This window comes from Crinia signifera, chromosome 6 (genome assembly GCF_055691185.1).
Source record: "Crinia signifera chromosome 6, ASM5569118v1, whole genome shotgun sequence".
Taxonomy (NCBI): domain Eukaryota; kingdom Metazoa; phylum Chordata; class Amphibia; order Anura; family Myobatrachidae; genus Crinia; species Crinia signifera.
In genome coordinates this window covers 24,152,183-24,270,342 of record NC_139222.1, presented here as the reverse complement: position 1 = coordinate 24,270,342, position 118,160 = coordinate 24,152,183, and the positions used below count along the sequence as shown (strand labels likewise).

The window sequence follows — 118,160 nt, the reverse complement described above, 5'->3', positions numbered from 1 at the left end:
TATGAATACTCTGGAATTGGTGCTCTGCTGAATTGTTAAATATTATTGATGCTTTCTGGTTTTCCCCTGATGCCTTTTCTTTGTCTATTATCACCTACTGTCCCCTCCCCTTCTTCTGATTTTAAATATTTTTGTGTTGGCCAAGTTGATCGTATATCTAGTGATTATAGTGTTGTACTTAATTGGTATGTTACAGGGTGTTTGAAGCCCACATACGATCGTGCATTTGATTATTGAAACTTTGTGCCAACCCTATATGATTTTAACTGTCTTTCCTGTTTTAATGTGCATTTTTGTTGTTATTGTAGTGTCGCCATGACGACCGGTGCCCTGAGCTTCCGTTTATCGGCGTGAGAGTACTGTGCGGGGTGACGTCAGCGGGATGCGCTTGCTGGGCATTCTGCCGGCGTGCATTGCGCAATGACGTCATCTCTCGGCGCTTCCTTGGACCAGGACGGAGCACGGCTACCGGTCAACACGTGATGCTTTGTAAGTATATATATTCTTTGTAGCTTGTCACTATCTTTTAGCCTGATGACAATGCCGCACGGGCATTGAAACGTTGCAAATTAAAAGTTAAATTTTAAATTATTTGCTGTGAGGTCTGGAGTGCTACATCGTTCTGTTTGCTGCATCCCCATTTTATGTGGGCACCCGACCGGGAAACCCTTGCTGTGGTTGTGCTGGACCCCTGGACCTTTATATATATATATATATATATATATATATACTGTGTGTATATATATTTATATATATATATACTAGGTGATTCATCGCGCCCTACGGGCGCTCTTCACACCGTCGTAAGGGGCTGCGCCCCCTTAATTTGTGAACGTTTGTATATGAGAAATATGGTTAGAATTGTATGAAAGATGCCTTGTATTGCAACTTAGGTGTCCGTGAAATCGCGGGAGGGGGGGTCGCGGAGGGTGCCGCGAATTGCAGGAGGGGGGGTCGCGGGGGGTGCCGCGAATTGCAGGAGGGGGGGTTGTGGGGGGGTGGATGTTGCAAATCGCGGGAGGGGAGGGATTGCAGAGAATCACGGGAGGGGGGGTCACGGGATGGGGGTTCCTGAGAATCGCGGGGGGGTGTATGTGTGCCGTGAATCGCGGGAGTGGGGGTTGCGGGGGTGGGGGGGGTGACGCGAATCGCCACAAGAAAAAATCAACACAGAAAGGTCAACACATGTAAATGTTGACATAAGTGTGGCACTTCATTGGTGTCCATGTCGACACATGAGAATGAATATGAAAACATTCAAAAAATGAAAAAAAAAACTTCAAAAACTCATGTCAACCTTTTTCATTGTCGACCATAGCCATGTCAGTGTTTTCCATGTGCAATTTAATTCTGGAGCTGCCGCGAATCGCGGGGGGGGGGGGGGGGGGGGCGCGAATTGCGGGAGGGGGGGTCGCGGGGGTGGGTGCCGCGAATCGCGGGAGGGGGAGTTACGGGGCGGGGGTTGCGGCGAATCATGGGAGGGGGGGTCGTGGGGGTGTGCCGTTAATCACGGGAGGGGGGGTCACGGGGTGGGGTGCCGAGAATCGCGGGGGAGGTGTGTGTGTGTGTGTGCCGTGAATCGCGGGAGTGGGGGTTGTGGGGGGGGGGGGTGTGACGCAAATCGCCACAAGAAAAAATCAACACATGTAAATGTTGACATAAGTGTGGCACTTCATTGGTGTCCATGTCGACACATGAGAATGAATATGAAAATATTCAAAAAATGAAAAAAAAAACTTCAAAAACTCATGTCAACCTTTTTCATTGTCGACCATAGCCATGTCAGTGTTTTCCATGTGCAATTTAATACTGGAGCTGCCGCGAATCACGGGGGGTGCCGCGAATTGCGGGAGGGGGGGGTCGCGGGGTTGGGTGCCGCGAATCGCGGGGGGGTCGCGGGGTTGGGTGCCGCGAATCGCGGGGGGGGGGGGGGTTTGCGGGGGGGTGTGACGCGAATCACCACAAGAAAAAATGGTACTTCTTTACTTTCACGGCGCCGCGCGTACTTCCGGGTTACGCTCGCCACTAAGTAAAATAAACCAAGTTAACGCCATGCCAACATGGATAGTTCATACCTCCACTATCCATGTTGGCATGGAGTTGATTTTAATTAGCGTGGCGAGCCACCGAGCCTGCAGCGTGGGCGAGCGAAGCGAGCCCCGCAAGGGGACTCTGACGCGCGGCGCCATGCTGCCGCCGGTGAAAGTACAGAAGTACCGAAAAAGTCAACACAGAAAGGTCAACACATGTAAATGTTGACATAAGTGTGCCACTTCATTGGTGTCCATGTCGACACATGACCAATGAATATGAAAAAATTAAAAATAAATCTTCAAAAACTCATGTCAACCTTTTTCATTGTCGACCATAGCCATGTCAGTGTTTTGCATGTGACATTTAATCCTGGGGCTGCTGCGAATTGCGCGGGGGGGGGGGGGGTGCCGCGAATCGCGGGAGGGGGGTCGCAGGGGGGGTGCCGCCAATCGTGCAAGGGGGGGTCGCGGGGGGGTTCTTTTTGCCGCGAATCGCTGGAGGGAGGTCGCGGGGGGGTTTTCCGCGAATCGGGGGGGGGGGTGTCACGGTGGAGGGTTTTCCGCGATTCGCGGGAGGGGGGGGGGTCGCGGGGTGGTGGTTATGCCGCGAATTGCGGGAGGGGTCGTGGGGGGGTTCTTTTTGCAGCGAATCGCGGGAGGGGGGGTCGCGGGGGTGTTTTTGCTGCGAATCGCGGTAGGGGGGGTCGCGGGGAGCGGGTGTTTTTGCCGTGAAACGTGGGAGGGGGGGCGCGGGGGGGGAAGGTTTTGCCGCAAATCGCGGGAGGGGGGCGCTCACCTGGTGGCTGTGGAGTAGCAGTGCTGGGCAACATGGGAAGTCAGTGGGTGTCTGGCACTGTCTGTGGGCTCACTGGGCTGGTTCTCTGTCACATACCTCCCAACATGACCCTCTCCAGGAGGGACACAATGCTCTGTTTCTAGACTTCCCCTTAATGTATGATTGCCATCACCTGTTTTAAACAGGTTAATTTCTCAGAAAGGTGTTCAGCACAGATGAAGGCAATCACACATTAAGAGGAAAGTCCAGGAACAGAGCGTTATAGACACAGACACCCACTTTGAGTGACAGATGTAGCCAAATATATAGGAGATTTATATATATATATATATATATATATATATATATATAAAATATATATATGGCAGGGCTGACCCAGGTTCAGTGTTTTTTAGGGGGTAGATGGGGAGTGCTGTCCCCGGGTGCTGGGAGGAGGGGGTCCCTGCGGCTGCTGAGGGGAGGGGGGTACCTGTCAGCCTGCGGTCGGAGCTCACTCAGCGGAGGAGATGATGTGCGCCGCTGCTGTACCACTCCCCGAAGTGCCTGCGCCGAATATACAGTCAGTGGCGGGGGTCCCTCTGGCGCATGGGAACTAGTACTAGTTCCTATGCGCTGGAGGGACCCCCGCCACTGACTGTATATTCGCCGCAGGGACCGGCTGCCGGGGGATGGTACAGCAGCGGCGCACATCATCCCCTCCGCTGAGCTCCGACCGCAGGCTGACAGGACAGGTACCCCCCCTCCCCTCAGCAGTAACAGGGACCCCCCTCCTCCCGCAGCAGCTGGGCACATCTTCCCCAGCGCTGCACGCTGTGGACCCGCTGCGGGACCATTTACATCGCCATTTACACGGGTCCTATCCGGGTTCTACCCAGGTCAGGACCAGGGTAGAGGACCCGTGTAAATGGACACGGATATACCCCATTTACACCGCCGATGATCCGGGTCCATTGACCCGCAGCTGACCCGGATTTTTCGGCAGTGTAAAAGGGGTATTACTCTCTCACTGGGGTCAGAGCTGGAAGATAATGTGTTCCCACAGGCAGGATCTGTACAGATATAACATGAGACACATATACATATATAGCTGTATACCTGGTGTCCTCTTATGGTGTTACATATAAACACATCACTAATGAGCAGCGAGTTTGGTGATCACAGAAAAAGGTAACAAAGAGGTTGTGCTGAACTAGTAGCAGCGTCCAGTCATAATTATTATTGTGTCTGCCAGTGGCTCTCACACTCAGTCCTCAGAACAGTCTGCATGTCCCAGGTCACACAGCAGGTGCACAGGTGTACTCATTACTCACTGACACATTTCCCAGGTCACCCAGCAGGTGCACAGGTGTACTCATTACTCACTGACATTTCCCAGGTCACCCAGCAGGTGCACAGGTGTACTCATTACTCACTGACACATGTTCCAAGTCACACAGCAAGTGCACATGTGTGCTCATTACTCACTGACACATGTCCCAGGTCACACAGCAGGTGCACAGGTGTACTCATTACTCACTGACACATGTCCCAGGTCACACAGCAGGTGCACAGGTGTACTCATTACTCACTGACACATTTCCCAGGTCACCCAGCAGGTGCACAGGTGTACTCATTGCTCACTGACACATTTCCCAGGTCACCCAGCAGGAGCACAGATGTACTCATTACTCACTGACACATGTCCCAGGTCACCCAGCAGGTGCACAGATGTACTCATTACTCACTGACACATTTCCCGGGTCACACAGCAGGTGCACAGATGTACTCATTACTCACTGACACATTTCCCGGGTCACACAGCAGGTGCACCGGTGTTCTCATTACTCACTGACACATTTCCCGGGTCACACAGCAGGTGCACTCATTACTCACTGACACATGTCCCAGGTCACACAGCAGGTGCACAGGTGTACTCATTACTCACTGACACATTTCCCAGGTCACCCAGCAGGTACACAGGTGTACTCATTACTCACTGATATTTCCCAGGTCACCCAGCAGGTGCACAGGTGTACTCATTACTCACTGACACATTTCCCAGGTCACACAGCAGGTGCACAGGTGTACTCATTACTCACTGACATTTCCCAGGTCACCCAGCAGGTGCACAGGTGTACTCATTACTCACTGACACATGTTCCAAGTCACACAGCAAGTGCACATGTGTGCTCATTACTCACTGACACATGTCCCAGGTCACACAGCAGGTGCACAGGTGTACTCATTACTCACTGACACATGTCCCAGGTCACACAGCAGGTGCACAGGTGTACTCATTACTCACTGACACATTTCCCAGGTCACCCAGCAGGTGCACAGGTGTACTCATTGCTCACTGACACATTTCCCAGGTCACCCAGCAGGAGCACAGATGTACTCATTACTCACTGACACATGTCCCAGGTCACCCAGCAGGTGCACAGATGTACTCATTACTCACTGACACATTTCCCGGGTCACACAGCAGGTGCACAGATGTACTCATTACTCACTGACACATTTCCCGGGTCACACAGCAGGTGCACCGGTGTTCTCATTACTCACTGACACATTTCCCGGGTCACACAGCAGGTGCACTCATTACTCACTGACACATGTCCCAGGTCACACAGCAGGTGCACAGGTGTACTCATTACTCACTGACACATTTCCCAGGTCACCCAGCAGGTACACAGGTGTACTCATTACTCACTGACATTTCCCAGGTCACCCAGCAGGTGCACAGGTGTACTCATTACTCACTGACACATTTCCCAGGTCACACAGCAGGTGCACAGGTGTACTCATTACTCACTGACATTTCCCAGGTCACCCAGCAGGTGCACAGGTGTACTCATTACTCACTGACACATGTTCCAAGTCACACAGCAAGTGCACATGTGTGCTCATTACTCACTGACACATGTCCCAGGTCACACAGCAGGTGCACAGGTGTACTCATTACTCACTGACACATGTCCCAGGTCACACAGCAGGTGCACAGGTGTACTCATTACTCACTGACACATTTCCCAGGTCACCCAGCAGGTGCACAGGTGTACTCATTGCTCACTGACACATTTCCCAGGTCACCCAGCAGGAGCACAGATGTACTCATTACTCACTGACACATGTCCCAGGTCACCCAGCAGGTGCACAGATGTACTCATTACTCACTGACACATTTCCCGGGTCACACAGCAGGTGCACAGATGTACTCATTACTCACTGACACATTTCCCGGGTCACACAGCAGGTGCACCGGTGTTCTCATTACTCACTGACACATTTCCCGGGTCACACAGCAGGTGCACTCATTACTCACTGACACATTTCCCGGGTCACACAGCAGGTGCACAGGTGCACTCATTACTCACTGACACATTTCCCAGGTCACCCAGCAGGTGCACAGGTGTACTCATTATTCACTGACATTTCCCAGGTCACACAGCAGGTGCACAGGTGTACTCATTACTCACTGACAATTCCCAGGTCACCCAGCAGGTGCACAGGTGTACTCATTACTCACTGACACATATCCCAGGTCACCCAGCAGGTGCACTCATTACTCACTGGACATTTCCCGGGTCACACAGCAGGTGCACAGGGTGCACTCATTACTCACTGACATGCAAGTGAAGTAATTACCTACACCTGTGGATCTTTTAAAATGTGTCAGTGAGTAATGAGTGCAGCTGTGCAGCTGTGCAGCAGCGAGGTTATCTGTTAGTGAGTAATGAGTGCAGCTGTGAGCTGGTCTGGAACATGTGAGCTGTGAGCTCTGGAGGACTGGAGTTGGCTACCCCTGGTTTACGCCATGTGCAGATTAGTACTCGCATAGGATCCTGCATAGTGACCTGTGTATACGCCAGAGCTATATATAGGGAGTGTGTGTAGAGCTGTGGAGAGTGTGACATCAGTGGGGTGCTCCTCTTACAGTACCACAATGTGTACCATAAGTAGTTCCAGCTGCTAACCACACTCGGTCAGCTAAGAGAGCACACTCCAAAACCCAACATAATCCAGAGAAAGGGTTTTATTAATACATCACCAATTCAGTGGGACATATACAGTCATCGATGTATCGGACTGATAAACCGTCCATCTTCAAGACAAAGCAGTTCAGCAGCATCCGGGACCCAGACCTCCCAACTTTGTGTCTGCAGCGTGAATACCTTCATCGTGCGTGCGTATTTTTTTGGGAGGCGATACGGGGGCATGTCCTATTTCCGTAAGGCCATGCCCCCATTTTCACCACTGTAGAGGCATAGCTAGTGGCTCCCTGAGCTGCTGGCCGTGTCCCCGCCTCTCAGGCTGCAGAATAGATGCTGTGCAAATACGCACCGCGGCTATTCTACAGCCTGTGGGGCTGGGGAGATGGCAACAGGGGGTGATAGGAGGGACTTCCAATGGGTTGGGATCATTAGGTCGACATGGTTCTAGGTCGACAGGTCATTAGTTCGACAATTTCTAGGACGACAGTCAAAAGGTCGACATGGGGTTTTTCACAGTTTTTTTACCTGAATGTCAACACAGTCAACATGGACACAGTTTAAATTGCATCGCTCGCTATGCCAGCTGGCTCTCTATGCAGCAACAGCAGTGCGTAGGGCTGTGTGTGTGCTGCATTCTGGGGAACTGGTGTAACAGCCCCCAGCACAGGCTCCCTGACTGCAGGGAGATCCCTAGCAGGCAGCCTGCAGGACTAGGGAAGCCCAGCACTGGGTATATAAAATCTATCCATGTGTATATATAAACTGAATGTGCAGCACTGAGCTGGGTGTTATGTGGTGGGAGAAGCCTCTCAGTCTGTGTATGTGGTCAGGCTACCCATCCCTGGAGCTCCAATCTGGGCTACAGGTGGTGAGCTGGGCCTCTGGCAGGCTCTTACTTCCCCCAGCCCATACAGCCTGGCATCTGGCCTGTGACAAACACCGCAGGTGGGCTGAGGCTCAGGGGAGTAACCACTCCGCTCCGTCCATAGAGGACAGAGGTGAGCGTGCACATGCCCATCTCATGCAAGAAAAAGAAAGTATATTCTGGGTGCACCGAGGGTCTACATAATGACTCCTAAAGTGTAACTTTTAATATTATCAATTAAAAACGGTGAAATATTAAAATAGAGTTATTATAAAATAAAGAACAAAACAATAGTATAAGAATTAAAATATGAATGATCACTGCTCAACTACGTCCCAAATTTGCAAGGATAACTGTACCCTGAACGCTTATAGCAGCACTCTGCACTGTGATCAGATGGGCTTACTCTGCCACCGGGGTCACTCTGCACTGTGATCAGATGGGCTTACTCTGCCACCGGGGTCACTCTGCACTGTGATCAGATGGGCTTACTCTGCCACCGGGGTCACTGCACTGTGATCGGATGGGCTTACTCTACCACCGGGGTCACTGCACTGTGATCAGATGGGCTTACTCTGCCACCGGGGTCACTGCACTGTGATCGGATGGGCTTACTCTGCCACCGGGGTCACTGTGCACTGTGATCAGATGGGCTTACTCTGCCACCGGGGCCACTGTGCACTGTGATCAGATGGGCTTACTCTGCCACCGGGGTCACTGTGCACTGTGATCAGATGGGCTTACTCTGCCACCGGGGTCACTGTGCACTGTGATCAGATGGGCTTACTCTGCCACCGGGGTCACTCTGCACTGTGATCGGATGGGCTTACTCTGCCACCAGGGTCACTCTGCACTGTGATCAGATGGGCTTACTCTGCCACTGGGGTCACTCTGCACTGTGATCGGATGGGCTTACTCTGCCACCGGGGTCACTGCGCACTGTGATCAGATGGGCTTACTCTGCCACCGGGGTCACTGTGCACTGTGATCAGATGGGCTTACTCTGCCACCGGGGTCACTGTGCACTGTGATCAGATGGGCTTACTCTGCCACCGGGGTCACTGTGCACTGTGATCGGATGGGCTTACTCTGCCACCGGGGTCACTCTGCACTGTGATCGGATGGGCTTACTCTGCCACCGGGGTCACTGTGCACTGTGATCGGATGGGCTTACTCTGCCACCGGGGTCACTGTGCACTGTGATCAGATGGGCTTACTCTGCCACCGGGGGCACTGTGCACTGTGATCAGATGGGCTTACTCTGCCACCCGGGGGCACTCTGCACTGTGATCAGATGGGCTTACTCTGCCACCGGGGTCACTGTGCATTGTGATCAGATGGGCTTACTCTGCCACCGGGGTCACTGTGCATTGTGATCAGATGGGCTTACTCTGCCACCGGGGTCACTGTGCACTGTGATCAGATGGGCTTACTCTGCCACCGGGGCCACTGTGCATTGTGATCAGATGGGCTTACTCTGCCACCGGGGTCACTGTGCATTGTGATCAGATGGGCTTACTCTGCCACCGGGGTCACTCTGCACTGTGATCAGATGGGCTTACTCTGCCACCGGGGTCACTGTGCACTGTGATCAGATGGGCTTACTCTGCCACCGGGGTCACTCTGCACTGTGATCGGATGGGCTTACTCTGGCACCAGGGTCACTGTGCACTGTGATCAGATGGGGTTACTCTGCCACCGGGGTCACTGTGCATTGTGATCAGATGGGCTTACTCTGCCACCGGGTTCACTGTGCACTGTGATCAGATGGGCTTACTCTGCCACCGGGGTCACTCTGCATTGTGATCAGATGGGCTTACTCTGCCACCGGGTTCACTGTGCACTGTGATCAGATGGGCTTACTCTGCCACCCGGGTCACTCTGCATTGTGATCAGATGGGCTTACTCTGCCACCGGGTTCACTGTGCACTGTGATCAGATGGGCTTACTCTGCCACCGGGGTCACTCTGCACTGTGAGCAGATGGGCTTACTCTGCCACCGGCGTCACTGTGCACTGTGATCACATGGGCTTACTCTGCATTGTGATCAGATGGGCTTACTCTGCCACCTGGGTCACTGTGCACTGTGATCAGATGGGCTTACTCTGCCACCGGGGTCACTGTGATCAGATGGGCTAACTCTGCCACCGGGGGCACTGTGCACTGTGATCAGATGGGCTTACTCTGCCACCGGGGTCACTGTGCACTGTGATCAGATGGGCTTACTCTGCCACCTGGGTCACTGTGCACTGTGATCAGATGGGCTTACTCTGCCACCGGGGTCACTGTGATCAGATGGGCTAACTCTGCCACCGGGGGCACTGTGCACTGTGATCAGATGGGCTTACTCTGCCACCGGGGTCACTGTGCACTGTGATCAGATGGGCTTACTCTGCCACCTGGGTCACTGTGCACTGTGATCAGATGGGCTTACTCTGCCACCGGGGTCACTGTGATCAGATGGGCTAACTCTGCCACCGGGGTCACTGTGCACTGTGATCAGATGGGCTTACTCTGCCACCAGGGGGCACTCTGCACTGTGATCAGATGGGCTTACTCTGCCACCGGGGTCACTGCACTGTGATCAGATGGGTTTACTCTGCCACCGGGGTCACTCTGCACTGTGATCAGATGGGCTTACTCTGCCACAGGGGTCACTGTGCATTGTGATCAGATGGGCTTACTCTGCCACCAGGGTCACTGTGCACTGTGATCAGATGGGCTTACTCTGCCACCGGGGCCACTGTGCACTGTGATCAGATGGGCTTACTCTGCCACCGGGGTCACTCTGCACTGTGATCAGATGGGCTTACTCTGCCACCGGGGTCACTGTGCACTGTGATCAGATGGGCTTACTCTGCCACCGGGGTCACTCTGCACTGTGATCGGATGGGCTTACTCTGGCACCAGGGTCACTGTGCACTGTGATCAGATGGGGTTACTCTGCCACCGGGGTCACTGTGCATTGTGATCAGATGGGCTTACTCTGCCACCCGGGTCACTCTGCATTGTGATCAGATGGGCTTACTCTGCCACCGGGTTCACTGTGCACTGTGATCAGATGGGCTTACTCTGCCACCGGGGTCACTGCACTGTGAACAGATGGGCTTACTCTGCCACCGGCGTCACTGTGCACTGTGATCACATGGGCTTACTCTGCCACCGGGGTCACTCTGCATTGTGATCAGATGGGCTTACTCTGCCACCGGGGTCACTGTGCACTGTGATCAGATGGGCTTACTCTGCCACCTGGGTCACTGTGCACTGTGATCAGATGGGCTTACTCTGCCACCGGGGTCACTGTGATCAGATGGGCTAACTCTGCCACCGGGGTCACTGTGCACTGTGATCAGATGGGCTTACTCTGCCACCGGGGTCACTGCACTGTGATCAGATGGGCTTACTCTGCCACCGGGGTCACTCTGCATTGTGATCAGATGGGGTTACTGTGCCCCCAGGGTCACTCTGCACTGTGATCAGATGGGCTTACTCTACCACCGGGGTCACTGTGCATTGTGATCAGATGGGCTTACTCTGCCACCAGGGTCACTGTGCACTGTGATCAGATGGGCTTACTCTGCCACCGGGGCCACTGTGCACTGTGATCAGATGGGCTTACTCTGCCACCGGGGTCACTGTGCACTGTGATCAGATGGGCTTACTCTGCCACCGGGGGCACTGTGCACTGTGATCAGATGGGCTTACACTGCCACCGGGGTCACTCTGCACTGTGATCAGATGGGCTTACTCTGCCCCCGGGGTCACTGTGCACTGTGATCAGATGGGCTTACTCTGCCACCGGGGTCACTCTGCACTGTGATCAGATGGGCTTACTCTGCCACCGGGGTCACTCTGCATTGTGATCAGATGGGCTTACTCTGCCACCGGGGCCACTGTGCACTGTGATCAGATGGGCTTACTCTGCCACCGGGGTCACTCTGCACTGTGATCAGATGGGCTTACTCTGCCACCGGGGTCACTCTGCACTGTGATCAGATGGGCTTACTCTGCCACCGGGGTCACTGTGCACTGTGATCAGATGGGCTTACTCTGCCACCGGGGTCACTCTGCAGTGTGAACAGATGGGCTTACTCTGCCACCGGGGTCACTCTGCACTGTGAACAGATGGGCTTACTCTGCCACCGGCGTCACTGTGCACTGTGATCACATGGGCTTACAATGCCACCAGCGTCACTGTGCACTGTGATCACATGGGCTTACTCTGCCACCGGGGTCACTCTGCATTATGATCAGATGGGCTTACTCTGCCACCGGGGTCACTGTGCACTGTGATCAGATGGGCTTACTCTGCCACCGGGGCCACTGTGCACTGTGATCAGATGGGCTTACTCTGCCACCGGGGTCACTGTGCACTGTGATCAGATGGGCTTACTCTGCAACCGGGGGCACTGTGCACTGTGATCAGATGGGCTTACACTGCCACCGGGGTCACTCTGCACTGTGATCAGATGGGCTTACTCTGCCCCTGGGGGCACTGTGCACTGTGACCAGATGGGCTTACACTGCCACCGGGGTCACTGTGCACTGTGATCAGATGGGCTTACTCTGCCACCGGGGTCACTGTGCACTGTGATCAGATGGGCTTACTCTGCCACCGGGGGCACTGTGCACTGTGATCACATGGGCTTACTCTGCCACCGGGGCCACTGTGCACTGTGATCAGATGGGCTTACTCTGCCACCGGGGTCACTCTGCACTGTGATCAGATGGGCTTACTCTGCCACCGGGGTCACTCTGCACTGTGATCAGATGGGCTTACTCTGCCACCGGGGTCACTGTGCACTGTGATCAGATGGGCTTACTCTGCCACCGGGGTCACTCTGCACTGTGATCAGATGGGCTTACTCTGCCACCGGGGTCACTCTGCACTGTGATCAGATGGGCTTACTCTGCCACCGGGGTCACTGTGCACTGTGATCAGATGGGCTTACTCTGCCACCGGGGTCACTCTGCAGTGTGAACAGATGGGCTTACTCTGCCACCGGGGTCACTCTGCACTGTGAACAGATGGGCTTACTCTGCCACCGGCGTCACTGTGCACTGTGATCACATGGGCTTACTCTGCCACCAGCGTCACTGTGCACTGTGATCACATGGGCTTACTCTGCCACCGGGGTCACTCTGCATTATGATCAGATGGGCTTACTCTGCCACCGGGGTCACTGTGCACTGTGATCAGATGGGCTTACTCTGCCACCGGGGCCACTGTGCACTGTGATCAGATGGGCTTACTCTGCCACCGGGGTCACTGTGCACTGTGATCAGATGGGCTTACTCTGCCACCGGGGGCACTGTGCACTGTGATCAGATGGGCTTACACTGCCACCGGGGTCACTCTGCACTGTGATCAGATGGGCTTACTCTGCCCCTGGGGGCACTGTGCACTGTGACCAGATGGGCTTACACTGCCACCGGGGTCACTGTGCACTGTGATCAGATGGGCTTACTCTGCCACCGGGGTCACTGTGCACTGTGATCAGATGGGCTTACTCTGCCACCGGGGGCACTCTGCACTGTGATCAGATGGGCTTACACTGCCACCGGGGTCACTCTGCACTGTGATCAGATGGGCTTACTCTGCCCCCGGGGTCACTGTGCACTGTGATCAGATGGGCTTACTCTGCCACCGGGGTCACTGTGCACTGTGATCAGATGGGCTTACTCTGCCACCGGGGGCACTGTGCACTGTGATCACATGGGCTTACTCTGCCACAGGGGCCACTGTGCACTGTGATCAGATGGGCTTACTCTGCCACCGGGGTCACTCTGCACTGTGATCAGACGGGCTTACTCTGCCATCGGGGTCACTCTGCACTGTGATCAGATGGGCTTACTCTGCCACCGGGGTCACTGTGCACTGTGATCAGATGGGCTTACTCTGCCACCGGGGTCACTCTGCAGTGTGAACAGATGGGCTTACTCTGCCACCGGGGTCACTCTGCACTGTGAACAGATGGGCTTACTCTGCCACCGGCGTCACTGTGCACTGTGATCACATGGGCTTACTCTGCCACCGGCGTCACTGTGCACTGTGATCACATGGGCTTACTCTGCCACCGGGGTCACTCTGCATTATGATCAGATGGGCTTACTCTGCCACCGGGGTCACTCTGCACTGTGATCGGATGGGCTTACTCTGGCACCAGGGTCACTGTGCACTGTGATCAGATGGGGTTACTCTGCCACCGGGGTCACTGTGCACTGTGATCAGATGGGCTTACTCTGCCACCGGGTTCACTGTGCACTGTGATCAGATGGGCTTACTCTGCCACCGGGGTCACTCTGCACTGTGATCAGATGGGCTTACTCTGCCCCTGGGGGCACTGTGCACTGTGACCAGATGGGCTTACACTGCCACCGGGGTCACTGTGCACTGTGATCAGATGGGCTTACTCTGCCACCGGGGGCACTGTGCACTGTGATCACATGGGCTTACTCTGCCACCGGGGCCACTGTGCACTGTGATCAGATGGGCTTACTCTGCCACCGGGGTCACTGTGCACTGTGATCAGATGGGCTTACTCTGCCACCGGGGGCACTGTGCACTGTGATCAGATGGGCTTACTCTGCCACCGGGGCCACTATGCACTGTGATCAGATGGGCTTACTCTGCCACCAGGGTCACTGTGCACTGTGATCTGATGGGCTTACACTGCCACCGGGGTCACTCTGCACTGTAATCAGATGGGCTTACTCTGCCACCGGGGGCACTGTGATCAGATGGGCTTACTCTGCCACCAGGGTCATTCTGCACTGTAATCAGATGGGCTTACTCTGCCACCGGGGTCACTCTGCACTGTAATCAGATGGGCTTACTCTGCCCCCGGGGGCACTGTGACCAGATGGGCTTACTCTGCCACCAGGGTCACTGTGCACTGTGATCAGATGGGCTTACTCTGCCACCGGGGTCACTGTGCACTTTGATCAGATGGGCTTACTCTGCTACCGGGGTCACTGTGCACTGTAATCAGATGGGCTTACTCTGCCACCGGGGGCACTGTGATCAGATGGGCTTACTCTGCCACCGGGGTCACTGTGCACTGTGATCAGATGGGCTTACTCTGCCACCGGGGTCACTGTGCACTGTGATCAGATGGGCTTACTCTGCCACCGGGGGCACTGTGCACTGTGATCAGATGGGCTTACTCTGCCACCGGGGGCACTGTGATCAGATGGGCTTACTCTGCCACCGGGGGCACTGTGCACTGTGATCAGATGGGCTTACTCTGCCACCGGGGTCACTGTGCACTGTGATCAGATGGGCTTACTCTGCCACCGGGGCCACTGTGCACTGTGATCAGATGGGCTTACTCTGCCACCGGGGTCACTGTGCACTGTGATCAGATGGGCTTACTCTGCCACCGGGGGCACTCTGCACTGTGATCAGATGGGCTTACACTGCCACCGGGGTCACTCTGCACTGTGATCAGATGGGCTTACTCTGCCCCCGGGGTCACTGTGCACTGTGATCAGATGGGCTTACTCTGCCACCGGGGTCACTGTGCACTGTGATCAGATGGGCTTACTCTGCCACCGGGGGCACTGTGCACTGTGATCACATGGGCTTACTCTGCCACCGGGGCCACTGTGCACTGTGATCAGATGGGCTTACTCTGCCCCCGGGGTCACTGTGCACTGTGATCAGATGGGCTTACTCTGCCACCGGGGGCACTGTGCACTGTGATCAGATGGGCTTACTCTGCCACCGGGGTCACTGTGCACTGTGATCAGATGGGCTTACTCTGCCACCGGGGGCACTGTGCACTGTGATCAGATGGGCTTACTCTGCCACCGGGGTCACTGTGCACTGTGATCAGATGGGCTTACTCTGCCACCGGGGGCACTGTGCACTGTGATCAGATGGGCTTACTCTGCCACCGGGGCCACTGTGCACTGTGATCAGATGGGCTTACTCTGCCACCGGGGTCACTGTGCACTGTGATCTGATGGGCTTACACTGCCACCGGGGTCACTCTGCACTGTAATCAGATGGGCTTACTCTGCCACCGGGGGCACTGTGATCAGATGGGCTTACTCTGCCACCAGGGTCACTCTGCACTGTAATCAGATGGGCTTACTCTGCCACCGGGGTCACTCTGCACTGTAATCAGATGGGCTTACTCTGCCCCCGGGGGCACTGTGACCAGATGGGCTTACTCTGCCACCAGGGTCACTGTGCACTGTGATCAGATGGGCTTACTCTGCCACCGGGGTCACTGTGCACTGTGATCAGATGGGCTTACTCTGCCACCGGGGTCACTGTGCACTGTGATCAGATGGGCTTACTCTTCCACGCACTGTGATCAGATGGGCTTACTCTGCCACCGGGGTCACTGTGCACTGTGATCAGATGGGCTTACTCTGCCACCGGGGTCACTGTGCACTATGATCAGATGGGCTTACTCTGCCCCCGGGGTCACTGTGCACTGTGATCAGATGGGCTTACTCTGCCACCGGGGTCACTGTGCACTGTGATCAGATGGGCTTACTCTGCCACCGGGGGCACTGTGCACTGTGATCACATGGGCTTACTCTGCCACCGGGGCCACTGTGCACTGTGATCAGATGGGCTTACTCTGCCACCGGGGTCACTGTGCACTGTGATCAGATGGGCTTACTCTGCCACCGGGGTCACTGCACTGTGATCAGATGGGCTTACTCTGCCACCGGGGTCACTCTGCATTGTGATCAGATGGGGTTACTGTGCCCCCAGGGTCACTCTGCACTGTGATCAGATGGGCTTACTCTACCACCGGGGTCACTGTGCATTGTGATCAGATGGGCTTACTCTGCCACCAGAGTCACTGTGCACTGTGATCAGATGGGCTTACTCTGCCACCGGGGCCACTGTGCACTGTGATCAGATGGGCTTACTCTGCCACCGGGGTCACTGTGCACTGTGATCAGATGGGCTTACTCTGCCACCGGGGGCACTGTGCACTGTGATCAGATGGGCTTACACTGCCACCGGGGTCACTCTGCACTGTGATCAGATGGGCTTACTCTGCCCCCGGGGTCACTGTGCACTGTGATCAGATGGGCTTACTCTGCCACCGGGGGCACTGTGCACTGTGATCAGATGGGCTTACTCTGCCACCGGGGTCACTGTGCACTGTGATCAGATGGGCTTACTCTGCCACCGGGGTCACTGTGCACTGTGATCAGATGGGCTTCCTCTGCCACCGGGGGCACTGTGATCAGATGGGCTTACTCTGCCACCGGGGTCACTGTGCACTGTGATCAGATGGGCTTACTCTGCCACCGGGGTCTCTGTGCACTGTGATCAGATGGGCTTACTCTGCCACCGGGGGCACTGTGATCAGATGGGCTTACTCTGCCACCGGGGGCACTGTGCACTGTGATCAGATGGGCTTACTCTGCCACCGGGGTCACTGTGCACTGTGATCACATGGGCTTACTCTGCCACCGGGGCCACTGTGCACTGTGATCAGATGGGCTTACTCTGCCACCGGGGTCACTCTGCACTGTGATCAGATGGGCTTACTCTGCCACCGGGGTCACTCTGCATTGTGATCAGATGGGCTTACTCTGCCACCGGGCCACTGTGCACTGTGATCAGATGGGCTTACTCTGCCACCGGGGTCACTCTGCACTGTGATCAGATGGGCTTACTCTGCCACCGGGGTCACTCTGCACTGTGATCAGATGGGCTTACTCTGCCACCGGGGTCACTGTGCACTGTGATCAGATGGGCTTACTCTGCCACCGGGGTCACTCTGCAGTGTGAACAGATGGGCTTACTCTGCCACCGGGGTCACTCTGCACTGTGAACAGATGGGCTTACTCTGCCACCGGCGTCACTGTGCACTGTGATCACATGGGCTTACTCTGCCACCGGCGTCACTGTGCACTGTGATCACATGGGCTTACTCTGCCACCGGGGTCACTCTGCATTATGATCAGATGGGCTTACTCTGCCACCGGGGTCACTGTGCACTGTGATCAGATGGGCTTACTCTGCCACCGGGGCCACTGTGCACTGTGATCAGATGGGCTTACTCTGCCACCGGGGTCACTGTGCACTGTGATCAGATGGGCTTACTCTGCCACCGGGGGCACTGTGCACTGTGATCAGATGGGCTTACACTGCCACCGGGGTCACTCTGCACTGTGATCAGATGGGCTTACTCTGCCCCTGGGGGCACTGTGCACTGTGACCAGATGGGCTTACACTGCCACCGGGGTCACTGTGCACTGTGATCAGATGGGCTTACTCTGCCACCGGGGTCACTGTGCACTGTGATCAGATGGGCTTACTCTGCCACCAGGGTCACTGTGCACTGTGATCAGATGGGCTTACTCTGCCACCGGGGGCACTGTGCACTGTGATCAGATGGGCTTACTCTGCCCCCGGGGTCACTGTGCACTGTGATCAGATGGGCTTACTCTGCCACCGGGGTCACTGTGCACTGTGATCAGATGGGCTTACTCTGCCACCGGGGGCACTCTGCACTGTAATCAGATGGGCTTACTCTGCCCCCGGGGGCACTGTGACCAGATGGGCTTACTCTGCCACCGGGGTCACTGTGCACTGTGATCAGATGGGCTTACTCTGCCACCGGGGCCACTATGCACTGTGATCAGATGGGCTTACTCTGCCACCAGGGTCACTGTGCACTGTGATCTGATGGGCTTACACTGCCACCGGGGTCACTCTGCACTGTAATCAGATGGGCTTACTCTGCCACCGGGGGCACTGTGATCAGATGGGCTTACTCTGCCACCAGGGTCATTCTGCACTGTAATCAGATGGGCTTACTCTGCCACCGGGGTCACTCTGCACTGTAATCAGATGGGCTTACTCTGCCCCGGGGGCACTGTGACCAGATGGGCTTACTCTGCCACCAGGGTCACTGTGCACTGTGATCAGATGGGCTTACTCTGCCACCGGGGTCACTGTGCACTTTGATCAGATGGGCTTACTCTGCTACCGGGGTCACTGTGCACTGTGATCAGATGGGCTTACTCTGCCACCGGGGGCACTGTGATCAGATGGGCTTACTCTGCCACCGGGGTCACTGTGCACTGTGATCAGATGGGCTTACTCTGCCACCGGGGTCACTGTGCACTGTGATCAGATGGGCTTACTCTGCCACCGGGGCCACTGTGATCAGATGGGCTTACTCTGCCACCGGGGGCACTGTGCACTGTGATCAGATGGGCTTACTCTGCCACCGGGGTCACTGTGCACTGTGATCAGATGGGCTTACTCTGCCACCGGGGGCACTGTGATCAGATGGGCTTACTCTGCCACCGGGGTCACTGTGCACTGTGATCAGATGGGCTTACTCTGCCACCGGGGGCACTGTGATCACATGGGCTTACTCTGCCACCGGGGCCACTGTGCACTGTGATCAGATGGGCTTACTCTGCCACCGGGGTCACTGTGCACTGTGATCAGATGGGCTTACTCTGCCACCGGGGGCACTGTGCACTGTGATCAGATGGGCTTACTCTGCCACCGGGGCCACTATGCACTGTGATCAGATGGGCTTACTCTGCCACCAGGGTCACTGTGCACTGTGATCTGATGGGCTTACACTGCCACCGGGGTCACTCTGCACTGTAATCAGATGGGCTTACTCTGCCACCGGGGGCACTGTGATCAGATGGGCTTACTCTGCCACCAGGGTCATTCTGCACTGTAATCAGATGGGCTTACTCTGCCACCGGGGTCACTCTGCACTGTAATCAGATGGGCTTACTCTGCCCCGGGGGCACTGTGACCAGATGGGCTTACTCTGCCACCAGGGTCACTGTGCACTGTGATCAGATGGGCTTACTCTGCCACCGGGGTCACTGTGCACTTTGATCAGATGGGCTTACTCTGCTACCGGGGTCACTGTGCACTGTGATCAGATGGGCTTACTCTGCCACCGGGGGCACTGTGATCAGATGGGCTTACTCTGCCACCGGGGTCACTGTGCACTGTGATCAGATGGGCTTACTCTGCCACCGGGGTCACTGTGCACTGTGATCAGATGGGCTTACTCTGCCACCGGGGGCACTGTGATCAGATGGGCTTACTCTGCCACCGGGGGCACTGTGCACTGTGATCAGATGGGCTTACTCTGCCACCGGGGTCACTGTGCACTGTGATCAGATGGGCTTACTCTGCCACCGGGGCCACTGTGCACTGTGATCAGATGGGCTTACTCTGCCACCGGGGTCACTGTGCACTGTGATCAGATGGGCTTACTCTGCCACCGGGGGCACTCTGCACTGTGATCAGATGGGCTTACACTGCCACCGGGGTCACTCTGCACTGTGATCAGATGGGCTTACTCTGCCCCCGGGGTCACTGTGCACTGTGATCAGATGGGCTTACTCTGCCACCGGGGTCACTGTGCACTGTGATCAGATGGGCTTACTCTGCCACCGGGGGCACTGTGCACTGTGATCACATGGGCTTACTCTGCCACCGGGGCCACTGTGCACTGTGATCAGATGGGCTTACTCTGCCACCGGGGTCACTGTGCACTGTGATCAGATGGGCTTACTCTGCCACCGGGGGCACTGTGCACTGTGATCAGATGGGCTTACTCTGCCACCGGGGGCACTGTGCACTGTGATCAGATGGGCTTACTCTGCCACCGGGGGCACTGTGCACTGTGATCAGATGGGCTTACTCTGCCACCGGGGTCACTGTGCACTGTGATCAGATGGGCTTACTCTGCCACCGGGGTCACTGTGCACTGTGATCAGATGGGCTTACTCTGCCACCGGGGCCACTGTGCACTGTGATCAGATGGGCTTACTCTGCCACCAGGGTCACTGTGCACTGTGATCTGATGGGCTTACACTGCCACCGGGGTCACTCTGCACTGTAATCAGATGGGCTTACTCTGCCACCGGGGGCACAGTGATCAGATGGGCTTACTCTGCCACCGGGGTCACTCTGCACTGTAATCAGATGGGCTTACTCTGCCACCGGGGTCACTCTGCACTGTAATCAGATGGGCTTACTCTGCCCCCGGGGGCACTGTGACCAGATGGGCTTACTCTGCCACCAGGGTCACTGTGCACTGTGATCAGATGGGCTTACTCTGCCACCGGGGTCACTGTGCACTGTGATCAGATGGGCTTACTCTGCCACCGGGGTCACTGTGCACTGTGATCAGATGGGCTTACTCTGCCACCGGGGTCACTGTGCACTGTGATCAGATGGGCTTACTCTGCCACCGGGGTCACTGTGCACTGTGATCAGATGGGCTTACTCTGCCACCGGGGTCACTGTGCACTGTGATCAGATGGGCTTACTCTGCCACAGGGGGCACTGTGATCAGATGGGCTTACTCTGCCACCGGGGGCACTGTGCACTGTGATCAGATGGGCTTACTCTGCCACCGGGGTCACTGTGCACTGTGATCAGATGGGCTTACTCTGCCACCGGGGCCACTGTGCACTGTGATCAGATGGGCTTACTCTGCCACCGGGGTCACTCTGCACTGTGATCAGATGGGCTTACTCTGCCACCGGGGTCACTGTGATCAGATGGGCTTACTCTGCCACTGGGGGCACTGTGCACTGTGATCAGATGGGCTTACTCTGCCACCGGGGTCACTGTGCACTGTGATCAGATGGGCTTACTCTGCCACCGGGGTCACTGTGCATTGTGATCAGATGGGCTTACTCTGCCACCGGGGTCACTGTGCACTGTGATCAGATGGGCTTACTCTGCCACCGGGGTCACTGTGCATTGTGATCAGATGGGGTTACTCTGCCACCGGGGTCACTGTGCATTGTGATCAGATGGGCCTACTCTGCCACCGGGGCCACTGTGCACTGTGATCAGATGGGCTTACTCTGCCACCGGGGCCACTCTGCACTGTGATCAGATGGGATTACCCTGCCATCGGGGTCACTGCACTGTGATCAGATGGGCTTACTCTACCACCGTGGTCACTCTGCATTGTGATCAGATGGGCTTACTCTGCCACCAGGGTCACTGTGCACTGTGATCAGATGGGCTTACCCTGCCACCCGGGTCACTGTGCACTGTGATCAGATGGGCTTACTCTGGCACCAGGGTCACTGTGCACTGTGATCGGATGGGCTTACTCTGCCACCAGGGTCACTCTGCACTGTGATCAGATGGGATTACTCTGCCACCGGGGTCACTGTGCACTGTGATCAGATGGGCTTACTCTGCCACCAGGGTCACTCTGCACTGTGATCGGATGGGCTTACTCTGGCACCAGGGTCACTGTGCACTGTGATCGGATGGGCTTACTCTGGCACCAGGGTCACTGTGCACTGTGATCAGATGGGGTTACTCTGCCACCGGGGTCACTGTGCATTGTGATCAGATGGGCTTACTCTGCCACCGGCGTCACTGTGCACTGTGATCACATGGGCTTACTCTGCCACCGGGGTCACTCTGCATTGTGATCAGATGGGCTTACTCTGCCACCGGGGTCACTGTGCACTGTGATCAGATGGGCTTACTCTGCCACCGGGGTCACTCTGCACTGTGAACAGATGGGCTTACTCTGCCACCGGGGTCACTCTGCACTGTGAACAGATGGGCTTACTCTGCCACCGGCGTCACTGTGCACTGTGATCACATGGGCTTACTCTGCCACCGGCGTCACTGTGCACTGTGATCACATGGGCTTACTCTGCCACCGGGGTCACTCTGCATTGTGATCAGATGGGCTTACTCTGCCACCGGGGTCACTGTGCACTGTGATCAGATGGGCTTACTCTGCCACCGGGGCCACTGTGCACTGTGATCAGATGGGCTTACTCTGCCACCGGGGTCACTGTGCACTGTGTTCAGATGGGCTTACTCTGCCACCGGGGGCACTGTGCACTGTGATCAGATGGGCTTACACTGCCACCGGGGTCACTCTGCACTGTGATCAGATGGGCTTACTCTGCCCCCGGGGGCACTGTGCACTCTGACCAGATGGGCTTACACTGCCACCGGGGTCACTGTGCACTGTGATCAGATGGGCTTACTCTGCCACCGGGGTCACTGTGCGCTGTGATCAGATGGGCTTACTCTGCCACCGGGGGCACTGTGCACTGTGATCAGATGGGCTTACACTGCCACCGGGGTCACTCTGCACTGTGATCAGATGGGCTTACTCTGCCCCCGGGGCCACTGTGCACTGTGATCAGATGGGCTTACTCTGCCACCGGGGTCACTGTGCACTGTGATCAGATGGGCTTACTCTGCCACCGGGGGCACTGTGCACTGTGATCAGATGGGCTTACTCTGCCACCGGGGCCACTATGCACTGTGATCAGATGGGCTTACTCTGCCACCGGGGGCACTGTGCACTGTGATCAGATGGGCTTACTCTGCCCCCGGGGCCACTGTGCACTGTGATCAGATGGGCTTACTCTGCCACCGGGGTCACTGTGCACTGTGATCAGATGGGCTTACTCTGCCACCGGGGTCACTGTGCACTGTGATCAGATGGGCTTACTCTGCCACCGGGGGCACTGTGCACTGTGATCAGATGGGCTTACTCTGCCACCGGGGCCACTGTGCACTGTGATCAGATGGGCTTACTCTGCCACCAGGGTCACTGTGCACTGTGATTTGATGGGCTTACACTGCCACCGGGGTCTCTGCACTGTAATCAGATGGGCTTACTCTGCCACCGGGGGCACTGTGATCAGATGGGCTTACTCTGCCACCAGGGTCACTCTGCACTGTAATCAGATGGGCTTACTCTGCCACCGGGGTCACTCTGCACTGTAATCAGATGGGCTTACTCTACCCCCGGGGGCACTGTGACCAGATGGGCTTACTCTGCCACCAGGGTCACTCTGCACTGTAATCAGATGGGCTTACTCTGCCCCCGGGGGCACTGTGCACTGTGACCAGATGGGCTTACTCTGCCACCGGGGCCACTCTGCACTGTAATCAGATGGGCTTACTCTGCCCCCGGGGGCACTGTGCACTGTGACCAGATGGGCTTACTCTGCCACCGGGGTCACTCTACACTGTGATCAGATGGGCTTACTCTAGAAATGGCCCTGCCTCAATGCCCCTGTCAGAGCATTTTTCCCCATTGGCAGAGCATGACAAATGCCTGGCAGTGCATGGTAGCCCCTGGCATTTATCATGAAACCCATAGTAACAAGTATGTAGGTAAGCAGATTTATGTGGCATAATATGTAATTACGGCATGTGGTATTATATGTAATAGGGATTACAGGCATTATTGTGTGTATATTTTTGGAGCACGCCTTTGGCGCGTACAGTTCCTAAAGGCCCTTACACACTTGACGATTTTCAGTTGCAAATCGCTTAGTGTGTATGGGTCAAGGATCCCCGACTAGCGATGATGCGCGCTCCCGCATCATCGCTAGTAAGATGATGGATGGTTTGTCATCCATCATCGCTGTGTGTGTGTGTATGGCCGCCGGGCTGAAAGATTAGCCACTTTCAGCCCGGGGGACTGCCCTGCTCCCTCTGCCTGCTCCATACTCACCCCGATGTCCACCGCACTGGTCCTCCTGGCTCCATGTTCAGCCGCCCGGGGCTTGTAGCTGACGCCTCCCCCCCCCGCCTGCCGTCCACCGCGCTGGTCCCCCGGCACCGTCCTCGGGGCTGGCATGTTCAAATTCAGCTGCCCGGGGCTTGCTGCTGCTGACGCCCCGCCCCGCTCCACACGGAGCACCACCGGCCACCAATGTTTGCTATTTTTAAGCCAGATAGATATATATATATATATATACAAATACAGGGACTCAACACTCTCCATAATGAACTAACTCACCTTAGTATACAATCAATCAAATAAATAATGGGGTTTTAGTTCATGAATTGATCAATGCATTTAAGCTTGCAGCCCATCGCCAAGGGACCCCATTTCACTGCAAGTCCTACACTAGCATTTGTTTCTCAAGAGCCTGCCAACTGCCGACACATCATAGCTAAAGTGGACATGTGTATTTTCCTGGTTTAAAGCTCACCTGCCAAGTGCCTTATGGCTTTTAAAGATGAGGCAGTCACCTAACACAACACCTGACTTAGAATTAAAGGGGCAGCTGTAACAGGTTACAGATAAATTAGCTCATCTGGGGTGAAAGAGAAAGCTATGATCACAGTAACAAAGGTTAATAAAAATTAACCCACATATATACACACATACAGAGTACCACAACACTCGCCATCCCTGCGAATGGGGTGCAAACAGCACTCGCCATTCCCAGGTTGGGGTGAAAGTGGCCTGTGACCACATGCTCTAATAAATACAAATACAGGGACTCAACACTCTCCATAATGAACTAACTCACCTTAGTATACAATCAATCAAATAAATGAGCTAATTTATCTGTAACCTGTTACAGCTGCCCCTTTAATTCTAAGTCAGGTGTTGTGTTAGGTGACTGCCTCATCTTTAAAAGCCATAAGGCACTTGGCAGGTGAGCTTTAAACCAGGAAAATACACATGTCCACTTTAGCTATGATGTGTCGGCAGTTGGCAGGCTCTTGAGAAACAAATGCTAGTGTAGGACTTGCAGTGAAATGGGGTCCCTTGGCGATGGGCTGCAAGCTTAAATGCATTGATCAATTCATGAACTAAAACCCCATTATTTATTTGATTGATTGTATACTAAGGTGAGTTAGTTCATTATGGAGAGTGTTGAGTCCCTGTATTTGTATTTATTAGAGCATGTGGTCACAGGCCACTTTCACCCCAACCTGGGAATGGCGAGTGCTGTTTGCACCCCATTCGCAGGGATGGCGAGTGTTGTGGTACTCTGTATGTGTGTATATATGTGGGTTAATTTTTATTAACCTTTGTTACTGTGATCATAGCTTTCTCTTTCACCCCAGATGAGCTAATTTATCTGTAACCTGTTACAGCTGCCCCTTTAATTCTAAGTCAGGTGTTGTGTTAGGTGACTGCCTCATCTTTAAAAGCCATAAGGCACTTGGCAGATGAGCTTTAAACCAGGAAAATACACATGTCCACTTTAGCTATGATGTGTCGGCAGTTGGCAGGCTCTTGAGAAACAAATGCTAGTGTAGGACTTGCAGTGAAATGGGGTCCCTTGGCGATGGGCTGCAAGCTTAAATGCATTGATCAATTCATGAACTAAAACCCCATTATTTATTTGATTGATTGTATACTAAGGTGAGTTAGTTCATTATGGAGAGTGTTGAGTCCCTGTATTTGTATTTATTAGAGCATGTGGTCACAGGCCACTTTCACCCCAACCTGGGAATGGCGAGTGCTGTTTGCACCCCATTCGCAGGGATGGCGAGTGTTGTGGTACTCTGTATGTGTGTATATATGTGGGTTAATTTTTATTAACCTTTGTTACTGTGATCATAGCTTTCTCTTTCACCCCAGATGAGCTAATTTATCTGTAACCTGTTACAGCTGCCCCTTTAATTCTAAGTCAGGTGTTGTGTTAGGTGACTGCCTCATCTTTAAAAGCCATAAGGCACTTGGCAGGTGAGCTTTAAACCAGGAAAATACACATGTCCACTTTAGCTATGATGTGTCGGCAGTTGGCAGGCTCTTGAGAAACAAATGCTAGTGTAGGACTTGCAGTGAAATGGGGTCCCTTGGCGATGGGCTGCAAGCTTAAATGCATTGATCAATTCATGAACTAAAACCCCATTATTTATTTGATTGATTGTATACTAAGGTGAGTTAGTTCATTATGGAGAGTGTTGAGTCCCTGTATTTGTATTTATTAGAGCATGTGGTCACAGGCCACTTTCACCCCAACCTGGGAATGGCGAGTGCTGTTTGCACCCCATTCGCAGGGATGGCGAGTGTTGTGGTACTCTGTATGTGTGTATATATGTGGGTTAATTTTTATTAACCTTTGTTACTGTGATCATAGCTTTCTCTTTCACCCCAGATGAGCTAATTTATCTGTAACCTGTTACAGCTGCCCCTTTAATTCTAAGTCAGGTGTTGTGTTAGGTGACTGCCTCATCTTTAAAAGCCATAAGGCACTTGGCAGGTGAGCTTTAAACCAGGAAAATACACATGTCCACTTTAGCTATGATGTGTCGGCAGTTGGCAGGCTCTTGAGAAACAAATGCTAGTGTAGGACTTGCAGTGAAATGGGGTCCCTTGGCGATGGGCTGCAAGCTTAAATGCATTGATCAATTCATGAACTAAAACCCCATTATTTATTTGATTGATTGTATACTAAGGTGAGTTAGTTCATTATGGAGAGTGTTGAGTCCCTGTATTTGTATTTATTAGAGCATGTGGTCACAGGCCACTTTCACCCCAACCTGGGAATGGCGAGTGCTGTTTGCACCCCATTCGCAGGGATGGCGAGTGTTGTGGTACTCTGTATGTGTGTATATATATATATATATATATATATATATATATGTGTGTGTATATATATATATATATATATATATATATATATATATATATATATATATATATATATATATATATATATATAGTGCTGTCATGTGCCAGCAATGTATATATTACTGGCACCACTGGGCACCAATGAAATGCTTATGCCAGTAGTATATACATTGCTGGCACATGCCAGCAATGTATATATTACTGGCACTGCTGGCCACCAATGTTATTAATAAGCCACTGCCCACCAATGTAATATATAAGCCAGTAATGTATACATTGCTGGCACATGCCAGCAATGTATATATAACTGGCACCACTGGCCCACCAACGTAATGTATAAGCCACCCCCTTCCGAGTCCAGAGGGAAGGGGGTGAAGCGGCCCCTGCGGCCGCCGAATCCAGGGGAGGAGCTTGATGCGGCTGCCTCCTCCGAGTCTGGGGGGGAGGGGGTGATGCTCGGTTGGGGGGCTGGTGTGGGGCGACGCTCACCTGGCTCCAACCAAGTAGGGAAGCTGCTCCCAAATGACGGCCTCCAGTGGCTGGCACCCTAGGGAAATTCTAAAGCTGTCTAGTGGTGGCGCTGGCCCTACTCTGAATATACACAGCCCAATGATCAGCTCTGAATCAGGCCCCAAGAACAGAAAGGCATTGAATAAAATGGGCCCTAAACCCCGCCCATTATGTAAATAGCCTTATAATGAAAGATTTTCAGCAAAGTCTTTCACCTCCTGAAAATCTCTCGCTCTTTGGGGAAAATAGCTCAGTGTGTACGCACTACTTTGGTGAAAGATAAATCTATCAGAGATTTTTGCAAAGTCTTTTGAAATGAAAATCTTCTAGTGTGTATGGGCATTTTGTCTTAGTTTATCTGGCTCCTAGATTTTAAAGAAATTTGTCAAGCCCCGATCTGGTGCCCAGCTGCCAACTTTAGGCAACTACATGGAAAGTCTACCAAGTCCAAGGAGGTGCAGCAGAGCTCCTCCATCCTGATCCGTGGCCACCTCGGTCCAGTCCCATATGCAGAGCATGTACCCACCTCCGAGACAGATGGTAACCCAGCCAGAACTACCATCCGCATTCCTAGCAATGATAACGGAACATGGAGACACCAACCAAACCTGTGATGCCTCCAAAGCGGCCTTCTCCATAACATGCTTCTCTGGAGGAACGGAAGGACACCAGGATGTGTGACGTCACCACCATAAGTATCACATAAGTATCACTGCACAGTCAGTCACATCCACAGAGATGAAGGAAGTAGCCACCATTTTATATTTTCCAATAGATTTTATTGATTTTTAACTAATGAAACATACAAACCATAAGAAACCGATATCAGGATGGACATGAATATGGAGTCACATTGCAGCAATCCCAACAAGGCACAAGTACAGCATCACATAAACCCTCACACACGTAATGACATTAAATAAACACACAATGGGGACCAGCATAATAATTACCAGGTACAGGTGGTATAAGTAGATGTAATAACAAATCACTGTATATAAAATGCTAGAGACTCCTCACCTTCTTTGACCACTAGAGGCCACTCAATGGACTAAATCACTTCTAAATAGAAAGTGAAACCAAAATGATCTGTATCACACGTCCTGGATATGGAGAGAGGGAGCTGTGAGGACAGAGATTGGAGGGAGGAGCCATCATTGTGACTGGCTTTACCCAGTATGGAGTAAGGTCCAACCATACTGTATATGATCCGAGCACTGGAGGATAAAACCCGTGTCAGATACATACTACTCCTGCCCAGATCTCATAGTAAGACTCAGGCCACGCAGCAGGGGCAAGGAGCCGCCATTCCCCAAACTGCAACTACACAAACAACAAAACCACAATGGCAGATTTTCCTGGTGCTGCCCAATAATTGCGGGTAACCAAATGTATGTTACATCTCTATTTCTTCTCAGAAGTCAAAGATTGGTATGTCACGGGTACATACAGATGTGTCCTCATACATCTAGCGGCACTACACCATGCAGTGCGAGATGCCAGGCATGAGTGAGCCACTCAGAACATGAAAATGGTTTTTCGCCTATGTGAGTTCTCTCATGTATAACAAGATTTGATTTAAGTGTAAAAAATGTCCCACTCACAACATGAAAATGGTTTCTCTCCTGTGTGAGTTCTCTGATGTATAATAAGATTTGATTTCTGTGTAAAAGAATTCCCACACTCAGAACATGAAAATGGCTTCTCACCTGTGTGAGTTCTCTCATGTATAACAAGATATGATTTCTTTGCAAAACATTTCCCACACTCAGAACATGAAAATGGCTTCTCTCCTGTGTGAGTTCTCTCATGTACAACAAGAGATGATTTATGTGTAAAACATTTCCCACACTCACAACATGAAAATGGTTTCTCTCCAGTGTGAGTTCTCTGATGTTTAACAAGATTTGATTTATTTGTAAAACATTTCCCACACTCAGAACATGAAAATGGTTTCTCTCCTGTGTGAGTTCTCTCATGTATAACAAGATCTGATTTATGTGTAAAACATTTCCCACACTCAGAACATGAAAATAGCTTCTCACCTGTGTGAGTTCTCTCATGTATAACAAGATCTGATTTATGTGTAAAACATTTCCCACACTCAGAACATGAAAATGGTTTCTCTCCTGTGTGAGTTCTCTCATGTACAACAAGAGATGATTTATGTGTAAAACATTTCCCACACTCAGAACATGAAAATGGTTTCTCTCCTGTGTGAGTTCTCTCATGTACAACAAGAGATGATTTCTTTGTAAAACATTTCCCACACTCAGAACATGAAAATGGTTTCTCTCCTGTGTGAGTTCTCTCATGTACAACAAGAGATGATTTATTTGCAAAACATTTCCCACACTCACAACATGAAAATGGCTTCTCACCTGTGTGAGTTCTCTCATGTATAACAAGATCTGATTTATGTGTAAAACATTTCCCACACTCAGAACATGAAAATGGTTTCTCTCCTGTGTGAGTTCTCTCATGTACAACAAGAGATGATTTATTTGCAAAACATTTCCCACACTCACAACATGAAAATGGCTTCTCACCTGTGTGAGTTCTCTCATGTATAACAAGATCTGATTTATGTGTAAAACATTTCCCACACTCAGAACATGAAAATGGTTTCTCTCCTGTGTGAGTTCTCTCATGTACAACAAGAGATGATTTATTTGCAAAACATTTCCCACACTCAGAACATGAAAATGGCTTCTCTCCCGTGTGAGTTCCCTCATGTATAATAAGATTTGATTTCTGTGTAAAACATTTTCCACACTCAGAACATGAAAACGGTTTCTCTCCTGTGTGAGTTCTCTCATGTATAACAAGAGATGATTTCTGTGTAAAACATTTCCCACACTCAGAACATGAAAACGGTTTCTCTCCTGTGTGAGTTCTCTCATGTATAACAAGAGATGATTTATTTGCAAAACATTTCCCACACTCACAACATGAAAATGGCTTCTCACCTGTGTGAGTTCTCTCATGTATAACAAGATCTGATTTATGTGTAAAACATTTCCCACACTCAGAACATGAAAACGGTTTCTCTCCTGTGTGAGTTCTCTCATGTATAACAAGAGATGATTTCTTTGCAAAACATTTCCCACACTCAGAACATGAAAATGGCTTCTCTCCTGTGTGAGTTCTCTCATGTATAACAAGATCTGATTTACGTGTAAAACATTTCCCACACTCAGAACATGAAAATGGTTTCTCACCTGTGTGAGTTCTCTCATGTATAACAAGTTCTGATTTATGTGTAAAACATTTCCCACACTCAGAACATGAAAATGGCTTCTCATCTGTGTGAGTCCTCTGATGTATTACAAAAGTGGATTTATGTAAAAAACACTTCCCACACTCAGAACACATAAATGGACCAGGTGATGCATCTGCACTGTACAGTACTGGCCGCGTAATGATCTTGTCTTCTATTTTATCATCTGGAAACAGACTGAGATGTCCCCCAAAGGTATTCCTGCTTGTGCATCCATCTGTGGGAAACACATAAAAAGGGATTTTTGTAAGAACTTACCGTTCGAATCCCTTTCTCTGATATGGTCCTGGTGACACAGCTCAACATTGGGATGTAGGATGGTCCGTAGGAGCCAGGCACCTATACTAAAGCTTTTGGAGGGTAGGCTCCTCCCTTCTGCATCCCAGACTCCTCAGTTCAATCTTTCAAAGCCACTGGAATACATCAACTCAGTACAAACGCCTGCACATATTATATGCACAATCTCAATCTCAAAATAACTGTTCAACCATATAGAACATGAAACATCATGAACCTGGCATACTTACTGAGCGTAAGGGAGGGATCGCTGTGTCACCAGGACCATATCAGAAAAAGGGATTCGAACGGTAAGTTTTTACAAAAATCCCTTTTTCTCTTTCAATGGTCCTAATGACACAGCTCAACACTGGGACGTTCCAGAGCCGGTCCTTTGGGTGGGTACGCTCAGGTCTGCAGCTCTCATCACTGCTCGCCCGAATGATGCGTCCTCCGACGCGAACTCATGGAACCTATAGAATTTGGCAAAAGTGTGAACAGATGACCAAGTGGCGGCCCTGCAAACCTGCTCAGCTGTGGCCCCATGTCAAACCGCCCAAGAGGTGGCGACCGACCTGGTGGTATGCGCATTAATCCTGGCCGGCACAAGCCTACCAACCTTAGTATATGCAAATGCAATAACAGAACGCAACCACCTAGCACCTAGGAATCTTGTGCACATCATACAAGACTAGCAAAGTGTCAGTCTTCCTGACACCCTTCACCCTGTCCACATAAATGCGCAAGGCGCGCACAACATCCAAATTCCTCGATTTGTCCCTTTTCCTTGAACCCTCTGGGGGTTGAAACACAGGCAGAACTATCTCCTGATTCAGATGAAAAGCAGAGACTACTTTAGGTAAAAACTGGGGTACCGTCCGAAGAACCGCCCTATCATCGTGAAATATCAGGAAGGGAGACTTGCAGGACAATGCTCCCAACTCCGATACTCTCTTTGCTGACGCAACCGCCAACAAAAATACAAGCTTCCATGTAAGAAACTTAAGGTCAGCCGACCTCAACGGCTCAAAAGGTGCCTTTTGAAGACACTCCAGAACCAGCGATAAATCCCAAGGAGCCACTGGTTGTTTGTAGGAAGGTTTCAATCGAGAAACCCCTTGCAGGAAGGTTTGCACCTCCGGTAACAATGCTATCCTTTTCTGGAAATAAATTGACAAGGCCGAGATCTGTACCTTGAGTGATTGAAGGCTTAACCCAGACGAAAAACCATCCTGCAAAAACTCCAACAATTTTGAAAGTCGAAATCGCGATGTATGCGACTTCTGCCTTTCACACCACCTAATATAGGTCTTCCAGACCCTATAATAGTTAGCTGAAGACACTGACTTCCTAGCTTTCACCATGGTGTTAACCACAGCCTCCGAGAAACCCTTGTTCTTCAAGATGGCGGTCTCAATACCCAAGCCGTCAAATTTAGCCGAGCTGAATCCATGTGTAAGAACGGCCCTTGGCTTAACAGGTCTGACCTCAGAGGTAGACGCCACGAGTCCACACACAATCTCTGAAGTCTCGAGTACCAGGACCTCCTTAGCCAATCCGGGGCTACTAGAATCACCGGAATTCCTTGGGACTGGATTATTTTCAATACTCTCGCCAGCATTGGAAACGGCGGAAAGGCATAAAGCAGATTCCCCTCCCAGGGAATTGTCATTGCATCCACTGCTTCGGGCCGTGGATCTCTTGTCCTGGCATAGAACCCTGATGATTGAACCTTGATGCCATCAGGTCCACATCCGGAGTTCCCCACTTCAGTGTAATCTGATGAAACACCTGTGGGTTCAGGCTCCATACCCCTTCTAGCAGCTCCTCCCTGCTCAGGAAATCGGCCTCGATATTCTCCACCCCCGGGATGAATATCGCTGACAACACTGGAACCTTCTGTTCCACCCACAAGAAGATCCGGGAAAACTCCCACATGGCCAGCTTGCTGATTGTGCCTCCCTGATGATTCAGGTACGCCACAGCCGTGGCGTTGTCGGTCTGAATCTTTAAAGGAAGACCCTGCAATCTTTCTCCTGCCAGAGAGATCACTTTCCACACAGCCCGCAGTTCCAGGATATTGATCGGCAAGGCAGACTCCTCCGAGGTCCATAAGCCCTGGAGGCGCAGGTCCAAAACCACTGCCCCCCAGCCCCTGAGACTGGCGTCGGTAGTGACTATCAGCCAGTCCCAGGACTGCAGAGACCGACCCCACTGAAGGTAATCCACCTCCATCCACCATTGCAGGGAAGACCGTGTTTCTGGAGACAACACTATGTACTCTGACTTCATGGTCTGAGTGTTCCCTGACCAAGATGTCAGGATGTTCCACTGGAACACTCGAGAGTGGAACCTGGCGAACTGTAGCGTCTCGAAAGTCGCCACCATTTTCCCCAACAGTTTGAGACACCTCCAAACCGACGGGCTCTGAGACCCCAGGATCTCCCGAACCAAGGAGGCCAGGTCCCTGGCCTTTGTCTCTGGTAGGAATACCCGATATAAATGGGTATCCAGGACAACTCCCAGGAACTGGAGTCTCTGTGAAGGCACCAACTGAGACTTTTGTAAATTTAAAAGCCAACCGTGAGCCTGCAAAAACCTGATGGCTTCTGCCAAGTGACTCTGCAACCTTTCCGCAGACTCTGCTTTGAACAGCAGGTCATCCAAATACGGAATCACGGTAATTCCCCTCATCCGGAGAGCAGCCGCCATTACTGACATTATTTTGGTGAATACCCTTGGTGCTGTGGCCAGACCAAAGGGCAATGCCTGGAATTGAAAATGCAGATCTCCTATCACAAACCTCAAGAGAGCCTGATGTTCTGGGTGGATAGGAACATGAAGATATGCGTCCTGGACATCCATGGACGCCAAAAATTCTCCTTGGTCCAGGCTTAGCAGCACAGACCGTAGAGATTCCATATTGAAATGGTCTACCCACAGATGGAGATTCAAAGACTTTAGATTTAAGATTGGTCTGAAGACCCGTCTGGCTTGGGCACCAAAAACAGAGTGGAATAAAAACCTTTCTTCCACTCCGCTCGAGGGACCGGGATCACCACACCTTTCTCTAAGAGATTGAGCCGCCCCTAAAAGAGCAGCCCGGAGCCGAGACTCCTTTGGCAGTGGTGTAGGTATGAATCTTCTCGGAGGAAGACCTTTGAAGGGAATCCTGTAACCCTGGGACACAATGTCCAACACCCAAGGATCCCGGCCCAACAATGCCCACGCGTCCCTGAACCATCTCAAATGTTCCCCCACCTTGACCACCGCTGGGATATTCCCCAGGTAGTCATGCGGAGGGCTTGTCCTCTCCTTTGGTGCTCGGTTTAGACTTTGGGGCCTTGCCCCTGGAGGACTGAAACTTTCCCCTAAATGACTGTCCTCGAAAGGACGCACCCCCTCTAGGGGAGGGCCGAAAGGACGGCCTAAAAGCAGAAAACCTTGAGGCCTGTTTAGCTGCGGGAGCCGGCAGGAAGGTACTTTTGCCTCCCGTGGCCTGCTTAATAATCTCTTCCAGCTCTGAACCAAACAACAGCTTTCCTTTAAAAGCCAATGCCTCTAAGGCCTTTTTAGATTCATTATCCGCTTCCCAGGCTTTAAGCCACAGCACTCTCCTGGCATTGACGGACACGTGGATACTCTGGAAGCCATTTTGAGAGCTTCCTCAACAGCCTCAAGCACATACTCCGCAGCTGCTTTAAGCTTCTCAGCAAGCAACAACACACATGGATCAGCATGTAAAATAGTACACAAGTCATTGGCCCACACAATCATGGCCTTAGAGACCCAGGCTGATGCTATAAGAGGGCGTAAAGTGTATCCCACCCCTTCAAATATTGCCTTGAGGTTACCTTCCAGCTTCTTGTCTATGGGGTCCTTAAAGGCTGCACCCCCCTGGACAGGTAGCACCGTGGCTTTTGAAAGCCGTGCCACAGAAGCATCCACCACCGGAACTTTTTCCCAGAGGTCCGCATGAGCCTCAGGCATGGGGTATAGACTTAAGAATCTCTTAGGCATCTGCAGCCTTTTATCGGGCGTTTTCCAAGCCCCTTCCAATAAATCCTGTAACCCTTCATCCGCAGGGAAGGTAACAGTTTCCTTACGCTGCCGTTTAAAAACACCTTTTGCAGGAGTTTTATCTTCCACAGACAAATTCAAAGCCTGTTTAACAGTAGGAATCAAATCCTCCACCCCTGAGGCCGAGGAATCTTCAGAATCATCATCCTGATCCCAGGGGATGTCTGTGTACTCTCCCTCCTCATCAGCAACAAGCAATGGCACTGAATAAGACCTTTTAGGGGTCCCCACAGTGTCACCATCAAATCTGTCTAACAAATCATTAAACCTGCTGATTCCCTTAGCAGTATCCTGCATGACCTGTAAGAAACCAGGATCTGCTTGGGTCAAAGGCAAGGAGCCAGAGGACTGCTGAGATGATGACATAGGTCTAGGGGAAGATACCAACACATCACTCTGCCTGTCCAACAATTGCACTAAGGCATTCACAGACCTGCCCAGGGCACTGGCCCACGCAGGCTCCGATTGCCCTAACCTCTGGGGTTCACTGCCCATGGGTCTCACAGCAGCGCAAGTAATACACAAGCCCCCCTTGGCCATCTGCTCAGGGACAAATTTCAGTGTACAAACACTGCAAGCGCTCAATGCATTAAGGGCTCCCTCCCCCAAAGCCACAGACTGTTGCTCAGACATGATGTAAAAGTAACACAGTCACAGCGCACAATGTACAGGCGTTTTATACAGAGCCAATGTACCACAGTCACTTATCTGTCTGAAGCTTTCAGAAGTGGGGAAACGATGCCCAGGAAATCCAATCACTCTGCCAGGATCTGTAAGCCAGCTCAGCTCCGCTGCAAGCGTTCCGAATGGCGCCAAAACAGAGTGAGGGAAGAGACCAAGTCCCTGCTGCTGCGGGGTCCGTGTCTTCTGGCGCCAACCACCCCCAGACAGCAGCTCCCACTGCAGGATTTCCAAGTTCCAGTGTCTCCCCCTCTGCTGGGGACCACTTGGAACATGCCTGTAACACACTGCTGTCCTCTCATATAGGAGCTCAGTGTGTAAGCTCCACAGAAAATGGCCGCCGCCATCACGGAGCGCCTGTCCCCCATGATCCCCACCTAGCGTGAAGCCGGTTTCAGAGCTGCACAGGGAGACCAGACAGTGTCTCCCCTGTGCACAGTGAGCTGACAGGACGCGCTTCTGTCAGCTCCTGCTACGCTGTCATTGTGAGGATTCAGTGAGAATCGTCACACTGTGCCTACCTAGCTAGTGTAAAAGTTAATAAAATAAAAAACTCCTAACTAACTCTAATCCTTCGGCTGCTCCAGCAGCCCTTTAGAATAGCACCCACTCCAGTGGGCACCTAACACAAACTGAAGAGTCTGGGATGAAGAAGGGAGGAGCCTACCCTCCAAAAGCTTTAGGATAGGTGCCTGGCTCCTACGGACCCTCCTACATCCCAATGTTGAGCTGTGTCACCAGGACCATTGAAAGAGAAAATAGGGGCTGATGGCTCCTGATGTATGAGATACACCAGAGAGTGTGGGGAGGAGACTGGTCAGATCTCTGGGCTGGTAACACACAGTAACATGATGTGAGGGTAGAGCGGGAGTATAATAGGGGCTGATGGCTCCTGATGTATGCAATACACCAGAGAGTGTGGGGAGGAGACTGGTCAGATCTCTGGTCTGGTAACACACAGTGACATGATGTGAGAGGGAGAGAAGAAGTATTATAGGGGCTGATGGCTCCTGATGTATGAGATATACCAGAGAGTGTGGGGAGGAGACTGGTCAGATCTCTGGGCTGGTAACACACAGTGACATGATGTGAGGGGGAGAGCAGGAGTATAATAGGGGCTGATGGCTCCTGATGTATGAGATACACCAGAGAGTGCGGGGAGGAGACTGGTCAGATCTCTGGGCTGGTAACACACAGTGACATGATGTGAGGGGGAGAGCAGGAGTATAATAGGGGCTGATGGCTCCTGATATATGAGATACACCAGAGAGTGTGGGGAGGAGACTGGTCAGATCTCTGGGCTGGTAACACACAGTGACATGATGTGAGGGAAGAGCAGGAGGAGATACACCAAAAAATGTTTTAACCAAGTATTCATCACCTGTGCTGATATCTGTAGGGATTGCCTCCTTCTTACACTGCTGGTCATCCTTCATATAGGTATCTTCAATCTCTTCTGCCCTCATATCAATCAAATCCATCTTTTCTCCCTCTGTATCTTCTACTTTAATATCAGTCAAATCTTCATACTGAACCTAAACAAAATAACACATCAGTAATGTTTCATGTTATTGAGATTACACAGTAGAATATTCCCAGGATAATCACATATATACCATGTCCTCAGTCACTGCGTGTCTCCTACAGATGGGCCCAGTAACAGAGATAACCCAGAGAGATGTCCCCGTCCTCTGTATTCCCAGGATAATCACATATGTACAGAGAACAGGGACATCTCTCTGGGGTATCTCTGTTACTGGGCCCATCTGTAGGAGACACACAGTGACTGAGGACATGGTATATATGTGATTATCCTGGGAATACAGAGGACGGGGACATCTCTCTGGGGTATCTCTGTTACTGGGCCCATCTGTAGGAGACACGCAGTGACTGAGGACATTGTATATATGTGATTATCCTGGGAATACAGAGGACGGGGACATCTCTCTGGGATATCTCTGTTACTGGGCCCATCTGTAGGAGACACGCAGTGACTGAGGACATTGTATTTATGTGATTATCCTGGGAATACAGAGGATGGGGACATCTCTCTGAGGTATCTCTGTTACTGGGCCCATCTGTAGGAGACACACAGTGACTGAGGACATGGTATATATGTGATTATCCTGGGAATACAGAGGACGGGGACATCTCTCTGGGGTATCTCTGTTACTGGGCCCATCTGTAGGAGACACACAGTGACTGAGGACATGGTATATATGCGATTATCCTGGGAATACAAAGAACGGGGACATCTCTCTGGGGTATTCCTGTTACTAGGCCCATCTGTAGGAGACACAAAGTGACTGATGACATTGTATATATGTGATTATCCTGGGAATACAGAGGACGGAGACATCTCTCTGGGTTATCTCTGTTACTGGGCCCATCTGTAGGAGACACACAGTGACTGAGGACATTGTATATATGTGATTATCCCTGGAATACAGAGGACGGGGACATCTCTCTGGGGTATCTCTGTTACTGGGCCCATCTGTAGGAGACACACAGTGACTGAGGACATGGTATATATGTGATTATCCTGGGAATACAGAGGACGGGGACATCTCTCTGGGGTATCTCTGTTACTGGGCCCATCTGTAGGAGACACGCAGTGACTGAGGACATTGTGTATATGTGATTATCCTGGGAATACACAGGACGGGGACATCTCTCTGGGGTATCTCTGTTACTGAGCCCATCTGTAGGAGACACAGTGACTGAGGACATTGTATATATGGGATTATCCTGGGAATACAGAGGACGGGGACATCTCTCTGGGGTATCTCTGTTACTGGGCCCATCTGTAGGAGACACGCAGTGACTGAGGACATTGTATATACGCAGTTAGAAGATTATTATTGTGTGTAGATGGCCCCTATAGCTGATCTTCCTTGTACAATAAAGAAGTCTCTTCTTACCCAGTGATGTGAGGGTCCGATAATTCTCTATCATTATAAACTTGTACAGATCCTTGTGTTCCTCTATATACTTCCCCTCCTGTGTGGGGAGACAGAAAATAACATCCTGACACCTTATAGGAAACTGACAAACACAGTGATACATTCATCACCCAATCACATCTCCCGGTGTTACTGTATAATGCCCCATTCCCAGTAGTCACCTCCTGCGGTGTGACTGTATAATGTCCCATTCCCAGCAGTCACCTCTCCGGTCACATCCCCCAGTGTTACTGTATAATGTCCCATTCCCAGCAGTCACCTCTCTGGTCACAACCCCCGGTGTTACTGTATAATGCTCCATTCCCAGCCGTCACCTCTCCGGTCACATCCCCAGTGTTACTGTATAATGCTCCATTACCAGCATTCACCTCTCCGGTCACATCCCCCGGTGTTACTGTATAATGCTCCATTCCCAGCAGTCACCTCTCCGGTCACATCTCCCGGTGTTACTGTATAATGCCCCCATTCATCACCCAATCACATCCCCCGGTGTTACTGTATAACGTCCCATTACCAGCCGTCACCTCTCCGGTCACATTCCCAGTGTTACTGTATAATGCCCCATTCCCAGCATTCACCTCTCTGGCCACATCCCCCGGTGTTACTGTATAATGTCCCATTACCAGCCGTCACCTCTCCAGTCACATCCCCCGGTGTTACTGTATAATGTCCCATTCCCAGCATTCACCTCTCCGGTCACATCCCCCGGTGTTACTGTATAATGCTCCATTCCCAGCAGTCACCTCTCCGGTCACATCTCCCGGTGTTACTGTATAATGCCCCCATTCATCACCCAATCACATCCCCCGGTGTTACTGTATAATGTCCCATTCCCAGCAGTCACCTCTCCGGTGACATCCCCCAGTGTTACTGTATAACGTCCCATTCCCAGCATTCACCTCTCCGGTCACATCCCCTGGTGTTACTGTATAACGTCCCATTACCAGCCGTCACCTCTCCAATCACATCCCCCGGTGTTATTGTATAATGTACCATTCCCAGCAGTCACCTCTCCGGTCACATCCCCCAGTGTTACTGTATAATGCCCCATTCCCAGCATTCACCTCTCCGGTCACATCCCCCGGTGTTACTGTATAATGCTCCATTCCCAGCAGTCACCTCTCCGGTCACATCTCCCGGTGTTACTGTATAATGCCCCCATTCATCACCCAATCACATCCCCCGGTGTTACTGTATAATGTCCCATTCCAAGCAGTCACCTCTCCGGTGACATCCCCCAGTGTTACTGTATAATGTCCCATTCCCAGCATTCACCTTTCCGGTCACATCCCCTGGTGTTACTGTATAATGCTCCATTCCCAGCAGTCACCACTCCGGTCACATCTCCCGGTGTTACTGTATAATGCCCCCATTCATCACCCAATCACATCCCCCGGTGTTACTGTATAATGTCCCATTCCCAGCAGTCACCTCTCCGGTGACATCCCCCAGTGTTACTGTATAACGTCCCATTCCCAGCATTTACCTCTCCGGTCACATCCCCTGGTGTTACTGTATAACGTCCCATTACCAGCCGTCACCTCTCCAATCACATCCCCCGGTGTTATTGTATAATGTCCCATTCCCAGCAGTCACCTCTCCGGTCACATCTCCCGGTGTTACTGTATAACGCCCCATTCCCAGCAATCACCTCTCTGGTCACATCCCCCGGTGTTACTGTATAATGTCCCATTCCCAGCAGTCACCTCTCTGGTCACAACCCCCGGTGTTACTGTATAATGTCCCATTCCCAGCAGTCACCTCTCCGGTCACATCTCCCGGTGTTACTGTATAATGCCCCCATTCATCACCCAATCACATCCCCCGGTGTTACTGTATAATGTCCCATTCCCAGCAGTCACCTCTCCGGTGACATCCCCCAGTGTTACTGTATAACGTCCCATTCCCAGCAGTCACCTCTCTGGTCACAACCCCCGGTGTTACTGTATAATGTCCCATTCCCAGCAGTCACCTCTCCGGTCACATCTCCCGGTGTTGCTGTATAATGCCCCCATTCATCACCCAATCACATCCGCCGGTGTTACTGTATAATGTCCCATTCCAAGCAGTCACCTCTCCGGTGACATCCCCAGTGTTACTGTATAATGTCCCAATCCCAGCAGTGACCTCTCTGGTCACATCCCCTGGTGTTACTGTATAACGTCCCATTACCAGCCGTCACCTCTCTGGTCACATCCCCAGTGTTACTGTATAATGCCCCATTCCCAGCAGTCACCTCTCTGGTCACATACCCGGTGTTACTGTATAATGCCCCATTCCCAGCATTCACCTCTCCGGTCACATCCCCCGGTGTTACTGTATAATGTCCCATTCCCAGCAGTCACCTCTCCGGTCACATCCCCCTGTGTTACTGTATAATGCCCCATTCCCAGCAGTCACCTCTCCGGTCACATCCCCCGGTGTTACTGTATAATGTCCCATTCCCAGCAGTCACCTCTCCGGTCACATCCCCCGGTGTTACTGTATAATGCCCCATTCCCAGCAGTCACCTCTCCGGTCACATCCCCGTGTTACTGTATAATGCCCCATTCCCAGCAGTCACCTCTCCGGTCACATCTCCCGGTGTTACTGTATAATGTCCCATTCCCAGCAGTCACCTCTCCGGTCACATCTCCCGGTGTTACTGTATAATGTCCCATTCCCAGCAGTCACCTCTCCGGTCACATCTCCCGGTGTTACTGTATAATGTCCCATTCCCAGCAGTCACCTCTCCGGTCACATCCCCCAGTGTTACTGTATAATGTCCCATTCCCAGCAGTCACCTCTCCGGTCACAACCCCCGGTGTTACTGTATAATGTCCCATTCCCAGCAGCCACCTCTCCGGTCACAACCCCCGGTGTTACTGTATAATGTCCCATTCCCAGCAGTCACCTCTCCGGTCACATCCCCCAGTGTTACTGTATAATGTCCCATTCCCAGCAGTCACCTCTCCGGTCACATCTCCCGGTGTTACTGTATAACGCCCCATTCCCAGCAGTCACCTCTCTGGTCCCATTCCCAGCAGTCACCTCTCCGGTCACATCCCCCGGTGTTACTGTATAATGTCCCATTCCCAGCAGTCACCTCTCCGGTCACATCCCCCGGTGTTACTGTATAATGTCCCATTCCCAGCAGTCACCTCTCCGGTCACATCCCCCGGTGTTACTGTATAATGTCCCATTCCCAGCAGTCACCTCTCCGGTCACATCCCCCGGTGTTACTGTATAATGTCCCATTCCCAGCAGTCACCTCTCCGGTCACATCCCCCTGTGTTACTGTATAATGCCCCATTCCCAGCAGTCACCTCTCCGGTCACATCTCCCGGTGTTACTGTATAATGTCCCATTCCCAGCAGTCACCTCTCCGGTCACATCCCCCGGTGTTACTGTATAATGTCCCATTCCCAGCAGTCACCTCTCCGGTCACACCCCCCGGTGTTACTGTATAATGTCCCATTCCCAGCAGTCACCTCTCCGGTCACATCCCCCGGTGTTACTGTATAATGTCCCATTCCCAGCAGTCACCTCTCCGGTCACAACCCCCGGTGTTACTGTATAATGTCCCATTCCCAGCAGTCACCTCTCCGGTCACATCCCCCGGTGTTACTGTATAATGTCCCATTCCCAGCAGTCACCTCTCCGGTCACATCCCCCTGTGTTACTGTATAATGCCCCATTCCCAGCAGTCACCTCTCCGGTCACATCTCCCGGTGTTACTGTATAATGTCCCATTCCCAGCAGTCACCTCTCCGGTCACATCCCCCGGTGTTACTGTATAATGTCCCATTCCCAGCAGTCACCTCTCCGGTCACACCCCCCATGTCACATGATGCACACCCAATAGGGCCATCCTGGCAATAGCAGCATGCAGGTGGATGCTCTTGTGAATAATGTATCACATGACCATCCACATATCGCTCAGTGTGTACTGCTGACCAATTTATCGTTATATTAGTAATGCCATCGGCTGGGGTACACATCATTCGGAGTGACTTTACCAAGTGCCAAGACTTCTGGGTCAGAGCATCTTAAGGACGGCAGGACGTGTCCGGTGTGTTACAGTATGCATCGGGTAATACTTTACTGCCGGTGAGCGGGTAATGGCTGCCCAAGGTTCTATCCCATAGAGGAGCTCTGTATATTGTACAACCCCCCCTCCCCCACCCTCTGCTGTGTCCTGCATAGGCTCAGATGTTAGGTGGTAGAACGAGTCACTCGTGCAGACAGGTAGTCAGTGTGCACCAAGTGCATAGACGGACCGGCTGGTGTGCCGCTTGCCAGGATAGCTGTGGTCACTGGTCCCCATAGTGGGTGATAATTATACAGTCCATATACCGGTGGTAAAGTAATGGTGATCCATGATCACTAACGTGTTTCTTCATCACTGTGCAGGACAGTTTCCTCAGAGGGCAGCGGGTAACTCACTCATTGGTCTAGATTTATGCCACCATCAGCCAATCGTGGGTGGCTAACGATCAGCTGGTTAGTAACGTCAGGTGTATAATGGCAGAGGATGGCACCGGGGTATAGCCATATGTTACACATATATGACACAGGCCCAGACTGAGCAGCAGCCTGAGGACTGTATATGTGTGTGCGGCCTGGATGGGACTTGGTCCTGGGACTGTGGGGACAGCGGTGCTGGGGGGTCACAGCCTGTATGTGTAAGCACTAGTGCAGGGGCTCAGTCATTATACAATAACTACTTATAATAGAGCATAAGGGGATATACAGAGGTAGTATAGGGGGATGAGGCAGGAGACACCTGTGCCTCCTTATGTCTCTGTATATATCTACCCATGGACTTACCGTCCGATCCTGGTCACTGGCTCAACTCCAGCTCAAAAGGCTTTACACACCCGACATCCGGCTTGTGCTGGGAGCGGATCCAGGAAAAAATGACAGGGGGGGCACCATGATAAAAGAGGGTTTGGGTGGGGGAGGGGCGGTGTTAGTGGTGCCAGTATACATGCTAAGAGCGGCAGAGAGAGGGTGAGAATGGGATTAAAAATAGGCCCTGGAATTTAAAATACGCAGGCCCACCATGGCGACAGAAGTGAATGATGTAGTTGTGCGCGCGCCGGAAAAGGGGGTGTGGCCACTCTACAGGGGAGCGTGTCCTTGAGTGTAGTGTACCACACCATATACAACTTCTACACATTATGCAACAAAATACTAGACCCCATTATACTTGCCCCTTACACATGATGCCACATGGATTGAGCCAAAATTCACATAATGCCACATGGATTGAGCCAAAATTCACATAATGCCACACGGATTGAGCCAAAATTCACAATACGCTTCATAAACAGGGACATTGTCTGCCAAAGGCGCGCATTAAACATTTACACCATAATGTCCATTACATGTTAAGTTACACGCCATTACAGTATGTCCATTATGTATTATGCCAAACACCATAATGCCTATTAAAAATTATGCTACATAAGTGCTGCTTATCTAGATGCTCATTGCCAAGGGTTCCATGCTCATTGCCAGAGGTTCCATGCTCATTGCCAAGGGGGAATATATGCTTGCGGTAAATGGGGGACAGCCACCACCAGGCAGAAGTGATAGCCAGTGACAGAGCCTGGCTGTATTCAGAGCACTGCAGGTCCCGGCTATTTGAAATAATACCCCTTTCACTCCAGAAAATGCGTTCCCAGGTTGGCCCCTTTTACACCCAGCCTAGTCCCTGCATTTTCTGGTGTGAGGGGGAGAGAAAACCACCCCTCCCCCTCCTTTAACCAGTTATCTCATTTAACCGGCTATATCTTCGGAACCAACTGACCCATTTACATGAGAAAAGTATCATATTGAAGAACTTTTGAGTGGGCTTTGAATGATTTTGGTCCAGTGAAACTGGAACATTTGGTTCCAGAGTAATCTGCCCTCAAAGAACATGAACAGCCATGAAATTACATTTCAAAAATAAAAAATATTGGTTTACCCACAATATCTCTGGAACCGATTGACCGATATGGACCAGTGTGGTATCATATTGAAGGCACAGCGATTTGGAATTGAATGAGATCAACTACAAGCTTCTGTGATGCCAGGGGGGGGGGAACTGGCAGCCGTCCGGACCTGGTGGGGTCGGAATTAACGGGTCCCATATTATCCTATGGGGAAAACCGTTACAGCTTTGCCAGGCAATATCTCAATATCTAATGACAAAGGGTGGGGGGCGGCAGGCACGTGCCCGGGTGCCCCCCCCCCGCTGAATGGGCTTGTGCGGAATACATAATAAAAATGTAACTTTTATTGTATATGCTTATAAAATGCCATTCAATTGTATGATGTATTAGCAATTTGTTTTCTTTTACACAATAGATCAGGAGCTCTGAAGTAATGGCCCCCATACATTAGTCGGGGGCCAGGGAGTAAGGGTATGCCCACGACCAAAGAGCCGGGCGGAGGGAGCAGGGGGGTGGGGGAGGCGCAGGGAGCCACTGCCATCAGCGGGAGCAGGGGGGCGCGCAGGGGAGGAAGCCGCTGCCGTCAGCAGGAGCAGGTGGGTGGCGCAGGTAGCTGGGCAGGAGAAGACGCTGCCGGGCAGTGGCGGCAGCAGAGCACTTAAAAAAAAAAAAGCCCATACAAACGAATAGGAAGCCATTGATTGACTAAAACCTCTCTCAGAGAGAGGTCTCAGTCAATCAATGGCTTCCTATTCGTTTGTGTGGGCTTTTTTTTTTGGAAGTGCTCTGCATCGCTGCAGCGTCTTCTCCTGCCCAGCTCCCTAATTCCCTGTGCCGCTCCCCTGCTCCCACTGACACGGCAGCGGCTTCCCCCCCTGTCCGGCACCCTCCGCCCGGCTCTGGTAGCAGTCATCCCCCGCCAGCTGCAGTCCCCCCCACACGGCTCCAGACAGCACATAAGATTTAGCACATCTTATGTGCAGCCCGTCCGACCTCCCGACTCCGATGCGTATGGGACCACGCATCGGGTTGGAGGGGATTTGGGCCGATTTCATGGTTGAAATCATGCCCAAATCGCTTAATGTATGGGGGCCTTACAGACAATTCTACTGATTTTTTTTCAGACTCCTTGGATCCCTGACCTCAGTCAGAGAAGTCATCAGCCTGACTGTCAGCAACATGGAGTCGTGACCCCATGTTGAGAAGGTCGTGACCCACAGTTATACCCCTTTTACACCGCCGAAAAATCCGGGTCAGCGGCGGGTCAGACCCGGATCTTCGGCGGTGTAAATCCCTAACGCCGTGTCCCTTTACACGGGACTTCTACCCAGGTCCTGACCTGGGTAGAACACGGCTAGGACCTGGGTAGAGGGCGGTGTAAATGGATGACCCGGCTCCCATTTACATGAATGGGGAACGTCCAACCTGCGGACCGCAGCGTCCGCAGGTTGGATGGATTGTCAGTCTGACACTGACAGCCGGCGCTGCTGTCTGCTATACTCTGCAGACAGCAGCAGCAGCGGCGGCGGGGGAGGGAGGTGAACGGATGCCTGTGTGCGGCATCCATTCACCTCCTGTCCAATGGCAGGGGGGGTGCGCGCGGGGACTGGGGGCAGCCTAGCAGCTTACCTTAGTGCTGGGCTGCCCCCAGCAGCGTTCCGGGTACGTCGGCGCTCGCCACACTATCTAAAATCAACTCCACACCAACGTGGATAGTGGGGGTATGAAAAGGTCGGAGGACGCGTATCGGCGCCGCTTGCCACGCTTCGGGTTGGCATTGATAGTGGGGATGGCGTTAACAATGGGGGTGCATTTAACATAGTAATCACCCATCTGGGTGGCTGTACAATGTAAAATCGGGTCTGATCGCGTCGCATCACATACCTTAAGCGATGGCATACGACGGGCACCGTGCTAGAAAACAAGTACCAGGATTTGTTATACATAACAGATTACATCATATGTACACTGAGGTCACCCTTATGTAAATGGCAGTATTATATCCCATAGCTGCTTGGGGCACCTGTACCTATATGAGGGATATAGATGGTGGTTTAATCCTTATCATCTGATCAGCTCAGTAGAGATTATTAATCACAGTGAGGCGTCAGCATCTAGTGTGTGGTCAGTTATTAAGTAGTCGCTGTGATCCAGTAGTGTATAGCTGTGATTAATACCCTCACATAGGTAGTGTTCACTATAGCACCCTGCATCTGTCACACCTCGTGCAGTTCCTCCTCCCTGCTGTGGTGATTCTAGCACAGTGTGGTCTGTATTTCAGCACTCATATGCAGTTAGAAGCACCACACCACAGCAGAGAGCGACACCCCAAGAAGGAAAGAGGAAATTAAGGTTTTGAAAGATTAATAATAATAATAATAATAATAATAATTGGGAGATATTCTATTAGCGGCGATAACCTGACCCACAATCGCTGGTAAAGTTACCGCACTTATCACCCCAAAAAATCCATGTATCGCAGTTATGTGCGCTCCCTTTTTTGACCAATCCTATTAGATAATTGCAAAAATGTGTTAACCAATGAAATTGTGCAGGTGACAGTAGGGAAATCACCCTGTAACCCCCAAACATGGCACAGTAACATCGGATAACACAGGGCATAATGAAAAGGTTTATAAATATGTTAAACGGCTGCAATAAAAAAAACACTGAACATAAGAAAAAGCAGCTGCTGTGTGTAATATACTCTCATATCTGGGGTATATGAAAACGGGTACAAATATTTATTTGGGACAATTAAAGGTTTCAAAAACTGATGAATCTGACCTGCAAGCCTAAAAACACTTGTCCCACTAATACAGCACCTCAATAACCCTGTCCTATACCTCGTACCCCCATTTCCATCACTTTGCACTTTTTTACCCCAAAACAGACATCTTATTATTGGTTACATACATCATTAATTAAAAACTTTTAATATTTGGGTACCGCATAATATAACTTTCCATTGCTGAAGGTGATAATCTTGGGAATACAGGGGCAGATGTATTAACCAGTGTTAAGTGCATATGCTGCAATTAACGCAGTTTGACTGTGTGTGGGGGGGGGTTTACATTTTTTTATTACAAAACTAATAGCGAGATCTCGCGCATGCCCAGTGAAGTGGCTGGGGAGGAAAGAGGGTTTTCGTTTGTTTAAATGCACATGTGCAGCAATGCAGGGGCGCCGATAAGGAGAGCCGTGTGGACGCAGGACATAACGGCTCTTCTTATCGACAAGGGGGGGTTAATACATACGGCTATAATGGGTGCCCACTTCACTCATTATGCAGGAGAAGCGGGACCCCCGCTGTACGCTTGTCCACTTGGTATAATCTAGCTACACTACAAGAGGGTGCTCCACCATTTTAACATAGTCATGGCTATGCGCTTTGTTTTCTTGATGTCATTATGTACACATTGGATTGTTCTATGTCTGTTTGTGTCTATTACTCTATTTGTATTGATTTTACCTGTATTTTACGGTTTTCACATTTTGTAACAATGTCTGATTTCATTTCAGTAAAATTATATTTAAGGAAAAAACCTTCAAAGTGCATTGTTACCAGGAAAATTGGATATTGTATCTAATAGCATATCCCTCATACAATTAATAAACCACAGCCTGCTCCTTCTGTATAGTAGTAACTGGACAATAGAGGCTGCTCACCCCTGTATAACAACAGAAGCCCCAGGTCGCTCCCCCCTGTATAACAACAGGAATCCCCCCCCCCCCCAGCTCCCCACTGTATAACAGGATGCCCCCCCAGCTCCCCCCTGTATACCAAGATGCCCCCCCCCCCAGCTCCCCCCTGTATAAAAGGACGCCCCAGGCTGCTTCCCCTGTATAACAGGACACCCTCCCCACTGTATAACAACAGGACGCCGCAGGCCGCTCCCCCCGTATAACAGGACGCCGCAGGCCGCTCCCCCCGTATAACAGGACGCCGCAGGATGCTCCCCCCCGTATAACAGGACGCCGCAGGATGCTCCACCCCGTATAACAGGACGCCGCAGGATGCTCCACCCCGTATAACAGGACGCCGCGGGACGCTCCCCCTGTATAACAGGACGCTCCACCTGTATAACAGGACACACACAGACCCCAGGCCGCTCCCCCCTGTATAACAACAGGACGCCGCAGGCCGCTCCCCCCTGTATAACAACAGGACGCCGCAGGCCGCTCCCCCCTGTATAACAACAGGACGCCGCAGGCCGCTCCCCCCTGTATAACAACAGGACGCCGCAGGCCGCTCCCCCCTGTATAACAACAGGACGCCGCAGGCCGCTCCCCCCTGTATAACAACAGGACGCCGCAGGCCGCTTCCCCCTGTATAACAACAGGACGCCGCAGGCCGCTCCCCCCTGTATAACAACAGGACGCCGCAGGCCGCTCCCCCCTGTATAACAACAGGACGCCGCAGGCCGCTCCCCCCTGTATAACAACAGGACGCCGCAGGCCGCTCCTCCCTGTATAACAACAGGACGCCGCAGGCCGCTCCCCCGGTATAACAACAGGACGCCGCAGGCCGCTCCCCCCTGTATAACAACAGGCCGCCGCAGGCCGCTCCCCATGTATAACAACAGGACGCCGCAGGTCGCTCCCCCTGTATAACAACAGGACGCCGCAGGTCTCTCCTCCTCTATAACAGGACGCCGCAGCCCCTGTATAACAAGACGCCGCAGGCCGCTCCCCCTATATGACAGGACGCCGCAGGCCGCTCCCCCTATATGACAGGATGCCGCAGGCCACTCCCCCCGCTCCCCCTGTATAACAACAGGACATCCCCCCCCGTATAACAACAGGACACCCCAGGTCCCTCCCCCTGTACAACAGGACGCCACAGGCCGCTATCCCCCTGTATAACAGGACGTCACAGGCCGCTTTCCCCCTGTATAACAGGACGTCACAGGCCGCTTTCCCCCTGTATAACAGGACGCCACAGGCCCCCCCCCCCCTGTATAACAGGACACCCCCCCCCGCATAACAACAGGACACCGCAGGCCGCTCCCCCTATATAAAAAAAGGACACCGCAGGCCGCTCCCCCTATATAAAAAAAGGACACCGCAGGCTGCTCCCCCTATATAAAAAAAGGACACCGCAGGCCGCTCCCCCTATATAAAAAAAGGACACCGCAGGCCGCTCCCCCTATATAAAAAAAGGACACCGCAGGCCGCTCCCCCTATATAAAAAAAGGACACCGCAGGCCGCTCCCCCTATATAAAAAAAGGACACCGCAGGCCGCTCCCCCTATATAAAAAAAGGACACCGCAGGCCGCTCCCCCTATATAAAAAAAGGACACCGCAGGCCGCTCCCCCTATATAAAAAAAGGACACGCAGGCCGCTCCCCCTATATAAAAAAAGGACACCGCAGGCCGCTCCCCCTATATAAAAAAAGGACACCGCAGGCCGCTCCCCCTATATAAAAAAAGGACACCGCAGGCCGCTCCCCCTATATAAAAAAAGGACACCGCAGGCCGCTCCCCCTATATAAAAAAAGGACACCGCAGGCCGCTCCCCCTATATAAAAAAAGGACACCGCAGGCCGCTCCCCCTATATAAAAAAAGGACACCGCAGGCCGCTCCCCCTATATAAAAAAAGGACACCGCAGGCCGCTCCCCCTATATAAAAAAAGGACACCGCAGGCCGCTCCCCCTATATAAAAAAAGGACACCGCAGGCCGCTCCCCCTATATAAAAAAAGGACACCGCAGGCCGCTCCCCCTATATAAAAAAAGGACACCGCAGGCCGCTCCCCCTATATAAAAAAAGGACACCGCAGGCCGCTCCCCCTATATAAAAAAAGGACACCGCAGGCCGCTCCCCCTATATAAAAAAAGGACACCGCAGGCCGCTCCCCCTATATAAAAAAAGGACACCGCAGGCCGCTCCCCTATATAAAAAAAGGACACCGCAGGCCGCTCCCCTATATAAAAAAAGGACACCGCAGGCCGCTCCCCCTATATAAAAAAAGGACACCGCAGGCCGCTCCCCCTATATAAAAAAAGGACACCGCAGGCCGCTCCCCCTATATAAAAAAAGGACACCGCAGGCCGCTCCCCCTATATAAAAAAAGGACACCGCAGGCCGCTCCCCCTATATAAAAAAGGACACCGCAGGCCGCTCCCCCTATATAAAAAAGGACACCGCAGGCCGCTCCCCCTATATAAAAAAGGACACCGCAGGCCGCTCCCCCTATATAACAGGACACCGCAGGCCGCTCCCCCTGTATAACAGGACACCGCAGGCCGCTCCCCCTGTATAACAGCACCAGCACAATACCATCACTTGCAGCCAGATACAGCAATGTCTTCTCTCGGTCCCCCGTAACTTAATCACCGTGGCTGCTGGAAGAGAGAGGCCTCAAGTAAGATCAGCAGCGCTGCCCCAGCAGGGAGCCGAGATGCTGCTACACTGAACGCGGGGATTGGTCTGCGGGAAAATGGCCGCCGCTCCCTCACACAGGGGACAATTCTTATGTAAACTTGATAGTGGTATAGCATGGAATTAGCTACCGGTGACCTCACAGCACATAACTCTCTCTATACATTCTCCCAGCAGGTGCAATTACCTCTTCTAGCAGTCCGGCAGTGATGTCCCAGTGCCCGACTCCTACAGCGGCGGGAATGTTCTTGTGGTAGGGATGGACATCGATGGTCGATGTTTCAGAAACATCGATGTTTTTCTTTCGATGTTAGTGTTTTTTGACATTTAATGGTGACCTTCCGATGTTTGTCACCATCGAATGCTAATCATTCGATGGTGTACCGATGGTGGCTTATTTTTTGTAATTCCCAAAAGATATGCCTCCCCTGGCTGCTGTGTCTGTGTCAGGGAAACTGTGTCTGTGTCAGTTGGAGGCTGTCTGACTTTCTATCTGCTTCCCTCCCTCTCCCTCTCTATGGTTGCTGTAGCTGCTAGGCAACAGGGCCCACTGCTAGTTTTAATTGGCTCTCACTGACTCAGAGAGCCAATCAGAGCACAAACCTCACCCTGCAGCACCAGTCACTCAAACAGCAGCAAATTTCACAGACACACTGAGCTCTGGAGGATTCAGAGAGGAGGAGACAGTGGCGTCACTGAATGTTATACTAGCTCAGGCAAGCTACAATAATAAGTACACAATACAACTAGCTACAGACAGTTGTGAATGTCAGTCACATACAACACTCATTAATAAACTGCATTAGTATTACCAGGCAGCAACCACTGTCTGTTTCTGTGAATATAGTAAGGAACACAATACACAGTCCTGGGGTACCAGTGGAATGGACCAAGCTAAAGGTGCCCATACACTTCTGCGACGCCTCGCAACAGTGTACTGACACAGGACAGCCTGCAAGCTGCCGCAACCTTCCCGGCAGCACGGACGCATGCGATCCGTTGTGATGGATTGCATGTGTCCCTGCTTCCGGCCCGCATCACCGCCAGGAGGAACGGGTGGTCGGACCGTGGACGGCCTGGTCGGGTCCGATGCGCATGGGATGGGATGTCAATGAGAGGCGATTTGGTCCGATTTAGCGGGTCGCAATTGGCCAAAATCGGACCAAATCGCCTCAGTGTAGGGGCACCTTAACTGTTTTTATATATAGTGAACTATTTTTTATATTACGTGACCGAATTGCTGGTTATCAGTATTTTACTGGTGACCAGCGGTTCTAGCAAGTTCCTGCGACCGTCGCTGGGCTGCGGTGTGAGCGCACACACGGTGAAGGTCGCTAGGTATCACCGGCAATATGGTCACTGAGCATATAGCTGACGATGGAAGCTAGAATCGCCTAGTGTGTAGCATTATTAGTGGTGCCCCCACAGATCCTGACACCCTAGGCAGCTGCCTAATGGTAGAGCTGGCCCTGCGCTTTGCAATATTTATCTCACCATAAAAATTATGTGATGACCACTGTACCATCATCTCCCTTTTTGTGTGTGTGTGTGTGTGTGTGTGTGTGTGTGTGTGTGTGTGTGTGTGTGTGTGTGTGTGTGTGTGTGTGTGTGTGTGTGTGTGTGTTTACACTAGCCTTAATAAATAGACATTTTCCTATCTGGAAAAATAGTGAAACCTAAAGTGAGTTAGTTTACAATTTATCTAATTTTATTACATTTTGATTACTTGCTGATAAAGTGTTAATAATGTGTACAAATACAAAATGAATATACTACTTCATCATTGGGCATTGTGTGAATATTATATATGTATATTATACACACAATGTCCAGTAATAAAGTAATATGTTGCTCAGAGCCTGGGCCCTGCCACCAAACCCATTTACCACCTTACAAATGGCAATACAGGCTTTTGCGCATGCGCTAGTCATATAACTAGTTTTCACCATCGAATACTTTTGATGCGATGGTTAGTTACCATCGCATCGAAAGTTTCAATGGTGGAAGCACTGCCATCATTTGATGGTTGGCTTCCGATGTCCATCCCTAATTCAGTGACGTCTCCTCCTCTCTGAATCCTCCAGAGCTCAGTGTGTCTGTGAAATTTGCTGCTGTTTGAGTGACTGGTGCTGCAGGGTGAGGTTTGTGCTCTGATTGGCTCTCTGAGTCAGTGAGAGCCAATCAGAACTAGCAGTGGGCCCTGTTGCTTAGCAGCTACAGCAACCATAGAGAAGGAGAGGGAGGGAAGCAGAGAGAAAGTCAGACAGCCTCCAACGAACCTAGGAAGTTTCCCTGACACAGACGCAGCAGCCAGGGGAGGCATATCTTTTGGGAATTACAAAAAATAAGCCACCATCGGTACACCATCGAATGATTAGCATTCGATGGTGACAAACATCGGAAGGTCACCATTAAATGGCAAAAACACTAACATCGAACGAAAAACATCGATGTTTCCGAAACATCGACCATCGATGTCCATCCTTACATCGATGGCAATTCTGCAACTGGCCATCGATAGTGCTAAACTATGCAATGGCTGACCATCGATATTTTTACATATCGATGGTCCTCCATTGTGTTTGATTGATTGGCCTGTGGGCCAATCAAAACACGGGGCGGGGCTTCACGGGTGTCCCGTCACTTTGAAAAAAATTGATGTTCCATCGATGGATGGAAACCATCTGGTTCTCCCCCATCGGTGGCAAAAGTATTCGACATCGGCCATCGATGATTTTGAATCATCGATGGTCGATGGCCATCCCTAGGAGACAGGCATTATTATAACATTTCTGTTACGCAGTCTCAATCTTTGTTCTTTTCTATTTTTGTGTTGCCAACACCCCCTCGCTGCTCCTCATCCCCTATACCCCGCCCCCAGGCACCTCGCTGCTCCTCATCCCCTATACCCCGCCCCCAGGCACCTCGCTGCTCCCCATCCCCTATACCCCGCCCCCAGGCACCTCGCTGCTCCCCATCCCCGCCCCCAGGCACCTCGCTTCTCCCCATCCCCTATACCCCGCCCCCAGGCACTTCGCTGCTCGCCATCCCCTAAACCCCGCCCCCAGGCACCTCGCTGCTCCCCATCCCCTAAACCCCGCCCCCAGGCACCTCGCTGCTCCCCATCCCCTATACCCCGCCCCAGGCACCTCGCTGCTCCCCATCCCCTATACCCCGCCCCCAGGCACCTCAGTGCTCCCCATCCCCTATACCCCGCCCCCAGGCACCGCGCTGCTCCCCATCCCCTGTCGCTGGAGGCCGCAGCACTAGCGAGTGTTAGTATCCTGGCCAGGTTCTCCACATCACCACTAGAACTCTAGAACTCTGCATCACTGGGCTGGTGGCACCTGAATGTGACTGGAAATTCCTCATTTGTCGGTTTACTTTCTGAAGAACTAATGTTAAAGCATGCAGTGCTGCGATTTCTCACATGCCCAGCCGATCACACACAATCCACCCGGGACCTTCCAGGGTGGCAGGGTCGCATGCGATCCAATCCACGTAGTCCCTTGTGATTGATTGCATGCGTCCCATTTCCCGCCCCGCACACTGCCTGGAGGGAGGTCTGTGGTCAGTCCTGCATGCCGTTCTGACCTCCGACTCAGGTCTGATGCACCCAGGACCTAGCATGGGACCGAAGGGGACATCACACTGACCCGATTTGGGCCGATTTCTCGACACGTTGCAGTGGGAACAGGTGACATCGGCCCACATCGAGGTCACTGTGCACTGTGATCAGATGGGCTTACTCTGCCACCGGGGTCACTCTGCACTGTGATCAGATGGGCTTACTCTGCCACCGGGGTCACTGTGCACTGTGATCAGATGGGCTTACTCTGCCACCGGGGTCACTGTGCACTGTGATCAGATGGGCTTACTCTGCCACCGGGGTCACTGTGCACTGTGATCACATGGGCTTACTCTGCCACCGGGGTCACTTTGCACTGTGATCACATGGGGTTACTCTGCCACCGGGGGCACTGTGCACTGTGATCAGATGGGCTTACTCTGCCACCGGGGTCACTGTGCACTGTGATCAGATGGGCTTACTCTGCCACCGGGGTCACTGTGCACTGTGATCAGATGGGCTTACTCTGCCACCGGGGTCACTGTGCACTGTGATCAGATGGGCTTACTCTGCCACCGGGGTCACTGTGCACTGTGATCACATGGGCTTACTCTGCCACCGGGGTCACTTTGCACTGTGATCACATGGGGTTACTCTGCCACCGGGGGCACTGTGCACTGTGATCAGATGGGCTTACTCTGCCACCGGGGTCACTGTGCACTGTGATCAGATGGGCTTACTCTGCCACCGGGGTCACTGCGCACTGTGATCAGATGGGCTTACTCTGCCACCGGGGTCACTGTGCACTGTGATCAGATGAGCTTACTCTGCCTCCGGGGTCACTGTGCACTGTGATCAGATGGGCTTACTCTGCCACCGGGGTCACTGTGCACTGTGATCAGATGGGCTTACTCTGCCACCGGGGTCACTGTGCACTGTGATCAGATGGGCTTACTCTGCCACCAGGGTCACTTTGCACTGTGATCAGATGGGGTTACTCTGCCACCGGGGGCACTGTGCACTGTGATCAGATGGGCTTACTCTGCCACCGGGGTCACTGTGCACTGTGATCAGATGGGCTTACTCTGCCACCGGGGTCACTGTGCACTGTGATCAGATGGGCTTACTCTGCCACCGGGGGCACTGTGCACTGTGATCAGATGGGCTTACTCTGCCACCGGGGTCACTTTGCACTGTGATCAGATGGGGTTACTCTGCCACCGGGGGCACTGTGCACTGTGATCAGATGGGCTTACTCTGCCACCGGGGTCACTGTGCACTGTGATCAGATGGGCTTACTCTGCCACCGGGGTCACTGTGCACTGTGATCAGATGGGCTTACTCTGCCACGGGGTCACTGCGCACTGTGATCAGATGGGCTTACTCTGCCACCGGGGTCACTGTGCACTGTGATCAGATGAGCTTTCTCTGCCTCCGGGGTCACTGCGCACTGTGATCAGATGGGCTTACTCTGCCACCGGGGTCACTTTGCACTGTGATCAGATGGGCTTACTCTGCCACCGGGGTCACTTTGCACTGTGATCAGATGGGCTTACTCTGCCACCGGGGGCACTGTGCACTGTGATCAGATGGGATTACTCTGCCACCGGGGGCACTGTGATCAGATGGGCTTACTCTGCCACCGGGGACACTGTGCACTGTGATCAGATGGGATTACTCTGCCACCGGGGTCACTGTGCACTGTGATCAGATGGGCTTACTCTGCCACCGGGGTCACTGTGCACTGTGATCAGATGGGCTTACTCTGCCACCGGGGTCACTGTGCACTGTGATCAGATGGGCTTACTCTGCCACCGGGGGCACTGTGCACTGTGATCAGATGGTATTACTCTGCCACCGGGGACACTGTGCACTGTGATCAGATGGGCTTACTCTGCCACCGGGGTCACTGTGCACTGTGATCAGATGGGATTACTCTGCCACCGGGGGCACTGTGCACTGTGATCAGATGGGATTACTCTGCCTCCGGGGTCACTGTGCACTGTGATCAGATGGGCTTACTCTGCCACCGGGGTCACTGTGCACTGTGATCAGATGGGCTTACTGTAACCCTGGTGATTTGCGGTATAGTATATGGGTTTGTTCCTCCCATCAGTAGTGGACTGTTATAGATTCCTCCTGCAGTACTATAACCTATATAGGGGGTGTAATAGCTGCGAGATTCAGGCACTAGATGTACGAGGCAACTAACCTGAAGAAACAGCCTAAAACAATAGGGAACAATAAAAAGCCTAGAAAGTAAGAGGCCCAACCATCGAATAGTCATTGATACACCTATGAATAGCTGCTGAGGCCTGACGTTACACAATGCTACACTACCACGAAGTGTAACAGAGAGGTACGCATGTGACCTCCACCGGCTGCAAGCCAGGAGAAGGGCAGCAGGTGAGGAGATAACTGTCCTGTGGTGGAAATGTCAGGACCAACCAGCTATGGTCTGATACACTTGGTCACTAATGCCTCTACTATCATTCCATCATTTTTGGAGGGAGGAAGCAGAGTCTGGTCATGAGAACGTCAGCGGCAGCGTTTTCCAACCCTCCCCCCATTCTCTGCTAATGAAACAGCAGCAACGCACTGAGCTCTCCTGCTGGAAATCAGTAGCAGCAGCATCACGGGCAGTAGTGCCCAACCCCCCCTCCCCCTTCAGCTGCCTGGTGTAAGTCAGCAGCAGTGTGGGCAGTGGTTCCTGACCCCACCCCTCCTAACGGACCGGTAGCAGCGCACTGAGCAAAGGCAGCAGCGCCCACCCACCCCCACCTGCTGGAAGTCAGCAGCTTGGGAGGGGTGCCAGACCCCCCCTTCTCCCTCTAAGGGACCAGCGGTAGCGCACTGAGCGCAGGCAGAGGTGCCCCGGTAATGCACTGGGTGCAGGCAGTGGCGCAGAGACCCCCCGCACAGCATCACGGAGCACCTACTGAGCGGCACTCTGCTCTCCGACGCTGGGGCCTGCCACATGCACTATAGCCGCGGCCTCAGTATCCGGAAGCCGTAGATGTCTCAGCGCAGCTCTGCTTAACCTCCAGTGCTGCTGCTAAAGAACTAGGCGCCTCAATGCCCCTGGCAGAGCATGTTACCCCATTGGCAGAGCATGATAAATGCCTGGCAGAGCATGGTAACCCCTGGCATTTAGCATAAAACCCATAGCAACAAGTATGTAGGTAAGCAGAATTTATGTGGCATAATATGGAATGAAGGCGTGTGGTATTATATGTAATAGGGATTACAGTATGTGGCATAATGTGTAATGGGCATTACGGCATGTGCTATATATAATAGGCATTATTGTTTGTGTGTATATTTTTGGAGCATGCCTTTGGCGCGCACAGTCCCGAAGTCTTAGTTTGTCTGGCTCCTAGATTTTAAAGAAATTTGTCAAGCCCTGATCTGGTGCCCAGCTGCCAACTTTAGGCAACTACATGGAAAGTCTACCAAGTCCAAGGAGGTGCAGCAGAGCTCCTCCATCCTGATCCGTGGCCACCTCGGTCCAGTCCCTTATGCAGAGCATGTACCCACCTCCGATACAGATGGTAACCCAGCCAGAACTACCATCCGCATTCCTAGCAATGATAACGGAACATGGAGACACCAACCAAACCTGTGATGCCTCCAAAGCGGCCTTCTCCATAACATGCTTCTCTGGAGGAACGGAAGGACACCAGGATGTGTGACGTCACCACCATAAGAGTTGCAGCCCAGTCAGTCACATCCACAGAGATGAAGGAAGTAGCCACCATTTTATATTTTTCAATAGATTTTATTGATTTTTAACTAATGAAACATACAAACCATAAGAAACCGATATCAGGATGGACATGAATATGGAGTCACATTGCAGCAATCCCAACAAGGCACAAGTACAGCGTCACATAAACCCTCACACACGTAATGACATTAAATAAACACACAACGGGGACCAGTATAATAATTACCCGGTACAGGTGGTATAAGTAGCGGTAATAACATCACTGTATATAAAATGCTAGAGCCGCCTCACCTTCTTTGACCACTAGAGGCCACTCAATGGACTAAATTACTCCTTAGCAGAAAGTGAAAGCAAAATGATCTGTATCACACGTCCTGGATAGGGAGAGAGGGAGCTGTGAGGACAGAGATTGGAGGGAGGAGCCATCATTGTGATGGGCTTTACCCAGTATGGAGTAAGGTCCAACCATACTGTATATGATCCGAGCACTGGAGGATAAAACCCGTGTCAGATACATACTACTCCTGCCCAGATCTCATAGTAATGCTGGGTACACACCAGGACGACTAGGGCCCGATCCCCTCAATCTAGATCCAAATCCGACCAATTGGATGTAGATTTTGTGGTGATTGGGCCCTTTTCTGTCCTGGTGTGGACCGATACCGATCCGATGCGCGGTCCCGTGGGTCGGTCGGTCGTTATTGAGATCCTACCTGCTGCAGGTAGGATCTGAATGACGACCATACAGCCAGGTGCGGGTCGCCATCGGATCGGACCCGCTCACGGTGCAAATCGTGAGCGGGTCGTGCCCCCCCCCCCCGCATCACCGTGAGCGGGTCGGACGAGACACTGACGACCCGCTCACGATGTGCATCGTGAGCGGGTCGTCGTGGTGTGTACCCTGCATAAGACTTGTCCAAATTGTAATATAGTCTAAATTAGACACACCTAGACTATCTTGCAATCTGTCCCTAGGCCAAATACATTGTACAGACGGATAGTCAGGATAGACTTGCCTGCACAGTCTATTATTCTATTGGATACTGACTAAGTGGGGGCGTGTATCGGCATCCAATCGGCATCACATGCGGATGATCACTGTGCGATTCAGACTTTCTATTGCATTGTGACTCTATAGTCAGTCAGTAGCCAGAATCGCCCGGTGTATACACAGCTTTAGTCACGTGAGGAGACCGTGCCGATTGTGATAGAACACGTATATTGTATGTGACTGGGTCTGTATACAGAGCAGAACAGAACTGGTATTTAGTGAAAGTCAGTCCAAACAGTCTCAAGCGCTCCAATCACTTGCAGCTGCTGAACCCTAATAGGAAAGTTCAATCCTATTTAACTTTCAAGGGACAATCTGGATGGTATATCACAGGGTTGTCTGCAGCTCTTAGTGAAAATGTATGATTTTTTTTTTTTTCCAATATGGGTATTTTCTGGATACACGGTCTCCACAATGTCCTTTTAAAAAAATAGAAAGTTTATTTGACATTTTTTTTCCTGCATATCCTACTAGAAATCTGTTACATATATCACTAAGCGCTGCAGACAACCCTGTGATATACCATGCAGAACTGGTATCGGGATATAAGCGGCAGCAACTATATTGTATACAGATTCAGGGGCTCAGACACAAACCTATATATACAGTCTCCGGTGTCCTAGTCACATTGCATTGTGCAGCAAAGATATATAAGGACACATCTGTCAAATTAAGTATGCACACTTTCAATGAATTCATGACTAAATTTGTAATTTACATTGATAAAAAAGAATATTTAGAATAGCTCTGCACCCTGTTCAGTGACTGTCATGAATGAGTTCTCTCATGTATAAGATGTGATTTCTGTGTAAAACATTTCCCACACTCAGAACATGAATATTGTTTCTCTCCTGTGGGAAATCTATCATGTTCAACAAGATTGGTTTTATTTAAAAAACATTTCCCACACTCGGAACATGTAAATGGTTTATTGCCTGTGTGAGTTCTCTGATGTTTAACAAGATTGGATTTATTTAAAAAAGTTTTCTCATGCATAACAAGCTGTGATTTCTGTGTAAAACATTTCTCACTCAGAACATGAAAATGGTTTCTCTCCTGTGTGAGTTCTCTGATGTATAACAAGATTTGATTTCTTTGCAAAACATTTCCCACACTCACAACATGAAAATGGCTTCTCTCCTGTGTGAGTTCTCTCATGTATAACAAGATTTGCTTTCTTTGAAAAACCTTTCCCACACTCACAACATGAAAATGGTTTTTCGCCTGTGTGAGTTCTCTGATGTATAACAAGATGTGATTTGTGTGTAAAACATTTCCCACATTCAGAACATGAAAATGGCTTCTCTCCTGTGTGAATTCTCTGATGTATAACAAGATGTGATTTATTTGTAAAACATTTCCCACACTCACAACATGAAAATGGTTTCTCTCCTGTGTGAGTTCTCTTGTGTACAACAAGATTTGATTTCTGTGTAAAATATTTCCCACACTCAGAACATGAAAATGGCTTCTCACCTGTGTGAGTTCTCTTATGTCTAACAAGTTCTGATTTCAGTGTAAAACATTTCCCACACTCAGAACATGAAAATGGCTTCTCACCTGTGTGAGTCCTCTCATGTATAACAAGTTCTGATTTATGTGTAAAACATTTACCACACTCACAACATGAAAATGGTTTACCTGCGTGAATTCTCTCATGTCTACCAAGAGATGGTTTCTTTGCAAAACATTTCCCACACTCAGAACATGAAAATGGCTTCTCTCCTGTGTGAGTTCTCTCATGTATAACAAGATTTGATTTATTTGAAAAACATTTCCCACACTCAGAACATGAAAATGGTTTCTCTCCTGTGTGAGTTCTCTCGTGTACAACAAGATTTGATTTCTGTGTAAAACATTTCCCACACTCACAACATGAAAATGGCTTCTCACCTGTGTGAGTTCTCTCATGTATAACAAGTTCTGATGTATGTGTAAAACATTTCCCACACTCACAACATGAAAATGGTTTTTCGCCTGTGTGAGTTCTATGATGTATAACAAGATTTGATTTATTTGTAAAATATTTCCCACACTCACAACATGAAAATGGCTTCTCACCTGTGTGCGTTCTCACATGTATAACAAGTTCTGATTTCTGTTTAAAACATTTCCCACACTCACAACATGAAAATGGTTTTTCGCCTGTGTGTGTTCTATGATGTATAACAAGATGTGATTTATTTGTAAAACATTTCCCACACTCAGAACATGAAAATGGTTTCTCTCCTGTGTGAATTCTCTGATGTATAACAAGATGTGATTTATTTGTAAAACATTTCCCACACTCACAACATGAAAACGGTTTCTCACCGGTGTGAGTTTCATCATGCATAATAAGTTCTGATTTGTGTGTAAAACATTTCCCACACTCAGAACAAATAAATGGACCAGGTGATGCATCTGTACTGTACAGTGCTGGCCATGTAATGTTCTTCTCTTCTATTTTATCATCTGGAAACAGACTGAGATGTCCCCCAAAAGTATTCCTGCTTGTGCGTCCATCTGTGGGAAACACATGAATCACATTGGCGACATTATTATGTAAGTAACTGAATCAATACCAATATGCTACAACCACTGTACAGACGTATCACTGTGCAGACTAAGCCACAGATGGCATGGATACATTAGGCAACTCCACCCAACATGGAGACCAGGACATAGGGCCAGCTTCTGTTGTCACACCATCCCTAGGACACAAGTTTCTTATTATATAATTCAGCTGCATCTATTATATTATGGAGACTCTCCCTTGGGGTCAGTTCGGTGGAGGAGGACCGGGGCTGCTCTTCTGTCCACATACATTTTGATTGGTAGCCACCAGCACTGGTTCCGCCAATCACATTGACCATACATAGCTTGCTCTGGTATTGTACATGTATATATTGCTTATTATGGGTTTTGGTGCTAGGAGCTCTAAAATTAAAAAGGTGAAAAATATGACAATAAAATATGAAGGGGAGAGGGAATGCTGATACAAATAAGTGTGACCTGAAAAATAGAAATTGGTTACTTAAAAATGTTTACAATCTCTTGGAGTGGTGCAGTGCCTGTCACCTATCTCTCCCTGCTATGCGGCTAACAGCTCTGAGGCTGAGTTACCATTTGCCGCCTTTCCCACCAAAATGGCCACCGGACTTCCTGTGACGCAATAAAGTATTGTCAAATAAAAAGACCGTTTTAAAATATCACTGCCTTACAGGCACGAAACGCGCTGGAGCAGCCAGGAGAAGCCCCCCGTCACCTACATCGCCCACTAAGAGGTACTGCATGCCAGGACGCCGGCTCAGCCTCCTCACTAAACACCACGCCACTGCTAACAGGAGCCGCGGCGCAAGATTACCGCCGCAAGAACAACCTCCCGCATAGAAGTCAGACAGAGTCTGAGATATTGGTTTTATATTGTTGGCTGATCGCACACAGTGATAGGATGTGAGACGCATACCCCCACCTGTCCCAATATGCCAGAGAGGTGGGTATGTCCTAATCATACTACATAGGTGCATGCGGCATAGAAAGGGGATATAACGGGGCAAGAATTAGGGGCAGCTTAGGGCATTGTCAGTGCTAGGCAAAACCCCTGCATGTGACCATGTCCCCTCCGTGAGGCAGACACAGGTGTCCTCGATGTCACCATGCCCAGATATCCCCTCAGAAATGCAGGCTCTGTCCTCCATTAGGTGGTCTCAATAAGCGGATACTAATTTAGGATGGAATGAAGGTGGAGAGTAGGAGTATAATATGAGATACACCAGAGAGTGTGGGAAGGAGACTGGTCAGATCTCTGGGCTGGTAACACACAGTGACATGATGTGAGGGGGGAGAGCAGGAGTATAATAGGGGCTGATGCGTCCTGATGTATGAGATACACCAGAGATTGTGGGGAGGAGACTGGTCAGATCTCTGGGCTCATATCACACAATGACATGATGTGAGGGGGAGAGCAGGAGTATAATAGGGGCTGATGGCTCCTGATGTATGAGATACACCAGAGAGTGTGGGGAGGAGACTGGTCAGATCTCTGGGCTGGTAACACACAGTGACATGATGTGGGGGGAGAGCAGGAGTATAATAGGGGCTGATGGCTCCTGATGTATGAGATACACCAGAGAGTGTGGGGAGGAGACTGGTCAGATCTCTGGGCTGGTAACACACAGTGACATGATGTGGGGGGAGAGCAGGAGTATAATAGGGGATGATGGCTCCTGATGTATGAGATACACCAGAGTGTGGAGAGGAGACTGGTCAGATCTCTGGGCTGGTAACACACAGTGACATGATGTGAGGGGGAGAGCAGGAGTATAATAGGGGCTGATGGCTCCTGATGTATGAGATACACCAGAGAGTGTGGGGAGGAGACTGGTCAGATCTCTGGGATGGTAACACACAGTGACATGATGTGTGGAGGAGAGCAGGAGTATAATAGGGGCTGATGGCTCCTGATGTATGAGATACACCAGAGAGTGTGGGGAGGAGACTGGTCAGCGCTCTGGGCTGGTAACACACAGTGACATGATGTGAGGGGGAGAGCAGGAGTATAATAGGGGCTGATGGCTCCTGATGTATGAGATACAACAGAGAGTGCGGGAAGGAGACTGGTCAGATCTCTGGGATGGTAACACATAGTGACATGATGTGAGGGTGAGAGCAGGAGTATAATAGGGGCTGATGGATCCTGATGTATAAGATACACCAGAGAGTGCGGGGAAGAGACTGGTGAAATCTCTGGGCTGGTAACACACAGTGACATGATGTGTGGAGGAGAGCAGGAGTATAATAGGGACTGATGGCTCCTGATGTATGAGATACACCAGAGAGTGTGGGGAAGAGACTGGTCAGATCTCTGGGCTGGTAACACACAGTGACATGATGTCAGGGGAGAGCAGGAGTATAATAGGGGCTGATGGCTCCTGATGTATGAGATACACCAGAGAGTGTGGGGGGAGACTGGTCAGATCTCTGGTCTGGTAACACACAGTGACATGATGTGAGGGGAGAGAAGGAGTATAATAGGGGCTGATGGCTCCTGATGTATGAGATACACCAGAGAGTGTGGGGGGAGACTGGTCAGATCTCTGGTCTGGTAACACACAGTGACATGATGTGAGGGGGAGAGCAGGAGTATAATAGGGGCTGATGGCTCCTGATGTATGAGATACACCAGAGAGTGTGGGGAGGAGACTGGTCGGATATCTGGGCTGGTAACACACAGTGACATGATGTGAGGAGGAGAGCAGGAGTATAATAGGGACTGATTGCTCCTGATGTATGAGATAATGAGATTTATGTCTTACCTGGTAAATCTCTTTCTTCGAGGACATCAGGGGCCACAACTTTACAGTGGGTAATAGGAGTGGGAGTGAGCTCCAGCACCCTAGAGGATAACTTTAACTGCCTCCCAGGCAGCCAGGCTCCTCCCCTCCTATACCCCGCCTCCAGGCTACGGACCTCAGTTTTTTTTAACAAGCCATGGCAGGAGACAAGAGAGAAGGAAGAGAAGCACCACACAGAGACACATTCTGAAACATGTTAGTACCCTCAACAGAGGAGTAATATAACCAGTGAAACGTAACTTTTAACGTAACTGAAGCAGGCACGGCAGGGAGGGATCCCTGTGGCCCCTGATGTCCTCGAAGAAAGAGATTTACCAGGTAAGACATAAATCTCATTTTCTCCTTCGGGAGACATCAGGGGCCACAGCTTTACAGTGGGACGTCCTAAAGCAGCCACCTATAGGTGGGGACGCGCCTGCGCCGCAGCCAACACGCTCTGCCCGAAGGCAGATTCCTGGGAGGCAAATGTATCAAAAGCGTAAAAACGCACAAAAGTAGCAGCTGACGACCATGTCGCAGCTCTGCAAATTTGCTCAGCTGTAGCACCGCCCCGAACGGCCCAAGATGCCCCCACAGACCTGGTGGAATGTGCCCAGATACCAGCCGGAACCGGAAGGGAGGCGCCCAGGTATGCCTGCCTGATGACAGAACGAAGCCAGCAGGCAATAGTCTGTTTGGTACTTGTTTCCTAGCACGGCCACACCGATTCCCATCGGGGTGGTCGTGTCGGAAAAATTGCGGCAATCGCATCGCATGCGATTTGGTCGCATGCGATGCGATCGACGGGACCGACCCGCTTTTTTAATTGAATGAAATGTGAAAAGGGTCCCTGGGACGCCATTTCACATTGGATTCAATGTAAAATATTCCCTAGAGCCCCAAATTTAACAGTGCAAACCCCACCCCACGATAGACGCCAACCCGAAGCGTGGCGAGCGCAGTGAGCCCGCGAGGGGCGGCGTTGCGCGTCCTCCGACCTTTTCATTCCCCTACGATCCACCTCGGCGTGGAGTTGAGAATATATAGTGTGGCGAGCTGCGCTCGCCACACTATATATTCTCAACTCCACGCCGAGGTGGATCGTAGGGGAATGAAAAGGTCGGAGGACGCGCACCGCTGCGCTCGCCACGCTTCGGGTTGCCGTCTATCGTGGGGTGACGACGGGGCCATATATAATGTGAAATGGGTCATATTGCCCCATTTCACATTTTTTACTTTTTATCCTATTTTCAATGTTAAAAAATATTTTAACATTGAAGCCTATGGCAAAATCGGGGCCATCGCGACGCGACCAATGTTAATGGTCCCAACCGACGCGATGCCCCCGATTTTTACTTTGCCGGCAAAATGGACCTGATTTCAAAAGAAATCGGGTCCATCGCGGGGATCGTGTACCTTAACTTAAAGGTACACGATCCCAAAGATTGTGGCTGTGCTAGGAAACAAGTACCGTCTGTTTAGTGGCCGGCCATCCCCTCTTTTGAAAGCCATACAGCACAAAGAGAGAGTCCGACTTGCGAAAGGACCGAGAGCGGCGCACATAGATGCGCAGTGCCCGGACAACATCCAAGAATGATTGATCCACAGATGCATCTGGCCCCCGAAAGGCCGGAACCACGATTTCCTGGTTAATGTGGAAACTGGACACCACCTTTGGTAAGTGAGAAGGGACGGTACGAAGAACCGCCCGGTCATTGTGTAAGACCAGGAAGGGGGACTTACAAGACAGGGCAGACAGATCGGACACCCTCCGAGCTGATGCTATAGCCAATAAGAAAACAGTTTTCCAAGTGAGCCAACACAGATCCACTGACCGCAAAGGCTCAAATGGTGGTTTCTGAAGCGCAGATAGCACAAGGGAAAGGTCCCAAGGAGCAACCGGGGGGACAAAGGGAGGCTGGATACGCAAAACCCCCTGCATGAATGTGCGGACATCCCACAAAAGTGCTAATCGTCGGCGAAACAAGATGGACAAAGCCGAGACTTGAACCATCAAGGTAGATAAGCGCAATCCAGCCTCCAAGCCCTTCTGTAAGAAGGATAGAATCCGAGCCAGGCGGTAAGACTTAGGATTGAAGTGGCGAGTCCTACACCAAACGAAGTAAGCCCTCCAAACACGATAAGCCCTCGCCGAGGAAGCCTTCCTCGCTCTAAGCATGGTGGAAATTACGCGCATTAAACCCCCTAGATCTCAAGAAGGAGGTTTCAACAGCCACCCCGTCAAAGCCAGGCGCCTCAGATCTGGATGTAGACACGGACCCTGAGAGAGAAGGTCCGGGCGCAGTGGCAGACGGATCGGGGGGGCCACCGACAGAGCCTGGAGATCTGAGAACCAGACTCGTCTGGGCCAATACGGGGCCACTAGGATCAATGTGCCTCCCTCCGCCTTCAGCTTGCGAATCAGTCGCAAGAGGAGGGAGCATGGCGGGAAGGCATACAGACTGAAAGGCCACGGAGCGGACAGGGCGTCCACCAAGATGGGTTGCGAGCCCTGGCTCCGTAAAGGGGAACCTTGTGGTTGTGTTGAGAGGCCAATATAGTCCACTTCGGGTAAGCCCCACCGACGTACCAGTATCTGGAATACCTCCTGATGGAGGGACCATTCGCCGGCATTCAGCGTTTGACGGCTTAGGAAGTCCGCTTCCCAATTCTGGACTCCCGGGATAAAGACCGCCAATAGAGCCGGAATCTTCTTCTCCGCCCACTGAAAGATGCGGGATGTTTCTGTCATTGCTGCCCTGCTGCGGGTGCCACCCTGGTGGTTGATATAAGCCACCGTGGTTGAATTGTCTGACTGGACCTGCACCGGACGACTCCTCAGCCAGGGTTCTGCCAGGCAAAGGGCTCGGAAGACCGCCTCAGTTCGAGGACATTGATTTGAAGCTTGGCCTCCGATGTAGACCAAAGGCCCTGGAATGACCTCTGGCAAGTGACCGCTCCCCAACCGCTGAGACTGGCATCCGTGGTGAGAAGGGTCCACTGGTGGATCCAGAATGGGCGTCCCATCCTGAGGTTCTGGTCTAGTAGCCACCACAAAAGAGAGAGACGGGTTGTCAGCGATAAGGTTATCACCTGAGACTGGAGAGAGAGATAGGATCCCGACCACTTGGAGAGGATCTCCTTCTGAAGGGGGCGGGAATGGAACTGGGCATATTCTGCCATGTCGAAAGTCGACACCATGGAACCCAGTACCTTCATGCAGGCATGTATGGACACCCGTTGAGGATAGAGGAGCCGACGAATTCTGGACTGAAGAATCAGTCGACGGTCCTCCGGCAAATAGATCATAGATCCTCTGATGGATGGTGTCCAACCTGGCCCCTAGGTGAACCATCAACTGTGCCGGAATCAGTGAGGACTTGTCCCAATTGATGATCCAGCCATGTCGCTCCAGGAGCTGTATTACCACCGTCAGGTGGTCCCGGAGAAGGTCTGCGGAAGGTGCAAGAATCAACAGGTCATCCAGATATGGGAGTATCCGGATCCCCTGGCTGCGCAGACTGCTGCCCCTTACTGCCATCACCTTTGTGAACACACGGGAAGCAGTGGATAGACCAAATGGTAGCGCTCTGAACTGGAAATGTTGGTCCAGGATGGCAAAGCGCAGGAACCTCTGATGTTCTGGATGGATGGGGATGTGTAAGTACGCATCCTGTATGTCCAAGGATGCCATGAAGTCCCCTGGCTGAAGGGCCAGGACAATGGAGCGCAGAGTCTCCATCCTGAACTTTGGGACCCGTACAAATTTGTTTAGCTTCTTTAAGTTGAGTATGGGCCTTTAGGAACCGTTTGGTTTCCTGACCAGGAAGAGGCTGGCGTAAAACCCCGAACCCCTTTGGGTCCAGGGGACGGGTATGATGACTCCTGCTTGAAGCAAACGTTGAACTGCCTGTTCTAACGCTATGCGCTTTTCCAGGTCTGATGGAAGACTTGTGGAAAAGAACGATGTCGGTGGGCGAAAAAGTTAAGGAGTAGCCCCGAGAGACCACCTCCTGAACCCACGCGTCTGTGGTGGATTCCAACCAGATGGGAGAAAACTCCAACAGGTGACCGCCCACCCTGGGGCGGGCTTGTCCGCAGGCTTTGGGTCAGGGCGTCTTGTGGCCCAGGGACGCCTGCCTCTAGAACGGGAGGATCTGCCCCCCCTGGGAAGATCTGGAGGAGAAGGCCTGTCCTCTACCACGGCCCTGAAACCGACTGAAAGGCCGGCCGGGGCCGTGTAGTCGGGGTGGATGGTAGAAAAGCAGTCTTTGATGCTGCCACTGTAGCCACCATCCTATCCAGCTCGGGACCAAACAAGAGGGAACCTTCGAATGGAAGAGCTTCCAAGGCCTTCTTTGAATCCGTGTCAGCCTTCCAGGAGCGCAGCCAAAGTGATCTGCGAGTAGCCACTGCTGAAGCTGACACCCTGGAGGAGAGAGTAGCGGAATCAAGAGCTGCTTCGCCTAAGTAGAGGGCAGCCTGATGTATCAACTCTATAGTCGGCAGAAGAGTCTCTGCTGGGGCCCCCTCAGACACCCCTGTTGTGAGGGCAGCAGTCCACTTAGTTAGGGCCATAGCCACCCAGGCTGATGCCAGGGCCGGCCTGCCCGCTGCCCCTGCCGTGGTGTAGCTCAGCTTCAGGAAGTTTTCCAATTTCCTATCCGCCTGATCCTTAAGAGACGCTGTAGGGATGGGCAACAGGGAGGCTTTAACCAGTTTTGCCACATGAGCGTCTACCCTGGGGGCTGTCTCCCAGGGGGTCCTGTCCTCCTGGGGGAGAGGATAGAGGAAGGAGAAACGTTTGTGAATGACAAACCTCCTATTAGGGACCTCCCAAACTTCCTTAATGACCGAGTCCAGGTTATCCGACTTGGGAAAGAGACTGAAGGAGCGTTTAGGGCGCTTAAATGCAGGGCCCGACTCCACAGGCGGATCAGCGTGGTCTTCTATTAGAAGGACCTTCTTAACCACTGTAATCAGGCCTGGTACATCAAGGCGAGACGGGGGATCCTCTCTATGAGAAGGGGGGTCCTCTCCAACACAGGCATCCCCTATGTCAGCGGCGACGTCAATGGCGTCATCGACGGCCTCCTCCACATAGTCATCATCATCATCATCTTGCTCCTCCTCCTCCTCCTCCTCCTCATCTGAATCCTGCATGAGGAGGGGCCGGAGTGCCGCCGGTCTTTTAACTAAAGACCTGCGTCTATCTGCGGGCAATGAACCCTCCCCCTGGGCATCCAATGCTGGGGGGGTTGCACCCGCCACCGATGAGGACGGCACGGGCCGCTGGGGCAGCGCAGCTGAGACTTTATCAACTAGCTGCACCATCATCTGCACAAGGGATGAGGCCCAAGCAGGCTCCTGAGAGGTGGGCAGCGCCTGCGCATTGTAGCAGCTCGCGCATAGGCCGTCCTGTACATAGTCCAGGGGAGATAGGCCCGCATTACAGGCTGTGCATGACAGCAATGCTGGGGCGTCCTCCTTCTTGGACTTGCTCTTTGGCATAACTACTGTAAGTACAGGAGGGCTGAGTACAAAAGGACACCAAATACACTGCAGCAGCTATTGGGTTAATAAGTACACATATACAGCAAGCATACAGAGGCATACAATGCAAATAGAAAGTAAATGGCACTAGGCTCTTGCAGCAGCTATGGCTGACTGGAGCACTCAATAACTGTGACCTGTGTCCCGTAGGAGAGGTACAGGGGGGACTTGCCCAATCCTCCTGGCAGTGAAAGAGTGGAACCCCGGGTGGCACTGGAGATTCTCCGTGTGCCTCCTCACGTGCGGCCAGGCAGGCAGGAAGGGATGTCAGTGGCGGGAACTCTCTGTGCGCCAAGCACAGTTCCCTGCCTACTGTCCCTGGGGGAGGGGCTGATAAGGGGGGAGCCCCCTCCCCCTGCTAGCAAATGGCCCCAGGGAAGGTGTCCTCATGCAGCGCTGGTAAAATGTCGGGGATCCGGCGCACGCCGGGCGGCCCCGCATACCAGCGCTGCTGCCCACAAACTATTTTACCTGGGGGTCCAGCGGGACGGGCGGCGAGCCGGCCGCTTGCTAGCTCAGCCAGCGGTCGCCCCTCGCCGGCTGTAGCAGCCACCTCTATGCGCCTCGCTGCGCTATCGCACACGCTCCCGGCGGGGAGCGTGTCCTACTCACAGCACGTCCCGGTCTCCTTCTGAAGGGGGCGTCTGTGGTCCCCGGCGTCCGGCTGCAGGCTCCCCAGTGCCCGGGGGCCGCTGCGGGTCCCCACCCGCGGGTGACGAAGCAGCGCCGGACCCGGGCGTTGGAGCCAGCAGTGCAGGGGTCTATTCAGACCCCCAGCGCTGCTGCTCTGACAAGTGTAAAAGAAGAAAAATAAAAAATAAAAAATTAAAGATATGGCTGCTAAATAGCAGCCCCTCTTTTGGGTGCATCTGGCTCCTGCCAGCACCCTAGAAAAACTGGGGTCCGTGGCCTGGAGGCGGGGTATAGATGGGGAGGAGCCTGGCTGCCTGGGAGTTAAAGTTATCCTCTAGGGTGCTGGAGCTCACTCCCACTCCTACTACCCACTGTAAAGCTGTGGCCCCTGATGTCTCCCGAAGGAGAAACACCAGAGAGTGTGGGGAGGAGACTGGTCAGATCTCTGGGCTGGTAACACACAGTGACATGATGTGAGGGGAGAGCAGGAGTATAATAGGGGCTGATGGGTCCTGATGTATGAGATACACCAGAGAGTGTGGGGAGGAGACTGGTCAGATCCCTGGGCTGGTAACACACAGTGACATGATGTGAGGGGAGAGCAGGAGTATAATAGGGGCTGATGGCTCCTGATGTATGAGATACACCAGAGAGTGTGGGGAGGAGACTGGTCAGATCTCTGGGCTGGTAACACACAGTGACATGATGTGAGGGGAGAGCAGGAGTATAATAGGGGCTGATGGTACCTGATGTATGAGATACAGGGATTTTGTACTTACCGTAAATCCTTTTCTCCGAGTCCACAGGTGTCACTGGAGTTACACTGGGGAATAGAAGGCGACCACAGGGAGCATGGGCACTTTAAAATAATTAATCAGTGTGACCAACTCCTCCCCTTCTACTTCCCCTCCCAGGCAGTCATAAAGATCGTGCCCGAAAGGGAGCAAAAAGATATAACACACATCTGAGAGGAGGTTCATCACAACATAACATCATTCAATACAAATAGTAGAAAAAGAATATATATATATATGAAAAAACAAACACACACACAGAGTCAAACCAGACGAGACAGGTGTGTAATAACCATGTTTATATAACCCTGACAAGGGAAAACTCCAGAGGTTACCCATAAGGAACCTAACACTGAACATAACAGGTGGAGAACAGCGCTGAGGCGGGCGTCCAGTGACACCTGTGGACTCGGAGAAAAGGATTTACGGTAAGTACAAAATCCCTGTTTCTCCTTCATCCACTAGGTGTCACTGGAGTTACACTGGGGACGTCCCAGAGCTTTCAACCCGGGTGGGTGAGCGCTGAGATCCCCTTAAAACAGAGCGGCCAAACTGAGAAGCTGGTGCCGCAAAGGTATCAAACCTATAAAAGCGCACAAAGGTGTGCCGACCAGACCATGTCGCAGCACGACAGAGCTGTTGCAAGGAGACCCCACGGGCAGCCGCCCATGAAGGACCCACCGATCTGGTGGAGTGCGCACCTATGTTAGTAGGAGGCGTCTGAGCCTCAGCAAGGTATGCCTGACGAATTGTCAGACGGATCCATCTGGCCAGCGTTTGCTTTGAAGCTGGCCATCCACGATGCACTGGGTCGTAGGTAACAAACAAGACATCCGTCTTGCGAAGAGAGGCCGTGCGAGAGACATAAATCCGCAGGGCCCTCACCACATCCAAAGACCTATCCTCAGGTGAAGCCTCTGTGAATGCTGGAACCACTATGGGTTGGTTCACGTGGAACGCTAGATTGTAAGCTCCTCCGAGTAGGGCCCTCTTCCCTCCTGTTGTCAAAGCCCACTTCTCTTCACATTTCACTCACTGCTCTCCTTTACTCCAACACCCAGTGACCATCTTCATACTCATCTCCATCATTGGCCTCAAGCCTCTAGTTGTATGTTGATTGGGTCCTCACTACTTACATTTAAGCTGTAATGTGTATTGAACTGTGGTGCTCTTTTATTTGTACTGTATTTTTGTTATTTATTCAATGTTATGCCAAGTTTTGTCTCCCTGTATTGTTCCTTTGTACGGCGCTGCGAAACACTTGTGGCGCCTTATAAATAAAATTATAATAATTATAATAATAACGCTGAGACCACCTTTGGAAGGAAGGAGAGACTGGTACGGAGCTCCACTCTGTCCGGGTGAAACTGGAGGAACGGTGAGCGACAAGAAAGCGCCCCTAGTTCCGAAACGCGTCTGGCCGAGGCCAGAGCCAAAAGAAGAACCACCTTCCAAGTGAGATATCGAAGATCCACCTCTTCTAACGGCTCAAATAATCGATGACCTCAAAAATCTGGAGGACCAACTCTAGGTCCCAGGGAGCCGTAGGCGGACGAATAGGGGGCTGAAGCCTCAGCACCCCCTGGAAAAAAAGTGTGGACTTCCGGAATGAGAGCTATACGTTTCTGGAAAAAAACTGAAAGTGCTGAAACCTGCACCTTAAGTGTATTCAGTCTAAGTCCAGAGTTTAATCCTTCCTGTAAAAACAGGAGCAACCGAGCCTTCTTGAACAGAGTAGAGGACACTCTGCGTCTTTCGCACCACGCCACATAGGATCTCCAAATACGATGATAGTGTCTGGAGGTGACTTCCTTCCTGGCCCTCATCATTGTAGGTATCACCGCCCTAGGGATACCTGCATGTCTCAAGATGGACCTCTCAGCAGCCACGCCGTCAAATGTAGACGTCCTAAATCTGGGTAGATGAAGGGACCCTGACTGAGGAGGTCCTCTTGAAGAGGTAGCGGCCACGGCTCGTCGATTAGAAGATCCGTCAGGTTGGTGTACCACGAGCGCCGGGGCCAATCCGGCGCTATCAGAAGCGCTGTTACCCCCTCCCTGCGAATGCGCTGTAATACCCGCGGTATCAGCGGAAAGGGAGGAAAGAGGTAAATGAACTGGAACGGCCAAGGGGCGACCAGAGCGTCCACCCCTGCGGCCTGAGGATCTCGAGTCCACGCAAAGTATGTTGGGAGCTGGAAGTTGTGGCGGGACGCCATCAGATCCGCCTGCGGACACCCCCAACGATGTATTAGGGACTGAAATACCTGAGGGTTGAGGCACCACTCCCCCTGGTGGGCATGTTGCCGACTTAGAAAGTCGGCCTCCCAATTGTCTACTCCGGGGAGTAACACCGCTGACAAGGCCTGAGCATGGTTCTGAGCCCAGAGGATGATCCTGCTTACTTCCTTCATCGCTGCCTTGCTCCGAGTGCCGCCCTGTTTGTTTATGTAGGCGACGGCTGTGGCGTTGTCGGACTGAACTCTGATTGCTCTGCTCCGCAGCAGGTGTCCCGCCTGCAGAAGAGCATAGTAGACTGCTCTGAGTTCCAGCACATTGATGGGGAGTAAGCTCTCCTGCCTCGTCCATAAACCCTGGAACTGGTGTTCCAGCGTTACCGCCCCCCAGCCTCGAAGGCTGGCGTCTGTGGTGAGGAGAGTCCACTCCCATATGCCGAACCTCCTGCCCCTTTGCAGGTTTTCGGAGTTGAGCCATCACAGCAGAGACAGACGGGCTCGAGGAGACAGGGTCACCCGCTGCTGAAGATGCAGGTGAGACCCTGACCACTGGTGAAGGAGAGACAACTGGAATTGGCGCGAGTGGAAGCGGCCATATTGTACCGCCTCGAAGGAGGACACCATCTTCCCCAAGAGTCTGGTGCAAAGGTGCACCGTTACCTGTGGCCGTCGCAAGACCGACCTGACCAGGACCTGCAGGGACTGAACTTTGTCGGGCGGTAGAAAAACCTTCATCTGCTGGGTGTCCAGAATCATCCCCAAAAAGAGAAGACGTTGGGACGGCTGTAGCTGAGACTTTGCAAAGTTCAGAATCCACCCATGACTGATGAGAGTCTCCTGGGTGAGCCGTATGTTGGACAACAGGGCCTCCCTCGAACGATTCTTCAGAAGAAGATCGTCCAAGTAGGGGATGATGGTAATCCCCTGTGCCCTGAGGACCTCCATCATCACCGCCATCACCTTGGTGAAGACCCTGGGGGCTGATGAGAGACCAAACGGCAGGGCCTGGAACTGCCAGTGTTGTTCCTGTATAGCGAACCGGAGAAAGGCCTGGTGAGGAGGCCAGATGGGGATGTGCAGGTAGGCGTCCCTGATATCCAAGGATACCAGGAACTCTCCCTGTTCCAGTCCCTGAATCACCGACTGCAGGGACTCCATCTTGAATTTGACCGCTTGTAGAAACGGATTCAAATCCTTTAGATTTAGTATAGGCCTTACCGAGCCATCCGGCTTCGGCACCAGGAACAGACTGGAGTAGTATCCCTGGTATCACAACTCCCGTTGTCCGCAGCTTGTTGATTGCTGACAACAGAAGTTGGGCCTTGTCTCCTGAGACTGGGAGACCGGTCTTGAAAAACCTGTTTGGAGGGACTAACCTGAAATGGATCTTGTAACCCTGGGTCACCAGATCCCTTACCCACGAGTCCTGACAAGACTGCAGCCAGATGTGACAGAAGGACAGCAGTCGGGCCCCGACTCTGGGATCCCCCAGATGAGACCGTGGACAGTCATGCGGCTGGCTTGGAGGACTTGGGCTCCTGGACAGCTGCCGAGGCGCCTCTGCCAGCTGAACAATAGAAGCAGGATCAGAGCCCTCACGGACCTCTGTTAGGATCTGAGAAGCCCATACCCCCATGGCTTTATTTACCCAGCACCCGACCTGGGCCGGACGCTGAATAATTCCAGCTGCAGAAAAAATGTTCTTAAGGGTAACCTCCAACTTACGGTCAGAAGTATCCTTAAGAGTGGTTGCACCCGGCACCGGGAGAACCGTCTTTTTAGACAGTCGTGAGACTGAAGAGTCCACTACTGGAGGAATCTCGACCCTCTTTCTACCCTCTGGTGGAAGAGGATAAGCAGCCAGAAACCTCTGAGGTACCTGGAATTTTTTTATCAGGATGATTCCAAGCCTGCAATATATGTTCATCCAACTCCTCCGCTGGGGGGAAGGTGGGTGACTGCCTTTGTCTCTTTCCAAAGAAAGAAGGACGAGCAGGAATGTCTGTGTCATCTGACACCCTGCAGGCAACCTTTACCATATGTATAAGGTCCTCCAGACCTGGAGTGGCTGGGGCCGGCTCTTGCGTAACTAACGTCTGAGCCTCAGGTTCCACATCATCATCATAATTATCTGGAAGGGCAAATTCGCCCTCCTCCAGATCAGGCATATCATCATACTCCCCAGAATCCCCAGAGGGCTGTAATACCCTTTTCCTGAGTAAGGTAGGGGGATTTTGCCTAGAAGATGAAGCAATGGCGCCCTCTGCTGGTGTCAAGGCCTTTGTTAAGCTCTGCACAGCAGAAGTCAAGGAAGCCTGTTGAGTTCTGGAAGTCTCTCTGTCCTTTTGAGCTGCAGAGAGCTCGCAAGCTAAATGAGACATCACATCAGCTAATTGTGATGCCCAAACAGGGATATGCATGGGGGACTCTGGAGCTGGGGGTAAAGCAGCGCATTTATCACATACAGAGTCTCCCTCCTTAGAAGGTGTAAATTTAGCAGCACACTTCTTGCAAGTAACCCTCTTGGAGCTACCCCCTGCCATGGTTCAACAGAACACCCAGCAATCACCACACACTACCAGACTGATCACAGATAGTAGGTATAGGATAGGCAGCAATATATTATGCTGGAAGGGAGAGACAGTGAAAGTAAAAGAGCTGTCACAGAGCTTTGTACAGCGCTATGGCATATACCTAGGAGCGCTATAGCTCTAAGTTTGAGACACAGCCCAAACTGTCTCCACCTAGCTCTAATCCCCACTGTAACTCACAGACCGGATAGAGCGTTCAGCAGGACGGTCACCAGGGGACAGGAATCGCCCAACTGCAGTCAGGATAGATCTGCAGCGCAACTGTGGAGCCTCCAGCAGCGTGTTCAAACGGCGCCAAATGTCCAAGATGGCCGCCGTGACTTGCAGGAACGCTGGGGTATGCCAAGGCCTGCTGGGAAGTACCGCGCGGTAACTCCGCCCCCCGCCTGGCAGCTCCGTCACCCATAATGGCGCCAGGTTTAAAAAACCCTCTGCTGCACCGCCGTTTGTGTCCCTGACCTTCCTCTAATAGGAAGGCAGGGTAATACTCACAGTGCTGCGGCCATGCCGTCGGCGGTGGGGCTGGGGGAGGATCGGGTGCACGCTGCATGTGAGCGGCGCCCGTTACAGCTCCAGAGAGGGTGGTCTCTGTCAGCCAGGGAGCCGGGCGCAAACCCTTAAGCAGCAGCCGGCTCCCTCCGGCAGGCTCCCACGTCGCAGGCAGATAGTAGCAGCAACTATCTGCCTGTCCTCAAAGGCAAAACTTGCTGCTTTATGCCCTAATTACAAAAAGCCCAGGAGATGAGCCAAATGTGACCTGCTCCCTTTTGGGCACGATCTAAGACTGGGAGGGGAAGTAGAAGGGGAGGAGTTGGTCACACTGATTAATTATTTTAAAGTGCCCATGCTCCCTGTGGTCGCCTTCTATTCCCCAGTGTAACTCCAGTGACACCTAGTGGATGAAGGAGAAACACCAGAGTGTGGGGAGGAGACTGGTCAGATCTCTGGGCTGGTAACACACAGTGACATGATGTGAGGGGGAGAGCAGGAGTATAATAGGGGCTGATGGCTCCTGATGTATGAGATACACCAGAGAGTGTGGGGAGGAGACTGGTCAGATCTCTGGGCTGGTAACACACAGTGACATGATGTGAGGGGGAGAGCAGGAGTATAATAGGGGCTGATGGCTCCTGATGTATGAGATACACCAGAGAGGAGACTGGTCAGATCTCTGGGATGGTAACACACAGAGACATGATGTGTGGAGGAGAGCAGGAGTATAATAGGGGCTGATGGCTCCTGATATATGAGATACACCAGAGAGTGCGGGGAGGAGACTGGTCAGATATCTGGGCTGGTAACACACAGTGACATGATGTGAGGGGTAGAGCGGGAGTATAATAGGGGCTGATGGCTCCTGATGTATGAGATACACCAGAGAGTGCGGGGAGGGGACTGGTCAGATCTCTGGGCTGGTAACACACAGTGACATGATGTGAGGGGAGAGCAGGAGTATAATAGGTGCTGATGGCCCCTGATGTATGAGATACACCAGAGAGTGTGGGGAGGAGACTGGTCAGATCTCTGGGCTGGTAACACACAGTGACATGATGTGAGGGGAGAGCAGGAGTATAATAGGGTCTGATGGCTCCTGATGTATGAGATACACCAGAGAGTGTGGGAAGGAGACTGGTCAGATCTCTGGGCTGGTAACACACAGTGACATGATGTGAGGGGGAGAGCAGGAGTATAATAGGGGCTGATGGCTCCTGATGTATGAGATACACCAGAGAGTGTGGGGAGGAGACTGGTCAGATCTCTGGGATGGTAACACACAGAGACATGATGTGTGGAGGAGAGCAGGAGTATAATAGGGGCTGATGGCTCCTGATGTATGAGATACACCAGAGAGTGCGGGGAGGGGACTGGTCAGATCTCTGGGATGGTAACACACAGAGACATGATGTGTGGAGGAGAGCAGGAGTATAATAGGGGCTGATGGCTCCTGATGTATGAGATACACCAGAGAGTGCGGGGAGGGGACTGGTCAGATCTCTGGGCTGGTAACACACAGTGACATGATGTGAGGGGGAGAGCAGGAGTATAATAGGGGCTGATGGCTCCTGATGTATGAGATGCACCAGAGAGTGTGGGGAGGAGACTGGTAAGATCTCTGGGCTGGTAACACACAGTGACATGATGTGAGGGGAGAGCGGGAGTATAATAGGGGCTGATGGCTCCTGATGTATGAGATGCACCAGAGAGTGTGGGGAGGAGACTGGTCAGATCTCTGGGCTGGTAACACACAGTGACATGATGTGAGGGGGAGAGCAGGAGGAGATACACCAAAAAATGTATTAACCGAGTATTCCTCACCTGTGCTGGGATCTGTAGGGATTTCCTCCTTCTTACACTGCTGGTCACCCCTCATATATGTGTCTTCGGCCCTCATATCAATCAAATCCATCTTTTCTCCCTCTGTGTCTTCTACCTTAATATCAGTCAAATCTTCATACTGAACCTAAACAAAATAACACATCAGTAATGTTTCCTGTTATGGAGATTACACAGTAGAATATGTATAAGACACACACACACACACCTGCGGCTATTCATATAGTGACGGTCACTTTGGTATATTGAGGAGACCCTAAATCCAACAGAATGGGATCATTGGACAGACAGGAATAGCGTCTAAAACCATTTGGTCAACATGACTGAAAGTCAACAGGGTCAGGTCGACTGGGCCACAAGATTGACATGGGGAAGCTCATCAGTCAAAAGGTTGACGTGGGATTTTCCACTGTTTTTTGTAATTGGAATGTACATGGACGCTGAAACGTAGCACCGCGTCCCCAAGCATAGATCGCCATGCTTAGTGTACCGGGCGGAGTGAGACACTGCGCCCTGTTATATTCTCCAACCATTCCCTAGTGCAGGGGTGGCCAACCAATCAGAGGCAAAGAGCCGATACCAGGCAAAAGTGGGCTGTGGCCTATACAAAGATGGAGCCAGCGTCATCTCTCCGGCATTAGATCTTTTAAAAGGGCCCTGCTTACCAGGGACCTTGGGGGGCAGCCAGGTGGGATCAGGATGGCAGGCGGAGCTGAACACGCTGTGAGTCAGGGGTGTAACTAGGACTTTGTGGGCCCCATACCAAAATCTTGCAAGGGCCTCCCTATTGTCCCCAACCTCAGCTTACTGTATGTACTTATCACCATGCGCCTGAACCCTACATGTTACTCTGCCGACAGAAGACACAAAATGGGGAATCTCCCCATCCAATGCCGGGCAGCTGGTTCATGTGGAAGGCCATGCTTGTAACCAGGGAGCAGTGTCCACTCTGCAACCACCATTGCTCCTGGACACTGGCAGACCAAGATCAGCATCTTGTCCATCTCTATGTTCCCGGGGTGCACACTGCGGGGAGCCAGTGGTGCAGGAAGAAATTGCTGTGGGTGGAACTGAAGTTGGTGCTCCGCAGTTACGTCCTGACCAGCCTCTGCCAGCAGCTCCCTGCACTCTTCCCAGTAGTGCTTTGCAGCATGGAAAAAAGTTAGAGGGGAGGAGAGAGTGATAGGCCAACGGTCACTGGCTCTTTCCTCCATCTGCAGAACTGCAGCCGTCCTTCTAATCACGTCTCTTATCCCCGGGGGAGGATGTGAGTACCATTTAACTGGTGCCGGAGACGCTGCTGCTGCCAGCGTCTTTTGTGGCAGGTCACTCCTTATGTGGCCTCAGCATGCACAGGACTGCCATGCCGCATAAGGACTGACCCCACGCATGTGCTGTCATACTAGGAGGACACTGGCAGCAGCATCTCCAGTACCAGTTCTATACTAGTCACAGTGTTAGTGTTCCCGCTAGGCTGTTTTAGCTGGGCGCTGCGCCCTGCCTGATTTTTAAAGGCCAAAATGCGACCTGCCCCTCTAGCAGCGCCACGCTAAAACAGCCTGCTACCTGTCCCGCCGGAGTGCACCGGTGAAGCCCAGCGCCGCAATAGATTGCGTTGCACGGCGCTTTGCAGGCAGCTCGGGGACTCAGTCACGGCCGGGCACGCCCCCTTCAGTGACGCGATGGCCTGGGCACATCCCCTTCAGTGATGCGGCGGGTCGGGCACGCCCACTTCAGTGGCGTGGCGGTCCGGGCACGCCCCCTTCAGGGACGCGCCAGCCTGGGCATGCCCCAATATGTGCCGTCGCCGTGCCTTGTCCGCCCCTCCTGCCCCCTACCCAGTTTGGTTCCTAGAAGGAACACCAAGTGTGTTCGGGTCTCTGTTTATGCGGCGTTGTGCACATATAAAGGGGAGAAGAGCCACCCCTGCCCTAGAGTGGATAGTAGAGCATGAAATACCACCTGTCGCCACAAAACACAGACCTACCTGATCCTCCTGTGGGGTCCTGTGAGTCTCCTCTGTACAGTGTTGGGAATACAGAGGATGGGGACATCTCTCTGGGGTATCTCTGTTACTGGCCCCATCTGTAGGAGACACACAGTGACTGAGGACATGGTATATATATGATTATCCTGGGAATACAGAGGACGGGGACATCTCTCTGGGGTATCTCTGTTACTGGCCCCATCTGTAGGAGACACGCAGTGACTGAGGACATGATATATATGTGATTATCCTGGGAATACAGAGGACGGGGACATCTCTCTGGGGTATCTCTGTTACTGGCCCCATCTGTAGGAGACACACAGTGACTGAGGACATGGTATATATGTGATTATCCTGGGAATACAGAGGACGGGGACATCTCTCTGGGGTATCTCTGTTACTGGGCCCATCTGTAGGAGACACACAGTGACTGAGGACATGGTATATATGTGATTATCCTGGGAATACAGAGGACGGAGACATCTCTCTGGGTTATCTCTGTTACTGGGCCCATCTGTAGGAGACACGCAGTGACTGAGGACATGGTATATATGTTATTATCCTGGGAATACAGAGGACGGAGACATCTCTCTGGGTTATCTCTGTTACTGGGCCCATCTGTAGGAGACACACAGTGACTGAGGACATGGTATATATGTGATTATCCTGGGAATACAGAGGACGGAGACATCTCTCTGGGTTATCTCTGTTACTGGGCCCATCTGTAGGAGACACACAGTGACTGAGGACATGGTATATATGTGATTATCCTGGGAATACAGAGGACGGAGACATCTCTCTGGGTTATCTCTGTTACTGGGCCCATCTGTAGGAGACACGCAGTGACTGAGGACATTGTATATATGTGATTATCCTGGGAATACAGAGGACGGGGACATCTCTCTGGGGTATCACTGTTACTGGACCCATCTGTAGGAGACACGCAGTGACTGAGGACATGGTACATATGTGATTATCCTGGGAATACAGAGGACGGGGACATCTCTCTGGGGTATCTCTGTTACTGGGCCCATCTGTAGGAGACACACAGTGACTGAGGACATGGTATATATGTGATTATCCAGGGAATACAGAGGACGGGGACATCTCTCTGGGGTATCTCTGTTACTGGCCCCATCTGTAGGAGACATGCAGTGACTGAGGACATGGTATATATGTGATTATCCTGGGAATACAGAGGACAGGGACATCTCTCTGGGGTATCTCTGTAATGGTGTGTACACACGGTTCGATTTGGCTTCCGATGTTTCTGATATAGGGAACATCGGAAGCCAAATTGCATGCAAATCGCATGCTGTTTTAGGGCTTCCAAGCCCGATGCGCTGCCGTTGCGCGCTCCCGTGTGAGCGCATATCGGCAGCTAGATAGAGAGGGCAGGCAACACTATATAGTGCAGATCTGTACTATATAGTGTAAATTGTGCCCCTCTAGCATGCCGTGAGATGCGAGTCCCGATGCGACCTGATCGCGTCGGGACTCGCATCTCATGGCATATCGCCCCCGTGTGTACACACCATTACTGGCCCCATCTGTAGGAGACACAAAGTGACTGAGGACATGGTATATATGTGATTATCCTGGGAATACAGAGGACGGGGACATCTCTCTGGGGTATCTCTGTTACTGGGCCCATCTGTAGGAGACACACAGTGACTGAGGACATGGTACATATGTGATTATCCTGGGAATACAGAGGACGGGGACATCTCTCTGGGGTATCTCTGTTACTGGGCCCATCTGTAGGAGACACACAGTGACTGAGGACATGGTACATATGTGATTATCCTGGTAATACAGAGGACGGAGACATCTCTCTGGGATATCTCTGTTACTGGGCCCATCTGTAGGAGACACGCAGTGACTGAGGACATTGTATATATGCGATTATCCTGGGAATACAGAGGACGGGGATATCTCTCTGGGGTATCTCTGTTACTGGGCCCATCTGTAGGAGACACGCAGTGACTGAGGACATGGTATATATGTGATTATCCTGGGAATACAGAGGATGGGGACATCTCTCTGGGGTATCTCTGTTACTGGGCCCATCTGTAGGAGACTTGCAGTGATTGAGGACATTGTATATACGCAGCTAGAAGATGATTATTGTGTGTAGATGGCCCCTATAGATGATCTTCCTTGTACAATAAAGAAGTCTCTTCTTACCCAGTGATGTGAGGGGCCGGTAATTCTCCATCATTATAAACTTGTACAGATCCTTGTGTTCCTCTATATACTTCCCCTCCTGTGTGGAGAGACAGACAATAACATCCTGCTAGGATGTTATAGGAAACTGACAAACACAGTGATACATTCATCACACAATCACATCCCCCGGTGTTACTGTATAATGTCCCATTCCCAGCAGTCACCTCTCCAGTCACATCCCCCGGCGTTACTGTATAATGCTCCATTCCCAGCAGTCACCTCTCCGGTCACATTCCCAGTGTTACTGTATAATGCCCCATTCCCAGCAGTCACCTCTCCAGTCACATCCCCTGGTGTTACTGTATAATGTCCCATTCCCAGCAGTCACATCCCCCGGCGTTACTGTATAATGTCCCATTCCAAGCAGTCACCTCTCCAGTCACATCCCCTGGCGTTACTGTATAATGCTCCATTCCCAGCAGTCACCTCTTCGGTCACATTCCCAGTGTTACTGTATAATGCCCCATTCCCAGCAGTCACCTCTCCGGTCACATCCCCTGGCGTTACTGTATAATGCTCCATTCCCAGCAGTCACCTCTCCGGTCACATTCCCAGTGTTACTGTATAACGTCCCATTGTCAGCAGTCACCTCTACACTCATATCCCCCAGTGTTACTGTATAATGTCCCATTCCCAGCAGTCACCTCTCCTGTCACATCCCCCGGTGTTACTGTATAATGTCCCACTCCCAGCAGTCACCTCTCTGGTCACATCCCCGGTGTTACTGTATAATGTCTTATTCCCAGCAATCACCTCTCCGGTCACATGCCCCATTGTTACTGTATAATGCCCCATTCCCAGCAGTCACCTCTCCGGTCACATCTCCCGATGTTACTGTATAATGCCCCATTCCCAGCAGTCACCTCTGCAGTCACATCCCCCGGTGTTACTGTATAATGCCCCATTCCCAGCAGTCACCTCTCCGGTCACATCCCCCGGTGTTGCTGTATAATGTCCCATTCCCAGCAGTCACCTCTCCGGTCACATCCCCTGGTGTTACTGTATAATGCTCCATTCCCAGCAGTCACCTCTCCGGTCACATTCCCAGTGTTACTGTATAACGTCCCATTGTCAGCAGTCACCTCTCCACTCATATCCCCCGGTGTTACTGTATAATGCCCGATTCCCAGCAGTCACCTCTCCTGTCACATCCCCCGGTGTTACTGTATAATGTCCCATTCCCAGCAGTCACCTCTCCAGTCACATCCCCTGGTGTTGCTGTATAATGTCCCATTCCCAGCAGTCACCTCTCCGGTCACATCCCCTGGTGTTACTGTATAATGCTCAATTCCCAGCAGTCACCTCTCCGGTCACATTCCCAGTGTTACTGTATAACGTCCCATTGTCAGCAGTCACCTCTCCACTCATATCCCCCGGTGTTACTGTATAATGCCCGATTCCCAGCAGTCACCTCTCCTGTCACATCCTCCGGTGTTACTGTATAATGTCCCACTCCCAGCAGTCACCTCTCTGGTCACACCCCCCTATGTCAAATGCTGCACACCCAATAGGGCCATCCTGGCAATATCGGGTGAAATCATGCCCATATCGCTTAATGTATGGGGGCCTTAACAGACAATTCTACTGATTTTTTTCAGACTCCTTGGATCCCTGACTGAGATCAGAGAAGTCATCAGCCTGACTGTCAGCAACATGGACCCACTTTGGGGTCAGGACTCACAGTTAGAGAACTGCTGCAATTAAAAAAGTGATTAAAAGCTTGTCTGTGTATTATTGCTGCAATCATTACTTGTGTCAGTATTGCCTGTACATAAAGGCCTATATATTATACACACACTTGTGTACTGTGCTCTGAGGGAGGATTTGGGTGCTTGTTTCCTAGCACGGCGCCCACGATTTTTATCTTACGCCATCGGGTCTATCTGATCGGGTCGCATCTCATGTGATGCGATCAGAGCCGATATTTCATTGTACAGCCACCCTGATGGGTGATTACTATGTTAAATGCACCCCCATTGTTAACGACACCCCCCACTATCAACGCCACCCCGAAGCGTGGCGAGCGGCGACGGTACGCGTCCTCTGACCTTTTCATACCCCCACTATCTAAAATCAACTCCACGCCGACGTGGATAGTGGGGGTATGAAAAGGTCGGAGGACCAGTACCGCTGCACTCGCCACGATTCGGGTTGGCGTTAACAATGGGGGTGCATTTAACATAGTAATCGCCCATCAGGGTGGCTGTACAATGTAACATCGGGTCTGATACCTTAACTAATGGTATGCGATGGCATATGACGGGCACCGTGCTAGGAAACAAGTACCAGGATTTGTTATACATAATTTATCAGATGACATCATATGTACACTGAGGTCACCCTTATGTAAATGGCAGTATTATATCCCATAGCTGCTTGGGGCACCTGTACCCATATGAGGGATATAGATGGTGGTTTAATCCTTATCATCTGATCAGCTCAGTAGAGATTATTAATCACAGTGAGGCGTCAGCATCTAGTGTGTGGTCAGTTATTAAGGGGTCGCTGTGATCCAGTAGTGTATAGCTGTGATTAATACCCTCACATAGGTAGTGTTCACTATAGCACCCTGCATCTGTCACACCTCGTGCAGTTCCTCCTCCCTGCCTGGGTGTCGCTGTCTGCTGTGGTGATTCTAGCACAGTGTGCTCTGTATTTCAGCACTGATATGCAGACCAGATTGTGCTAGAAACATCACAGCAGAGAGCGACACCTCAGGCAGGAAAGAGGAACTGCAGGTTTTTAAATATTAAAATATAATAATAATAATAATAATAATAATAATAATAATAATAATAATAATAGGGAAACATCCTATTAGCAGTGATAACCCGACCCACAATCGCAGGTAAAGTTATTGCACTTATCACCCCCAAAAACCCACATATCGCAGTTGTGTGCGCTCCTTTTTTGCCCAATTCTATTAGATAATTGCAAAAACGGGTTAACCAGTGAAAAGTGCAGGTGACATTAGGGAAATCACCCTGTACCCCCCCCCAAACATGGCACAGTAACATAGGAGAACACAGGGCAGAATAAAAAGGTTTAAAGATAAAATTAAACGGCTGCAATAAAAACACTGAAAATAAGAAAAAGCAGCTTATCTCCTATATATTTGGCTACATCTGTCACTCAAAGTGGGTGTCTGTGTCTATAACGCTCTGTTCCTGGACTTTCCTCTTAATGTGTGATTGCCTTCATCTGTGCTGAACACCTTTCTGAGAAATTAACCTGTTTAAAACAGGTGATGGCAATCATACATTAAGGGGAAGTCTAGAAACAGAGCATTGTGTCCCTCCTGGAGAGGGTCATGTTGGGAGGTATGTGACAGAGAACCAGCCCAGTGAGCCCACAGACAGTGCCAGACACCCACTGCCTTCCCATGTTGCCCAGCACTGCTACTCCACAGCCACCAGGTGAGCGCCCCCCTCCCGCGATTTGCGGCAAAACCTCCCCCCCCCGCGCGCGCCCGCGATTCGCGGCAAAAACACCCGCTCCCCCGCGACCCCCCCATACCGCGATTCGCAGCAAAAACACCCCCGCGACCCCCCCTCCCACGATTCGCTGCAAAAAGACCCCCCCCACGACCCCTCCCGCAATTCGCGGCATAACCACCACCCCGCGACCCCCCCCCCTCCCGCGAATCGCGGCAAACCCTCCCCTGTGACCCCCCCCCCGATTCGCGGAAAAAACACCCCCCGCGACCTCCCTCCCGCGATTCGCGGCAAAAAGAAACCCCCCGCGACCCCCCCTTGCGCGATTGGCGGCACCCCCCCTGCGACCCCCCTCCCGCGATTCGCGGCACCCCCCCCCCCCGCAATTCGCAGCAGCCCCAGGATTAAATGGCACATGCAAAACACTGACATGGCTATGGTCGACAATGAAAAAGGTTGACATGAGTTTTTGAAGATTTATTTTTAATTTTTTTAATTTTTTCATATTCATTGTCATGTGTCGACATGGACACCAATGAAGTGGCACACTTATGTCAACATTTACATGTGTTGACCTTTCTGTGTTGATTTTTTCTTGTGGCGATTCGCGTCACGTACCCCCCCACCCCCCCCCCCACTCCCGCGATTCACGGCACACACACACCTCCCCCGCGATTCTCGGCACCCCACCCCGTGACCCCCCCTCCCGTGATTCACGGCACCCCCCGTGACCCCCCACCTCCCGCAATTCGCGGCAACCCCCCACCGGAACCCCTGTGAACCCCGCCCTCCCGCGATTCGCGGCAGCTCCAGAATTAAATTGCACATGGAAAACACTGACATGGCTATGGTCGACAATGAAAAAGGTTGACATGAGTTTTTTAAGTTTTTTTGTCATTTTTTGAATATTTTCATATTCATTCTCATGTGTCGACATGGACACCAATGAAGTGCCACACTTATGTCAACATTTACATGTGTTGACCTTTCTGTGTTGATTTTTTCTTGTGGCGATTCGCGTCACCCCCCCCCCGCAACCCCCCCTCCCGCGATTCGCGACACCCCCCGTGACCCCCCACCTCCCGCAATTCGCGGCAACCCCCCACCGGAACCCCTTTGAACCCCGCCCTCCCGCGATTCGCGGCACCCAACCCCGCGACCCACCCCCTCCCGCAATTCGCGGCACCCCCCGTGATGCGCGGCAGCTCCAGAATTAAATTGCACATGGAAAACACTGACATGGCTATGGTCGACAATGAAAAAGGTTGACATGAGTTTTTTAAGGTTTTTTTTCATTTTTTGAATATTTTCATATTCATTCTCATGTGTCAACATGGACACCAATGAAGTGCCACACTTATGTCAACATTTACATGTGTTGACCTTTCTGTGTTGATTTTTTTCTTGTGGCGATTTGCGTCACACCCCCCCCCACCCCCACAACCCCCACTCCCGCGATTCACGGCACACACACACACACACACCTCCCCCGCGATTCTCGGCACCCCACCCCGTGACCCCCCCCTCCCGTGATTCACGGCACACCCCCGCAACCCCCCCTCCCATGATTCGCCGCAACCCCCGCCCCGTAACCCCCCCTCCCGCGATTTGCGGCACCCACCCCCGCGACCCCCCCCCTCCCGCAATTCGCGGCACCCCCCCGCGATTCGCGGCAGCTCCAGAATTAAATTGCACATGGAAAACACTGACATGGCTATGGTCGACAATGAAAAAGGTTGACATGAGTTTTTGAAGTTTTTTTTTTTCATTTTTTGAATGTTTTCATATTCATTCTCATGTGTCGACATGGACACCAATGAAGTGCCACACTTATGTCAACATTTACATGTGTTGACCTTTCTGTGTTGATTTTTTCTTGTGGTGATTCGCGTCACCCCCCCTCCCCCGGCAACCCCCACTCCCGCGATTCACGGCACACACACACACCCCCGCGATTCTCGGCACCCCACCCCGTGACCCCCCCTCCCGTGATTCACGGCACACCCCCCGCGACCCCCCCTACCATGATTCGCCGCAACCCCCGCCCCCGTAACCCCCCTCCCGCGATTTGCGGCAACCCACCCCGCGACCCCCCTCCCGCGATTCTCTGCAATCCCTCCCACGATTCGCAGCATCCACCCCCCCACAACCCCCCCTCCTGCAATTCGCGGCACCCCCGCGACCCCCCCTCCTGCAATTCGCGGCACCCTCCGCGACCCCCCCTCCCGCGATTCGCGGACACCTAGGTTGCAATACAGGGCATCTTTCATACAATTCTAACCATATTTCTCATATACAAACGTTCACAAATTAAGGGGGCGCAGCCCCTTACGACGGTGTGAAGAGCGCCCGTAGGGCGCGATGAATCACCTAGTGTGTGTAATATAAATACTCTCATATCTGGGGTATATAAAAACATTTGTCCCACTAATACAGCACCCCAATAACCCTGTCCCATACCTTGTACCCCCCATTTGCAGCACTTTTTTACCCCAAAACAGACAACTCTTTATTGGTTACATACATTATTAATGAAAAACATTTTTTTTATATTTGGGTACCGCATAATATAACTTTCCATTGCTGAAGGTGATAATCTTGGGAATACAGGGGTGGATGTATTAACCAGCGTTAAGTGCATATGCTGCAATTAATGTTGTGTGACATGTTTACATGTTTTTATCACAAAAATAATAGCGAGATCTCGCGCATGCCCAGTAAGATGGCCGGGGGGAGGGAGGGTTCTCGTTTTTTTAAATGCACATGCTCAGCAATGCAGGGGCGCTGATAAGGAGAGCCGCGGACGCTGGACAGAACGGCTCTCCTTATATACATTCAGCTGTAAGAGGTGCCCGCTTCCCTCGTTATGCAGGAGAAGTGGGACCCGTTATTTTTAAAACGTAGAACACAGTAATACATCTGCCCCACTGTACGCTTGTCCACTTGGTATAATCTAGCTACATTACAAAAGGGTGCTCCACCATTTTACCATAATCGTGGCTATGCGCTTTGTTTTCTTGATGTCATTATGTACACATTGGATTTTTCTATTTCATGGGTTCTCAAACTATTTTGCTCGGGGACCCCGTCAGACACTAAAAATTATTACAGGACCCCAGCAAGTTGCCACAAAATGGGCACCACATGTGTGGTCAGTGAATTGAAGTGGCCGCTATTGTAATAGGGAGGCAGTGGGTAATGAGGGGGTGTAAAAGGGGGAAACGGGGATCGAAGAGGGAAGCACAGGGTGTTTACTTATTATGCCCCTTTCAGACCGCACTTTGTAAACGGTATATTGCCGTTTTTTTACCGTTTTAAAACGATAATCAGTGCGGTCTGAAAGGTGCAGGACCCCTTAACCGTTTTACAAAAGCCGATTTTGTAAAACAGTTAAAATGGAGGGTCCTACCCGTTTCAGACCCGGTATTTTTGCATCAAAATCGGGTCTGAAACGGTATTTAGGACCCAGCCAATGAGCTGGGTCCTAAATTCAGAGCAGTGAATATTTAATGAGCACTCATTAAATATTCGCAGCACTGGAGCCGCCCCCCGCACGTGTGCCTTCCCCCCCGCGCGCATGTGTCGACACCCCCATGCAGCCGGTACCTTCGTTGCATGATCCGGCACTGCAGTATGGTCGGGGAAGCACTTATGAAAAAAAGCGTCTTTCAGAAAATGGCTGCCCCATTGGAAAACCTGTTTTAAAAAACTGTCTTTCGTATGGGGGCAGCCATTTTCCGAAAGTCACTTTTCTTATAAGAAAATGGGGGGGGGGGGGGGGTTTGTTAGCTCTGGGGTGGGGGGGATTTGGAGGTGTTAACCCCCGGGGGAGGGGGGGGTGGTGCGCGCTGAAGACTGGCTTTGACGCACTTAAACGGTAATATACCGTTTAAGAGATGCGTGTGAAAGGGGTTTTACCTGGCAGACCCGTTTTTGGAAACGTTTCCAAATACAGGGTCAAAGCCAGTTTTGCGGTCTGAAAGCAGCATTAATGAGTTATCCCCTGACCCCCTCCACAGACACATTAATCTGATGGTCATCAACATGGAGTCGTGACCCCATGCTGAGGGGGTCAGGACCCACAGTTTGAGAACCGCTGTTCTATCTGAATGTCTGTTTGTGTCTATTCCTCTAATTGTATTGATTGTACCTGTATTTTACCGTTTTCAAATTTTGTACTTAAAAAAAAAAAAAACCCTTCAAAGTGCATTGTCACCAGGAAAATTAGATATTGTATCTAATAGCCTATCCCCCATACAATTAATAAACCACAGCCTGCTCCTCCTGTATAGTAATAACTGGACAATAGAGGCTGCTCCCCCTGTATAACAGGATGCCCCCGCCAAGCTCCCCCCTGGATAACAGGATGCCCCCCCCCCCAGCTCCCCCCTATATGACAACAGGACACTGCAGGCCACTCCCCCTGCATACCACGACGCCGCTGGCCACTCCTCTTGTATAACAGGACACCACAGGCCGCTCCCCCTGTATAACAGGACACTGCAGGCCGCTCCCCCTGTATAACAGGATGCCACAGGCCACTCCCCCTGTATAACAACAGGACAACCTCCCCCCTGTATAACATGACACCACAGGCCGCTCCCCCTGTATAACAGGACACCGCAGGCAGCTCCCCCTGTATAACAGGACACCGCAGGCAGCTCCCCCTGTATAACAGGACACCGCAGGCTGCTCCCCCTGTATAATAACACCAGGGCAGCACAATACCATCACCTGCTGCCAGATACAGCAATGTCTTCTCTCGGTCCCCCGTAACTTAATCACCGCGGCTGCTGGAAGTGAGAGGCCTCAGGTAAGATCAGCAGCGCTGCTCCTGCAGGAAGAAGCCGAGATGCTGCAGCCAATGAAGGCGGGGATTGATCTTCGGGAAAATGGCCGCCGCTCCCTCACACAGGGGACAGTTGCTATGGAAACTTGCTAGTGGTATAGCGCGGAATTAGCTACCGGTGACCGCACAGCACATAACTCTCTCTATGCATTCTCGCAGGGGCAATTACGTCTTCTAGCCGCCCGGCAGTGATGCCCCAGTGTTCTCATACAGCGGCGGCCATTTTGTTGTGGTTTGTACTCGGCTCAGTCCCAGACTTCCCCGCGGCTGTAGTGGGAGGAGCTGTGTTACCAGGGAAACGTCCCTTCCTGGTGTGCATGGCAGGCAGGAGGGAGAGTGCTGCAGCTGGCACCAGGTGACCCCAGGTATTATACTGCTAGTAACAGCATAGTAGTGATTGCTGGGTGTGAGCCATAAGGGCACTTACAGGGGAGCTGCTGCTCTACTCACACAGGCTGCAGTATAATACCAGGTGTGTGCTATCACTGGGACCAGGGAGAGGCAGCTGAGTCCTCCCAGCCCTAGCTGTGGTGCTGCAAGGCAGAGACTGGTGTGCATGCTGGGGCTTGTAGTTCTTGTACACAGGTGTGCATGTTGGAACTTGTAGTTCTTGTACACTGGTGTGCATGCTGGGACTTGTAGTTCTTGTACACTGGTGTGCATGCTGGGACTTGTAGTTCTTATACACTGGTGTGCATGCTGGGACTTGTAGTTCTTGTAGACCGGTTTGCATGCTGGGACTTGTACCCCCCACCAGTGTCCCACTAGGCAGCAGTGTCGCTGTCCCTCTCTCGTAGCTAGGTACAGCAGTGCTAGCGGGAGACAGTAGGGATGGCCATCGATGGTTGCCATCGATTGCAATTCTGCAACTGGCCATCGATAGTGCTAAACTATGCAATGGATGACCATCTATATTTGGATGGTCATCCATTGTGTTTGATTGATTGGCCTGTGGGCCAATCAAAACACTGGGGTGGGGCTTTGCGGGTGTCCCGGCAAAAAAGAAAAAACATTGTTTTGCTATTCCATCGATGGATGGAAACCATCTGTTCTCCCCCCATCGATGGCAAAAGTATTCGACATCGGCCATGAACCATCGATGGTCGATGGCCATCCCCAGGAGACAGGCATTATTATAACATTTCTGCTACGCAGTCTCAATCTTTGTTCTTTTCTATTTTTGTGTTGGCAGCACCACCTCGCTGCTCCCCATCCCCTATACCCCGCCCCCAGGCACCTCGCTGCTCCCCATCCCCTATACCCCGCCCCCCAGGCACCTCGCTGCTCCCCATCCCCTGTCCCTGGAGGCCACAGCACTAGCGAGTGTTAGTATCCTGGCCAGGTTCTCCACATCACCACTAGGACTCTGCATCACTGGGCTGGTGGCACCTGAATGTGACTGGAAATTCCTCATTTGTCTGTTTGCTTTCTGAAGAACTAATGTTAAAGCTGGGCATACAGTACTGCGAATTCTCACATGCCCAGCCGATCACCCACAACCCACCGGAACGTTCCAAGTTGGCAGGGTTGCATGCGATCCATCGCATGCGACCCCTGTATCCCACCCAGTGGTGTAGCCAGGTTCTACGATGCGTCAAAAAGGGGGCGCGGCCTGACATTATACCACACACCGTAATGCCCATTGCACATTTTGGTACTTGTGAATTATCCGGGCGCCCGATTTTCTTCATTGCACCTAAAAATCGCGTCAAATCGCATTGCATACAATCAGATTGCATGCGATGCGATTTGACGCAATTTTAATATGTGAAGGCACCCATATGCCTGTTTCATATGTGAAATGGCCCCCCAGACCCCATTTTTAATTGTATACCCACCCTGATGGCTAAATGCCCCCATTGTTAACGCCACCCCACTAATGACGCCAACCCGAAGCGTGGCGAGCGGCGGCGGTACGCGTCCTCCGACCTTTTCATACCCCCACTATCCATGTCGGCGTGGAGTTGAGAATAGAATAGTGTGGCGAGCGGACGCCGACACCTTCACAGCTATCCGCGTCCCCTCGCGGGCTTCACAGGTGTCCGCTGCGCTCGCCACACTATTCTATTCTCAACTCCACGCCGACGTGGATAGTGGGGGTATGAAAAGGTCGCAGGACGCGTACCGCCGCCGCTCGCCACGCTTCGGGTTCACGTTGATAGCCACACTTCAGGTTCACGTTGATAGTTAAAATCGCATCGCATGCCATTGTATACCATACAATAGCATACAATGCGACGCGATTTTGTCTTCAAGGAAATTTCAAGGGAAATCGCGTCGCATCGTATTCTTAATGTACTGTCATATAATTTCAACATCGGGAGCCCGGATAATTCACAAGTACCCACATTTTAGCAAACTTTGTAATACCCATTACACATAAAGCCGCATGCTGTACTGCCAATTACACATAAGGCCACACATGATGCCCATTACATACTATATAACAAACCGTAATGCCCATTTGTCACATAAGTGGCACTTATCTACATGCTCATTGCTCGGAACTTCATGCTCTATGCCAGGGGGACTGACCTTGCCAAGGGGGACTGACCTTGCTCGTTGCTAAGAGGACTGACCTTGCTCGTTGCCAAGCCCGCCCAGCTCCCCTCTGTGCCTGCCTTAGCCAGACTGAGGTCTCCCGCTGGACCGCTAACCAATAGGCGCTCGCAGTCCAGCAGCCAATGCTACTTCTGATTGGCTGCTGGACCGCAAACGCTATTAGTCTCAGGCATGTAGCATGGTTATGAGAGCAAACTAAGAATAGAAATATGCTGTATTAGAAATCCATTCTGATAGCATATATTGGTTAGTAAATTCGATTTAGTCAGCAGTGGGTTAATACATCCATACAGTTTCCCAGCAACTCTGTGCTTTTCCAGCAATAGAAGCACTTTTGGTTAGCGTTTTAATATAATTATGCTGGCGGAGAATGGGTTAATTATTAGGCAGCAGTATGTTTATGCCGACCACACATCAGACCAACTTTTCTAAAACCCTTCAAACCTCCAACCATCCAACTTGACAGTCCAACTAACCGTTCCCCACACATCTAACCAACTTTTCTTCCAACCAGTAAGCTTCTTTTTTTTTTTTTGTCCAGCCAACTTCTGGCCTACTTCTGATGTCACAGAGGTAGGTGGACAGGTTCGGCCTACTTCTGTGTTTTTTTTTTTATTTATTTTTTACATTTATTTTAATAAAATGGTTTAATTCCACCTTTTATGTAGTAGACAGCAATTGAAAAGTGAAAGTAAATGAAAACTCTGCTTTACACACCAGGCAATCGCCTCAATGTAACATGTATCTGTTCAAATGGTTAAATGCAAATAATTTGTAACAATATTCCTACGTTACAACATAAGCCCCATACACACTAGATTACCTTTTAAAAGATATTGCTCATTTTAGCCCTGTACCATTGTGCTGTATCCAATGGCACTACCCTGGTCAGGGCCTAGACACAAAGCACAAGGAGACCGCTGGTTAATTTGCCATATATCGCTGTATACTGTGTGTGACTGAGGTTGTATACGGAGCAGAACGGAACATGTCTTGGAAACAAGCTGCAGCTGTTACATTGTATCACTTCAGGTACAGATCAGAGACTCAGTCGCACACATACATAGGTGTCACATATCAGTCCCCTCCTGTGTCCCAGTCACATTGCATGGCAATAAAGAAGCAAAAAGGCGCCTGACGCTAGAAGACGTTCACGAGACCCGGCGCTGCAAGAGGGGCGACTTCAGCAGTGATGTATGAGGTAATAGCTGTATGTGTACTTGTATGTAAAATCGCATATCAGCTTCTATCTAATATGTATCAAGTACAGTCTATAAAATGACACGTCAGTCTTATGATATCACTAGAGATTTACCACCTCTTCATGGGCAGTGGTTCTATGCCATTTGGGTGGAGGTTATAGAAGACTATGGGCTACTTAGATCCCCCCCCCCCAGCACCCCTGTGGCTGCAAGTGTTTAGCATCTCCTGCCCCAGAGGAGAGCCTATATCCAGGCTTTCCGGTACTTCCGAGGCTCATCAGACCTCATTCAGGGTTGCATGCAGTGAGATGTTATTATAGTGCAGTGACTATTTGCTCGTGCAAACATATCCACAGCATGGGTGCTAAACGTGGGCATCTCAGTCCCTGCACAGATGCACCATGCACAGTGCGAGATGCCTCATACGTCTCAGTCCTTGCACAGATGCACAGTGCAAGATGCCTCATACGTCTCAGTCCCTGCACAGATGCACCACGCACAGTGCGAGATGCCTCATACGTTTCAGTCCCTGCACGGATGCACCATGCAGTGCGAAATGCCTCATACGTCTCAGTCCCTGCACAGATGCACCACGCACAGTGCGAGATGCCTCATACGTCTCAGTCCCTGCACAGATGCACCACGCACAGTGAGAGAAGCCTCATACGTCTCAGTCCCTGCACAGATACACCATGCAGTGCGAGCTGCCGCATACGTCTCAGTCCCTGCACAGATGCACCATGCAGAGCGAGATGCCGTATACGTCTCAGTCCCTGCACAGATGCACCGTGCAGTGCGAGATGCCTCATACGTCTCAGTCCCTGACCAGATGCACCATGCAGTGCAAGAAGCCTCATACGGCTCAGTCCCTGCACAGATACACCATGCAGTGCGAGCTGCCGCATACGTCTCAGTCCCTGCACAGATGCACCATGCAGTGCGAGATGCCGTATACGTCTCAGTCCCTGCACAGATGCACCATGCAGTGCGAGATGCCGTATACGTCTCAGTCCCTGCACAGATGCACCATGCAGTGCGAGATGCCTCATACGTCTCAGTCCCTGCACAGATACACCATGCAGTGCGAGCTGCTGCATACGTCTCAGTCCCTGCACAGATGCACCATGCAGTGCGAGATGCCTCATACGTCTCAGTCCCTGCACAGATACACATGCAGTGCGAGCTGCCGCATAAGTCTCAGTCCCTGCACAGATGCACCATGCAGTGCGAGATGCCGTATACGTCTCAGTCCCTACACAGATGCACCGTGCCGTGCGCGATGCTTCGTACGCCTCAGTCCCTGCACAGATGCACCGTGCAGTGCGAGATGCCGCATACGCCTCAGTCCCTGCACAGATGCACCATGCAGTGTGAGATTCCACATAAGTCTCAGTCCCTGCACAGATGCACCATGCAGTGCGAGGTGCCGCATAAGTCTCAGTCCCTGCACAGATGCACCATGCAGTGCGAGATGCCTCATACATCTCAGTCCCTGTATAGATTCACCATGCAGTGTGAGATGCCACATAAGTCTCGGTCCCTGCACAGATGCACCATGCAGTGCGATATGCCACATTACGTCTCAGTCCCTGCAGAGATGCACCATGCAGGGCGAGATGCCGCATAAGTCTCAGTCCCTGCAGAGATGCACCATGCAGTGCGAGATGCCGCATACGTCTCAGTCCCTGCACAGATGCACCATGCAGTGCGAGATGCCACATAAGTCTCAGTCCCTGCACAGATGCACAATGCAGTGCGAGATGCCTCATATGTCTCAGTCCCTGCACAGATGCACCATGCAGTGTGAGATGCCTCATACGTCTCAGTCCCTGCACAGATGCACCATGCAGTGCGAGATGTCTCATACGTCTCAGTCCCTGCACAGATGCACCATGCAGTGCAAGATGCCTCATACGTCTCGGTCCCCGCACAGATGCACCATGCACTCACACAGGGGACAGTTGCTATGGAAACTTGCTAGTGGTATAGCGCGGAATTAGCTACCGGTGACCGCACAGCACATAACTCTCTCTATGCATTCTCGCAGGGGCAATTACGTCTTCTAGCCGCCCGGCAGTGATGCCCCAGTGTTCTCATACAGCGGCGGCCATTTTGTTGTGGTTTGTACTCGGCTCAGTCCCAGACTTCCCCGCGGCTGTAGTGGGAGGAGCTGTGTTACCAGGGAAACGTCCCTTCCTGGTGTGCATGGCAGGCAGGAGGGAGAGTGCTGCAGCTGGCACCAGGTGACCCCAGGTATTATACTGCTAGTAACAGCATAGTAGTGATTGCTGGGTGTGAGCCATAAGGGCACTTACAGGGGAGCTGCTGTTCTACTCACACAGGCTGCAGTATAATACCAGGTGTGTGCTATCTCTGGGACCAGGGAGAGGCAGCTGAGTCCCCCCGTAGCCCTAGCTGTGGTGCTGCAAGGCAGAGACTGGTGTGCATGCTGGGGCTTGTAGTTCTTGTACACAGGTGTGCATGCTGGAACTTGTAGTTCTTGTACACTGGTGTGCATGCTGGGACTTGTAGTTCTTGTACACTGGTGTGCATGCTGGGACTTGTAGTTCTTATACACTGGTGTGCATGCTGGGACTTGTAGTTCTTGTAGACCGGTGTGCATGCTGGGACTTGTACCCCCCACCAGTGTCCCACTAGGCAGCAGTGTCGCTGTCCCTCTCTCGTAGCTAGGTACAGCAGTGCTAGCGGGAGACAGTAGGGATGGCCATCGATGGTTGCCATCGATTGCAATTCTGCAACTGGCCATCGATAGTGCTAAACTATGCAATGGATGACCATCTATATTTGGATGGTCATCCATTGTGTTTGATTGATTGGCCTGTGGGCCAATCAAAACACTGGGGTGGGGCTTTGCGGGTGTCCCGGCAAAAAAGAAAAAAACATCGTTTTGCTATTCCATCGATGGATGGAAACCATCTGTTCTCCCCCCATCGATGGCAAAAGTATTCGACATCGGCCACGAACCATCGATGGTCGATGGCCATCCCCAGGAGACAGGCATTATTATAACATTTCTGCTACGCAGTCTCAATCTTTGTTCTTTTCTATTTTTGTGTTGGCAGCACCACCTCGCTGCTCCCCATCCCCTATACCCCGCCCCCAGGCACCTCGCTGCTCCCCATCCCCTATACCCCGCCCCCCAGGCACCTCGCTGCTCCCCATCCCCTATACCCCGCACCCCAGGCACCTCGCTGCTCCCCATCCCCTATACCCCGCCCCCAGGCACCTCGCTGCTCCCCATCCCCTATACCCCGCCCCCCAGGCACCTCGCTGCTCCCCATCCCCTATACCCCGCCCCCAGGCACCTCGCTGCTCCCCATCCCCTATACCCCGCCCCCCAGGCACCTCGCTGCTCCCCATCTCCTATACCCCGCACCCCAGGCACCTCGCTGCTCCCCATCCCCTATACCCCGCCCCCAGGCACCTCGCTGCTCCCCATCCCCTATACCCCGCCCCCCAGGCACCTCGCTGCTCCCCATCCCCTATACCCCGCCCCCCAGGCACCTCGCTGCTCCCCATCCCCTGTCCCTGGAGGCCACAGCACTAGCGAGTGTTAGTATCCTGGCCAGGTTCTCCACATCACCACTAGGACTCTGCATCACTGGGCTGGTGGCACTTGAATGTGACTGGAAATTCCTCATTGTCTGTTTACTTTCTGAAGAACTAATGTTAAAGCTGGGCATACAGTACTGCGAATTCTCACATGCCCAGCCGATCACCCACAACCCACCGGAACCTTCCAAGTTGGCAGGGTCGCATGCGATCCATTGCATGCGACCCCTGTATCCCACCCAGTGGTGTAGCCAGGTTCTACGATGCGTCAAAAAGGGGGCGCGGCCTGACATTATACCACACACCGTAATGCCCATTGCACATTTTGGTACTTGTGAATTATCCGGGCGCCCGATTTTCTTCATCGCACCTAAAAATCGCGTCAAATCGCATCGCATACAATCAGATTGCATGCGATGCGTTTTGACGCGATTTGCCGCAATTTTAATATGTGAAGGCACCCATATGCCTGTTTCATATGTGAAATGGCCCCCCAGACCCCATTTTTAATTGTATACCCACCCTGATGGCTAAATGCCCCCATTGTTAACGCCACCCCACTAATGACGCCAACCCGAAGCGTGGCAAGCGGTGGCGGTACGCGTCCTCCGACCTTTTCATACCCCCACTATCCACGTCGGTGTCGAGTTGAGAATAGAATAGTGTGGCGAGCGGACGCCGACACCTTCACAGCTATCCGCGTCCCCTCGCGGGCTTCACAGGTGTCCGCTGCGCTCGCCACACTATTCTATTCTCAACTCCACCCCGACGTGGATAGTGGGGGTATGAAAAGGTCGCAGGACGCGTACCGCCGCCGCTCGCCACGCTTCGGGTTCACGTTGATAGCCACGCTTCTGGGTTCACGTGGATAGTTAAAATCGCGTCGCATCGCATGCCATTGTATACCATACAATAGCATACAATGCGACGCGATTTTGTCTTCAAGGAAATTTCAAGGGAACTCGCGTCGCATCGCATCGTATTCTTAATGTACTGTCATATAATTTCAACATCGGGCGCCCGGATAATTCACAAGTACCCACATTTTAGCAAACTTTGTAATACCCATTACACATAAAGCCGCATGCTGTACTGCCAATTACACATAAGGCCACACATGATGCCCATTACATACTATATAACAAACCGTAATGCCCATTTGTCACATAAGTGGCACTTATCTACATGCTCATTGCTCGGAACTTCATGCTCTATGCCAGGGGGACTGACCTTGCTCGTTGCTAAGAGGACTGACCTTGCTCGTTGCCAAGCCCGCCCAGCTCCCCTCTGTGCCTGCCTTAGCCAGACTGAGGTCTCCCGCTGGACCGCTAACCAATAGGCGCTCGCAGTCCAGCAGCCAATGCTACTTCTGATTGGCTGCTGGACCGCAAACGCTATTAGTCTCAGGCATGTAGCATGGTTATGAGATAGGGTTACCACCTAGTCCCTTTAATTCCGGACACATGTTAATTACACAGGTTCTGTGGCAGTTTAAAATCAGGTGAAGTGGAGTCTTGAAGTCAGCCAGCCACAGAACCTGTGTAATTAATATGTGTCCGGAATTAAAGGGACTAGGTGGTAACCCTATTATGAGAGCAAATTTAGAATAGAAATATGCTGTATTAGAAATCCATTCTGATAGCATATATTGGTTAGTAAATTCGATTTAGTCAGCAGTGGGTTAATACATCCATACAGTTTCCCAGCAACTCTGTGCTTTTCCAGCAATAGAAGCACTTTTGGTTAGAGTTTTAATATAATTATGCTGGCGGAGAATGGGTTAATTATTAGGCAGCAGTATGTTTGTTATGCTGGCCATACATCAGACCAACTTTTTTAAAACCCTTCAAACCTCCAACCATCCAACTTGACAGTCCAACTAACCGTTCCCCACACATCTAACCAACTTTTCTTCCAACCAGTAAGCTTCTTTTTTTTTTTGTCCAGCCAACTTCTGGCCTACTTCTGATGTCACAGAGGTAGGTGGACAGGTTCGGCCTACTTCTGTGTTTTTTTTTTTATTTATTTTTTACATTTATTTTAATAAAATGGTTTAATTCCACCTTTTATGTAGTAGACAGCAATTGAAAAGTGAAAGTAAATGAAAACTCTGCTTTACACACCAGGCAATCGCCTCAATGTAACATGTATCTGTTCAAATGGTTAAATGCAAATAATTTGTAACAATATTCCTACGTTACAACATAAGCCCCATACACACTAGATTACCTTTCAAAAGATATTGCTCATTTTAGCCCTGTACCATTGTGCTGTATCCAATGGCACTACCCTGGTCAGGGCCTAGACACAAAGCACAAGGAGACCGCTGGTTAATTTGCCATATATCGCTGTATACTGTGTGTGACTGAGGTTGTATACGGAGCAGAACGGAACATGTCTTGGAAACAAGCTGCAGCTGTTACATTGTATCACTTCAGGTACAGATCAGAGACTCAGTCGCACACATACATAGGTGTCACATATCAGTCCCCTCCTGTGTCCCAGTCACATTGCATGGCAATAAAGAAGCAAAAAGGCGCCTGACGCTAGAAGACGTTCACGAGACCCGGCGCTGCAAGAGGGGCGACTTCAGCAGTGATGTATGACGTAATAGCTGTATGTGTACTTGTATGTAAAATCGCATATCAGCTTCTATCTAATATGTATCAAGTACAGTCTATAAAATGACACGTCAGTCTTATGATATCACTAGAGATTTACCACCTCTTCATGGGCAGTGGTTCTATGCCATTTGGGTGGAGGTTATAGAAGACTATGGGCTACTTAGATCCCCCCCCCCCCCCCCAGCACCCCTGTGGCTGCAAGTGTTTAGCATCTCCTGCCCCAGAGGAGAGCCTATATCCAGGCTTTCCGGTACTTCCGAGGCTCATCAGACCTCATTCAGGGTTGCATGCAGTGAGATGTTATTATAGTGCAGTGACTATTTGCTCGTGCAAACATATCCACAGCATGGGTGCTAAACGTGGGCATCTCAGTCCCTGCACAGATGCACCATGCACAGTGCGAGATGCCTCATACGTCTCAGTCCTTGCACAGATGCACAGTGCAAGATGCCTCATACGTCTCAGTCCCTGCACAGATGCACCACGCACAGTGCGAGATGCCTCATACGTTTCAGTCCCTGCACGGATGCACCATGCAGTGCGAAATGCCTCATACGTCTCAGTCCCTGCACAGATGCACCACGCACAGTGCGAGATGCCTCATACGTCTCAGTCCCTGCACAGATGCACCACGCACAGTGAGAGAAGCCTCATACGTCTCAGTCCCTGCACAGATACACCATGCAGTGCGAGCTGCCGCATACGTCTCAGTCCCTGCACAGATGCACCATGCAGAGCGAGATGCCGTATACGTCTCAGTCCCTGCACAGATGCACCGTGCAGTGCGAGATGCCTCATACGTCTCAGTCCCTGACCAGATGCACCATGCAGTGCAAGAAGCCTCATACGGCTCAGTCCCTGCACAGATACACCATGCAGTGCGAGCTGCCGCATACGTCTCAGTCCCTGCACAGATGCACCATGCAGTGCGAGATGCCGTATACGTCTCAGTCCCTGCACAGATGCACCATGCAGTGCGAGATGCCGTATACGTCTCAGTCCCTGCACAGATGCACCATGCAGTGCGAGATGCCTCATACGTCTCAGTCCCTGCACAGATACACCATGCAGTGCGAGCTGCTGCATACGTCTCAGTCCCTGCACAGATGCACCATGCAGTGCGAGATGCCTCATACGTCTCAGTCCCTGCACAGATACACATGCAGTGCGAGCTGCCGCATAAGTCTCAGTCCCTGCACAGATGCACCATGCAGTGCGAGATGCCGTATACGTCTCAGTCCCTACACAGATGCACCGTGCCGTGCGCGATGCTTCGTACGCCTCAGTCCCTGCACAGATGCACCGTGCAGTGCGAGATGCCGCATACGCCTCAGTCCCTGCACAGATGCACCATGCAGTGTGAGATTCCACATAAGTCTCAGTCCCTGCACAGATGCACCATGCAGTGCGAGGTGCCGCATAAGTCTCAGTCCCTGCACAGATGCACCATGCAGTGCGAGATGCCTCATACATCTCAGTCCCTGTATAGATTCACCATGCAGTGTGAGATGCCACATAAGTCTCGGTCCCTGCACAGATGCACCATGCAGTGCGATATGCCACATTACGTCTCAGTCCCTGCAGAGATGCACCATGCAGGGCGAGATGCCGCATAAGTCTCAGTCCCTGCAGAGATGCACCATGCAGTGCGAGATGCCGCATACGTCTCAGTCCCTGCACAGATGCACCATGCAGTGCGAGATGCCACATAAGTCTCAGTCCCTGCACAGATGCACAATGCAGTGCGAGATGCCTCATATGTCTCAGTCCCTGCACAGATGCACCATGCAGTGTGAGATGCCTCATACGTCTCAGTCCCTGCACAGATGCACCATGCAGTGCGAGATGTCTCATACGTCTCAGTCCCTGCACAGATGCACCATGCAGTGCAAGATGCCTCATACGTCTCGGTCCCCGCACAGATGCACCATGCAGTGCGAGATGCCTGATACGTCTCGGTCCCTGCACAGATGCACCATGCAGTGCGAGATGTCTCATACGTCTCAGTCCCTGCACAGATGCACCATGCAGTGCAAGATGCCTCATACGTCTCGGTCCCCGCACAGATGCACCATGCAGTGCGAGATGCCTGATACGTCTCGGTCCCTGCACAGATGCACCATGCAGTGCGAGATGCCTCATATGTCTCAGTCCCTGCACAGGCACAGAGCATTGTTGCAGATGGGTGACCAGCAAATTGACGCTGCTTTGCGCAATAAAGAATCAGCAGGTCGACAGCATTAGATCATCATCTCTACAACTTAACAAACGTCTGACTTTTACATTGTAACTGACCTTCTGCAGACATATACAGAAACTACGCGGCCAGTACAAGTCAGGGGGAGCATTTCTGCCTGTACTGCTGTATTGTATTACACAATTAATTATCTCTGTACAGAGCACAGATCCCACCACACCTCATACAGAACATTCCTCCCCGGGTGATACTGCAAAGCAGTGGCGTAAGTTTGTCTCAGACACCTGGAGGCAAGATGAATGTTGGTGCCCCCCCCTTTCCCCTTTACGGTAGCGAATATTATATGGGAGTATTCATTATTCATTTATACTATATATATATATATATATATATATATATATATATATATATATATACACACACACACACACGAATAAACAAACACTAGTCTAAGTAGGAATTCGGAAGCATAGAAATTTTAAGGGAATTTAGTGTTCATCCTAGGGTGTACTGTTGTGCACGCCGGAAATGGGAGTATGGCCATTCAAAAGGGGCATATCCTTAAGATGACAGGGGCGGTGAGGCAGAGTGCTGTGGTGAGACATGCAGAGGTTATTTGACACACAGGGGGCCTTATTTTAGTTTAATCTTTCTGACAAAATCCTTCTTAGATGGGAAAAACCATGTGCACTGCAGGTGGGGCAGATGTAACTTGTGCAGATATAATTAGATTTGGGTGGGGTTTTACTTCAAAGTGAGATCTATATTGCAATGTAAAAATAAAGCAGCCAGTATTTTCCCTTCACAGAAACAAAATAACTCACCCAAATCCAATTCTCTCTGCACATTTTACATCTGCCCCCCTGCAGTGCACATGGTTTTGTCCATCTAAGAAGGATTTTGTCAGAAAGAGTGAACCAAAATAAGGCCCAGGGTGTGGTGGGTAAGAAAACTATCAGTGCAATCTGGTGTTACTCACCCGATGTTACTAAACTCAGCTGAGTAGGAGGCTGCCGCTGTCTGAAGCTGTAAGATGGCTTCAGTCTGGTCACTGATCCTTCTGGAGTTGTTGGACAGATAGTGGAGTGGAGAGGGATCCGGAGGAGGGAAGCAGGGAACGGGGTGCAGCAAATATGTGTGCTATGTGATAGACAGACAGATACTTCAGCTATTGGGCCTCCTCTGAATACTGTTTGTAACTATCAGTCACATAGCACACACTGACACCAATGCAGACATGGACACACAGACAACACTGACACTACGGACACAGACAGATGCTGACACATAGACAACACTGACACACAGGTGATACTGATGCACAGACGCTGAGGTGTAGAAAACACTGATACACAGGTGTATACTGACACATAGATGCCGACACATAGACAACACTGACACAGCTTATATATGTTATGCCACAGTAGAGCTCCTTATACACATAATGCCACGGTAAAGCCCATTATACTCATTACAAATTGCTTACACCGAGAACAGCCACTGACTGGATGTAATAATGCTTCACAGCTGGTTTAGAAATATTATTTAGTTAGGGCTCTAGATAAACTAGACTTATAAAAATGGCAGAACTGACGAGAAGAACACTGACACACATACAGGGGCAGAGGGAGGGCTGGTATAGGTAGGGGGGGGGGGGAAATGATGGGCTGGTACAAGCCAGGGGTGGGCAGGGGGCAGAGGGGGGCTGGTACAAGCTGGGAGGCAAAGTGTGGGCTGGGATAAGTAAGAGACAGAGGGTGGGCTGGGACAGGTAGGGGGCAGAGTGTGGGCTGGGACATGTAGGGGGCAGAGTGTGGGCTGGGACAGGTAGTAGCACAGTGTGGGCTGGAACAGGTAGGGGGCAGAGTGTGGGCTGGGACAGGTAGGGGGCAGCGGGTGGGCTGGGACAGGTAGGGGGCAGCGGGTGGGCTGGGACAGGTAGGGGGCAGAGGGTGGGCTGGGACAGGTAGGGGGCAGAGTGTGGGCTGGGACAGGTAGGGGGCAGCGGGTGGGCTGGGACAGGTAGGGGGCAGAGGGTGGGCTGGGACAGGTAGGGGGCAGAGTGTGGGCTGGGACAGGTAGGGGGCAGAGTGTGGGCTGGGACAGGTAGGGGGCAGAGTGTGGGCTGGGACAGGTAGGGGGCAGAGTGTGGGCTGGGACAGGTAGGGGGCAGAGTGTGGGCTGGGACAGGTAGGGGTCAGAGTGTGGGCTGGGACAGGTAGGGGGCAGAGGGTGGGCTGGGACAGGTAGGGGGCAGAGTGTGGGCTGGGACATGTAGGGGGCAGCGGGTGGGCTGGGACAGGTAGGGGGCAGAGGGTGGGCTGGGACAGGTAGGGGGCAGAGTGTGGGCTGGGACAGGTAGGGGGCAGCGGGTGGGCTGGGACAGGTAGGGGGCAGAGGGTGGGCTGGGACAGGTAGGGGGCAGAGTGTGGGCTGGGACAGGTAGGGGGCAGAGTGTGGGCTGGGACAGGTAGGGGGCAGAGTGTGGGCTGGGACAGGTAGGGGTCAGAGTGTGGGCTGGGACAGGTAGGGGGCAGAGGGTGGGCTGGGACAGGTAGGGGGCAGAGTGTGGGCTGGGACATGTAGGGGGCAGAGGGTGGGCTGGGACAGGTAGGGGGCAGAGTGTGGGCTGGGACAGGTAGGGGGCAGAGTGTGGGCTGGGACAGGTAGTAGCAGAGGGTGGGCTGGGACAGGTAGGAGCAGAGTGTGGGCTGGACAGGTAGGGGGCAGAGTGTGGGCTGGGACAGGTAGGGGGCAGAGTGTGGGCTTGGACAGGTAGGGGGCAGAGTGTGGGCTGGGACAGGTAGGGGGCAGAGGGTGGGCTGGGACAGGTAGGGGGCAGAGGGTGGGCTGGGACAGGTAGGAGCAGAGGGTGGGCTGGGACAGGTAGGGGGCAGAGGGTGGGCTGGGACAGGTAGGGGGCAGAGGGTGCGCTGTGACAGGTAGGGGGCAGAGTGTGGGCTGGGACAGGTAGGGGGCAGAGGGTGGGCTGGGACATGTAGTGGGCAGAGTGTGGGCTGGGACTGGTAGGGGGCAGAGGGTGGGCTGGGACAGGTAGGGGGGCAGAGGGTGGGCTGGGACAGGTAGAGGGGCAGAGGGTGGGCTGGGACAGGTAGGGGGCAGAGGGTGGGCTGGGACAGGTAGGGGGCAGAGTGTGGGCTGGGACAGGTAGGGGGCAGAGGGTGGGCTGGGACTGGTAGGGGGCAGAGGGTGGGCTGGGACAGGTAGGGGGCAGAGGGTGGGCTGGGACAGGTAGGGGGCAGAGGGTGGGCTGGGACAGGTAGGGGGCAGAGTGTGGGCTGGGACAGGTAGGGGGCAGAGGGTAGGCTGGGACAGGTAGGGGGCAGAGGGTGGGCTTGGTCTGGTAGGGGGCAGAGTGTGGGCTGGGACAGGTAGGGGGCAGAGGGTGGGCTTGGTCTGGTAGGGGGCAGAGTGTGGGCTGAGACAGGTAGGGGGCAGAGTGTGGGCTGGGACAGGTAGGGGGCAGAGGGTGGGCTGGGACTGGTAGGGGGCAGAGGGTGGGCTTGGTCTGGTAGGGGGCAGAGTGTGGGCTGGGACAGGTAGGGGGCAGAGTGTGGGCTGGGACAGGTAGGGGGCAGAGGGTGGGCTTGGTCTGGTAGGGGGCAGAGTGTGGGCTGGGACAGGTAGGGGGCAGAGGGTGGGCTTGGTCTGGTAGGGGGCAGAGTGTGGGCTGGGACAGGTATGGGGCAGAGTGTGGGCTGGGACAGGTAGGGGGCAGAGGGTGGGCTGGGACTGGTAGGGGGCAGAGGGTGGGCTTGGTCTGGTAGGGGGCAGAGTGTGGGCTGGGACAGGTAGGGGGCAGAGTGTGGGCTGGGACAGGTAGGGGGCAGAGGGTGGTCTTGGTCTGGTAGGGGGCAGAGTGTGGGCTGGGACAGGTAGGGGGCAGAGGGTGGGCTTGGTCTGGTAGGGGGCAGAGTGTGGGCTGGGACAGGTAGGGGGCAGAGGGTGGGCTTGGACTGGTAGGGGGCAGAGGGTGGGCTGGGACTGGTAGGGGGCAGAGTGTGGGCTTGGACTGGTAGGGGGCAGAGTGTGGGCTGGGACTGGTAGGGGGCAGAGTGTGGGCTGGGACTGGTAGGGGGCAGAGTGTGGGCTGGGACAGGTAGGGGGCAGAGGGTGGGCTGGGACAGGTAGGAGGCAGAGGGTGGTCTGGGACTGGTAGGGGGCAGAGGGTGGGCTGGGACAGGTAGGGGGCAGAGGGTGGGCTGGGACAGGTAGGGGGCAGAGTGTGGGCTGGGACAGGTAGGGGGCAGAGTGTGGGCTGGGACAGGTAGGGGGCAGAAGATGGGCTAGGACTGGTAGGGGGCAGAGGGTGGGCTGGGACTGGTAGGGGGCAGAGGGTGGGCTGGGACTGGTAGGGGGCAGAGGGTGGGCTGGGACAGGTAGTAGCAGAGTGTGGGCTGGGACTGGTAGGGGGCAGAGGGTGGGCTTGGTCTGGTAGGGGGCAGAGTGTGGGCTGGGACAGGTAGGGGGCAGAGGGTGGGCTTGGTCTGGTAGGGGGCAGAGTGTGGGCTGGGACAGGTAGGGGGCAGAGGGTGGGCTTGGACTGGTAGGGGGCAGAGGGTGGGCTGGGACTGGTAGGGGGCAGAGTGTGGGCTTGGACTGGTAGGGGGCAGAGTGTGGGCTTGGACTGGTAGGGGGCAGAGTGTGGGCTGGGACTGGTAGGGGGCAGAGTGTGGGCTGGGACAGGTAGGGGGCAGAGGGTGGTCTGGGACTGGTAGGGGGCAGAGGGTGGGCTGGGACAGGTAGGGGGCAGAGTGTGGGCTTGGACAGGTAGGGGGCAGAGTGTGGGCTGGGACAGGTAGGGGGCAGAGGGTGGGCTGGGACAGGTAGGGGGCAGAGGGTGGGCTGGGACAGGTAGGAGCAGAGGGTGGGCTGGGACAGGTAGGGGGCAGAGGGTGGGCTGGGACAGGTAGGGGGCAGAGGGTGCGCTGTGACAGGTAGGGGGCAGAGGGTGGGCTGGGACAGGTAGGGGGCAGAGTGTGGGCTGGGACAGGTAGGGGGCAGAGGGTGGGCTGGGACATGTAGTGGGCAGAGTGTGGGCTGGGACTGGTAGGGGGCAGAGGGTGGGCTGGGACAGGTAGGGGGGCAGAGGGTGGCCTGGGACAGGTAGAGGGGCAGAGGGTGGGCTTGGTCTGGTAGGGGGCAGAGTGTGGGCTGGGACAGGTAGGGGGCAGAGTGTGGGCTGGGACAGGTAGGGGGCAGAGGGTGGGCTGGGACTGGTAGGGGGCAGAGGGTGGGCTTGGTCTGGTATGGGGCAGAGTGTGGGCTGGGACAGGTAGGGGGCAGAGTGTGGGCTGGGACAGGTAGGGGGCAGAGGGTGGGCTTGGTCTGGTAGGGGGCAGAGTGTGGGCTGGGACAGGTAGGGGGCAGAGGGTGGGCTTGGTCTGGTAGGGGGCAGAGTGTGGGCTGGGACAGGTATGGGGCAGAGTGTGGGCTGGGACAGGTAGGGGGCAGAGGGTGGGCTGGGACTGGTAGGGGGCAGAGGGTGGGCTTGGTCTGGTAGGGGGCAGAGTGTGGGCTGGGACAGGTAGGGGGCAGAGTGTGGGCTGGGACAGGTAGGGGGCAGAGGGTGGGCTTGGTCTGGTAGGGGGCAGAGTGTGGGCTGGGACAGGTAGGGGGCAGAGGGTGGGCTTGGTCTGGTAGGGGGCAGAGTGTGGGCTGGGACAGGTAGGGGGCAGAGGGTGGGCTTGGACTGGTAGGGGGCAGAGGGTGGGCTGGGACTGGTAGGGGGCAGAGTGTGGACTTGGACTGGTAGGGGGCAGAGTGTGGGCTGGGACTGGTAGGGGGCAGAGTGTGGGCTTGGACTGGTAGGGGGCAGAGTGTGGGCTGGGACTGGTAGGGGGCAGAGTGTGGGCTGGGACTGGTAGGGGGCAGAGTGTGGGCTGGGACAGGTAGGGGGCAGAGGGTGGTCTGGGACTGGTAGGGGGCAGAGGGTGGGCTGGGACAGGTAGGGGGCAGAGTGTGGGCTGGGACAGGTAGGGGGCAGAGTGTGGGCTGGGACAGGTAGGGGGCAGAAGATGGGCTAGGACTGGTAGGGGGCAGAGGGTGGGCTGGGACTGGTAGGGGGCAGAGGGTGGGCTGGGACTGGTAGGGGGCAGAGGGTGGGCTGGGACAGGTAGTAGCAGAGTGTGGGCTGGGACTGGTAGGGGGCAGAGGGTGGGCTTGGTCTGGTAGGGGGCAGAGTGTGGGCTGGGACAGGTAGGGGGCAGAGGGTGGGCTTGGTCTGGTAGGGGGCAGAGTGTGGGCTGGGACAGGTAGGGGGCAGAGGGTGGGCTTGGACTGGTAGGGGGCAGAGGGTGGGCTGGGACTGGTAGGGGGCAGAGTGTGGGCTTGGACTGGTAGGGGGCAGAGTGTGGGCTGGGACTGGTAGGGGGCAGAATGTGGGCTGGGACTGGTAGGGGGCAGAGTGTGGGCTGGGACAGGTAGGGGGCAGAGGGTGGTCTGGGACTGGTAGGGGGCAGAGGGTGGGCTGGGACAGGTAGGGGGCAGAGTGTGGGCTGGGACAGGTAGGGGGCAGAGTGTGGGCTGGGACAGGTAGGGGGCAGAAGATGGGCTGGGACTGGTAGGGGGCAGAGGGTGGGCTGGGACTGGTAGGGGGCAGAGGGTGGGCTGGGACTTGTAGGGGGCAGAGGGTGGGCTGGGACTGGTAGGGGGCAGAGGGTGGGCTGGGACAGGTAGGGGGCAGAGTGTGGGCTGGGACAGGTAGGGGGCAGAGGGTGGGCTGGGACTGGTAGGGGGCAGAAGGTGGGCTTGGTCTGGTAGGGGGCAGAGTGTGGGCTGGGACAGGTAGGGGGCAGAGTGTGGGCTGGGACAGGTAGGGGGCAGAGGATGGGCTTGGTCTGGTAGGGGGCAGAGTGTGGGCTGGGACAGGTAGGGGGCAGAGGGTGGGCTTGGTCTGGTAGGGGGCAGAGTGTGGGCTGGGACAGGTAGGGGGCAGAGGGTGGGCTTGGTCTGGTAGGGGGCAGAGTGTGGGCTGGGACAGGTAGGGGGCAGAGGGTGGGCTGGGACAGGTAGGGGGCAGAGGGTGGGCTGGGACTGGTAGGGGGCAGAGGGTGGGCTTGGTCTGGTAGGGTGCAGAGTGTGGGCTGGGACAGGTAGGGGGCAGAGTGTGGGCTGGGACAGGTAGGGGGCAGAGGGTGGGCTTGGTCTGGTAGGGGGCAGAGTGTGGGCTGGGACAGGTAGGGGGCAGAGGGTGGGCTTGGTCTGGTAGGGGGCAGAGTGTGGGCTGGGACAGGTAGGGGGCAGAGGGTGGGCTGGGACAGGTAGGGGGCAGAGGGTGGGCTGGGACTGGTAGGGGGCAGAGGGTGGGCTTGGTCTGGTAGGGGGCAGAGTGTGGGCTGGGACAGGTAGGGGGCAGAGTGTGGGCTGGGACAGGTAGGAGGCAGAGGGTGGGCTTGGTCTGGTAGGGGGCAGAGTGTGGGCTGGGACAGGTAGGGGGCAGAGGGTGGGTTTGGTCTGGTAGGGGGCAGAGGGTTGGCTGGGACAGGTAGGGGCAGAGGGTGGGCTTTGTCTGGTATGGGGCAGAGTGTGGGCTGGGACAGGTAGGGGGCAGAGGGTGGGCTTGGTCTGGTAGGGGGCAGAGTGTGGGCTGGGACAGGTAGGGGGCAGAGTGTGGGCTGGGACAGGTAGGGGGCAGAGGGTGGGCTGGGACTGGTAGGGGGCAGAGGGTGGGCTGGGACAGGTAGGGGGCAGAGGGTACGCTGGGACAGGTAGGGGGCAGAGGGTGGGCTGGGACAGGTAGGGGGCAGAGGGTGGGCTGGGACAGGTAGGGGGCAGAGGGTGGGCTGGGACAGGTAGGGGGCAGAGTGTGGGCTGGGACAGGTAGGGGGCAGAGGGTGGGCTTGGTCTGGTAGGGTGCAGAGGGTGGGCTTGGTCTGGTAGGGGACAGAGTGTGGGCTGGGACAGGTAGGGGGCAGAAGGTAGGCTGGGACAGGTAGGGGGCAGAGAGGGTGGGCTTGGTCTGGTAGGGGGCAGAGTGTGGGCTGGGACAGGTAGGGGGCAGAGGGTGGGCTGGGACAGGTAGGGGGCAGAGGGTGGGCTTGGTCTGGTAGGGGGCAGAGTGTGGGCTGGGACAGGTAGGGGGCAGAGGGTGGGCTGGGACAGGTAGGGGGCAGAGTGTCGGCTGGGACAGGTAGGGGGCAGAGGGTTGGCTGGGACAGGTAGGGGCAGAGGGTGGGCTTGGTCTGGTAGGGGGCAGAGTGTGGGCTGGGACAGGTAGGGGGCAGAGGGTGGGCTTGGTCTGGTAGGGGGCAGAGTGTGTGCTGGGACAGGTAGGGGGCAGAGTGTGGGCTGGGACAGGTAGGGGGCAGAGGGTGGGCTGGGACTGGTAGGGGGCAGAGGGTGGGCTGGGACAGGTAGGGGGCAGAGGGTGGGCTGGGACAGGTAGGGGGCAGAGGGTGGGCTGGGACAGGTAGGGGGCAGAGGGTGGGCTTGGAAAGGTAGGGGGCAGAGGGTGGGCTGGGACAGGTAGGGGGCAGAGGGTGGGCTTGGTCTGGTAGGGGGCAGAGTGTGGGCTGGGACAGGTAGGGGGCAGAGGGTGGGCTTGGTCTGGTAGGGGGCAGAGTGTGGGCTGGGACAGGTAGGGGGCAGAGTGTGGGCTGGGACAGGTAGGGGGCAGAGGGTGGGCTGGGACTGGTAGGGGGTAGAGGGTGGGCTTGGTCTGGTAGGGAGCAGAGTGTGGGCTGGGACAGGTAGGGGGCAGAGTATGGGCTGGGACAGGTAGGGGGCAGAGGGTGGGCTGGGACAGGTAGGGGGCAGAGGGTGGGCTGGGACAGGTAGGGGGCAGAGGGTGGGCTGGGACAGGTAGGGGGCAGAGGGTGGTCTGGGACTGGTAGGGGGCAGAGGGTGGGCTGGGACAGGTAGGGGGCAGAGGGTGGGCTTGGTCTGGTAGGGGGCAGAGTGTGGGCTGGGACAGGTAGGGGGCAGAGGGTGGGCTGGGACAGGTAGGGGGCAGAGTGTGGGCTGGGACAGGTAGGGGGCAGAGGATTGGCTGGGACAGGTAGGGGCAGAGGGTGGGCTTGGTCTGGTAGGGGGCAGAGTGTGGGCTGGGACAGGTAGGGGGCAGAGGGTGGGCTTGGTCTGGTAGGGGGCAGAGTGTGGGCTGGGACAGGTAGGGGGCAGAGTGTGGGCTGGGACAGGTAGGGGGCAGAGGGTGGGCTGGGACTGGTAGGGGGCAGAGGGTGGGCTGGGACAGGTAGGGGGCAGAGGGTGGGCTGGGACAGGTAGGGGGCAGAGGGTGGTCTGGGACTGGTAGGGGGCAGAGGGTGGGCTGGGACAGGTAGGGGGCAGAGTGTGGGCTTGGACAGGTAGGGGGCAGAGTGTGGGCTGGGACAGGTAGGGGGCAGAGGGTGGGCTGGGACAGGTAGGGGGCAGAGGGTGGGCTGGGACAGGTAGGAGCAGAGGGTGGGCTGGGACAGGTAGGGGGCAGAGGGTGGGCTGGGACAGGTAGGGGGCAGAGGGTGCGCTGTGACAGGTAGGGGGCAGAGGGTGGGCTGGGACAGGTAGGGGGCAGAGTGTGGGCTGGGACAGGTAGGGGGCAGAGGGTGGGCTGGGACATGTAGTGGGCAGAGTGTGGGCTGGGACTGGTAGGGGGCAGAGGGTGGGCTGGGACAGGTAGGGGGGCAGAGGGTGGCCTGGGACAGGTAGAGGGGCAGAGGGTGGGCTTGGTCTGGTAGGGGGCAGAGTGTGGGCTGGGACAGGTAGGGGGCAGAGTGTGGGCTGGGACAGGTAGGGGGCAGAGGGTGGGCTGGGACTGGTAGGGGGCAGAGGGTGGGCTTGGTCTGGTATGGGGCAGAGTGTGGGCTGGGACAGGTAGGGGGCAGAGTGTGGGCTGGGACAGGTAGGGGGCAGAGGGTGGGCTTGGTCTGGTAGGGGGCAGAGTGTGGGCTGGGACAGGTAGGGGGCAGAGGGTGGGCTTGGTCTGGTAGGGGGCAGAGTGTGGGCTGGGACAGGTATGGGGCAGAGTGTGGGCTGGGACAGGTAGGGGGCAGAGGGTGGGCTGGGACTGGTAGGGGGCAGAGGGTGGGCTTGGTCTGGTAGGGGGCAGAGTGTGGGCTGGGACAGGTAGGGGGCAGAGTGTGGGCTGGGACAGGTAGGGGGCAGAGGGTGGGCTTGGTCTGGTAGGGGGCAGAGTGTGGGCTGGGACAGGTAGGGGGCAGAGGGTGGGCTTGGTCTGGTAGGGGGCAGAGTGTGGGCTGGGACAGGTAGGGGGCAGAGGGTGGGCTTGGACTGGTAGGGGGCAGAGGGTGGGCTGGGACTGGTAGGGGGCAGAGTGTGGACTTGGACTGGTAGGGGGCAGAGTGTGGGCTGGGACTGGTAGGGGGCAGAGTGTGGGCTTGGACTGGTAGGGGGCAGAGTGTGGGCTGGGACTGGTAGGGGGCAGAGTGTGGGCTGGGACTGGTAGGGGGCAGAGTGTGGGCTGGGACAGGTAGGGGGCAGAGGGTGGTCTGGGACTGGTAGGGGGCAGAGGGTGGGCTGGGACAGGTAGGGGGCAGAGTGTGGGCTGGGACAGGTAGGGGGCAGAGTGTGGGCTGGGACAGGTAGGGGGCAGAAGATGGGCTAGGACTGGTAGGGGGCAGAGGGTGGGCTGGGACTGGTAGGGGGCAGAGGGTGGGCTGGGACTGGTAGGGGGCAGAGGGTGGGCTGGGACAGGTAGTAGCAGAGTGTGGGCTGGGACTGGTAGGGGGCAGAGGGTGGGCTTGGTCTGGTAGGGGGCAGAGTGTGGGCTGGGACAGGTAGGGGGCAGAGGGTGGGCTTGGTCTGGTAGGGGGCAGAGTGTGGGCTGGGACAGGTAGGGGGCAGAGGGTGGGCTTGGACTGGTAGGGGGCAGAGGGTGGGCTGGGACTGGTAGGGGGCAGAGTGTGGGCTTGGACTGGTAGGGGGCAGAGTGTGGGCTGGGACTGGTAGGGGGCAGAATGTGGGCTGGGACTGGTAGGGGGCAGAGTGTGGGCTGGGACAGGTAGGGGGCAGAGGGTGGTCTGGGACTGGTAGGGGGCAGAGGGTGGGCTGGGACAGGTAGGGGGCAGAGTGTGGGCTGGGACAGGTAGGGGGCAGAGTGTGGGCTGGGACAGGTAGGGGGCAGAAGATGGGCTGGGACTGGTAGGGGGCAGAGGGTGGGCTGGGACTGGTAGGGGGCAGAGGGTGGGCTGGGACTTGTAGGGGGCAGAGGGTGGGCTGGGACTGGTAGGGGGCAGAGGGTGGGCTGGGACAGGTAGGGGGCAGAGTGTGGGCTGGGACAGGTAGGGGGCAGAGGGTGGGCTGGGACTGGTAGGGGGCAGAAGGTGGGCTTGGTCTGGTAGGGGGCAGAGTGTGGGCTGGGACAGGTAGGGGGCAGAGTGTGGGCTGGGACAGGTAGGGGGCAGAGGATGGGCTTGGTCTGGTAGGGGGCAGAGTGTGGGCTGGGACAGGTAGGGGGCAGAGGGTGGGCTTGGTCTGGTAGGGGGCAGAGTGTGGGCTGGGACAGGTAGGGGGCAGAGGGTGGGCTTGGTCTGGTAGGGGGCAGAGTGTGGGCTGGGACAGGTAGGGGGCAGAGGGTGGGCTGGGACAGGTAGGGGGCAGAGGGTGGGCTGGGACTGGTAGGGGGCAGAGGGTGGGCTTGGTCTGGTAGGGTGCAGAGTGTGGGCTGGGACAGGTAGGGGGCAGAGTGTGGGCTGGGACAGGTAGGGGGCAGAGGGTGGGCTTGGTCTGGTAGGGGGCAGAGTGTGGGCTGGGACAGGTAGGGGGCAGAGGGTGGGCTTGGTCTGGTAGGGGGCAGAGTGTGGGCTGGGACAGGTAGGGGGCAGAGGGTGGGCTGGGACAGGTAGGGGGCAGAGGGTGGGCTGGGACTGGTAGGGGGCAGAGGGTGGGCTTGGTCTGGTAGGGGGCAGAGTGTGGGCTGGGACAGGTAGGGGGCAGAGTGTGGGCTGGGACAGGTAGGAGGCAGAGGGTGGGCTTGGTCTGGTAGGGGGCAGAGTGTGGGCTGGGACAGGTAGGGGGCAGAGGGTGGGTTTGGTCTGGTAGGGGGCAGAGGGTTGGCTGGGACAGGTAGGGGCAGAGGGTGGGCTTTGTCTGGTATGGGGCAGAGTGTGGGCTGGGACAGGTAGGGGGCAGAGGGTGGGCTTGGTCTGGTAGGGGGCAGAGTGTGGGCTGGGACAGGTAGGGGGCAGAGTGTGGGCTGGGACAGGTAGGGGGCAGAGGGTGGGCTGGGACTGGTAGGGGGCAGAGAGTGGGCTGGGACAGGTAGGGGGCAGAGGGTACGCTGGGACAGGTAGGGGGCAGAGGGTGGGCTGGGACAGGTAGGGGGCAGAGGGTGGGCTGGGACAGGTAGGGGGCAGAGGGTGGGCTGGGACAGGTAGGGGGCAGAGTGTGGGCTGGGACAGGTAGGGGGCAGAGGGTGGGCTTGGTCTGGTAGGGTGCAGAGGGTGGGCTTGGTCTGGTAGGGGACAGAGTGTGGGCTGGGACAGGTAGGGGGCAGAAGGTAGGCTGGGACAGGTAGGGGGCAGAGAGGGTGGGCTTGGTCTGGTAGGGGGCAGAGTGTGGGCTGGGACAGGTAGGGGGCAGAGGGTGGGCTGGGACAGGTAGGGGGCAGAGGGTGGGCTTGGTCTGGTAGGGGGCAGAGTGTGGGCTGGGACAGGTAGGGGGCAGAGGGTGGGCTGGGACAGGTAGGGGGCAGAGTGTCGGCTGGGACAGGTAGGGGGCAGAGGGTTGGCTGGGACAGGTAGGGGCAGAGGGTGGGCTTGGTCTGGTAGGGGGCAGAGTGTGGGCTGGGACAGGTAGGGGGCAGAGGGTGGGCTTGGTCTGGTAGGGGGCAGAGTGTGGGCTGGGACAGGTAGGGGGCAGAGTGTGGGCTGGGACAGGTAGGGGGCAGAGGGTGGGCTGGGACTGGTAGGGGGCAGAGGGTGGGCTGGGACAGGTAGGGGGCAGAGGGTGGGCTGGGACAGGTAGGGGGCAGAGGGTGGGCTGGGACAGGTAGGGGGCAGAGGGTGGGCTTGGAAAGGTAGGGGGCAGAGGGTGGGCTGGGACAGGTAGGGGGCAGAGGGTGGGCTTGGTCTGGTAGGGGGCAGAGTGTGGGCTGGGACAGGTAGGGGGCAGAGGGTGGGCTTGGTCTGGTAGGGGGCAGAGTGTGGGCTGGGACAGGTAGGGGGCAGAGTGTGGGCTGGGACAGGTAGGGGGCAGAGGGTGGGCTGGGACTGGTAGGGGGTAGAGGGTGGGCTTGGTCTGGTAGGGAGCAGAGTGTGGGCTGGGACAGGTAGGGGGCAGAGTATGGGCTGGGACAGGTAGGGGGCAGAGGGTGGGCTGGGACAGGTAGGGGGCAGAGGGTGGGCTGGGACAGGTAGGGGGCAGAGGGTGGGCTGGGACAGGTAGGGGGCAGAGGGTGGTCTGGGACTGGTAGGGGGCAGAGGGTGGGCTGGGACAGGTAGGGGGCAGAGGGTGGGCTTGGTCTGGTAGGGGGCAGAGTGTGGGCTGGGACAGGTAGGGGGCAGAGGGTGGGCTGGGACAGGTAGGGGGCAGAGTGTGGGCTGGGACAGGTAGGGGGCAGAGGATTGGCTGGGACAGGTAGGGGCAGAGGGTGGGCTTGGTCTGGTAGGGGGCAGAGTGTGGGCTGGGACAGGTAGGGGGCAGAGGGTGGGCTTGGTCTGGTAGGGGGCAGAGTGTGGGCTGGGACAGGTAGGGGGCAGAGTGTGGGCTGGGACAGGTAGGGGGCAGAGGGTGGGCTGGGACTGGTAGGGGGCAGAGGGTGGGCTGGGACAGGTAGGGGGCAGAGGGTGGGCTGGGACAGGTAGGGGGCAGAGGGTGGTCTGGGACTGGTAGGGGGCAGAGGGTGGGCTGGGACAGGTAGGGGGCAGAGGGTGGGCTTGGTCTGGTAGGGGGCAGAGTGTGGGCTGGGACAGGTAGGGGGCAGAGGGTGGGCTGGGACAGGTAGGGGGCAGAGTGTGGGCTGGGACAGGTAGGGGGCAGAGGGTTGGCTGGGACAGGTAGGGGCAGAGGGTGGGCTTGGTCTGGTAGGGGGCAGAGTGTGGGCTGGGACAGGTAGGGGGCAGAGGGTGGGCTTGGTCTGGTAGGGGGCAGAGTGTGGGCTGGGACAGGTAGGGGGCAGAGTGTGGGCTGGGACAGGTAGGGGGCAGAGGGTGGGCTGGGACTGGTAGGGGGCAGAGGGTGGGCTGGGACAGGTAGGGGGCAGAGGGTGGGCTGGGACAGGTAGGGGGCAGAGGGTGGGCTGGGACAGGTAGGGGGCAGAGGGTGGGCTGGGACAGGTAGGGGGCAGAGGGTGGGCTTGGACAGGTAGGGGGCAGAGGGTGGGCTGGGACAGGTAGGGGGCAGAGGGTGGGCTTGGTCTGGTAGGGGGCAGAGTGTGGGCTGGGACAGGTAGGGGGCAGAGGGTGGGCTTGGTCTGGTAGGGAGCAGAGTGTGGGCTGGGACAGGTAGGGGGCAGAGTGTGGGCTGGGACAGGTAGGGGGCAGAGGGTGGGCTGGGACTGGTAGGGGGTAGAGGGTGGGCTTGGTCTGGTAGGGAGCAGAGTGTGGGCTGGGACAGGTAGGGGGCAGAGTGTGGGCTGGGACAGGTAGGGGGGCAGAGG

The 118,160-nt window shown here is 53.3% G+C and overlaps 1 protein-coding gene across 1 annotated transcript; it reads right to left on the bottom strand.

The window, feature by feature from the left end:
* Positions 1-28,307: 28,307 nt before the first annotated feature.
* LOC146010222 (uncharacterized) lies at positions 28,308-91,639 on the bottom strand. Its single transcript, XM_083151258.1, is given in 7 exon segments — positions 28,308-29,138; positions 29,140-30,844; positions 60,595-61,977; positions 78,911-79,055; positions 80,916-81,013; positions 83,103-83,181; positions 91,307-91,639. Coding segments are annotated over 7 exon segments (3,552 nt in total). The 5' UTR covers positions 91,310-91,639; the 3' UTR covers positions 28,308-28,999.
* Between the last annotated feature and the right edge of the window lie 26,521 nt (positions 91,640-118,160).